Genomic DNA, 144,179 nt, shown 5'->3' on the forward strand with positions numbered 1-144,179 from the left:
TCTGTATCTATCAATCCACTGTGCAGTCACAGGAAAGAGCCTCCTTTTTACCTCTGCTAAAACTACCTGTGCAGTACTCTGGCAAGATCCTATTGCGAAGGCTTTCAGTTGGGCTTGTCCCCACCATATCTTTATAATTATTGCTTATTAGATAATAAAACATGGAAAATAAATTAAAAACATAAATAGCCATATAATACACAAAAACATTTCCATCTTACTATACCACAAGATGGAATAATGCCCATTAGCCTTATGATCAAATGTTTTAAACATTATATGTATACAAATGTAACCGCCTGCAAAGCCAGCCACCCTCCTGTTGATGTACTGTATATTGGCTGGGCAAGTTAAAGCAAGGCAAACTTACCACTAAAACCGTTCACTGCTAGAGAAATGGAAGAGCGCAAAAACTAAAGCAACTAGAACATTCCATTGACCAGGAGACTTGACCTAGGAAATTGCAGCATTACCTTGCTACAAACTAACATTTACTCTGCCCATGTGGTAAACTAGTATGCTTACAGACTCTCAAAGACAATATGACTCCATCCTGGATACTAAACTTACATTTTGTCTAATAATGAAGTGCAGGTCAACCTACCCAACTGCTTTGGAGACCCTCAACTGAACATGCCCATCTCAGAGGGTCACTCAACAAGCTTGCCATGTTGATTCTGCATTAACTGATGGTTCCTGAGAATTTCTCAGAATGTAGCCATTGGCAGTAGATTCAAATAGTTAAGATCTTGTTGCACTTTTAACTTGCCAAACTTTTTGTAATACAGATTAATTGATGTTCAAATATCAGACTGATGCCAAAAGTTATGCAATAGCTGTGTGTTCCATGTGGTAAAACTGGTTATAGAAATAATCTTTTATCTTCAGGGCTGTAACAAAAACCTATAATCTATATTGAAAAATATCCATTACACATGAAACAGTAGCAAAACCGGTTAACAAGCTTGAACTGTCAACTTGTCAAAAATGAATATATACTGTAGGCTTTAACCAGAGAAGAAGCAGACCTAGCAGCTACTGGGGAGCCCAGTGGGGTTCCACTTTCAGTTTGTGTGTATAAAGCAGTTGATTTCTGCCAAGATATGCATCACTTCAAGCTGATGTAGTGGTGCCCAGTAATGTCCACACATAAATATAGAAACATTTAATAAAAAAAATCGATCTGTCATATACATTTAATTACACTTTAAAAAAACTTGTTTCTGCTTGGTTAGAAATCAAGATATTGTTTCAATAATAATAAATACGCCTAATGATGCAGCAGGTGTAGGTCCACTTGAGACACTTTAAGAAGGGATTGCACGAAAACAATTCTGCAAAATTTGGCCCAATAGTGAACTGAATTTAAATTTGCATATACAAATACATGAAACATTTTCAAAAATTGTTACATGTGGCAGAAAAAATGGCATTCTCAGCTGTCTGATACTTTAAAATTACAGGAATCTTAGAAGCAGATTTACTAGAACTCTAACAGTTTTAACTTTTTTTTTTATTTTAAAATTTGAATAAACTCGCTTCCACGAATCTGAAATAAAAAAGCATATGTGTTAAAAGTCGCAGAAACGTTGCAAAGAATCCAAATTTTTGAACTTGTTGCATGAAAACGGCGACTTTTGCGAATTGTCACACAAAAGACCAGCATCAAAAATCCTAAACCTCTAAAGTAGTGATGAGCGAATCTGTCCATTTACGCATTTGTCGTGCAACTTTTTTGTTGCCCGCATTTTCTTTTGCTGCCTGCGGCTTTTGATGCCCAATTTGACGCAACCATGCCCATTTTGACATGACCACAACTTTTTTGATGCGTGGTGAATTTTTCCGCAGCAAAATTTTTTAACTTTTAGGCACCAGGGATTTTGGATATCAATTTAAGCTTGCATTTATACCTTCTGTTGAGTCTTGCAAAAATTATAATGACTTCATCATTGTGAAACTACACCTTTCTACCATGTGAAGTAAAAATAAAGATATGATACCAGATAGGATACCAGTTCAAAACAGAACTAGATTTGTTGTCAAACGTACTCCACAGGGTTAATACACACAAATGGGGTAGTACTAAATAGATAATTTTATATACAGTCATAGGTAGAGCAGGGTTCTGTGACACCAATGTGGAGACAGCTTGGTAGGTTTAAGGTGCTCCTTTAGGGCAAAACTTACTGGTCCTCGTTGGCACCGGGCTTCCCAGACATGTCCACCTGGCTCAGCAGACAGATGGGCAAAGATGAAGTGCCTCCTCTTTTCAATAACTAAATTAAAGAGTGACATGATCACTAAACTTACTAATAATTAAAAAAAAATGTATTTAAGAGCTAGAAGTCCAGTAAATTTTTTTTGAAAAGGTTATTTAAAAATAAGAGTTCCTCTCTACATTATTAATATTGTCTTTAACGGCTATTCTCTTATTTACTTATCTCAAGCGCCTAGGTGATACTTGGCAGTATTCCATCATAAATCTTGTCTGCTCATGCCAGATATGTCACTTTATACAAGAGGTCTTGCTTTGGGCCAAATTACTGAGTCATGTTGAGCCTATGTTCTTGCACCTGCAGCAGTACTGTACACCGTGTAAAAGTGCTGAAAAAAAAAGTTTGATGACTAAAAAAGTTTTTAAAAATAGCTTAAGAAAGAATTTGTTTTCAAGCTTGTGCTATATTAATGTTTATTAATGCATTCATTGAAATGTAGGGATTTTTTGGTGTGGCACATTAAGGCTCTGTATCTTTTGGGAGTGAAAGTTGCATCAAGATGTCACATTAAGTTCACATTGATTTATTTTAATGTAGCCCCAATATACTCACAGAGATTATATATCATTCAAATTGTTCCCTGTACCAGGGGTCCCTATCACAGCTGCACACCTTTATAAAAAATTATTTTTTTCATCATTATTTCGGCTCAGGATATCCTCACCTGAAGAACAACATTTCTAGAATGGTGTTTATATATCCCTCATCTTATTAATTATGTGACTAATGTCTACTAGCTTGGTGTATATGCTTCCAACATTATATGCAACATTTCCCATTACTTCAACCACTGATAATGTTAAATGGTTAGCAAAGGCAGCAATGCTAACCACTAAACCAGCAGCAGTTTTTGCTGAGCAGTAGGGATGAGCCAATCAAAACAGTGCACAATTTGTGAAATGCATTAAAGTCAAGAGGCTTTTTTATGCATAACAATTTTTATGTGTGACTTTTTTCTTACTCCAAATGCATTAAAGTCAGTGGGTGTTTTTTCTTACTCCAAATGCATTAAAGTCAATTTGTGTTTTTTTCTCATTCCAAATGTATTAAAGTCAATGGGTAGATTTTTTTTTGCAGCAACTTTTTTGTCTCTGCAACATTTTTATTGGCAACCTTTTTAAATCTGCGACTTTTTTGTCTCAGCAACTCTTTTGCCTTGGCAACTCTATTGTCTTGGCAATTTTTTTTTTTTTTTTTGCTGGGGTGACAAAATGCTTAATTTCTCTGTGAATCCATGCCTGCCCAAAAAATGCACTCATCACTACTGAGCAGCTCTACTGTATTCTCAGTGTGACACTCCAGGGACATGGAGGATGCGTCAGACCAGAAGGACAAAACATCAGGGAAAGGGGGCCTGGTAAGTTTGCTACTATGCGCCAGGCCTTCTGAAGATTTTTTTGCAGGGGTGCCAAGAGCAGAGTAGTTACCCCACTCATGAGATGGGGCCTTCTTTGCTTATCCTACTGCCATCTGCCTCCCCCCATCTAATACAGTCTATCTTACCCTAGTTCCAGCCATGGTGCCTTGGGTCAACATTTGCATGAATGCCACTAGTCATGAATAGTGATGAGCGAATCTGTCCCGTTTCGCTTTGCCGGAAAATTTGCGAATCTTTCAAAAGATTTGCGAAACGGCGAAAAATTTGCGAAACAGCAAAAAAAAATGGTCGCCTGCGCCTATTCTTTTGTCGCCCGCAGCTATTCTTTTGTCACGTGACTATTCTTTTGACACGGGCGACAATTTTTGGATGCGCGCAAATTTTTTGCGAATTTTTTTTTTGTCTGTTTTGCAAAACAGCAAAACGTGGAAATTCCCTGCGAATCCATGCCTGGCAAAACATTTCGCCCATCACTAGTCAGGAAGGCAGACAGTAATGAGCTGCTAACATATTCAGCCCCCCAGCAAGCTAGAATGCATACAGAGGATAGATTTGTTTTAGTAAATGCCCTGCAATTTGCTTTGCTTGCTTCATACAGGTAGTTACTGTATTATTTTTGTTCTCTTCACTGCCAAATTCTTCTGTAAGTATTTTTATAAATTATTTCTGCATTTAGAAAAATGTTCTTTTGCAAATATGTAGCTATTTGCTATATGCTTACGGCAAGATATGTTTCTGTAAGATATTCTATGATTCTAAGATTTTTGTAAGCTGTTTGTGCTCTTGCCTACTTTACTTTACAATACTACTTTACAATAATATATAGTTACCAAGATTTAATTTTCATTTATCAGTTTAGGTAAGACAATTTTATACATAATTAATCCCAATAAATAATTGCAAGCCATCACACATAGCCGTGGGTAAGTAAAAAATAGTCCACAAACAAAATCACAATTATTAATAGTGATGAGCGAATCTGTCTTGCTTCACCATAAAATTTGTGAAACGACAAGAAACTTTGTGAAACGGCGAAAAATCTGCAACTTTTTTTGACACATGACAAATTTTTTGCTGCGGCTTTTCATGTAAGTTTCGTGAAACAGTTTGACAATGCCAAAATGCAGAGATTCGCTGCAAATCCATGCCTGCTGAAAAAATTTGCTCGTCACTAATTATTAAATATGTAAAACTGCTCAGTTGTGACATAGCACATGGCAAGTAATAAATAAACATTATACTGAGGATTGGGAGTTCTGAATTAAAAGCACAGTCAGCTCACCCAGCCTTACCTTAAGATTTTACAGCCCCCCAATACAGCCAAGGAATACTAGGAATTGTGAAAAATATCACAATATTAACTGAAATATATTGTTTTTAAAGTAGCCAGCACATCTCCAGAAACACTGGCCTTTAAAAAGTGATTTGATTTTCTGTGGTATGAATTCAAGTATTATTACCAATTACCAATGTCAAATTTGATGCTACAGGTATATCTGATTTTAAGCTTTCAGAGACAGCATGGTAGCTCAGTGGGTAATTCTGCCTTTCTGTGGTCCTTCCATTCCAGCCTCAGCACTATATAAAAGGAGTTTGAATGTTCTTTATGTAAAGAAAAAATGCCAGATAAGGAGACAGGGGCTGAAAGAAGCAAATGGGCCTTTCTCAAATGCAAGGCAAACACCAAGAAGATTCATAAAACATAGGATAATCCCATATGTCATTCTACTCACATAGCTCTGCCTTAGAACCAAAAATAAAAGGCTTTTAACCTTCACTTAAGGAATTGTAGGCAGGGACCTAGTAATTCAGAGCCATATATACAAACTTGCCAACATTTTGTTTTGATCCTGTTAGGTCTTGTCAGTACAAGATTTTGGAACATGGAACATTTTTTTTTTTTTTAAATTAAGATTTATTTCATTGTATATACACTGAAAGGTTGCCCTGTAGGGGCATTCCCATTCCAGAGTCTATATAAGGAGGTGCCTCTGGCACATGCTCTTTGGCCTTATAATATCTACAGAAGATACCAACAATAGAAGACAGACCAGCTGGGAAGTTGCACCTTGCTAGGCCTAGATAGAGAGAAAGAGATTGTTATCAGCTCACTCTATGAGCGACAGACAGATAGGGTAGGCAGTGAGGACAGCCTGTGTTTCAATGAGGAGTGAGTATTTGGGGAAGAGCTTGCAGGTAATAGTGCTCCAGTTAGGTAACTGGAGTGTGTACAAAGGTTAGTGAAAACTTAGAGAAACTTAGTGAGACAGCTAAGAGAAGCTCATACACTGCATATGTACACAACTGAGAAATTGTCAGGGAAATAGAAGTAGAAATAGAAGAAGGAGCCCATTTAACAGCTAACAACACTTTGCAAATGCTTTTCCATATGATGGGCCATTTGAGGATTGTGAAAACAGAGAAAGAGAGAAGATGCGGTAAACATGCTGGAAAGAGAGGTTCTTCCACACTGTACTATTTGCATAACTGATTAACTACTGATCAGCTGGTCCGGTCTGCCCCTGTACAACCTGTGAAAAGTACTGAGTAAAGTCTACTGTGGTTTATCGCATTTATTGGTGCCATGTCTACTTCTTATAGTAAAGGCCTACCCAATGCCCTGGCTGGGAGCGTTCCAATCAACTTGACAACATAGTTGTTTTGGACATTAAAAATTGTGGACATCAGAGATGTGTAGTTATGATTGCCACTTGAAAACATTGACTGCTGCATGTCTGACATGTGTGAATAGGGGAGTGTTTCTTAGCATTTTGCATACGAGCTGTTAATCAAACATCTGGTTTCACAACGTGTGGCTTTACCTAAGCCTTACTGACAGCCATGTTTATGTAAATACCACTGTTGCTTTTGTGTCTGCAATTTTATGTTCTCATTCTCGAGGCTCCACGAAACACACCCGCCATCTGTAAACATCTGTGCCAAAAATAAGTATAATATGTTGTATTTAGAGAGCATCTGATCTTTGTTTAAGCTATTCTCATTCATTGCTACATTTCTCTTACAATATAAAAATAAAGAAAAATATTTACCTAAGAAAGACAGTTATAAATGTGTTTTTTTTTATACATTATTAGGACTACTTGGCACACTTGTTCCTTTCAGAAGCACATATGGAGATATGATTTAGTTTGTTTTTGATTGTAACCCTTTTTTTGCTTAACTGTAAGAAATTAAGTATTATGTATTATGTATCTGTAGATATATGTAAATACATATAAATATGCACAATGAGCTAGAATTTAGGTATGGTTTATTTGGTTGGGCTTAATGGGCATTATCAGTCTTAACTACTTTTTAACTATGTAACATTATTAGTGGATATAGAATTGAGAAATGTTGCATATGAAATACAAATGAGAAGAGTAAAACCCATAATTGCATATTAATTATATTGATAGGTATGCATAAAAATGAAATATAGCAAATTAGAAAGCTTCAGACACATTATTGATAAGATGTTGGACAGAAGCTTATCGACACCATTGTAGAAATGTAGTCCTTCAGGAGAAGATATCCTGAGCAAAAGAAGAAAGGTTTTTCTTGGCAAAATAAGCATACACTTACACTACACTTACATACATAATAACACCCGTGCTCACCAGGTATGAGCCATCACATTCAACTCCCAGTAAATAAAAAAGTTAGGTCTTTTTAGACTCAATTACAGACATTTTAGAGAAGCTTGGCACTCATTTCCTAAATAGTGATGAGCTACTTTTTTCGCCAGGCATGGATTCACTGCAAAATTCCACATTTTGCCATTGGAAATTTTTTTCGTACTGCTGGCACAAAATCCGCAGAATGGAGAAAAAGTCATGAACGCATCAAATGAGACGTTGTCATGTGACAAAAGTTATGTTCACGTCAAAAAAGTTGCCACTTTTCGCAGTTTCTCTAATTTTTCGGCAAAGCAAAACAGGACAGATTCCCTCATCACTATTCCCAAAGTCCAAAATGGCTCAATAGCTATTCTGCCCAACCATGCACACTTTCTTATAATCAGGAAAATGTCTTCTGCCTCCAACCATTTTTTCCTGTAGTTCTGTATTGTATAAAACACTTTGCAACCGTGTAATATGTTTCTTAATATTTGTCCATTTACCAGTAAGGAAGCTGTGACACATCTTTTATATTTGCTTAATGAAATGGATCAGTTACAAAGAGCTCAGATTGCATTTTTCATTTAGTAACCTCAGACATATTTCTGGGTGTATTCACTTAATCAGACATGGGCATCTAAATGAGCTGGCAGACCGCATACTGTATTAGGTATTTTGCAATATAGCTACAGAATAAAAATAAAAGCAGTAACCCCAAAGAGCTACATTTCTATATATCCCAACAGACCATAAGTGACTTCTATAGAAAATACTGTGACTGATATTACCAAAAATCTACTGAGTCTGTATCCTATGGTGATTAAGAACTAAAGGCACCTTTTTCCTATTACACTAAATATGTTTCACTTGCTGTCCCCCTCTCTTTCACGTTCTGTTCTGATTTTGCCTTCCTCTTTGCTTTCCCTAGCTTAATTTTTTAGCTATTACTGTAAATTTGGGTTTTAGGGAGGCAGAATAGTAAGGACAATAATTCATACTTGATTTGCTTAGGTTTCTGTCTATAGGACTTAAATGAAAACAGAAACATAACTCAGATTTCCCGAAGAGAAACAATGTATCTGTGCTGTTTGGGTGTTAAAGTACTATTGTTTAAGAGCTGTAATCCATTATGAGTTCCTGTATATGATTAAAGGAGAAGGAAAGGTAAAAACTTTATCAGAAAGCTTTATCAGAAAGGTCTATGTAAATACAGCCATAAGCACTCACAGAACAGCTGCACTCCTCATCAAACGAAACACAGAATTTCTTGTCTACTTTTTTGTAAACATGTTCTTAAGGTATCTGTCTTCCTCTCTCAGAAAAATCCTTCATTCCTGGGGACAGAGCCTGCTCTCTCCTCTCTTCCCTCTCCTGCTCCCCCCTCCCTCAAGAATGCTAAGGACTCCCTCCTTCCCTTAGGAATGTGTGATCTGAGCTATAATGGCTAGAGCAGTGTTTTTCAACCTTTTTTGGGCAAAGGCACACTTGTTTCATGAAAAAAATCACGAGGCACACCACCATTAGAAAATGTTAAAAAATTTAACTCTGTGCCCAGCAGCAGTGCCCCCCTAGTACATTGGTGCCAAGAGCAGTGCCCCCCTAGTACATTGGTGCCCAGCAGCAGTGCCCCCCTAGTACATTGGTGCCAAGAGCAGTGCCCCCCTAGTACATTGGTGCCCAGCAGCAGTGCCCCCCTAGTACATTGGTGCCAAGAGCAGTGCCCCCCTAGTACACTGGTGCCCAGCAGCAGTGCCCCCCTAGTACATTGGTGCCCAGCAGCAGTGCCCCCCTAGTACATTGGTGCACAGCAGCAGTGCCCCCCTAGTACATTGGTGCCAAGAGCAGTGCCCCCCTAATACATTGGTGCCCAGCAGCAGTGCCCCCCAGTACATTGGTGCCAAGAGCCAGCCCCCCTAGTACATTGGTGCCCAGCAGCAGTGCCCCCATAAGTCAGTGTGCCCGTGGCCCCCCCTAATACATTGGTGCCCAGCAGCATTTTACTTCTGCTCTTCGGCGGCTTCAGCAGCATCTTCCCCTCACGCACGCCGCCTCTGCACTTCTGCCTACACGCGACCGTACACAGGCCCTTTTATAACGTTGCGCCCCGTGCGTACTGACGTCACCCGTACACACGGGGCGCAACCAATGACAGGGCCCGGATTTTATTAAAGGGGGCCCGAGCTACTAAGAAAAACTGTAGCATCGCCGGGCCCCCTTTGAAAGTAAAAATTGCGGCCCTGCCTACGGCACACCAGGCAACAGCGGTTGAAAGACGCTGGGCTAGAGCTATACAGCAGGAAAGGGATGTATGGTATTAATATATATGATTATAATTCTGACTACCTTTTTGGGGAATTAGAAACTAGGTGAATGCATGCACTATCTATCTCTGTTTATGTAACCCCTATTTGGCTGTAAAAACAGGCAGCACCAGCTAGAATGGCTTTAGAGCATGGGGTACATAGGACTCTACACAATAGATGGGCTTTCACTAAATGGAAATATCCTTTGGGGTCTAGGTTAACTACAACTCACTTTGGCTGTGTGCAAGCAAACAAAAGAATGGGCGCCAGAAGGATCTTTTGTGGTAAACCAGAAAGTAACTTGTTTATTGTCCAAGACAATGATCCACAGGGTTATAGCAATACTCACACAGAGGACATATCAGATAATTTCACAGACGGTAGAAAAATATAGTGTCCACCTGTATAGCCCATCTCAGTCGAGGGTGGGGAAGGTAAGGACCACCAACCAGCACGGCATCTCTGTAGAGAGTAGCCTGGCCAAGTATTTGTATCCTCAGGGTGTCCCTTAGCAGCCAAGGTTCCCTCACAGACAACTATGGATCAGGGATAAAAACTGACCTGATACCGTGTCCTGATCTAAGGCAACAGTGCCTGAAACTGCCCTTTGTAACTAATCTCACTATCTCACTTTCCTAGAAAGTGCTCTTATAAATTATCCTGATATTTACTACTCCTCATTCACGGAGTCCCTGTTCCACGACTTCACTAGCGCTAGATTCAGACTGTAGGGTACTAACTTTACTGGGGCCCTGTTGATCCCAGGCTCAGTGGAACTTCCACCTGGGTCAGCAGATGCAGCCAAATAGGCAGACCCACCCCCCTGCTAAACACTATATCAGAGTGCCAAGGGAGTGGTCTACCTATTAACCAATAAGGCACATATACTAATGGCACACTAGATACATGGGCCACAGCCCAGCAACAGGACAAAGAAGGAACTAGTAGGGCTTAAAGCCTTAGGGACGTATTAAACCGTATGGGCCCCTACATTTACAATCATGCATTTCATCTTCATAATGTACAATTAAATAGATACCTATCAAAAGTTAGAGAGTGGCATCTGAGGTACCCCTCTGCACCTGCAATAGTATTTCTGAGTAACAGATTTAGAAAGTGCATCATAAGGAAACCTAAAACTCAGATTTAACAGTGAGAAAATAAAGATAAATAGTTGGCTGCACTCAAGAAAAGGACAGTTCAAGAAAAGTTCTTATGTTTTTGCAGGGATTGTGTGCAAAAACTCCACTTTTCTTTACCCTTAGCTTTATTACTAGTTATGATTCACAAGCACAAAAACATGTCTGTATATAATTATACATTTAAGTTACAGTCCTTATTCATGAAACACCTGAACAATATGCCTATAGCGCATTTTTGCCATGTTTTCAGTGTTACATCTAGCCTGGAGTATTAGAAAGGCTCAGTTATTATGGACAAACTAAACAAGGTACACCTCCCTACCCTAAAGCAACATGAGTTAAAGATAACCATATCCTTAAGGGGAAGCTTGCTTTCATTTTATTTTACTATAAATTTGTCCTAATAAGGAACACTCCTCTAAAATGATACGTATATGACGAATAAGGAGATTTTTCTTCTTCTTGAAAGGTTAGAATTTGATTTTAAGTTATGCATATGGTTTACATAATCTTCCCCTAATTCCTGTCAGGAATCTTGTCATGACATTTTAGATCACTAGATAAATAACAGTAACAGAGAGCTAAGTACTGGGAGACACGGGAATTTCTGATAAGATGCTGAGGCTTCTAAATACCTAATAAAGTGCCACAGGTGCTTTCCATGATACTTATCTCATTTAATTTGTCACTTTATAGAGGCAAATCATTTTAGATCATTTATTGAATGTTGAGATTTTAGAGAGAGTAATAATGGTTATGAGGTTGAGGGGTAGAGGGAAAACCCACTGCTTCTGAATCTATTTATATATGTTTATTAGCAACTTTTGAAGTGGCCAAAAAGCAAGAGTAATAGGAAGGGCAAGTAGCAATACATGAGGGATGGAAAAGGGTGCTTTGTATAAAATAGAAGGATGGCTGGAGGAGCAGATTATAATGAATAAGAGGCTCGGAAATGATGGTAAACAGCTAAAAAAGTTGAAATCTACAAGATATGCAAAGAAACATAAGGCTTACTACTAATAAAATACTTGCGGTAGATTAGTTAATTAGTATACTTTAACAGTAAATCTAGTGTAAGGTTCCTGACCGCCGATCTTAGATTTAGTAATCCGTGGGAGCCCTCCTGCTAGGACAAAGATGTGCACGGGAACAAGAAGGACACAACCAAATGGAAGTTCAAACTTGTTCAATTTATTTTCAAGTGATCATCACTTTTATAACCTTCGGTGCACACGTAACTACATAAGGGTGTGTTATAGCAAATAAGAAAAAGACTATTGTTGCTTCAAAGATGGCCTTCAAGGATGGCTAATGCGGGACAGGAATTTTAAGGAGGACACAAGGAGTAGAAAAGGCGTTAGTGCGCAGATAAGATTAAGTTGTTTCTCAAGGCTTATATTCATAAGGTGCAAGCTATGCCAGGGTACTATTTGGGAAAAACAACTATTATGGGATGTTCAAACCTTGCTGTTTGCTGTTACAAAATGGAGGTACATTTCTAAAATGGTGTATGATATGCTAAGCATCAAAGTGTGTCAAAGTACCAAAATACATGCATATATGAATATATGATTATATGAATATGAGAATATAGGATATTATATCAAACCTCACATCTAGTACACAACTCCTAGAGGTATTAATATTACACACAATCTTAAATTGTATCTTCAGATTTTGATCTCTGGGTATCCAGTTGGATTCTGCCATATTGATATTGAGGTTCCAACAGTTGAATTCAAATTGCATCCTGTGAACTCAAAATGGCACCAAAAAAGAAGATGTGCGTGAAACCTTTTAATTGTGGCAGTTGATAGGAATCCTTCTAAACTAAATGCAGAATGAATAAGCTTAGCACCCCATAACATGCAGTCAGTATCTGTATGCACAAAAGGCTATTAACAGGCAACATATATAGCTATGTGAATACAGTTGAGCTTCTTGTCAGCTCAGAGAGCACAGAGCTGCTCATGATAGGAATTGAATGCAATAGTAATATCTAGAGAAAAAACGCCAATTGATTCCAATGCATTTGGTGCAAGACAAAATGTGGCGAAAAATGGCCTGATTTCAAGGATTTTGGGGAAATGTTGTCAATATTTTGCAAATTATTCAGTGGTTTATCAAATGTTTAGGGAAAAAAAGTCAGTTTTGTTCATCTCTGTGCACTACATATATAATTAAACTGGTCAAACTAAGTTTCTCTTGTTACTTTTCCAATGAATAAAACTGATTATTTCTCACTACCTTGTGTCTTTTTAAAGTACAAGGAACTTTGGATTCCTTGTAAAGTAAATCTGCACTTTACATCAGACCAGGTGAAATCCCATTATTCACTAAGAGCAAAATAAGACTAAGGGAAAAGTATAGAGCAGACTGCAATTCAATAAAAAAATAATGCTGCATATAATCTATATAACATCTAATTTTTAGCATCTCAGCGCACATGTTCACGTAAATCATGAAAGAAAGTTGTGAAACAGCAACACAGAGCAATCTGGTTTACTTCATTTAGTTCTCTTATCTGTCTGTCTGATTCACATTCTCCCCACTTCCAGCAATAAAACAAAATTATGTGGTTCTACACAGGATTGTATTTTTTTAACTCTTTGCTTAGCTGACTTATACACATGGAGATGCAGCAAAGGAAGAAAGCCAGCAATGCATAGGTAGAAACATTGGTTGTCACAATCGTAGATTGTGAGCACATTTGAGCACATCTTTTTCAGTTTATAACAACTAATGTTTGCTTTGCTTTAAAATACTAAAACAGGTGTTATCCAGAAACTCTTATTCAGAAAGTTCCTTTTCCTATGTATCTTAAGTATCGTATACATGATATTAAATAAACTACCATAAATCAACGTTTATAGCAAAAGAATCCTATTTTATAACAGTTAGATGATTTTACTAACCTTAACATAGCGTTACTCATAAACGAAAGTTCAAAAAGCAGCACACCAAAAGTTAGGAACGCTACCTGGGTGCCTGGACAGTAGAATAAATGTATAAAACAGCAGAGAAGAACGGCACTCACAGGCAATTTTTCACACCTAAGTCATCAAAAGGCATCATAATTAGTGAGGTTCTTTATTAGTCCAACGTTTCAGTTCCTACAGGAACTTTCATCAGGGACAACAAAGTCCCTTTGTCCCTGATGAAAGTTCCTGTAGGAACTGAAACGTCGGACTAATAAAGAACCTCACTAATTATGATGCCTTTTGATGACTTCGGTGTGAAAAATTGCCTGCTGTTTTATATATATATATATATATATATATATATATGAACACAGAACAATTGTTTTTATATAGGTAATGGAAATTCTAGGTAATATTTTCAGTGGTGTACCTACAACGCCCTAGTTCTCCCCCAAAAAAACCTTTGACCTAGTGCATCCTGCGACCCTAACCGACCCCCTTCCCCCCCCCCTCACTAGCGCCAGCTCCCTACTCACTTGCTCTCTGGCGAGAGGACCAGGAAAAGGGGGTTTCCTTATAGTTATAGAGAAATCAGACCCACTGGCCCAGGCCCCCCTTTTCCTCAGACCACCTGTGATGGGGTCTGCTTCCTCTATAATGACAAAAATCCCTATGTAGTCTAAATAAGGAGTGGCCAGCTCCATGTTGTAGCCCCCACTATTCCCAGCTACAGTCAGGTGATCCCAATGGAGCCAATAAAAGGGCAACCATATGGGAGTTTTAACCTTATACGCAAGCATGTTGCAGGTAAAACTTAGTCCCTTTGCTCAGTACTAATCTTAAATTACTTATATAGGTCAGTCAGTGTAGGACTGGCCAGAAGGGATGACTTTGACGTAGTTGGCCAACTTGAAGTATATTGCAATGTACGGACAAACAATCCCTCTTTTTGGGGTGGGGAGGGAAGGCATTTCTTAGTAGCTGAATGCACAGAAATGTCCTAATGTCCTATTTCTACATATTGTTAATAGGTGAGTGCAGAGGATTTTTTGCGGTTGTTTATACCATTATTTTTAAGTTTGCAGACACAAATGTAATTTAGTTTACTATAATGTTGCAAACACAAACACATGGTTTTTTTGTGGTTTTTAATAACGGAGTAGGCATTCATGCTTTTATAAAAAGTTTAGTCATGGTAGAAAATAAAACAAAAATTACACAAATACAGATTTTAATAAATCTACCCCTAAGTGTTTTCTAGAACAAGAAATAGTACTGTATCCAGCCAAACCAGAAAAAAAGTTCCTCTAAAGCTGATGTCTTGAGTATTATCAGAAACTGGATGAGGGTATATGTTTTGCTCAGGAAATTAAATCTGAATCATTATTTTAAATTTTCTACAGTATATTAAAAAGATTCATTTGAAAGCAGTCTCCAGTTTTCACTGGGGCCTATTTATTATGCTATGTAAAAAGCTGTGTAAAATATATGGCAAATTTCAGCGTCCCGATTTTATTTTTATTTTATTTTATGTAATTTCTAGTGGAAGAAAAAAACGTGTAAAAAAATTACGCAGTTTTTTTACACTGCGAAGCCTGCCAATGTGTGCCGAATTTTGTTTCTGTTTTTTACACAAAATAATAAATAGGCCCCTTAGTGTGTACTTAAATCCAGAGGGATATATAGAAGCAAGAACTACTACTACTCTTTTCAAACAGACCACTGTCTGAAGGCAAACCACTCTCTATTAGTTTAATAAATGTTCCTAGCTTTACCAATAGTATGGAGAGTCCAACAATTAAGTACAGCTTTGCAGCTGACAGTACAGCACTGACCAGTATTTCTGGAATTGATGTTATTTATTAATAAAAGACCTTCAGTATGAACAAAAGCCTGATCATTTGCAACATTTAACAATTATTATGGGTAACAAAGCTTGGTTATTACAGATCAAATAAAATAACATTTGTACCTCTTAAATGCTAGAAGATAACACAGTGTTGTTTAAGCTTGTTTAAAAAAGGGGATTAAATGTAGGGCGTAATTATGAGATCACTGTGAGATCATTTATGTATGTATACCGCAAGCTCTCGGACACTTTATAGATAAGTTCTTTTATTCTCGCATACAAATCAAAGGGCGGGTAAGCCAAATGCCACAAGTGTTCTTTCTCTATTTAAGTGGCATTTGTCTCTTAATCCTATGTGTTGCCTGCATTACTATAGCTGAAAAGGTGTGCTCCAGCTTTGCATGGTAGATACCTAGATTATTACAAGACTATTACAAGATTCAGTCATCCTAAGAAAGCTGGATAATTCAGCCCATCCTTGATTTTTGAAGTAAGCATATTTAAATTAGTGTGATGATATAGGCTACAGTTTATGGAAGATGTTAATTCCATGCATATTTGCCTTTATCCATGGGAATAGGAGCTGCGGTGCTTGTCACAGCCAACCAACAGTTTTCCTGAAATCTATTTATTCTGTTTATTCTTTTCTGTTTCCTTATTTCACCATTACATTTCCTGTAAGTATTTCCAGGATAACTCCTATCGTAAGGGTTAGGTTTCCCAGTACTTTGCTAATAGCCCTGTTTTCTGGCCATATCTGCCCATATTATATACAATTTCATCCATACCGTCTGGGCATGCCTGTTAGCTCATGGCATGGTTCTGACAGACAATCCTGCAAACTGGTTATTGTTGCTAGGGGCCGCCAGGGTCTTCTTGTCTTCAGTAAGCATTATTATCATTTAGCAATCTCCTTTTTAATTTACTTCAAATTTCTTCAGTTTTCACTTGGTTTTTGGGGCACTGCAACAATGATACCATTTTATTTCACTAATATTTCTGAATTTACTTACCATTCTGCAGCAATCTTCTGCCCATTTAATATAAATAATTCAAATTCTTTTTATAGAGGTTAGCAAAAGTCACATTTAACATGAGTGGTGAAAATTCTTGTGAATCTGCTCTATGATGTTGGTCTTGCAAAAAAAAACCCACTATAATAAATGGCTATTTGATTCAAATGCATTTGCCATGAGAAAAAAACATCCACTGTCTCCAAAGCATTTGTTGCAAGAAAAAATGTGTCAAAAAACACCTGTTGACTTCAATGCATTTGGTGAAATTTTAGCATTTTGTGAATTTTTCCATGGTTTCACAACATTTTCTAAGAAGCAAAATGGGGCAGTTATGCTCATCACTAGCTATTTATTGTACAGTAAATAAAAGGCCTCATATATTTTACTTCATGTGTCTGATACAAAAAAATATAAAAAACCATCATTACTATAATACTGCAGTAACTCTTTGTAGAATCACATGTATTTCCTTGTCACCCACAGGAGGAAAAAATAAATTGGCAAGTACTGCACATAATCTCGGTAGTGTAGCAGAGCAAAGGCAAATAAAAGATATTTAAGTGGCAGCCAGCAGTAGGGAGTCTCGGCCACACACAATGATCTTCCTTACCCTGTCTTTCCTGTTCTGCCTTCTATTGTTGCCATTCATCTCTCTTCTTTGTTATTATAAGTAAACTTAGATTTAGTTTTGTTTATTAGTCTTGTATCACAACATTGTAAGCAATTTTTATTTTATGTGTAATTCTACACTCTTTAGAGACTGTCAAACTGCCTACAGCTGCAGCTTTGCAGCTTTATGAATAGTGGTGCAAATGGTAAAATACAAGGCCAAGACTAATTTCTAGACTAAATGTCCTGCTTTGGTGGTTGTGGACAAATTTCATGTGACCTATATACGTTTCCTTAAAATTAGTGCAAATATTTCACAAGTATGCAAGTCTCATCTTTTTGATGAACAACTAATTCTGTTTTCTAAGCTTTATACTAACACTAGACTTCAACTTATAGCCAATACAGTGTCATTTGCAGAAGCAAGTAGCCCTTATACCACCTAGCTTGCTACCAAAGGCATAGGTATTTTCCTCGAATTAGCAAGGTCACAGAGAAGTAACACAAAAATTCGGATTTCCGTAAATCAGAGCTTTACTGTTTTGTGCCCGAGCATTGCCTGAGCAATGGCAGAGGTAGCACAAACGTGCAAGCCAATAGTATAAAAGTAAGATTTTGCCCCTTTAGTAATAGTCTAGTCTGTGTTCTTATTTTAATGAGCCATCCAATTGTCTATATATTTTGAAATGGACTTCTTATTTCTAACTCCTTCACCAAGTAGTTAGTCATATGGGAAAAACAAGCTTTTCAAAACCTCTGTTTTCTCCCTGTTCCATTAATCAATTAACTTGATACCTGTTGTTACCAAGGGGTATTCTTGGGGTGGGGGATGCTGATTAGGGGTTTGTACTAAGAAGAATTTTTATCTGCGCTCCCCTGAGGTTAATTATCTTAACACAGTTTTGGTTCAGTAACTCTAGTCAGTGTGTGGGTGCGTATATGTGTGGACAGACTTGCTGTCTCCTATAAAAGAGGGTTGGGGGCTGACAAAATGTTTCTATGGAATAAGAAGCATTACCTTGGGTTAAAACTGTGACTCACTGTGGCATTCAGAAAATTTTAGTTTTGACTCTCTTGTTACTGACTCATTTTAAATGCTTTCTTTGCTGTTGTTTAGTAATTGAAAGCTTTCAGGCATAATTTAGGGACAGGCAGTGATTTATGCTAGCGTTATTAGAAAATGTCAATGTTGTTTTAACGAATAACAATAATGCCCCAAAAGCTCTCTCCGGTTATAATGTAAGAGGAGAATACAATGTTAATGTGAGTATTGACTGGGAGTGGCATGGGTTGGAGAATGGGACTCGCTGACCTTTACAGGAGCCTTTCACCTATACATCACATGACTATGGTGATGGAGCAACATGACTGTTTGTATGCAGTTGGCTTCTAGTGATGAGCAAATTTTTTTGCCAGGCATAGATTCGCAGTGAATTTCTGCATTCCACCATTGGCCAATTGTTTTGTGAAATGTCTGCCAAAATTCGTTGCTCTAAAAAAGTCATGGTCGTGGCAAAATAGGTGCGGTCTCTGCAAAAAAAAATGGGAACAAGAGGTCCTCTGCACTCACCCATCATCAATATATATATTTAGGACATTCTGGGCCTCATTTATAAATATTTGCTAAACAGATTTTGCAAATTGCAAATAACAAAGTGAAAACTGGCACTATATTCGCGCACAACAAACACGCACAGTGGCCATGTTCACACAAACCTCAATCTTATTTACCAGCCACTTGTGAATTTCTATGCACAAGGCACATTTCACTGCGATTTGCAAAAAAAAAAAAGATCGGCACAGCCGTGCAAATGTAACTGTTTAGGGGAAAAAATACATAAAACAACCATATAATAATAAAACATGTGCTGCATGAACTTTATAAATTACCTCTTCTGTGCATTATACTACCAGCAAAACAGGGTTTGTCTGTCCATATATTGCAATATCTTTCAAGCTGGCCAACTACATCATAGTCATCCCCGGTCTGGTCAGTTATTTACTCACTTTTATCTGATTCATTAAGAATTCTACTTCATCATTATACAATTTATACATGGACTGAGTTTTACCTGCAACTTGCTTTCAAGGTTAATGCTTCCACAAAAGTTGCATGACTAAATTTTATACCATTAGGTTGGGGTGCAATGAAAAATTCTTATAGTTAGAATCAAGAGATCATCTGCACTTACTCATTATCAATATTTTGAACAAATATAAATAGGAGAGGGCCTGAATTGAAAGTAATACATTTATAATAGCAGATACAAATTCATCCATAATCAATCTGCTCCTTAAAGGAGAAGGAAAGACAAAGTCACTTGGGGGTGCCAAAATGTTAGTGAATCGCCTACCTTGTACCCCGGGCTGGTGCCCCTGTACGGAGAGAACAGCCCCCGGGGTACCTGCAGCGCTTCCTTCTTCCTGCTTTGCGAGCACGCGCATGCGCAGTAGAGTGAAAACCCGAACTTTAACAGAGAAGTCTACTGCGCATGCGCCTATGTGTAAGTCTTTGTGAAACGCAGGCGGAAGGAGGAAGCGCATCGCTCCAGGCTGGTGCTGTTTTCTCCTAACCTCCTAATCACTTGGGGGTGCCTAACATTTTAGCACCCCCAAATGACATAGCCTTTCCTTCTCCTTTAAAAGGACGACAAGATAGTAAAAGTTATGTTTCAGATAAAATCCGCTCTTGTTGAAAAATCAAACTCTTGGCATAAAAAGCAGTTTGAAAAAATACAGAAATAAGGAACTGAGTGCTGAAGTATCTATTTTGTGGATGTGAATCACAAGGTTTATGTTGATGCCGCAGCCGGTGAGCTGGAAATCAGCCTGTGGGAGAGCTGGAGTTTAACTGAATAATTCACTACTTGAGACCCAGTCTGCTCTAATGCTTTCGAGATGTGTCATCAATCAAGTACCAAGTACCACTATAGTTAAGGGGGGGGAGAAGAACCAGGTGCAGCGCACTCCAATAAATCTAATTGTCAATCTGTGCTAGTTACATGAGAAATGTACTGAAACAGCTCATAAATATCTATTTTAAAACGAGGGCAGCTAGTACTTATTGTGACTTACTAAACCAAAAGAAATATTTTGTCTGATTACAGAAAATGTTCTTTTCAAAGTAGGGGCCACTTCTTGAAAGTGGGAGAAAAGAGGTTGAGTAACAACACAGGGAATGTTATACAGGCAGAGAGAAGTAAAATCCTGAGGCAAACTTCATTGTGAAGCACTGTAATATTCATTATTCTATAAATGCATTAAAACAACCCTTTGTGTTTTGCATAGAGTAGAACTGTCCATCTGGACACATAGTGACCAATTGATTGTTAGAACCCCTCAGTCCACAAAAGGTTTCTTCTATTTTTTTTTAAACCATTATTAGTACCATTTAGTTCAGTTATATGATTTTATAGAACTAAACCCTAAAAATGAATATGGCTAGAAATGCCATATTTTATATACTGAACTTAGTGCGCTAACCTAAAGATTTACTATCTCTATAATAGTAATGATCTAGGCCAGTGCTGTCCAACTGGCGGCCCGCGACCCCCCTCTGTGTGGCCCCCCACCTGTCTGGCTGCTTTGATGGCTTACCTTTGAGTAAGCATTAAATGGTATCAGTACTGAGATTAACTGCCCCCCTGCATGGTTCTCACCTCAGATTCAGGCTGTAATCCCTCTGTATTGTTTAAAAATGTAATCCCCTGTGTTTTTCACACCTTTTAATCTATGCATTGTTCTACCCCCTGCAGTGTTCACACCTCAGGCTCAGACTGTAATTAGAGATGTAGCGAACTGTTCGCCGGCGAACTAATTCGCGCGAACATCGGGTGTTCGCAAGTCCGCAAATTCGTGAACTTTTCGTGATGTTCGCAATTTGGGTTCGCCGGCACCGAAAAAATCGCAAAACTTACAATAACGGTACGAATTCTCCGAAAAAATCGCAAAACTTACGATAACGGTACGAAAAAGTCGCAAAACTTACGATAACGTTACGAATGATCCGAAACAGTCGCAAAACTTACGATAACGGTACGAATGATCCGAAAATGTCGCAAAACTTACGATAACGTTACGAATGATCCGAAAAAGTCGCAAAACTTACGATAACGGTACGAATTCTCCGAAAAAGTCGCAAAACTTACGATAACGGTACGAATGATCCGAAAAAGTCGCAAAACTTACGATAACGGTACGAATGATCCGAAAAAGTCGCAAAACTTACGATAACGGTACGAATGATCCGAAAAAGTCGCAAAACTTACGATAACGGTACGAATGATCCGAAAAAGTCGCAAAACTTACGATAACGTTACGAAAGCTCCGAAAAAGTCGCAAAACTTACGATAACTTTACGAAAGCGCCGAAAAATACGAAAAAGTCGCAAAATTACCGATCATTTCGAAAAACGGCGTGTGTCAATTTTTCAGAGGTTTTTGCCCTTGATCCCCCTCCTGCATGCCACTGTCCAGGTCGTGGCACCCTTTAAACAACTTTAAAATCAGTTTTCTGGGCAGAAATGGCTTTTCTATTTTTTAAAGTTCGCCTTCCCATTGAAGTCTATGGGGTTCGCAAAGTTCGCGAATATTCGCAATTTTCGGCGGAAGTTCGCGAACAGGTTCGCGAACTTTTTTTTTGAGGTTCGCTACATCCCTAACTGTAATCACTCCCATTGTTCACTTCTTCACACCTTCACAGACATAGGTACTGTAGGCAGAGTATGGCACATACAGCCAGCATAGGTCAGGGAGGGTATGGCACACACAGGCAGCATAGGTCAGGGAGGGTATGGCACACACAGGAAGGGTAGGGCAGGCAGAGTATGGCACACACAGGCAGGGTAGGGCAGGCAGAGTATGGCACACACAGGCAGGGTAGGACAGGCAGAGTATGGCACACACAGACAGCATAGGACAGGCAGAATGCTGCCTTTGTGTGCCATACTCTGCTTGCCCCATGCTGCTTGTGGGAGGTGAACCTGGCAGGGGTTTGTTGTGGGAGTTTGTTAGCAGTTGGAAATAGCCATTAAATGGTTCCTAAGGTGTGTAATTATGTACTGGGGGTTGCTCTGCTATCCACAGGGGAGGAGGAGGCATATGGAATTTAAGGGTATATCTTAATATGACATAATTCTTTCACATATGAATGATGGTTGATATCCCCACAGTAAGGACCAAGCATTTGGGATTTTGCTGCGCTACCACCATTGTGATAAAATAGGTGTGGTTTGAAGTGGGTGTGGTTTCAAAAAGGGGAGTGGTCAAAACTGGCTTCCATTAGCGGCCCTCCACCATGTATGCTAGAGAAATTCCGGCCCTCGGCACCGTAGAAGTTGGACAGCACTGATCTAGGCATACAAAGTTGTCAAAGTTGCTTTCCATCTTGAATTTTGTTAGAAGTGTCAGTGACACTGCACATGCTCAGTGTGCTTTGGGCAACTGCTGAGAAGCTAAGCTAAAAACTATCAAGCAGAAAATGAGTTGCCATGTACTAATAATTTTAATTATTTACTAATCAGCCTTATATTGTGCCATTTATATTTTAAATATACAGTATATTATAGTATATAAGCCAGTAACTGACAGCAGCACAGAATATGTGCAGTGAATCAGCAGAAAAGAAGACGGGGAGCTACTGGGGTATCTTTCGGGGCACATATCTTCCCTGCTAAAGGGCTGTGGTTGCCTTGGGCTGGTACAGAAGCCCAAAACATAATGTGTAGCACATCTACCTTACTTCTTTGTTAAGCTTTAGTTCTATGTGCAAAATGTGTTCAGTTCTATGGTTGGTTGTGATTTATTTTTATTTTATGGTGGGTAACATTAGAACAATACTGGAAACACAGATAATCTCCAAGATGGAAGATAAAAGTGCAGGGTAAAGGCATGGATTAGGCGTCATTACCAGAATGGTGAAACCATATGATTCATAGCATGAATGTGTCTAAAGGAAATGTGTGATTCTGTGTCTGTTCATTACATCCTTTGCATCTTATTTGTCAGTTTATCTTGCATAATGTGAACCTTGTGTGAGCAATGTGACACTGATTTCCACAGGCTGAGTGCTAAATTCAGTTATTTGTACAAATATTGTTAAACTCCAGTATTTACTGTATCCTTATTACATTATACCCATTTTCCTATATTGCATCTCCAGTAAACTGGAAACCTGAAGCCTGAAGTAAGCTGAATCAGCCCCTTTAGAAATTGTCAGTAGCTTATTGGCTGGATTATGGGGCCAAACTGAAAGCCCCCCTAAACAATATCTGGCCAAAAATTGGGCAGGTTAGAAATTCCCAGTAGGCAGTGACTCAAGCAAACCAGTTCTCTCTAATAGGTCTGCATAGGCCAATATTATGATCTGATCCTTGGACAGGAAACAGCCTTTCTAAATGAGTAGCTGTTTACATGTATGCCACGCCTTATATTACAATATCTTGTTGCTGTCCAAAAATAATTTCAACTCAGAATTTCATTGCACTCTTACAGACTTGTAGTATATGTCATTTTTTTCTAAAAAGTGCCCCCTCTTTCTATGATTATTGCGTTGGACTACAGCAATTTGCACACAATTTGATGCAAGGCTAATAGACAGTGCTGCACATTAACAACACTGCTAAATGTTTCATGAACTATTGTAGAAGCATGACCAGTTGTAGCCCTCTGGTTAATGAGACCCATAAAATTATAGAAATAATAAAATTACTTTTGTTAAGTAATAGTGATATTTTACTGCACCACTATCAAAGATCCTTTGCATGAAAAATGAGGCCTTTACGGCTTATTGATAGGTTGCATGCTAATTGAATCGCAGTATAGCAAATGCATTTTTTGAACATGTCTGTGAAATCCTGTTTGAAAATGTAATAAATAATTATTAAAAACAAATGTATTACATGCTACCCCTACTTTACTAACATATGCATGCTAAATCAAGAAAGTACATTTAAATTTGTCTTTTTTAAGGAACCCAAACATTCTATAAACTAACCTTTTCTTAAATTTCCTTATTTTGATATTAGCAGTCATGTTTATTAAGTTTCTGCTTTTAAATAACTTCATAAAATCTTCATAAAAGGCCATTGGAAGGAGGTACCTCCATGCAATGTAAAGTAAAGTTGCATCCACTCAGCAAAAAGGCATACCTTTTTACCCACATCACCACACTAATCATACAAATGATTTCAAAAATAAATTTATTAACATATTTTGATCTAATGTGACATTAAAAATTAAAAATTACAGTTTTAAATATAAATATTTTGAATGATCATGTTTTTGGAGAGAGTACATATATATTTATATAACACTGACACCATAAATATAAGTTTAATAAATATAAGCATAGCATGTAAAGAGCCAAATGCATAGAGAGGTGGGTTATAGGATGTTGAAATAGGCTCATTTTTTGGCAGTGGAGCCTCTGAATGCTACATATCATATAGCCTGGGCAGCAATACTTTAATTTGACTTATTTAGTTTGCATCAATATCTGGGCTTTGGCCCCCAGCAGTGGTGCAAGTGGTAAAATATCAGGTGCTTACTAAGGGCCTATGGCTCTGCTCATAAGGGGTCTGGCATGTAATTGTATGAGCCCCTGAGATTTCTGATGACAGCCCTGAATGAGTCTATACATAACTCTCAACCCCAACATAAGCCATAAATTAAAACTGACTGTTCCATAAATATATGATCTATATCAGAAAATAACTTAAAAGACATAGGAAGCACATTCACAAGTGTAAAACAGCTGTGAAATAACTTGTAAATCATGGGAGTTCTTTCCTTGAAATATGTCGCTAAAATAAGTATAACTTGCCACACAGGATGCAGGTAATGGTAAATGTAGTATAAAACTGAAAATAAGCTCATCCACCTGATCATTATATCCCACAATATGTAGTAATGTCCTCCTACTGCTTATTCTTACTAACATGTATAACATATGCTTAAACAGTGGGTAAGACTCTTGATGAAGAGGGCAGGAATTTGTGATTAACCATTTAACTATGGAGAAATCCCAAAGCTTGGGTTATCATTTCCCTTGCATGCTGGGCTGTCCATAAGTTCAACTGATTATATAAAATGTGCTTAGCTGTAGTTAATATGTGCCAAAGTAAATGACTATAATGAAGTTGAGAGGCATGAATATTTGAGGTATTCATCCCACAACCCTCAAACGCTCCCTATGTAGGCTAATCTCACAATATATTAATAAAGTCTAGAAAATACAGTTATACCTCTATAAATAAATACATTTGTAAGGACCCCAGAGGGACTTGATTAAATAGTGCAATTATTCTAAGTGCCAAAGCACAATCATCTAAGCCAGACCGCCAGCGAACCAGCTAGATGTCTGTAAAAGCAGCATTTCCTCTATGGTTCCTGAGTATGGCACAGATAACCCTTCTCCATATTCCTCTGTGTTTCAAGCATTATTCACTTGGAATTTTGGAAGCTGCAAAGGTAGGAATTAAAGAAAGGGCTGCTGTTGTTTCAAGAGTTATCAATTAACAATCTAGTTTATATATAACATTCTGATTCAGTTGTAGCATCTATAATTCTGTCCTTCAGGGGATAAAATGCTCTTTTTAAAAATATGTTGATGAGTGTATATGAGTGTCTATAAATCCATCAGTATAACGTGCGCATGTCCAGATGAGGGAAATAGGTTCCGTAAATACTATCGGTTAAATCAAAAGAGCCTTTTCGTCTTCGTCGGCAAAATACCAGCTGTTGGTGGAAAAGAAGAGGAAAAGTTAATCGAAAGAAGCAAAAAAAAGGATAAAATAAGAAAACTTGTGTCCGTAAAGAAAGTCTTTGTCTTATCCAAGAGCTTTAACCTTTGGCAAGTCATTAATTATTATGGAATATAAATAGTATGGAATGTAAATGACATTTAAAATGATTCTAGATATGGGCATTTTGGGTGTAGTTCTGAAAAATAGGCTTGTGGAATGTTACAGTACTACATACTGAAGGTCACAGAACAATGAAGCTACAACTAATTGTCAATCAATGGGTGGAGAGCTACCGCATTAGCTTCTGGCAAAGAGGTGCAGCATTAGTAGTCTGTTATTTAAAAAACAAAGTTAAAGCTATGAGTACATTTTGTTCACAGGAAGAGGTGCTCAAATGTTACACAACAGAAGTTAAGATAAGTGTAGCTACTGTACATGGAAGCATACATTTTCAGTCTTTGTTCTTGACTGTATTTAATATTCTTAACTGATCAATACCCTTTTTTCCCAGTAATGTTTCAACCCATTAGGCTTACCAGGCAGATGCAGAGGAAAAACAATATAAGGCTCAAAAGAACTGCCAGGCATATAAGGATGATGGCCCAAAATGGTAATTCATTTGTTTTGGAGATCTCTGTGGTGAAGCAAAAAGGAATATAATTAATTTTTAAAACAAACAGAATTAAAATATAAAGAGAAACTGTTAATTCAAATATCTTGGTAACAGATTGAATCATTGTTAAACAATCTTTACCCTGAACGGAAATGTCCTTGACCATAAAGTTTGGTCCCAGATAAGTTCCATTTGCGATCCCATCAAGAAAAGCTTTCTCCACGCTGTTTGCAGTTACAGCTGGGTCATCTTCAAAGTAACATCCACAAGAAGGTATAATAGATCCATTTCTAACAAAAAAAGAGACATTAGGTACAATATTAAAAAATACACTGTGGCTTTACACACAGTCAAGCAAGTTTTTATGGCTGCTACACCTCATACCATACATCAGAAATGTAACAGCAATGTAGCAGACTAGAGGATAATATACTTGCTTCACACAGCTCACATATAAAAACATGAATGTTAATGTGCATTTAGCTAATTTACTAATTGGAAATGTTGTACTATTCTGAATAATCAAGTTTCTCTTCAGTATGATGCCCCCTACTTTAAAATATAAGGATATTTGGAATCCCATGGAATTGCATGACCTGAGTGTAAGCTGTTGCTCTACTGCTGTATAATATGCCTGTACATCTAATCCTTATGTTTTGCTGCAGTAGCCTACATTTATTCAATATAAACTGTATAGTTAACAGTATTATTAGAACATCTGAAGTAACAACCTTAAGATTGTTGAAATATAATCAATAGAATTTAAAGGACAATCTAATCTTCATTTACCTACACCTTTCTATTTTATGTCCTTGCCCTGTTTGCTCTCAAACTTTTTCTGTTTCTCTCATTTGTCTCACATATCCTCACTTCCACACAGAACCAATTCTTCCCATCATCTTCCAGTCAGTATAAACTTATACTTCCCAGTAGAAAGTCCTGTTCATTGGTTGTTTAGATATGAACCTGACCAAGTGATCTATGTATCATAGGACACTCCTACTTTTCCTTACCTCATTTTTCCTTCAGTAACATTTGTTAAGAACTAGTTCATTTGTTTACCCATGTATTGTTCATATAACACCTTTAGCACATTTTTAGCTCTCTGTTGTCTTTCTATTAAGATTCTTACCTCAGTCCTGTAACAATGCAGAATTTGAATTTTTTTCCAAGGGCACTGTTCTGGTAAAGCTTATTCAGCTGCAAACAAGAAAAGGAAAAGAAAAATCATTTTTATCTAACTGTAATGTAAATAGTTCATTGGGGATAAATAAAGTAATTAGAACTACAGAAAAAAGTAGAATATATATGATTGATTAGGTTATGTGGAGTAATGCATATATAAAATTTTTTATTCAGAAACCTGTTTGGAACTTCAGTAGCTGCCTAGTTGCTAGAGTCTAATTACTGTAACAACCAGGCTGCAGTTGGAATGGCTAACTTGAAGAAAAGATTATCAATACAAAGTACAGGTATGGGATCCGTTATCCGGAAACCCGTTATCCAGAAAGCTCCGAATTACAGAATGCCCGCCTCCCATAGACTCCATTTTAATCAAATAATTCAGAATTTTACAAATTATTTCCTTTTTCCCTGTAATAATAAAACTGTACCTTGTACTTGACTCCAGTTAAGATATAAGTAATCCTTACTGGATTCAAAACAAGCCTATTGGGTTTAATTAATGTTTTATTGATTTTTAGTAGACTCATGGTATGGAGATCCAAATTACGGAAAGACCCCTTATCCGGAATACCCTTGGTCCCGAGCATTCTGGATAACAGGTCCTATACCTGTAATAATAAAATGGGGGCCTCATAGAGAAATAGCTTTTTGGCTGCTGGGGTCAGTAACCCCCATTTGTAATGCTAAATAAAGGCAAAAAAAGAAAGTCACAAACCAAAAATAATAAGAGATGAACACCAGTTGAAAGGTCGCTAAGAATATGACTTTTTTTTCAACTTTTTTAACATTGTTAACTACCTCTTTAACATATCAGTGGAAAGCATTATACACAACTGAAAGAAAAATACTGAAACTATGTGGAAGTTAAAGGTAAATAAACTATACTATTTCAGAATACATAAAACATGTTAAGGTTATTGCAAAGTAAAAAGTTCCCCCCTACCTCTTCTTGTATGCTCTTTATCTTCTGCTGATACATTGCAGGATCACTGGGCACAAAATCATTGTAAATGGTAAAACCGACATCATAGCCTTTATCTCCAGGGGAAATTGATGGAACTGTAGTGGTTGTTGTAGTCATGGTGGTGGTAGTGGCTTGAGTGGTTGGTAGCAGTGGATTGTAACCTTTGTGGAGAAAAAATACATAGATATTACTTTTTTACAAGTTGTAGAAATTATTCCCCCACCTAAAGCACAATGTTTGCCCTGGTGCATTAATCCATGGCAACCAATAAAATGTTTGCTCTTAAACATGCAACCATTATATGCTAAAGGCATAAAAGAGTTAGCTATAAAGCTGTGGAATTTAGTGACATTATACATACTTGTGGAACAATCAATATTTTGCTAAATATATGATCAGCCTCATGGTACAATTGTCTTGGCTTCTCATTATATTTTGTAGTGTTTTACAAGAACCTCAAAAGTCAAACCCATTTCTCTAAAAATATACTTAACAATACACTTACCAGCAACATTTATACTTGTTTTGTCCAAAGTATAATTGCCCAGGATCACTCCATCTGATGTCCCATTAATGAAAACATCTTTGATGTATTGATTATCAATGACTTTGGCCAAGAGATCAACATTGAAGATGCACATTGCTTCAGTAGTGGTGAAAGGTAAATCTGGAGTTGGCCTGAAAAATATGTGTAAAACACATTACTATTCTAATCCAACATCTGCCTGAGCCCCTAATGATATCTTAACATAAGAGAAACAGGCAGTCTGTATGTATGGGATTTTTGTTATTGTATAAATGATTATCAGGCCTGAAGAAATAATGGATAGTTATGGGTAAAATCCCATTTTCGTTCAAATCCACCTTTCTAACTGTTTCTAGCTGTTGAGAAGCTAAGCCTAGGGGTCATCACACATTTTCAATCAGAAAATTAGGTTTGCCTCTCATATGAGCTGATGCTACAGGGCTGTTTTCTAGTTTTAGGGTGTAGACACACAGAGTTACTAGTAGCAGCTACTTTTTCACGGCTACTGCACACAAGAAAATACCCTGCCATAGACAATGCTGAGAGTTGCCTCTGCTAAAACACACATAGAAACAATTATCAGTAAATTATCAGCATTGTCTATTTTAGTAGCCACGACAAGTAGCTGCTACAAGTAGCTCTATGTGTCTTCACCCTTACAGGCAGTGAGGGAAGTATCAGCCTGGAACAACATGGGTGACTTATTTTCTGAACAAGGCAGTTTAGTTGCAACTTTGTCTAAGGTAAGCTTTCTTATTTGTGTTGTATAGCATATTTATAATAGTGTGATAGGAAAGCATTTACCTGAATGCAGTAACAGTGCAATTCATAAAGTTGTCCTTTAGATTGCTGTTACTGAAGACCAAATTCAACTGAAAAAAAGTAAAAAAGATTATTTTAAATTGCTTACTTACATCCAGCTGCAATAGGAACTTGCAGTGCTATATAAATGAATATATAGATACACAGAATATGTTTTGAAGGATATGCCTATAATAGGTTATATATGGCACTTTATTATGTCTATTTCAATTTAGGGGACTCTCCACTAACCAGTTTGTCAATGTTGTATTTGTTGATGGTGTAACTGGTTGAATCCTTGTTATCTAAAGAGATGCTGTGGTTGAGGTTGGTGATGGTAAAATTCAGGAAGAATTGCTTTGGTCCAAATATTGGCAAAAGAGCAGTGGTTGTTGTTGTAGTAGGCTTGGTTGTCGTTGTTGTAGTTAGTGTGGTTATTTTTGTTGTTATTGGTGTTTTCATTGGCATAGTTGTTGTTGTAGAAGCTGAAAAATAAACAAATATTTTTAAGTAATGAAAAAGTTTTACTGAAGAAAAGAATAAGGAATCTCTTATTTGGAAACCTAATATCTAGAAAGCTCTGAATTACTGGAAGCCCATCTGTTCATATTTAGCAAATAAATGAATATTGTTTTTTTGTTTTTGTTTTTTTTCATTTTCTCTTTTTTTTCTGTAATAATAAAACAGTATTTTGTACTTAATGGCAACTAGGCTACATTAATCCATATTGTTGGCCAAATAGGGGTATATTAATGTCTAAAGATTTTTAGTAGACTTTAGGTATGGTGATACAAATTATGGAAAAACCAGAAAACCCCAGGTCCCAAACATTCTGGTTACAACATTCCATACCTTGATAAATATTGTTTTAGTATTCTTTAGTTATGAATACAAAGTATGTGTAAACAAAAAAAAGAACATTTATTTGTCAGGAATATATAATTAATTACAGAAAACCCTGTACTACACTGCCGAGTAGCAAGGGCAAAACCAGACTGTATTTGAGAATCTGATCAGCTATTATCCTGGCTTTTGCTTTAAAAACCGAGTGGGCGAGCTTTAGATTTTAAGATAAACCTATGTAAATGGGGTTTTCTTTTGGAGCTCTTTGGAATTAGATCCCAGAATTCCTTGTATCTAACCACAAGCAACTCATTTACAAATGGCAATGCATGATGCCAGAAACTGCATTTGAGAATTAAAATCCTGTATGTACAATTTGATTTTCTGGTGGGTGCTTCCAGATACTTTCAAGAGACAGACAGATGATTGATAGATAGATAGATAGATAGATAGATAGATAGATAGATAGATAGATAGATAGATAGATAGATAGGTAGATGATAGAATTCATATTGTAATCTTACTTGTTGTGCTTGGTTTCTGGTAGCCTAAAAGAGAAACAGAGAGAAATAAGCCATAGACATTTATGATTACTTCATCTGTGTATGATAGCTTATGTCATAAAAAACACACACACAAATTCAACTGCAGCTTGGAATCTATTCAACTAAAATAAGTGAGTGCAAAATAGCACTTAGCAACTAAATAATAATAATTACACTCATACATTTGCTGGCATAAGTAACTGAAAGCCTTTAACATAAAAAATCAGCCTATAAAGTAATTTAGGTTAAAATTGCAAATGGCTCATCTACAGGAAGTATCAGAAACCTTCCACCTTGCTAAAGAATGACATAGAGTTGGGAACCATTATGTTTTGCTAGAATAAGCAAAAGATTTGTGTTTCTTCCCTTTAATGAGTTCTCCTATGGTTCCGTGACCCATGATAGGTAGAACACATTAATTTAAAATTTACTGGAGTGTCCCTTTCATAAAGAAAGTACAAGTCTCTCCTAGGAGAGTTGCATAAAAGTTTACATATGCATCCATAACAATAGGGTGTTGTAAATTTACCATTAACATAAAGACTATTCTTGTTAAGTGTGTATTTTCCCCACTGTGTCACATTATTCGTTATAACTTCAAGCTCTTCATAGAAGACCACTTTGTCAAACTGGGGTCCAGTTGCTTGTTTGGTGATGCTGCAGACAGAATTTACTTTGGTGCCCGATGAATCAAGCCTGAAGAAAATATTTTTGCAATTAATTTTTCTATATGTCAACAAAAACAAACATGAAAAAGTCAGACCAACATAGATTTAGGAATTAGGAAAGAAATTTATAAGGTATACAAATCAAAGATAAATAGTATGGCATGAAATATATATATATATATATATATATATATATATATATACATATACAGTATACTATGCAATGTGTCTGGAAATGCTGAACCCCTAAAAAAGACTGGAATATATAATAATACTTACATAAAGTTATCAATTTTACAGTTCCTATATATGCTTGCAATTGTGCTGTTCTTGAAGGCTGCATCCAGCTATTTAACAAGAAGAGACACATGAACAGAAATTTATATTTAAAAAATATCCAATGCTCATGCAGCTGGTGGCTGCCATACAAAAGAATATGCAATATACATACCAAGACAATGATATCAGCAGCAGTGGAGTTGAATTTTGCAGAATTTTGTGTCCCCAGATCATTAGAATAGATTAAGTTAGTGAAGGTGCAATTAATAGTTATGTCTTCTGTTTGGATGGCCTGCACTGGAGATTTGGTGACCACATTCACGGGAGGCTCAACCACTGTTAAAGGCATTTATATAGAAACATCAGTGAGCCAATAATGGTTTTGTTAAAAGCCAATATAAAAAACAAACATAGAACTCAAACTTCACTATAAATTCCCCCAACTACACTGATTTGGTCTTTACCAAATCAGATAAAGGACAAAAATCTAGGGGAATTAAAAAATAAATTGACTTTCCTTTCAGTGCCCTTAAACATGAATCAAAAATGTGTCTAATTCAAGTTATGTGAGAGCCAAACACTGATTTTAATGCTAGGATACTGAGAAACATGGTAAACATGCAAAATGTTTACAATATGACATTCAAAACACATTCTGGTTTTTGGGTTCCATAGGATCATAATCCACAAAACTGAGTATTATCTCTGGACACCTAGTTCAGTTCTTTTATAATACTCAAGTAATATGATTACAATGCAAATAAGTAATAAAGAACACCAGCATACCCGCTGTAGTTGATACTGTTTGTGTTGTTGCAGGTGTAGATAATGTTGTGATGGTAGTTGTATTAACTCCAGCTGATGAAGTAGCTGATGTCTGAGTTCCCAGTGCTGTAGTTCCTGTTAGTGATAGAAATAGCATTGTAAATATTACAAGTGCAGGTTTGGGGCACACATATCATCCTACATATCTTTTTCTTTCAAAACATACACAGTAACACCAAAGGGCTCACTTAATTATAAAAGTGGTTCAATGTGCAAAAACACAAAGCACTAAGTGTTTTGCCCACAATGCACCATTCTTTTTCAACATGTTTCACTGGATCATAATTCAACAAAGTCTATAAAAACAGTATATACTCAGTAAGCAGTGTCTCTGGCCATAGAACACTGTTTCTTTATAATGATCAAAGAATAGGTTTATGAAGCAAGTATATATAATTAATATATTACAAAGATTAGCATACCCGCTGTACTTGTTACTGCTTTTGTTGTTGTGGGGGTAGATAATGTTGTGATGGTAGTTGTATTAACTCCAGCTGATGAAGCAGCTGATGTCTGAGTTCCCAGTGCTGTAGTTCCTGTTAGTGAAAAAATCATTGTAAATATTACAAGTGCAGGTTTGGGGCACACATATCATCCTACATATCTTTAGGGCTTCAATGTGTGTAACACTGAAATTACACTTAATTATAAAAGTAGTGCAAAAAACACAAAAAATAGGTGTTTTGCCAACAATTTACTGTCTCCCCTTTCCAGGTAGTTAATAGCATGCTATATTTTGCCTAGAGATAATAGTTGGCAGTTTGTATAGTTCATATCTTTTAACAGCTAAATACTGATTTAAATGAGAAAATATTAAGAAACTTGCAAAAACCAAGAAAGAAAACAAAGAATTGGTTTTCAAGCACAACAGGCTAACGATCAAATCTGATGTTCTGGGTTCCATAAGATCATAATTTAACAAAGTCTTTGAAAAACCGAGCAATATCTTTGGTCCCAGGACAATTATTTCTGTGTCTTTGGTTTATGATGCAAATATGCAATTTAAAGATTAGCATACCCGCTGTAGTTGATACTGTTTGTGTTGGTGCAGGTGTAGATAATGTTGTGATGGTAGTTGTATTAACTCCAGCTGATGATGTAGCTGATGTCTGTGTTCCCAGTGCTGTACTTACAATGGGTAAAGTTGTAGTTCCTGTTAATGGTTAAGATGAGAAGAAGATTATTGTAAAAATTACAATAGAAGGTTTGGGGCACACAAATTAGTCAACATATTTTTTAGGTTTTTATGCCTGTGTTTTCTTAATTATAAAAGGGGTTCAATGTGCAAAAACACAAAGCACTAAGTGTTTTGCCCACAATGCACCATTCTTTTTCAACATGTTCCAAAGGATCGTAATTCAACAAAGTCTGTGAAAACAGTATCTACTCAGTAAGCAGTATCCCTGGTCATAGAACACTGTTTCTTTATAATGATCAAAGAATAGGTTTATGAAGCAAATATATAGTACAAAGATTAGCATACCTGCTGTACTTGTTACTGCTTTTGTTGGTGTTGGTGTAGATAATGTTATGATTGTAGTTGTATTAACTCCAGCTGATGAAGTAGCTGATGTCTGGGTTCCCAGTGTTGTACTTACAATGGGTAAAGCTGTAGTTTCTGTTAGTGTTTAAGAGGAGAAAAACATTATTGTAAATATTACAATAGCAGTTTTTGGGCACACAAATCATCCTACATATCTTATGGGTTTCTATGTCTGGGTTTTGTTTGAAAACATACAAAGTAACTAGTGGTGAGTGAATCTGTTTGGTTTCACTTTGGAAAAATTTGCGGAACTGCAGAAAAAAAATGTGCAAAATGTGCGCACAAGTTTATTTTTCTGATGCGCACTCGCCTCGACAAATGCATTAAAGTCAATTAACTGAAGCTGATGAAGTAGTGAATGATGGCTGCAATCCTGCCACTGTGCTTATAATCATAATAAGCTGTTGCTGCTATTAGTTTTTAAGAAGAGAAAATTTGTTGTAAACATTGTTGGTGTAAACATTACAGTAGCTGGTTTGGGAACAAAATATTATCTCACAAATCATTTGGGTTATCATGTTTCATCTACTTGTAACTTTTTCTCTGTAATAATATAAAAGTACCTTCTACCTGTTCCTATCCAAGATTTGGGTTAACATAATGTTTAATTACTTAAGGTATGAAAATATTATATTAATTATGGAAAATCCTTGGTCCCTGGCATTCTGGATAATAAATCTTACACCTGCATAAATATTTGTTCAATGTTCTCTTAATGAATACCCAGGAAATGTGAAGAAATAAGGGGCATTTATTTGTTGTAAATATCAGCAGCAGTGAAGTTAAATGCAGTAGAATATATAGTAAATAATGTGGGGTAGTATAGAATATGCTGGGGTTGTGTTGTGTTAAGATACACTATATGCAGGCAGGGGGCTTTGTTTGCAGAAGCTGAATTGCCAGTCAAAAAAATTCATATGTATGATTTGCATTTTCCCACAGGCCACTGACTCTGGTAAATCTGTGCATGTTGGGCATCAAACTGTTCAGTAAAAGGAAATAGCAAAATGGCTTTGCATTAACGTGAGTAAAACTAAAAAGTGTTGGTTTTCAAGGCTTATTACAGCAGTAAATATGGCTTATAATTGTGGGAAAGGGCTTATTTTGTTGTGTCCAGTAAAGTCCCTCCCATAATAAGCCACACCCACTGTTGTTATAAGCCATAGAGTCCCTTCACCTTTTTTGCCCCAATTCAAGCACTGGTCTGATATAACTGATTACCTAAAATTATACATAATTACTAATTTAAATGTTGAAAAATGGTTAAAAGTGTGAAGAGTTTAAAAAACACATTAACAGTATTATGAATTTTATGGGTTTCATAGAATTATAATAATACTTTAAAGTCTGTAAAACTGAATGGTATCTCTGGTGCCTGAACAGTTCTTTTCTATTCCTTTGTTATGTTAAAAAAATAAATATATTATACTTATAATGAGTAGAAACATCAGCATTACCTGCTGTAGTCATTAATGTTGTTGTTGGTGCGGTTGTAGATAATGTGTTGATGGTAGTTGTATTAACTCCAGCTGATGAAGTAGTTGATGATACCTGAGATCCTGCTGCTGTACTTATAATGGGTAAAGCTGTAGTTTCTATTATTTAAGAAGGCAAAAAATAAAATATTTGGAAATGTTAGTAGGGTTGGGAACAAATAGTATTAGTATTGAATGTGATTTTTAACCTGTTTGAGTGCTAAAGATACCTATTGGCTTTTAAGTATGTTGTCTATCATCTATCTATCTATCTATCTATCTATCTATCTATCTATCTATCTATCTATATCTGCAGTAAAACTGAGCTTGTTCAACTTGTTTGACTGCTCTTTTAAATAATGTAAATCATGTAACATAAACACATCCTCATTCAATCATTATTGGCATAATGTAACTTTTCATAGGTTGTGAACAATCATATGTCAATTTACAACTGGTCTTTATTTGTTATTGTTTGTGTTTCTTTGTGTGTGTGCGTGTAATTTAGTCTGCTCCATTCCTTGTTTATTTTTCCATTTTGATGGCTAATTAATTTATTTTGGCCTTGTAAACAAATTACATTTATTATATACTATACCATAGAAATAAACTTGTTAAAGATGATTTTTGTAATGCTATTGGAATAGCTGTTTCCATGAGTGTTGTAAAAGGTATAAACATTGTGGTCATAAGAATGTGCTCAAATAAAGAGTTGGTGTGGCATTAGTCACACACACATTTTCTCTACTGGTGTAAATGTGTCTATTGAAAGGGGAACAAAACTGCAGCTATTCAATTTACTTTTAACACAAAAAACTTGTAGATGTAATAGACTAGGTAACATTTTAAAAAAACAGTAGGTTAGTTTTGTAGTATAGGTGCATTTATGGTGTAGGTAATACTTAAAAATTTAAGCTAAGGTTGGTCAAAGATTCTGGTGATAAGAAGCATTAGGAATGAAGTTGAATATAAATGACAGGGAATACCATAGATTCAAGTTAGCCTAGTATAGGCTACACATTGTGATTTTTCTGTTCTTATGGCTCAAAGACTAGTTTTACCTTAGTATACAATTTTTATTAAATACTATGTACTGTAAACAGACCTGTTAGAGTTGGCATGTTTAATGTAATAGCGGAAGATTCTGTAGCTATCACAGTACTCAAATGAATGATTGTTTCCTGTGTTGTTAAATTAGCTGTTTTTGTTTCAGACTGTTGGCATAGCTTTTCTTTCAGTCGTTGTGCTTAAAGGAATGATTGAAATTTCTGAAGCAGTTTCTGGCTTCTATGGTTGGTGAGGACTCTTGTGTAGTTTTTGTGGTTAATATGACTTCTGCAGTTAAGCTTGAAGAAACTCTTCCTTCGGACTTATATATATATATATTTATATATAAACAGCCGAAAAAATCTTGCACTCCAAGCAACTTTATTCAGACCTGTATTTTTTAAAATTTTACATAAACTGCAGTCTTGGTTAGGCTTTAAAAAAGTAGCCGAAGGCTTATATTTGAACTGCTAATTTATTTTACTACCTACTTCTTTGCAAACAGTGGTCATGCAACTATAAAAAGAGACAGGGTGGCAGAAATTGAAGGTTGTTCAAATATTTTCTTTAGTGTTATAAAAAAAAAAACATTTGAAGCATGTTTAAAATATTTTGAGCCCTGAAATTATTAGTTATTTATTAGGTATTTGGCTGTTTAATGTTTGGCAAAAAGTGAGAACGTGAAATGGGAAGGGACAAATTCATAGTTCATTTAGTTCACTAATTGATATTTCTTGTTAATTACTAAACAATGCAAACCAACCTGGTAAAGTTGGTGTGGTTAATGCAGTAGATACTGAAGATGCTATGGTTATTACAGTTGTATTCAAAGGAACAGCTGCTGTCTCCAGTGTTGTTGCCTCATTTGATCCAGTAGTCTGAGTTGTTGATGCACCTGTAGTTTCTAATGCTGAAGTTTGTATAGTTCCTGATGGCTCTGTGGTTAGACTGATTAAAGGGACTGTTGATTTCTCAGATGTTGTGGAAACCAATGCAGGATGTATATTTGTTAAAGCCTCTGTGGTTTTCATAACTGATGGAACTGTATTTTCTGTTGTTGTCAAGGCCTGTGCAGTTTCACGTGTTAAAGGAACTGTTGTTTCTGCAATTGTACTTGAAGGAACTGTTCTTAACGTAGTTAAATTTGTGCTCAAAAGAGTTGTAGATGTGCTCAAAAGAGTTGTTTCTGATGGAACCACCATTGGAGATACTGTAGTGGTTGATGCCATTTTAGTTTCAGTAGCTGAAGGAACTGTGGTTTCTGCAGTTAGGGTTGAAGAACTTGTTTCTTCTGATGTTGTTTCTATAGCTGTGCTTGATGGAACTGATGTTGTTTCTGATGTTGAAACCACTGTTAATTGTTCTGAAGTTGGACCCTCTGCGGTCTTAGTTGTTGATGAAATCGTTGAGGCATAAGTAGTTTCAGTGGCCGAGGGTAATGAAATTGTAACTGAAGAAACTGTTGTTTCAGATATTGAAACGATTGTTGCAAGTGCTGTGGTTAATGAGGCCTCAGTGATTTCAGTTTTTAATGTACTTGCTTCTGAAGTTGTGCTTAAATAAGTTGTTTCTGTTGTTGGAGATTCTATAGAGGTTGATGTCACTGTGGTTACTGCAGTTTTACTTGAAGGAACTGTTGTTTCTGATGTTGTTGATAGCACTGTTGTTTCTGATGTTAAAACCACTGTTGTTTGTTCTGTAGTTGGGCCCTCTGTTGTTTCAGTTGTTGATGCAACTGCAGTGTCTGCCATTGTGCTTGATGGAACTGTTATTGTTGTTTCAAATGTAGAAACCACTGCTGTTGGTTCCAAAGTGTTTGAGGTCACTGCTGTTGATGGGGTTGTTGTCTCTGTGTACGTTGAGGTATGTGTAGCTTCAGTTGTTGAGGGTACTGAATTTGTACCTGAAGGAACTGTTGTTTCAGATATTGGTGAAATGGCTGATGTTGGTGCTGTGGTTTCTGCAATTGTGCTTGATGGAGCCAATACTGTTGTTTTAGCTGTAGAAACTACTGCTGTTGATTCCAATGTTGTAAATGTCACTGCTTTTGATGGACCTGTTAATGGACCTGTTGCCTCTGTAGATGTTAAAGCATAAATAGTTTCAGTGCTTGAGGGTAATGTAGTTGTGACTGAAGGAACTGTTGTTTCAGATATTGTTGAAATGGCTGTTGCAGGTGCTGTGGTTGTTAAGGCCTCAGTGGTTTCAGTTAAAAATATGCTTGTTTCCGTAACTGTGCTTAAAGAAGTTGTTACTGATGTACCTGTTGTTGGTGATTCTGTTGCTTCTAATTTTGTAAAAGGTACTGTTCCAGACTCTGTAGCTGTTGAGGCCTGCATTGTTTTAATTATTGATGAACTTGTGGTTAGCAAGGCTTGTGTAGTTTCAACTGTTGATGGTGTTATGATTTCTGAAATAGTGTTTAAAGGGATCATTGTTGTTTCAGAACTTAAGAAAACAGATGTCACTTTTGCTAAAGTGTTTGATGGGACCGTTGTTGTTTCTGATGTTGAAGCCACTGTTGCTTGTTCTGTAGTTGGACCCTCTGTCGTTTCAGTTGCTGAGGCTACTGAATTTGCGCCTGAAGGAATTGTTGTTGTTCCAGATATTATTGAAGTGGTTAATGAAACTGATTCCAAAGTTGTTAATGTCACTTCTTTAGGTGGAGCTGTTGTCTGTGTGGATGTTGAGGCATGGGCAGTTTCAGTGGTTGAGGGTAATGCAATTATAACTGAAGTTACTGCTGTTTCAGATATTGTTGAAATGGCTGTTGCTGGTGCTGTGGTTGTTGAGGCCTCAGTGATTTCAGTTTTTAATGTACTTGCTTCTGAAGTTGTGCTTAAAAAAGTTGTTTCTGATGTAACTGTTGTTGGAGATTCTATAGAGGTTGATTTCAATGTGGTTACTGCAGTTTTGCTTGAAGGAACTGTTGCTTCTGATGTTGTGGATAGCACTGTTGTTTCTGATGTTAAAACCACTGTTGTTTGTTCTGTAGTTGGGCCCTCTGTTGTTTCAGTTGTTGATGCAACTGCAGTGTCTGCCATTGTGCTTGATGGAACTGTTATTGTTGTTTCAAATGTAGAAACCACTGCTGATGGTTCCAAAGTGTTTGAGGTCACTGCTGTTGATGGGGTTGTTGTCTCTGTGTACGTTGAGGTATGTGTAGCTTCAGTTGTTGAGGGTACTGAATTTGTACCTGAAGGAACTGTTGTTTCAGATATTGGTGAAATGGCTGATGTTGGTGCTGTGGTTTCTGCAATTGTGCTTGATGGAGCCATTACTGTTGTTTTAGCTGTAGAAACTACTGCTGTTGATTCCAATGTTGTAAATGTCACTGCTTTTGATGGACCTGTTAATGGACCTGTTGCCTCTGTAGATGTTAAAGCATAAATAGTTTCAGTGCTTGAGGGTAATGTAGTTGTGACTGAAGGAACTGTTGTTTCAGATATTGTTGAAATGGCTGTTGCAGATGCTGTGGTTGTTAAGGCCTCAGTGGTTTCAGTTAAAAATGTGCTTGTTTCCGTAACTGTGCTTAAAGAAGTTGTTTCTGATGTACCTGTTGTTGGTGATTCTGTTGCTTCTAGTGTTGTAAAAAGTACTGTTCCAGACTCTGTAGTTGTTGAGGCCTGCATTGTTTTAATTAATAATGAACTTGTGGTTAGCAAGGCTTGTGTAGTTTCAACTGTTGATGGTGTTATGATTTCTGAAATAGTGTTTAAAGGGATCATTGTTGTTTCAGAACTTAAGAAAACAGATGTCACTTTTGCTAAAGTGTTTGATGGAACCGTTGTTGTTTCTGATGTTGAAGCCACTGTTGCTTGTTCTGTAGTTGGACCCTCTGTCGTTTCAGTTGTTGAGGCTACTGAATTTGTGCCTGAAGGAATTGTTGTTGTTCCAGATATCATTGAAGTGGTTAATGAAACTGATTCCAAAGTTGTTAATGTCACTTCTGTTGGTGAAGCTGTTGTCTGTGTGGATGTTGAGACAGGGGTAGTTTCAGTGGTTGAGGGTAATGCAGTTATAACTGAAGGAACTGCTGTTTCAGATATTGTTGAAATGGCTGTTGCTGGTGTTGTGGTTGTTGAGGCCTCAGTGATTTCAGTTTTTAATGTACTTGCTTCTGTAGTTGTGCTTAAATAAGTCTTTTCTGATGTAACTGTTGTTGGAGATTCTATAGAGGTTGATGTCACTGTGGTTAATGCAGTTTTGCTTGAAGGAACTGTTGCTTCTGATGTTGTGGATAGCACTGTTGTTTCTGATGTTAAAACCACTGTTGTTTGTTCTGTAGTTGGGCCCTCTGTTGTTTCAGTTGTTGATGCAACTGCAGTGTCTGCCATTGTGCTTGATGGAACTGTTATTGTTGTTTCAAATGTAGAAACCACTGCTGTTGGTTCCAAAGTGTTTGAGGTCACTGCTGTTGATGGGGTTGTTGTCTCTGTGTATGTTGAGGAATGTGTAGTTTCAGTTGTTGAGGGTACTGAATTTGTGCCTGAAGGAACTGTTGTTTTAGATATTGGTGAAATGGCTGATGTTGGTGTTGTGGTTTCTGCAGTTGTGCTTGATGGAGCCATTACTGTTGTTTTAACTGTAGAAACTACTGCTGTTGATTCCAACTCTGTAGTTGTTGAGGTCTGCATTGTTTTAATTATTGATGAACTTGTGGCTAGCAAGGCTTGTGTAGTTTCAACTGTTGCTTGTTCTGTAGTTGGACCCTCTGTCATTTCAGTTGTTGAGGCTACTGAATTTGCACCTGAAGGAATTGTTGTTGTTCCAGATATCATTGAAGTGGTTAATGAAACTGATTCCAAAGTTGTTAATGTCACTTCTGTAGGTGGAGCTGTTGTCTGTGTGGATGTTGAGGCATGGGTAGTGGTTGAGGGTAATACAGTTATAACAGAAGGAACTGCTGTTTCAGATATTGTTGAAATGGCTGTTGCTGGTGCTGTGGTTGTTGAGGCCTCAGTGATTTCAGTTGTTAATGCACTTGTTTCCATAGTTGTGCTTAAAGAAGTTGTTTCTGATGTAACTGCTTCTGATGCTGTAAAAAACACTGTTGTAGACTCTCTGTTTGTTGAGGCTTCTGAGGTCTGTGTATTTTTAGCTGTTGAGGGACCTGCTGTTTTAGATTCTGTAGTTACAGCTGCTGATAAAACTGTGGTTTCAGCAGTGTTGGTTGTAGAAACTTCTGCTATTGCACTTTCTGTAGCTGTTAAGGCTAGTGTAGTTTTTGTTGTCACTAAAGTCACTAACATTGTTTCACTTGCTGATGATGTGGTTTCCATAGCAGTTGGAGAAATGGTTGATGTTGAAGCAACGCTGGGTGTTTTTGAAGTTGCCGAAATATCTGTAGTTGTTGAGTTAGATATGGTTTCTGAAATGCATTTTTTATTTTGTGTTGATCAATCATTTTATTATATACTTGGTGACCTGCTCCAGCCTATTGGTATGTTACTGTTAGGTAATATATTTATCAATCTTACCGTTTATTTCAGAAAATAGATCATTCAATTTAAATTAAAATGGTAGAGAACATTTTTCAATTAATATTATTATAGTGGCAAGATTTCAAATTTACACCATGTTTTGTTCTTATGTGCTGTTTGGGGTCCAGGAAAACACACTACACGACCTTCCTGCTAGGGGCACAGGAGTGTAGCAAATCCAGTGGAATCCTTGCCAAATAGCATTCTCAATCTATCTAGGAAGGTATTTGGGCCTAGCAAAAGATTTCTATGGGTCTAGGTACTGTGATGAGCAAATTTTTTTTTTTTGCTAAGAAAAAATGCCCAACTTTAATGTATTTGGAGTAAAATGTTGTGCACGTAAAAAAATTCTCTTGTGGGAAAAAAAAATGTCCACTCACTTTAATGTATTTTTTGAGGGAAAATTGTTAAATTGGATTTGCAAATGCATACTGCCAACAATACTATTTCACAGTACAGTATATTTATTCATGCATCACTGCTATAAATGAAAAGCCCTGTCAATATTTTCTTTTAACCATGATTACCTTTTCCCAACAGTATGCACATTTACCCAAAACTTACCCACTGCTGTAATCCCAGGTGTAGTCATTGTAACAGATGATGCAGATGAAGATGTTTCCATTGCTGAACTTGAAACAGGTGTTGTTCCTGTCTCTGATAGTATTAAATGAAAGAATGGAAGGTTACTGTCACTGATCTAAAAGAATGTTTGTGTCATAACCAGGTCCTGAACAAAGATTCATCATATTGATTTATTTTGGCTTTTACTTTGGCAAGTCTTGACTAAATAGCTTGATATATGTTTTGTCATTTAGCATATATACATTTCTCATTTATTAAATGTATCAACATTGTTGAAGCTAAATGTGTCATATAAATGAACTGGCTTTTGCTGCTGGTTCATAAATATACCCCAATTAAAATTCTAAAGAGGGGAAAAAATTATTAGATGAAGGAAGGTTTATGTGGTCCCTTACATAGGTGGTGAATTGTGCTGGCAATTAATTTTACAGTTAATGCAAACATTTTTGTTTTCCTTTTTAACACATGCATACACTGGTATGCAAATTTGTATTTGTTAAATACTAACAATGCAAACCAACCTGGTACAGTTGGTGTGGTTAATGTAGTAGGAGCTGAAGATTCTTTGTTTATTACAGTTGTACTCAAAACAGCTGATGTCTCCAGTGTTGTTGAAAAAACTGTTGTTGCTTCACTTGTAGCACCTTCAGTTTGATTTGTTGATGCAACTATAGGTTCTAAAGTTGTAGCTTCTGTTGTTGCACTACTTGAAGGAACAGTTGATTTTGATGTTGTGGGCAACACGTTTGTAAATTCAGTGGTTGTTGAGGTAACTAATGTTGCCATTTTTGAAGGACTTATTGATTGTATGGTCATGCTTGATGGAATTATTGTTTCAGATGTTGTGAAAATCATAGCTGTAGATTCTGAAATAGCATAGGCTGGTACAGTTGTAGAAGAAACTGTGGTTGACAACATTGGGCTTGATAAAATTGGTGTTAATTCTGATATTGATGAAACCATTGTTGCAGAATCTGTAGTTCTTAAAACCTCCATAGACTGAATTGTTGAAGGACTAATGCTGGATATCACGGTTGTAGATTCTTTGATTGTTATGGGTAGAGAAAATTCACTTGTCGTTGGTAGCACTGTGGTATCAGAAATTGTGCTCAACTGAGTTGCTGTTTCTGATGCCATGGAAACCACTGTTTTAGATTCTGTGGTTGAGGTCCCTGTAGTTTCCGGTGTACTTGTTTTTGTTGTGCTCAAAGGAACTGTAGTAGTTTCTGATGTAACCACTGTGGTAGGTTCTCTGATTGTTATTGCCTCTGTACTCAACTGAACTGTTGGGATTGAAGTACCTGTTGTTTTAGGTGATGTAGAAAAAACAGTTGTAGACTGTTGAATTGTTGATGGGCTTCCCATTATAGTTTCAGTTGTTAATGCACTTGATTCTGTGGTTGTGCTTAAAAAAGTTGTTTCTGATGTAACATTTGGAGATTCTGTAATAGTTGATGCCACTGCAGTTTGAATTACTGATGGAACTATTGTTACTGCAGTTGTGGTTAAAGGAACTGTTGGTTCTGATGTTGTTGAAAGCATTGTTGTAAACTCTGTAGTTGTTGAGACCTGTGTAATTATTGATGAACTTGTGATTTCTGAGGTCTGTGTAGTTTCAGTTGTTGAAGGTAGTATGATTTCTGACACAGTTCTTGAAGGAACCATTGTTGTTTCAGCTCCTATGGGAACTGATGCCATTTTTGTAGTTGCGCCTGAGGGAACGGTTGTTGTTTCAGCTGTATAAACAACTGTTGCTAATTCCAAAGTTGTTAATGTCACTGCTGGTGATGGAATTATTGTCTCTGTGAATGTTGAGGCATGTGCAATTTCAGTGGTTAAGGGTGTTAAAGTTGTACCTGAAGGAGCTTTTGTTGATTTAGAAGTTGTTAAAATAGTTGTTGAAGGTTCTGTGGTTGTTGGGACATCTGTTGTTATTTTTGTAGCTGTGCTTGATTGAACTGTAGTTGTTTCTGGTATTGAAATCATTGTTGTTTGTTCTTTAGCCAGACCTTCTGTTGCCTCAGTTGGTGATGAAAATGTGGCTTCTGCTGTTGTGCTTGATGGGCCTTTAATTGTTGTGTCAGCTGTAGAAACCACTGTTGATAATTCTAAAGTTGTTAATGTCACTTCTGGTGATGGAACCATTGTCTCTGTGGATGTTGAGGCATAAGTAGTTTCAGTGGTTGAGGGTGATGAAGTTGTGACTGAATAAACTGTTTTTTCAGATATTGTTGGAATGATTGTTGTTGTTGCTGTGGTTGAGGCCCCTGTGGTTTCACTTATTAAAGCACTTGTTTCCATAGTTGTGCCTAAAGAAGATGTTTCTGATACTGTTGATTGAACTGTTGGAGCTGTGGAAGTATCAGTGGCTGAGGGGAATGAAGTTGTGCCTGAAGAAACTGTTGTTATTTCAGATATTGTTGAAATAACTCTTGTGGCTGATGTAGATGTTGATGCCCCTGTGGTTTCAGTTGTTAATGGAATTGTCATTGTGCTTAAAGAAGTTGTTTCTGATGTAACAGTTACTGGAGATTCTGTAGTGGTTGATGCCTCTGTGGTTATTGCAGTAGTGCTTGAAGGAACTGTTGCTTCTGATGTTTTGAAAAGCATTGTTGTAGACTCTGTAGTTGTTAAGGCCTGAAGTGGTTTATTTATTGATGAACTTTCTGCCATTGTACTTAATGGAACATTTATTGTTGTTGCAGATGCAGACAACACTGTTGTTGATTCCAACATTTTTGAGTTCACAGCTGTTGTCTCTGTAAATATTAAGGCGTGTGTATTTTCAGAGGTTAATGGTGAAGTTGTCCCTGAAGGTACTGTTGTTGTTTTAGATATTGTTGAAATGACTGTTGAAGGTGCTTTGGTTGTTGAATCCTCTATTGTTATTTCTGTAGCTGTGAATGATGGAACTGTTTTTGTTTCTGATGTTGAAACCACCATTGTTTGTTCTGTAGTCAGACTTTTTGTTGTGTCAGTTTTTGACATTGTGCTGGATGGAGCCTGTATTGTTGCAGATGAAGAAACCATTGTTATTGATTCCAAAGTTTTTGAGGTTACTGTTGTTGATGGAGTTGTTGTCTCTGTTAATGCTGAGGCAGTTGAAGGTACTTTAGTTGTTAAGGCCTCTGTTACTATTTCTGTAGTCCTGCTTGATGGAACTGTTGCTATTTCTGATGTTAAAACCACCGCTGTTTGTTCTACAGTTGGACCCTCTGTTGTCTCAGTTGTTGATAAACTTGTGGTTTCTGCTGTTGTGCTTGATGGTATTATTGCAGTTTCAGCAGTAGAAAACAATGTTGTTGATTCCAAAGTTGTTAATGTCACTGATGGAACTGTCGTAAGTGTTGAGGCATAAGTAGTTTCAGTGATTGAGGGTAATGACGTTGTGCCTGAAGAAACTGTTGTTGTTTCAGATATTGTTGAAACAACCATTGTAGGTACTGTGGTTGCTGATGCCTCTGTGGTTTTGGATATTGTTGAGACCTCTGTTGTCATTTCTGTAGTTGTGCTTGATGGAGCTATTGTTGTTTCTGATGGTAAAACCACTGTTGTTTGATCTGTTGTCTCAGTTCTTGATAAAATTGTTGTTTCTGCAATTGTGCTTGATGGAATTCTTGTTATGTCAGCAGTTGTGCTTAAATAAGATGTTTCTGATGCAGTTAATGGAATTGTTGTAGCTTTGAATGTTGAAGACGTTTCAGCAGTTGAGGATACTGAAGTTGTGCCTGACGAAACAGTGTTTTCATAAACTGTTGAAACAATGGATGTAGGTACTGTGGCTATGGAGGCCTCTGTGCTTTCAGTTATTAAGGTAGTGTTAATTGTTGAGGGCAGTATGCTTTCTAAAAGAGTGCTTGAAGGGCCTATTGTTGTTTCAGATCCAATGGAAACTGATGCAATTTCTGTAGTTGTGCTTGATGTAACTGTTGTTGATGCCAACGTTTTTGAGGTTACAGCTGTTGATGGAGCTGTTGTAGCTGTAGATGTTAAGGCATATGTAGTTTCAGTGGTTAAGGGTTCTGAAGATGTGCCTGAAGGAATGGCTGTTGTTTCTGATATTGTTGAAGTCATTGATGAAACTGTGGTTTCTGCAGTTGTGCTTGTTGGAACTATTATTGTTGTCTCTGTAAATGTCAATGTCTGGTTAGTGTCAGCTGTTGAGGGTACTTTCACTTCTGAAGTTGTACTTAAAGACAATGTTGTTCTTTGTGAAGTTGTTAATTCTGTGGTTATTGAGGCATGTCTGGTCTCAGCTGTTGAGGGAATTGTGGTCTCTGTAAATTTTGATGCCTGGATAGTTTCAGCTGATGAGGGTACTGTAGTTTCTGAAGTTGTACTGGAAGAAAATGTCGTTGTTGATTCTATTGTTGTTGAGGACTGTGTGGTCTCATTTGTTAAGGGAACTGTGGTCTCTGTGGTTGTTAATGTCTGGGTAGGCTCAACTGTTGAGGGTACTACCATTTCTAAAGGTGTACTTAAAAGAACTGTTGTTGATTCTGTGGTTGCTGAAGCCTGTGTTGTTGTAGTTGTTGAAGAAACTATTGTCTCTGTAGTTGTTAATGTCTGGGTTATTTCAGTTGTTAAGGGTATTGTCATTTCTGAATTAGTACTGAAAGGAACTGTTGTTGTTTCTGTAGTTGTTGCTGGTGTGGCTTCAGTTGTTGAAGGAACTGTCATTTGTGAAAGAACTGTTGTTTCTAATGGTGTATATTTTGTGGCTGTTGTGGCCTGTGTGGTTTTGTTTGTTGAGGGGATTGTGGTCTCTGTAGTTTCTAATGCCTGGGTAGTTTCAGTTGTTGAGAATGCTGTCATTTCAAACATTGTACTGAAAGGAACTGTTGTTTCTGATGTTGTAAATTTGGTTGTTGAAGCCTGTGAGATTTCAGTTGTTGGAAAAACTGTGGTCTCACTAGTTTTTGATACCTGGGTAGTTTCAATTGTTGACAGTACTGTTTTTTCTGAAGTTGTATTTAAATAAGATGTTGTTGTTTGTGAATCTGTTGACTCTGTTATTCTTGAGGCCTGTATGGTCTCAGTTGTTAAGGAAACTGGGGTCTCTGTAGTTGTTGATGTCTGGGTAGTTAAGGGCACTGTTATTTCTGAAGCTGTACTTAAAGAAACAGTTTCTGATGTTGTGGATTCTGTGGTTATTGAGGCATGTGTGGTCTTAGCTGTTGAGGGAATTGTGGTCTCTGTAAATGTTGATGCCTGAATAGTTTCAGCTGTTGAGGCTACTATAGTTTCTAAAGTTGTACTTGTGCGTGAAGTTCTTGTTTCTGTTGAGGCCTTGTTTTCTGTTGAGGCCTGTGTGGTCTCAGTTGTTAGGGGAACTATGGTCTCTGTAGTTGTTAATGTCTGGGTAGTTTTAATTATTGAGGGCACTGTTGTTCCTGAAGTTGTACTCAAAGATTCTGTTGTTGTTTCTGATGTTTTAGATTCTGTTGCTGCTGAAGAATCTGTGGTCTCTGTAGGGGGAACTGGGGTCTCTGTAGTGTTTGATGCCTGGGTAGATTCAGTTATTGACAGTACAGTTGTTTCTGAAGTTGTATTTGAAGAAAATGTTGTTGTTGTTAGTGAAGCTGTTGATTCTGTGGTTATTGGGGCATGTATGGTCTCAGCTGTTGAGGAAATTGTGGTCTCTGTAAATGTTGATGCCTGGGTAGTTTCAGCTGATGAGGGTACAGTAGTTTCTGAAGTTGTACTTGAAGAAAATGTTGTTTGCAAAGTTGTTGATTCTATTGTTGAGGCCTGTGTTGTCTGTGTGATTGTTGATGTCTGGGTAGTTTCAGTTGTTGAGGGTACTGTCATTTCAAAAGTTGTACTTGAAGGAAGTGTTGTTATTTCTGATGGTGTAAATTCTGTCATTGTTGAGGCCTGTGTGGTATCAGTTGTTAAGGGAACTGGTGTCTCTGTGATTATTAATGCCTGGGTATATTCAATTGTTGAGGGTACTACCATTTCAAAAGGTGTACTTGAAGGGCCTATCGTTGTTTCTAATATTGTAGATTCTGTGGTTGATGAGGCCTGTGTCATCGCAGGCATCGCAGAAACTATTGTCTCTGTAGTTGAAAATACCTGAGTTATTTCAGTTGTTAAGGGTGTTGTAATTTCTGAACTAGTACTGGAAGGAACTGTTGTTGTTTCTGTGGTTGTTGCTGGTGTGGTCTCAGTTGTTGAGGGAACTCTGGTCTCTGTAGTTGCTAATGCCTGGGCAGTTTCAGTTGTTGAGGGTACTGTCATTTCTGAAGTTAAACTTGAAAGAACTGTTGTTTCTAATGGTGTAAATTCTGTGGTTGTTGGGGCTTGTGTGTTTTTGGTTGTTGAGGAAACTGTGGTGTCTGTAGTTTCTAATGCCTGGGTAGTTTCAGTCATTAAGAATGCTGTCATTTTAAACGTTGTAATGAAAGGTACTGTTGTTTCTGATGTTGTAAAATCTTTGGTTGTTGAAGCCTTTGTGATCTCAGTTGTTTCTGATGTTTTAGATTCTGTGGTTATTAAAGAATCTGTGGTCTCTATAGTTGTTGATGGCTTGGTAGTTTCAGTTGTTATTAGTACTGTTGTTTCTGAAGTTGTACTTAATGGAACTGTTGCGGTTTCTGATGTTGTAGACTCTGAGATTGTTGAGGACTGTGTGGTCTCAGTTGTTGAGAGATTTATTGTCTCTGTAGTTGTTGATGCCCGGTTAGTATTAGTTGTTGGGGTTACCATAGTTTTGGAAGTTGTAATTAAAGGAACTGTTGTGGTTTCTGATGTTGTAGACTCTGAGATTGTTGAGGCCTGTGTGGTCTCAGTTGTTGAGGGAACTGTGGTCTCTGTAGTTGTCAATTTCTGGGTAGATTCAGTTGTTGACATTACTGTTGTTTCTGAAGTTGTACTTGAAAAAGATGTTGTTTGCGAAGTTGTTGACTCTGTTGTTCTCAAGGCCTGTGTGGTCTGAGTTGTTGAGGAAAATGGGGTCTTTGTAGTTGTTGATGATTGGGTAGTTTCAGATGTTGAGGGTACTGCTGTTTCTGAAGTTGTAATTAAAAGAACAGTTGTAGTTTCTGATGTTGTGGATTCTGTGGTTATTGAGGCATGTGTTGTCTCAGCTGTTGAGGGAATTGTGGTCTCTGTAAATGTCAATGCCTGGTTAGTTTCAGCAGTTGAGGGTACTCTCACTTCTGAAGTTGTACTTAAAGACAATGTTGTTCTTTGTGAAGTTGTTGATTCGGCGGTTATTGAGGCCTGTGTGGTCTCTGTAGTTGTTGATGTCTGGGTTATTTCACTTGAGGGTAATGTCATTTCTGAACTAGCACTAGAAGGAAGTATTGTTGTTTCTGATGTTGTAGGCTCTATGGTTGCTTCTGGTGTGGTCTTGGTTGTTGAGGGAACTGTGGTCTCTGTTAAGGGTATTGTCATTTCAGTGGAAAAGATTGTTATTGTTTCTGATATAGATTCTGTGGTGGTTGATGCTTGTATGGTCTCAGTTGTTGATGGAACTGTGGTCTCTGTATTTGTTGAGGCCTGAGTTGTTTCAGTTGATGAGTGTACTGTAATATCTGAAATTGTAGTTGAAAACATTGTTGTTTCTGATGTTGTTGATTCTGTGGTTGTAAAGGCCTGTGTGGTCTGTGTTGTTTCAGAAGTTGCATTTGAAGGAACTGTTGTTGTTTCATTTGTCGAGGTCTGTGTGGTCTCAGTTGTTGAGGGAACTTTGGTTTCTGTTGTTGATGTCTGGGTAGCTTCCGTTATTGAGGCTACTGTCATTTCTAAAGTTGTTTCAGCTCCTGTACTTTCTGTAGCTGTTAATGCTTGTGTAGTTGTGTTTGCTATTGAAGACAGAATTGTTTCAGTTTCTATAGCTGTTGAAGACTTTATTCTCAATGTAGGTGCCGGTGTTTCTGTTGATCCTGTTGTTATTCTTATAGATGGTGACATGTTTGATGCTGAAGGTACATTAGGTGTTTCTGTAGTTGCTGAAATATCTGTAGTTGTCGATTTTAATACAGTTTCTGAAATGCATTTTTAATGTAAGGGGGACCGATAGTTAAGAGCATTATATTTTTTTACTTTTGACTTTTTCCAGGCAACTGTTACTCATTATTAGTTTTTTTAATTTCCATACAGATAATTACAGCAATGATACACTTTCATTGAGTTTTGACCGGTTTCTTATTGAAATGTAGAGTTGCAAAGTTGATTTAAAATGTAAACTGTTCTGGTTTGTGATACACTTATTTGCAATTTCTGCTGCTGTAAAGCACATTACCTTATAGGTAGGATTAAAACACTACAGAGGCACAAAATAAAAGTAGGGTGAAAACCCTGTTGGGATTCTAAGAGTGTATGGGACCCAGATAAATGTTTACTAAAGTGTATTTTCAAATACAGATTTACAAAACTTTTCATTTTGAGAAATATTATTAGCCCTAAAATCATTTTTAAGGTGACAGTAACTTGGAACACCACTGCACAGAGATACCAAATAAACAATAATTTTTTAAAAGCTCTCATGTAAGTAGGAATGTTGCTGACCTGTTACATCTCATAGACAACTGTTTATTTACAATACCATTCCATATGTATAGATATATTTATTTAGTCCTCACGCAGAAATTTGCCATGAATTCATGCTGGGTGCAAAATTTCGCTCATCACTAAATTTTTTGTATTTTTATTTGGACGCTTTAGTTATTTATGTGTGTTTACATGGTTATCAGTGAACCACATAAGCATCTAAGTATACAACTTACTTTTTTATTTAAGTAAAAAATGTTTAATATAAATTAAATCTTACCTGTTGTTGTAAATCCAGATGTAGTCCCTGCAGCTGTTGAAAATGAAGCTAATGGTGTTTGAGTTTCCACTGCAGAACTTGTAACAGGTGTTGTTCCAGTCACTGTTAGTATTAACGGAAAGAAAATTAAACTCATCATATATTTAAGGACTTCATAGGATTGACTTTCTCACATAATTTGGTGTACTTGGTTAATAATAGTGATGAGCAAATTTTTACATCAGGCATGGATTTGCAGTGAATTTCCGCACTGGCGAATTGTTTTGGGAAAATTCAGTGAAAATTTGCTGCGGAAAAATTTGCTGCACATAAAACCATAACTCAGGCTGTTGTAATGTTAAGCAACATTATTCTTGGCATAAAGGGCTAAGCAGCAATATATTACTTAAAAATTGACTTTCCCAACTGTTTTATAAATACACAACACAGAAACGTAAAAATAATTAAAATATCGAAGAGAAGGAATTTAGAAAAAAAGGTATATGGTCTTTTTGAAATAAAATTATTATTTTTTTCAATAAAGTTATCACTTAAGATTACAAAAAGAGTCATTAATAAAGCAGTACCTTTTATTTCTATATTCTTAGGGAAGGAGCAGCTGAAGGCCGAAAAAATCAAATGTTTCTGTTTTATACCCCTTATCCTTTAAGATTGTAATCTAAATAATATTATTATTGTAATATTATAATATTATTTCAATTAAGTAAAATGGAAAACTGTACTAGTTTGTGGCTAGCGAAGGCTGCAAAATATGCCTTTTTTTACAGTCTAAATTTCAGTTGATATTTTTTAAGTACCAAACAAGGCAAACCAACCTGCTAATGCTGCTTTAGTTAATGCTGTAGAAGTAGAAAATTCAGTGGTTATTACAGTTGAACCCAAAGAAAGAGCTGTTGATGCTTTTTCAGTTGTTGCTGCTTCTATAGGTTGAGCTGTTGATACAGCTATACTTTCTAAAGTTAAGGGCACTGTGGTTTTAAAAGGATTTGATGATGTCCCTGATGCTAAAACTGCAGTCGAAGATTCTGTTGTTGTTACAGTCTCTGTGGGCTCAGTTGCTGAAGAAAAATTGCTCTTGACGAAAGTTGAGGCTTGAGTAGTCTTAGTTGTTGAGGGTACAGTCATTTCAAAAGTTGTACTGAAAGGAACGGTTGTTATTTCTGATGTTGTAGATTCTGTGGTTGTTGAGGCAAGTCTGGTCTCAGTTGTTGAAGGAACTGTGGTCTCTGTACTTGTTAATGTCTGGGTAGTTCCAGTTTTAAAGGGTACTGTCATTTCAGAAGTTGTACTTGAAGGAACTCTTGTTGTTTCTGATGATTCTGTGGTTGTCAAGGCCTGTATGGTTTCAGTTGTTGGAGGAACCGTGGTTTCTTCTGTGGTTTTAATTGTTGATACCTGGGTAATTTCAGTTGTTGAGGGTGCCATCACTTCTGAAGATGTGATTGAAGGAACTGTGGTTTCCAATGTTGTAGATTCTGTGGTTGTTGGTGCCTGTGTGGTCTCAGTAGTTGAGGGAACTGTGGTCTCTGCAGTTGATGAAGCCTGGGTAGTTTGGGTTGTTGAGGGTGCAGTAGTTTCTGAAGCTGTACTGAAAGGAACTGATGTTTTTGACGTTGTAGATTCTGTAACAGTTGAAGCCTGTATGGTTTCAGTTGTTGGAGGAACTGTGGTCTCTGTAATTGATGATACCTGGGTGGTTTCAGTTGTTGAGGAAGCCATCACTTCTAAAGTTGTACTTAAAGTCTGTATAGTCTCAGTTGTTGAGTGAACTGTTGGCTCTGTTGTTGATACATGGGTAGTTTCAGTTGATGAGGGTGATATAGTTTCAGAAGTTGTACTTGGAGATTCTGTTGTTTTTGTTGTTGTTGAGGCCTGCATGGTCTCAGTTATTGAGGTACTTGTGGTCTCTGTAAATGTTGATGCCTGTGTATTTTCAACTTTTGAATGTACTGTCGTTTCTGAAGCTATACTTGAAGAAAATGTTGTTTGTAAAGTTGTTGTTTCTGATGTTGTTGAGACATGTGTAGTCTCAGTTGTTGAGGGAAATGTGGTTTCTGTGGTTGTAGATGTCTGGGTAGGTTCAATTGTTGAGGGTACCGTTGTTTCAAAAGTTGTACTTGAAGGACCTGTTGTTGCTTCTGATGTTGTAGATTCTGTGGTTGTTAAGGACTGTGTAGTCTCAGTTTTTGTAGTTTCAGTTTTTGAGGATGCTGTCACTTCTGAAATTGTACTTGAAGAAGTAATTGTTGTTTCTGATGTTGAGGAAGGTGTGGCCTCAATTGTTAAGGGAACTGTGGTCTCTGTAAGTGTTGATGTCTGTGTAGTTTCAGCTGTCATTTCCAAAGATGCACTTGAAGAAAATGTTGTTGTTGATTCAGTTGTTGTTGAGTCCTGTTTGGTCTCAGTTGTTGAGGGAACTAGGGTCTCTGTAGTTGTTGATATCTGGTTAGTTTTAATTGTGGAGGGTACTGTTGTTTCTGAAATTGAACTTATTGATTCTGATGTTGTAGATTCTATAGTTGTTGAAGCCTGTATGGTGTCAGTTATTAAGGGAACTGTGGTCTCTGTAGTTGTTGATGTCTGGGTAGTTTCATTTGTTGAGGGTACCGTGGATTCTGAAGCTGCACTTGAAAAAACTGTTGTTGTTTCTGATGTTCTTGATTCTCTGGTTGTTAAGGCCTGTGTGATGCCAGTTGATGAGGATACTGTAGTCTCTGTAGTTATTGATGCCTGGGTAGTAAGGGTTTTTGAGGGAACTATAATTTCTAAAGTTGAACTGAAAGGAATTGATGTTTCCATGGCTGCAGTTGTTGGAGGAACTTTGGTCTCTGTAGTTGTTGATGCCTGGGTAGATTGAGTTGTTGATGGTGCCATCCCTTCTGAAGTTGAACTTGAAAGAACTATTGCTGTTTCTGATGTTGTAGATTCTGTCTTTATTAAGGCCTGTGTGGTATCAGTTGTTGAGAGAACTGTGGTCTCTATAAATAATGATGACTGTGTAGCTACAGCTGTTGAGGGTACTGTCATTTCTGAAGTTGTACTTGAAGAAAATGTTGTTTGTGAAGCTGTTGATTCTGTTGGTCTGTAGGCCTGTGTGGTCTCAGTTGTTGAGGGAACTGTGGACTCTGTACTTGTTGATGCCAAAGAACTTTCAATTGTTGAGGGTATTGTTGTTTCCGAACTTGCGTTTAATGCAACTGTTGTTGTTGTTTCTGATGTTGAAGATTCTACTGTTGTTGAGGCTTGTGTGGCCTCAGTTGTTAAAAGAATTGTGGTCTCTGTAGTTGTTGATACCTGTGTAGATTCCGTTGTAGTGGCAACTGTTGTTTCTGAGGATGTACTCACAGGAACTGTTGTTGTTTCTAATGTTGTAGATTCTACTGTTGTTGAGGCTTGTGTGGTCCCAGTTGTTGGAGGAACTGAAATTGTACTTGAAGAAAATGTTGTTGTTTGTGAAGTTGGTAATTCTTTTGTTGTTAAGGCCTGTGTGGTCCCAATTGTTGAGGGAAATGTGTTCTCTGTAGTTGCTGATGTCTGGGTAGTTTCAATTGTTGAGGGTACTGTTGTTTCTGAACTTGTACTCAAAGCAAATGTTGTTATTTCTGATGTTGTAGATTCTGCTATTGTTGAGACTTGTGTGGCCTCAGTTGTTAAAGGAATTGTGGTCTCTGCAGTTGTTGATACCTGTGAAGATTCCGTTGTAATGGGTACTGCTGTTTCTGAGGATGCACTCTGTGTAACTGTGGTCTCTGTGGTTATTGATGTCTGGGTAGATTCAATTGTTGAGGGTACTGTCATTTCTGAAGTTGTACTTGAAATAACAGTTGTTGTTTCTGATGTTGTAAATTCTGTGGTTGTTAAGGTCTGTGTAATTTCAGATGTTAAAGGAATTGTGGTCTCTGCAGTTGTTGATACCTGTGAAGATTCCGTTGTAACGGGTACTGCTGTTTCTGAGGATGCACTCACAGGAACTGTTGTTGTTTCTAATGATTCTACTATTGTTGAGGCTTGTGTGGTCCCAGTTGTTGGAGGAACTGAAATTGTACTTGAAGAAAATGTTGTTGTTTGTGAAGCTGGTAATTCTGTTGTTGTTGAGGCCTGTGTGGTGTCAGTTGCTAAGGCAACTGTGGTCTCTGTGGTTATTGATGTCTGGGTAGATTCAATTGTTGAGGGTTCTGTTGTTACTGAAGTTATATTTAAAGGAACTGTTGTTGCTTCTGATGTAAATTCTGTGGTTGTTGAGGCCTGTGTGGTTTCAGATGTTGAGGGAACTGAGGTCTCTGTACTTGTTGATGCCTGAGTACTTTCAATTGTTGAGGGTGCTGTTGTTTCTGCGCTTGTACTCAAAGCAACTGTTGTTGTTTCTGATTTTGTAGATTCTGCAGTAGTTGATACTTGTGTGGTCTCTGTGGTCATTGATAGCTGTGTAATTTCAGTTGTAGTGGGTACTGTTGTTTCTGAGGTTGTACTTAAAGGAACTGTTGTTGTTTCTAATGTTGAAAATTCTGTGGTGGTTGAGGACTGTGTGGTCTTAGTTGTTGAGGGAACTGTGGTATCTGAGGTTGTTGATGCCTGTGTAGATTCAGTTGTAGCGGGTACTGTTGTTTCTGAGGATGTAATTAAAGGAACGGTTGTTGTTTCTAATGTTGAGGATTCTTTGGTTGTTGAGGACTGTGTGGTCTCAGTTGTTGAAGGAACTAAAAATGCACTTGAAGAAAATGTTGTTGTTGGTGATGTTGTTGATTCTGAACTTGTACTCAAAGCAACTGTTGTTATTTCTGATGTTGTAGATTCTGCTGTTGTTGAGACTTGTGTGGCCTCAGTTGTTAAAGGAATTGTGGTCCCTGATACCTGTGAAGATTCCGTTGTAACGGGTACTGCTGTTTCTGAGGATGCACTCTGTGTAACTGTGGTCTCTGTGGTTATTGATGTCTGGGTAGATTCAATTGTTGAGCGTTCTGTTGTTACTGAAGTTATACTTGAAGGAACTGTTGTTGCTTCTGATGTAAATTCTGTGGTTGTTGAGGCCTGTGCAGTTTCAGATGTTGAGAGAACTGAGATCTCTGTACTTATTGATGCCTGAGTACTTTCAATTGTTGAGGGTACTGTTGTTTCTGCACTTGTACTCAAAGCAACTGTTGTGGTCTCTGTGGTCGTTGATAGCTGTGTAAATTCAGTTGTAGTGGGTACTGTTGTTTCTGAGGATGTACTTAAAGAAATTGCTGTTGTCTCTAATGTTGAAAATTCTGTGGTGGTTGAGGACTGTATTGTCTCAGTTGTTGAGGGAACTGTGGTCTCTGTGGTTGTTGATGTCTGGGTAATTTCAATTGTTGAGGGTACTGTCATTTCTGAAGTTGTACTTGAAATAACAGTTGTTGTTTCTGATGTTGTAAATTCTGTGGTTGTTAAGGCCTGTGTAATTTCAGATGTTGAGGGAACTGTGGTCTCTGTAGTTGTTGATGCCTGTGTAGATTCAGTTGTAGCGGGTACTGTTGTTTCCGAGGATGTACTTAAAGGAAATGTTGTTGTTTCTAATGTTGAAGATTCTTTGGTTGTTGAGGACTGTGTGGTCTCAGTTGTTGAAGGAACTAAAAATGCACTTGAAGGAAATGTTGTTGTTGGTGATGTTGATTTTGTTGTTGTTAAGGCCTGTGTGGTCGCAGTTGTTGAGGGAAATGTGGTCTCTGTAGTTGTTGATACCTGTGTAGATTGCATTGTAGCGGCAACTGTTGTTTCTGAGGATGTACTCACAGGAACTGTTGTTGTTTCTAATGTTGTAGATTCTACTGTTGTTGAGGCTTGTGTGGTCCCAGTTGTTGGAGCAACTGAAATTGTACTTGAAGAAAATGTTGTTGTTTGTGAAGTTGTTAATTCTGTTGTTGTTGAGGCCTGCGTTGTCTCAGTTGCTGAAGCAACTGTGGTCTCTGTGGTTATTGATGTCTGGGTAGATTCAATTGTTGAGGGTTCTGTTGTTACTGAAGTTATACTTGAAGGAACTGTTGTTGCTTCTGATGTAAATTCTGTGGTTGTTGAGGCCTGTGTGGTTTCAGATGTTGAGGGAACTGAGGTCTCTGTACTTGTTGATGCCTGAGTACTTTCAATTGTTGAGGGTACTGTTGTTTCTGCACTTGTACTCAAAGCAACTATTGTTGTTTCTGATGTTGTAGATTCTGCAGTAGTTGATACTTGTGTGGTCTCTGTGGGCATTGATAGCTGTGTAAATTCAGTTGTAGTGGGTACTGTTGTTTCTGAGGTTGTACTTAAAGGAACTGTTGTTGTTTCTAATGTTGAAAATTCTGGGGTGGTTGAGGACTGTGTGGTCTCAGTTGTTGAGGGAACTGTGGTATCTGAGGTTGTTGATGTCTGGGTAGTTTCAATTGTTGAGGGTACTGTCATTTCTGAAGTTGTACTTGAAATACCAGTTGTTGTTTCTGATGTTGTAAATTCTGCTGTTAAGGCCTGTGTCATTTCAGATGTTGAGGAAACTGTGGTCTCTGTAGTTGTTGATGCCTGTGTAGATTCAGTTGTAGCGGGTACTGTTGTTTCTGAGGATGTAATTAAAGGAACTGTTGTTGTTTCTAATGTTGAGGATTCTTTGGTTGTTGAGGACTGTGTGGTCTCAGTTGTTGAAGGAACTAAAAATGCACTAGAAGAAAATGTTGTTGTTGGTGATGTTGTTGATTCTGTTGTTGTTGTTAAGGCCTGTGTGGTCGCAGTTGTTGAGGGAAATGTGGTCTCTGTAGTTGTTGATGTCTGGGTAGTTTCAATTGTTGAGGGTACCGTTGTTTCTGAACTTGTACTCATAGCAACTGTTGTTGTTTCTGATGTTGTAGATTCTGCTGTTGTTGAGACTTGTATGGCCTCAGTTGTTAAAGGAATTGTGGTCCCTGTAGTTGTTGATACCTGTGTAGATTCCATTGTAGTGGGTACTGTTGTTTCTGAGGATGCACTCACAGGAACTGTTGTTGTTTCTAATGTTGTAGATTCTACTGTTAATGAGGCTTGTGTGATCCCAGTTGCTGAGGCAACTGTGGTCTCTGTGGTTATTGATGTCTGGGTAGATTCAATTGTTGAGGGTATTGTTGTTACTGAAGTTATATTTGAAGGAACTGTTGTTGATTCTGATGTAAATTCTGTGGTTGTTGTCGCCTGTGCAGTTTCAGATGTTGAGAGAACTGAGATCTCTGTACTTATTGATGCCTGAGAACTTTCAATTGTTGAGGGTACTGTTGTTTCTGCACTTGTACTGAAAGAAACTGTTGTTTCTGATGTTGTAGATTCTGCAGTTGTTGATACTTGTGTGGTCTGTGTGGTCGTTGATAGCTGTGTAAATTCAGTCGTAGTGGGTACTGTTGTTTCTGAGGATGTACTTAAAGAAACTGCTGTTGTTTCTAATGTTGAAAATTCTGTGGTGGTTGAGGACTGTGTTGTCTCAGTTGTTGAGGGAACTGTGGTTTCTGTGGTTGTTGATGTCTGGGTAATTTCAATTGTTGAGGGTACTGTCATTTCTGAAGTTGTACTAGAAATAACAGTTGTTGTTTCTGATGTTGTAAATTCTGTGGTTGTTAAGGCCTGTGTAATTTCAGATGTTGAGGGAACTGTGGTCTCTGTAGTTGTTGATGCCTGTGTAGATTCAGTTGTAGCGGGTACTGTTGTTTCCGAGGATGTACTTAAAGGAAATGTTGTTGTTTCTAATGTTGAAGATTCTTTGGTTGTTGAGGACTGTGTGGTCTCAGTTGTTGAAGGAACTAAAAATGCACTTGAAGAAAATGTTGTTGTTGGTGATGTTGATTCTGTTGTTGTTAAGGCCTGTGTGGTCGCAGTTGTTGAGGGAAATGTGGTCTCTGTAGTTGTTGATATCTGGGTAGTTTCAATTGTTGAGGTTACTGTTGTTTCTGAACTTGTACTCAAAGCAACTGTTGTTTCTGATGTTGTAGATTCTGCTGTTGTTGAGACTTGTGTGGCCTCAGTTGTTAAAAGAATTGTGGTCTCTGTAGTTGTTGATATCTGTGTAGATTCCATTGTAGCGGGTACTGTTGTTTCTGAGTATGTACTCACAGGAACTATTGTTGTTTCTAATGTTGTAGATTCTACTGTTGTTGAGGCTTGTGTGGTCCCAGTTGTTGGAGCAACTGAAATTGTACTTGAAGAAAATGTTGTTGTTTGTGAAGTTGTTAATTCTGTTGTTGTTGAGGCCTGTGTGGTCTCAGTTGCTGAGGCAACTGTGGTCTCTGTGGTAATTGATGTCTGGGTAGATTCAGTTGTTGAGGGTACTGTTGTTACTGAAGTCTCTGTACTTGTTGATGCCTGAGTACTTTCAATTGTTGAGGGTACTGTTGTTTCTGCACTTGTACTCAAAGCAACTGCTATTGTTTCTGATGTTGTGGATTCTGCTGTTGTTGAGACTTGTGTGGTCTCAGTAGTTAAAGGAACTGTTGTTGAAGGCACGGTAGGTGTTTCTGTAGTTGCTGAAATATCTGTAGTTGTTGATATTAATGCGGTTTCTGAAATGCATTTTTAATGTACGAGGGACCGATAGTTAAAAGCATTATATTTTTCCCTTGTTACTTTTTGAAGGACAGTGTTACGTATAATCAGTTATGTTAAACTTTATGCAGATTATTACAGAAATTATAAACTTTTTTTATTATGAACTGCTTTCTGTGTTTTTTTTCTTAATGAAATAGTTGTAAAGTTTATTTGAAATGTTCTGGTGTTCTGTTCTGGTTTGTCATAAGCTTATTTTTTTTTTTTGTTGTTTGCTTTAAAGCACATTACTGAATATGTAGGATTAAAACACTATTGAGACATTTCAGGAAAGTGTGTAGAAGTGTAGTGGGGCAGTGAAATTCTTACCAAAGTGCATTACCAATAGATATTAACAACATTTTTTATTTTTTATTTACAACACTATTCCATTTAAACTTTCTATATACATTCCTTTGGACAATAAATATATATACAAGTGATTGGTTTTGTTAAACTGTGATATTTGAAAACATTTGTTTATGTGTTATATTTTAAAACATGCTCACACCTATGTGGATAGTTATCAATGAACCACAGAGGAATGCAGTCTTCTTATATTTAAGTAAAAGACGTTTAATAGAAACAAAACCTTACCCGCTGTTGTTAATCCAGATGTAGTCCCTGCAGTTGATGAAAATAAAACTAACGGTGTTTGAGTTTCTGCTGTGGAGCTTGTAATTGTTGTTCCAGTCACTGTTAGTATTAAAAGAGGGAAAGGTCACTATGACTGATCTGGATCTTCTCAAAAAATATAGTATATTTTTCTGTACATAGCAAATTTGGTATTGCCTATTTCCCCTAATACTTTTGTGTCTAATTTAAACAATATTTCATTAAAACAGTATGGATCAGTAATGAGTTACTACTGATTGGATAATGATGATGAAATTGTTTGGATTAACAAAATACACCTTAAATGTCAGATGTAGTTGCATGGGTTAAAGTATAATGGAACTTATACAAAAATCTGATGTGCAAACTACATGAAAGCATTGACAGGGCCGGATTTCTGTTCTGGGCACCCCGAGGCCGCCCCTGTTGGTCGCCCCCCCTCCTCCACCCATGCACATGCGCGAACGCTACACACCACCCCCCCCAGTGTGCATGCGCGACAGTCCCAACCCCGCAGCCGCTAGTGCGCATGCGCGAATGTAAGACAACACCCCCCTTCCCAGCCGCGAGTGCGCATGCACTCATTTAAACTCCCATACAGAGCAGTGGGGTCTGCCACAAATTTCTTGTGGCAGGGCGGCATGCCGCCCCTAAACTTCTGCCGCCCTAGGCCTGGGCCTTTGTGGCCTCTCCACAAATCCGGGCCTGAGCATTGATCTCTGACACAACAAACACATGCTGCGTCTCCATCTGAAGACATAAAATCTGATGTTATCTGAGAGACTTTTTTTTCCTCATTGAAATAGTTTGTCGGATGTATGAACAAAACACACCATCTAACTTTATCTGATCAATTTTACAATTCACCTTTAGTGAATCGTCCCCGTTGTGCTTTATAGCCCTTATCCTTAACATTATAATCTCTTAAGAACAGGGCTCTCTTTCTATTTTAGGCTAGAAAAGTCTGCTAAATAGTACCAAGCAATGCAAACCAACCTGGTAATGCTGCTGTAGTTAATGGTGTAGAAGCAGTTACATCTGAATTTGTACTTGAAGGAACTGTTGTTGTTTCTGATGTTATAGACTCTGTGGTTGCTAAAGCTTGTGTTCTCACAGTTGTTGGAGCAACTGTGGTCTCTGTAATTGTTGATAACTGGGTAGTTTCAGATGTTGAGGGTGCTGTAACTTCTGAAGTTATACTTAAAGGAACAGCTGTTGATTCTGTTGATGTAAATTCATTGGTTGTTGATGCCTGTGTGGTCTCAGTTGATGAAGGAACTGTGGTCTCTGCAGTTGTTGATATCTGGGTAGTTTCAGTTGTTGAGGGAACTGTGGATCCTGCAGAAATTGTTGTTGATTCTGTAGTTGTAAAGGCCTGTGTTCTGCCAGTTGATAAAGGAAATGTGGTCTCTGTAGTTATTGATGCCTGGGTAGTAAGGGTTATTGAGGGTACTGTAATTTCTAAAGTTGTATTGATAGGAATTGATGTTTCTGTGGTCGCAGTTATTGAAGGAACTGTGGTCTCGGTAGTTGTTGATATCTGGGTAGTTTCAGATGTTGAGGGTACTGTTGTTTCTGAACTTGTACTTACAGCAACCGTTGTTGTTTCTGATGTTGTAGATTCTACTGTTGTTGAGGCTTGTGTGGTCTCAGTTGTTGACGGAACTGAAATTGCACTTGAAAAAAATATTGTTGATTGTGAATTTGTTGATTCTGTGGTGGTTGAGGTCTGTGTGGTCTCAGTTATTGAGGGAAATGTGGTCTCTGGGATTGTTGATATCTGGGTAGTTTCAGTTGTTGAGGGAACTGATGTTTCTGAAGATGTACTTAAAATAACTGTTGCTGATTCTGATGTAAATTCTGTGCTTGCTGATGTCTGAGTACTTTTAATTGTTGAGGGTACTGTTGTTTCTGAACTTGTACTCAAAGCAACTGTTGTTGTTTCTGATGTTGTAGATTCTGCTGTTGTTGAGACTTGTGTGGTCTCAATGGTTAAAGGAACTGTGGTTGATGCTGAAGTAACGCTAAGTGTTTCTGTAGTTGTTGTTTCGGCCTGTGTAGTCTCAGTTGTTGAGGGAACTGTGGTCTCTGTGGTTGTAGATGTTTGGGTAGTTTCAATTGTTGAGGGTACTGTTGTTTCTGAAGTTGTACTTGAAGGAACTGTTGTTGCTTTTGATGTTATAAATTCAGTGGTTGTTGGGGCCTGTGTGGTTTCAGCTGTTAAGGGGACTGTGGTCTCTGTAGTTATTGATGTACTTTCAGTTGTTGAGGGTATTGTTGTTTCTGAACTTGTACTGAAAGCAACAGTTGTTGTTTCTGATGTTGTAGATTCTGCTGTTGTTGAGACTTGTGTGGTCTCAGTTGTTAAAGGAACTCTGGTTGATGCTGAAGTAATGCTAAGTGTTTCTGTAGTTGTTGTTCCGGACTGTGTAGTCTTAGTTGTTGAAGGAAATGTGGTCTCTATGGTTGTTGATGTTTGGGTAGTTTCAAATGTTAAGGGTACTGTTGTTTCTGACGTTGTACTTAAAGGAACTGTTGTTGCTTCTGATGTTATAAATTCAGTGGTTGTTGGGGCCTGTGTGGTTTCAGCTGTTGAGGGAACTGTGGTCTCTGTAGTAATTGATGTATTTTCAGTTGTTGAAGGTATTGTTGTTTCTGAACTTGTACTGAAAGCAACAGTTGTTATTTCTGTTGTTGTAGATTCTGCTGTTGTTGAGAATTGTGTGGTCTCAGTTGTTAAAGGAACTGTGGTTGATGCTGAAGGCACGCTAAGTGTTTCTGTAGTTGCTGTTGTTTCTGACGTTGTACTTGAAGGAACTGTTGTTGTTTCTGATGTTATAAATTCAGTGGTTGTTGGGGCCTGTGTGGTTTCAGCTGTTGAGGGAACTGTGGTCTCTGTAGTTATTGATGTACTTTCAGTTGTAGTTTCTGAACTTGTACTGAAAGAAACCGTTGTTGTTTCTGATGTTGTAGATTCTGCTGTTGTTGAGACTTGTGTGGTCTCAGTTGTTAAAAGAACTGCGGTTGATGCTGAAGGCGCGCTAAGTGTTTCTGTAGTTGCTGTTGTGGCCTGTGTAGTCTCAGTTGTTGAGGGAAATGTGGTCTCTAAGGTTGTTGATGTCTGGGTAGTTTCAATGGTTGAGGGTACTGTTGTTTCTGAAGTTGTACTTGAAGGCACTGTTGTTGCTTCTGATGTTATAAATTCAATGGTTGTTGGGGCCTGTGTGGTTTCAGCTGTTGAGGGAACTGTGGTCTCTGTAGTAATTGACGTATTTTCAGTTGTTGAAGGTATTGTTGTTTCTGAACTTGTACTGAAAGCAACAGTTATTGTTTCTGTTGTTGTAGATTCTGCTGTTGTTGAGACTTGTGTAGTCTCAGTTGTTAGAGGAACTGCGGTTGATGCTGAAGTCACGCTAAGTGTTTCTGTAGTTGTTGTTGCAGCCTGTGTAGTCTCAGTTGTTGAGGGAAATGTGGTCTCTGTGGTTGTAGATGTCTGGGTAGTTTCAATTGTTGAGGGGACTGTGGTTTCTGAAGTTAAACTTGAAGGAACTGTTGTTGCTTCTGATGTTATAAATTCAGTGGTTGTTGGGGCCTGTGTGGTTTCAGCTGTTGAGGGACCTGTGGTCTCTGTAGTAATTGATGTATTTTCAGTTGTTGAAGGTATTGTTGTTTCTGAACTTGTACTGAAAGCAACAGTTGTTGTTTCTGATGTTGTAGATTCTGCTGTTGAGACTTGTGTGGTCTCAGTTGTGAAAGAAACTGTGGTTAATGTTGAAGGCACGCTAAGTGTTTCTGTAGTTGCTGTTGCGGGCAGTGTAGTCTCAGTTGTTGAGGGAAATGTGGTCTCTGTGGTTGTTGATGTCTGGGTAGTTTCAATTGTTGAGGGTACAGCTGTTTCTGAAGTTGTACTTGAAGGAACTGTTGTTGCTTCTGATGTTATAAATTCAGTGGTTGTTGGGGCCTGTGTGGTTTCAGCTGTTGAGGGAACTGTGGTCTCTGTAGTTATTGATGTATTTTCAGTTGTAGTTTCTAAACTTGTACTGAATGAAACCATTGTTGTTTCTGATGTTGTAGATTCTGCTGTTAAGACTTGTGTGGTCTCAGTTGATAAAGGAACTGCGGTTGATGCTGAAGGCACACTAAGTGTTTCTGTAGTTGCTGTTGTGGCCTGTGTAGTCTCAGTTGTTGAGGGAAATGTGGTCTCTAAGGTTGTTGATGTCTGGGTAGTTTCAATTGTTGAGGGTACTGTTGTTTCTGAAGTTGCACTTGATGGAACTGTTGTTGCTTCTGATGTTATAAATTCAGTGGTTGTTGAGGCCTGTGTGGTTTCAGCTGTTGAGGGAACTGTGGTCTCTGTAGTAATTGATGTATTTTCAGTTGTAGTTTCTGAACGTGTACTGAAAGAAACCGTTGTTGTTTCTGATGTTGTAGATTCTGCTGTTGAGACTTGTGTGGTCTCAGTTGTTAAAGGAACTGCGGTTGATGCTGAAGGCACGCTAAGTGTTTCTGTAGTTGCTGTTGTGGCCTGTGTAGTCTCAGTTGTTGAGGGAAATGTGGTCTCTGTGGTTGTTGATGTCTGGGTAGTTTCAATTGTTGAGGGTACTGCTGTTTCTGAAGTTGTACTTGAAGGAACTGTTGTTGCTTCTGATGTTATAAATTCAGTGGTTGTTGAGGCCTGTGTGGTTTCAGCTGTTGAGGGAACTGTGGTCTCTGTAGTTATTGATGTATTTTCAGTTGTTGAAGGTATTATTGTTTCTGAACTTGTACTGAAAGCAGCAGTTGTTGTTTCTGTTGTTGTAGATTCTGCTGTTGTTGAGACTTGTGTGGTCTCAGTTGTTAGAGGAACTGCGGTTGATGCTGAAGTCACGCTAAGTGTTTCTGTAGTTGTTGTTGCAGCCTGTGTAGTCTCAGTTGTTGAGGGAAATATGGTCTCTGTGGTTGTAGATGTCTGGGTAGTTTCAATTGTTGAGGGGACTGTGGTTTCTGAAGTTAAACTTGAAGGAACTGTTGTTGCTTCTGATGTTATAAATTCAGTGGTTGTTGGGGCCTGTGTGGTTTCAGCTGTTGAGGGACCTGTGGTCTCTGTAGTAATTGATGTATTTTCAGTTGTTGAAGGTATTGTTGTTTCTGAACTTGTACTGAAAGAAACAGTTGTTGTTTCTGATGTTGTAGATTCTGCTGTTGAGACTTGTGTGGTCCCAGTTGTTAAAGAAACTGTGATTAATGTTGAAGGCACGCTAAGTGTTTCTGTAGTTGCTCTTGCGGGCAGTGTAGTCTCAGTTGTTGAGGGAAATGTGGTCTCTGTGGTTGTTGATGTCTGGGTAGTTTCAATTGTTGAGGGTACTGCTGTTTCTGAAGTTGTACTTGAAGGAACTGTTGTTGCTTCTGATGTTATAAATTCAGTGGTTGTTGGGGCCTGTGTGGTTTCAGCTGTTGAGGGAACTGTGGTCTCTGTAGTAATTGATGTATTTTCAGTTGTTGAAGGTATTGTTGTTTCTGAACTTGTACTGAAAGAAACCGTTGTTGTTTCTGATGTTGTAGATTCTGCTGTTGAGACTTGTGTGATCTCAGCTGTTAAAGGAACTGCGGTTGATGCTGAAGGCACGCTAAGTGTTTCTGTAGTTGCTGTTGTGGCCTGTGTAGTCTCAGTTGTTGAGGGAAATGTGGTCTCTAAGGTTGTTGATGTCTGGGTAGTTTCAATTGTTGAGGGTACTGTTGTTACTGAAGTTGTACTTGAAGGAACTGTTGTTGCTTCTGATGTTATAAATTCAGTGGTTGTTGAGGCCTGTGTGGTTTCAGCTGTTGAGGGAACTGTGGTCTCTGTAGTTATTGATGTATTTTCAGTTGTTGAAGGTATTATTGTTTCTGAACTTGTACTGAAAGCAAGAGTTGTTATTTCTGTTGTTGTAGATTCTGCTGTTGTTGAGACTTGTGTGGTCTCAGTTGTTAGAGGAACTGCGGTTGATGCTGAAGTCACGCTAAGTGTTTCTGTAGTTGTTGTTGCAGCCTGTGTAGTCTCAGTTGTTGAGGGAAATGTGGTCTCTGTGGTTGTAGATGTCTGGGTAGTTTCAATTGTTGAGGGGACTGTGGTTTCTGAAGTTAAACTTGAAGGAACTGTTGTTGCTTCTGATGTTATAAATTCAGTGGTTGTTGGGGCCTGTGTGGTTTCAGCTGTTGAGGGACCTGTGGTCTCTGTAGTAATTGATGTATTTTCAGTTGTTGAAGGTATTGTTGTTTCTGAACTTGTACTGAAAGAAACAGTTGTTGTTTCTGATGTTGTAGATTCTGCTGTTGAGACTTGTGTGGTCTCAGTTGTTAAAGAAACTGTGGTTAATGTTGAAGGCACGCTAAGTGTTTCTGTAGTTGCTGTTGCGGGCAGTGTAGTCTCAGTTGTTGAGGGAAATGTGGTCTCTGTGGTTGTTGATGTCTGGGTAGTTTCAATTGTTGAGGGTACTGCTGTTTCTGAAGTTGCACTTGAAGGAACTGTTGTTGCTTCTGATGTTATAAATTCAGTTGTTGTTGGGGCCTGTGTGGTCTCAGCTGTTGAGGGAACTGTGGTCTCTGTAGTAATTGATGTATTTTCAGTTGTAGTTTCTGAACTTGTACTGAAAGAAACCGTTGTTGTTTCTGATGTTGTAGATTCTGCTGTTGAGACTTGTGTGGTCTCAGTTGTTAAAGGAACTGCGGTTGATGCTGAAGGCACGCTAAGTGTTTCTGTAGTTGCTGTTGTGGCCTGTGTAGTCTCAGTTGTTGAGGGAAATGTGGTCTCTAAGGTTGTTGATGTCTGGGTAGTTTCAGTTGTTGAGGGTACTGTTGTTACTGAAGTTGTACTTGAAGGAACTGTTGTTGCTTCTGATGTTATAAATTCAGTGGTTGTTGAGGCCTGTGTGGTTTCAGCTGTTGAGGGAACTGTGGTCTCTGTAGTTATTGATGTATTTTCAGTTGTTGAAGGTATTATTGTTTCTGAACTTGTACTGAAAGCAACAGTTGTTATTTCTGTTGTTGTAGATTCTGCTGTTGTTGAGACTTGTGTGGTCTCAGTTGTTAGAGGAACTGCGGTTGATGCTGAAGTCACGCTAAGTGTTCCTGTAGTTGTTGTTGCAGCCTGTGTAGTCTCAGTTGTTGAGGGAAATGTGGTCTCTGTGGTTGTAGATGTCTGGGTAGTTTCAATTGTTGAGGGGACTGTGGTTTCTGAAGTTAAACTTGAAGGAACTGTTGTTGCTTCTGATGTTATAAATTCAGTGGTTGTTGGGGCCTGTGTGGTTTCAGCTGTTGAGGGACCTGTGGTCTCTGTAGTAATTGATGTATTTTCAGTTGTTGAAGGTATTATTGTTTCTGAACTTGTACTGAAAGAAACAGTTGTTGTTTCTGATGTTGTAGATTCTGCTGTTGAGACTTGTGTGGTCTCAGTTGTTAAAGAAACTGTGGTTAATGTTGAAGGCACGCTAAGTGTTTCTGTAGTTGCTGTTGCGGGCAGTGTAGTCTCAGTTGTTGAGGGAAATGTGGTCTCTGTGGTTGTTGATGTCTGGGTAGTTTCAATTGTTGAGGGTACTGCTGTTTCTGAAGTTGTACTTGAAGGAACTGTTGTTGCTTCTGATGTTATAAATTCAGTGGATGTTGGGGACTGTGTGGTTTCAACTGTTGAGGGAACTGTGGTCTCTGTAGTAATTGATGTATTTTCAGTTGTAGTTTCTGAACTTGTACTGAAAGCAACCGTTGTTGTTTCTGATGTTGTAGATTCTGCTGTTGAGACTTGTGTGGTCTCAGTTGTTAAAGGAACTGTGGTTGATGTTGAAGGTACGCTAAGTGTTTCTGTAGTTGTTGTTGCTGCCTGTGTAGTCTCAGTTGTTGAGGGAAATGTGGTCTCTGTGGTTGTTGAGGGAAATGTGGTCTCTGTGGTTGTTGATGTCTGGGTAGTTTCAATTGTTGAGGGTACTGCTGTTTCTGAAGTTGTACTTGAAGGAACTGTTGTTGCTTCTGATGTTATTAATTCTGTGGTCGTTGAGGCCTGTGTGGTTTCAGATGTTGAAGGAACTGTGGTCTCTGTAGTTATTGATGTACTTTCAGTTGTTGAGGGTATTGTTGTTTCTGAATTTGTACTGAAAGCAACGGTTGTTGTTTCTGCTGTTGTAGATTCTGCTGTTGTTGAGACTTGTGTGGTCTCAGTTGTTAAAGGAATTGTGGTTGATGTTGAAGACACGCTATGTGTTTCTGTAGTTGCTGAAATATCTGTAGTTGTTGATATTAATGCGGTTTCTGAAATGCATTTTTAATGTACGAGGGACCGATCGTTAAAAGCATTATATTTTTTACTTGTTACTTTTTGAAGTATAATCAGTTAATCATGTTAAACTTTAAACAAAACTTTCTTTCTTTTTCTTAATAAAATAGCTGTAAAGTTTATTTGAAATGTTAACTGTTCTGGTTATTTTTAATTTGTTTTTTTTTGTTGCTGCTTTAAAGCACATTACCAAATATGTATTATTAAAACACTGTACAAGCATTTAAGGAAAGTATAGGGAAAGGCCTGTTGGGTATCCAGAAGTGTAGGGGGGTCAGTGAAACACTTACCACAGTGCATTACCAATATTTTATTTTTTATTTACAACACTATTCCAATATATATTCATTTGGACAATAAATAAATAAATATATATATATATATATATATATATATATATATATATGTTATTGTTTTTAAGGCTGCCAAAATTTATGTCAAACTGTGATACTTGAAAATATTTGTTTATGCGTTATTTTTTAAAACATGCTTGAACCTATGTTGATATTTATCAGTGAACCACAGAGGAATACAGCCTTCTTATATTTAAGTAAAAGATATTTACTAAAAACAAAAACTTACCCGCTGTTGTTAATCCAGATGTAGTCCCTGCAGTTGAAAATAAAACTAATGGCGTTTGAGTTTCTGCTGCGGAGCTTGTAACTGCTGTTCCAGTCACTGTTAGTATTAAAAGTAAGAAGGAAAAGTCACTGTGACTGAATCTATATGCTTGGTCTTAATGAGCTACTGAGATAAAAATCATATTTACGGAGTTTATAGGATTGACTTTCTCAAATAATTTAGCATATTTTTCTGTACATAGCAAATTTGGTATTGCCTATTTCCCCTAATACTTTTGTGCCTAATTTAAACTGTACTTTATTAAAACAGTATAGATCAGTTATGAATTACTGCTGATTGGAAATGATTAAGGGTAACCTACATAGGAGATTTTGAAGAATAGTGTTGTATCAACAAAATACATCCTAAATGTCAGATGTAGTTGCATGGGTTAAAATATAATGGAACTTATACAAAAATTCGATGTTCAAACTATATTAAAGGATTGATCTCTGACACAAAACACACACTTGCTGCAACTCTATCTGATTAGATAAAATCTGATTTTCTCTGACAGACATTTTTTTCCTCATTGAAATACTTTGACTGTCAGAAGTAGATGCATGAATAAAACACACCATCTGACTTTATCTGATTGCCTTTACATTATAGCCTATAGACATCAGATTTTGTAGGATATTCAAAATCTCATGCTGTTGTTGGCATAGCGTTGAAGGACAAGATCAAATAAAATCTGACACAAAATCTAATCAAAATATCTGGTGGAGTTAAGCCCTAATTCATGCTGTTGTATGTGATTATTATGTTTATCAACATTATTATTAATTATTTTTGGAAGAAAGATAAAAATTACATGAAAACATAATATCATTCTAAACATTTTTAAAACCTCGAAAAGATTATTTTTATTGAAGTTCATTGTGGTAAATGCCCAAGCAGCTATATATAACACACAAACTGACTTACAAACTATCTACTGGTTCATAAATACACCCCACAGAAAGTTAAAAATTGTTAAATTTATTTAAGAGAAGAAATGTATAAAAAGAGATTTAAAGTCTTTTTGTAATAGTATTAATAGGCAGTATTTTTAAATGTAACGCTGTATCATTTTAAAAATAAAATTAAAACTTTAAGATTTAAACAGAATGTATATTTGAAGTCATTAATGAAGTAGTTCTTTCTTAGCTGTTTATTCTTAGGCTACAAATTAGGTAAAGGGCAGCTGGTGACCAAGCAAATAATTTTTCCAATCCACACACCTTGTGTTTTATACCCCTTATCCTTTTACATTATAAGCTCTTTTAAACAGGGCTCTCTTTCAGTTTTGATCAGTATTTTGTGCAATTTGTATGTCTTATATACTCATCCTTTCAACTGTATATGTATTTGCAATAATACATATAAGAACAATTGTATTAGATTTAGGCTAGCAAAGGCTGCAAAATATGCCCTTTCTTTTTGTACAGTCAAAATATCAAAAAAATGCGAACCAACCTGGAAATGCTGCTGTAGTTAATGCTATAGAAGCCGTTACTTCTGAAGTTGTACTTGAAGGAACTATTGTTGTTTCTGATGTTATAGACTCTGTGGTTGCTAAAGCCTGTGTTCTCACAGTTGTTGGAGCAACTGTGGTCTCTGTAATTGTTGATACCTGGGTAGTTTCGGATGTTGAGGGTGCCGTTACTTCTGAAGTTCTACTTAAAAGAACAGTTGTTGCTGATGTAAATTCTTTGGTTGTTGATACCTGTGTGGTCTCAGTTGTTGAGGGAACTGTGGTCTCTGCAGTTGTTGATATCTGAGTTGTTTCAATTGTTGAAGGAACTGTGGATTCTGAATATGCACTTGAAGAAACTATTGTTGTTTCTGATGTTGATTCTGTGGTTGCTAAGGCCTGTGTGCTGCCAGTTGATGAAGGAATTGTGGTATCTGTAGTTATTGATGCCTGGGTGGTTAGGGTTGTGGAGGGTACTGTAATTTCTAAAGTTGTACTGAAAGGAATTGATGTTTCCATGGTCAGAGTTGAATAAACTGTGGTCTCTGTAGTTGTTGATGTCTGGGGAGTTTCAGTTGTAGAGGGTACAGTTGCTTCTGAACTTGTACTCACAGCAACTGTTGTTGTTTCTGATGTTGCAGATTCTACTGTTGTTGAGGCTTGTGTTGTTTCAATTGTTAAAGGAACTGAAATTGTACTTGAAGAAAATTCAATTCTTTGTGAAGATGCTGATTCTGTTGTTCTTGAAACCTGTGTGGTCTCAGTTGTTGATGGAACTGTGGTCTCTGAAGTTATTGCTGCCTGAGTACTTTCAGTTGTTGAGGGTACTGTATTTTCTGCACTTGTACTCAAACCAACTGTTATTGTTTCTAATGGTGTAGATTCTGTTGTTGTTGAGAATTGTGTGATTTCAGTTGTTAAAGGACCTGTGGTCTCTATAGTTGTTGATAACTGTGTAGATTCAATGGTAGTGGGTACTATTGTTTCTGAAGATGTAGTTAAAGGAAATGCTGTAGTTTCTAATGTTGAAGATTCTGTGGTTGTTGAGGCCTGTGTGGTCTCAGTTGATGAGTGAAATGTGGTCTCTGTGGTTGTAGATGTCTGGGTAGTTTTAATTGTTGAGGGTACTGTTGTTTCTGAAGTTGTACTTGAAGAAACTGTTGTTGCTTCAGATGTTATAAATTCTGGGGTTGTTGAGGCCTGTGTGGTTTCAGCTGTTGAGAGAAATGTGGTCTCTGTAGTTATTGATGTACTTTCAGTTGTTGAGGGTGTTGTTGTTTCTGAACTTGTACTTAAAGCAACGGTTGTTGTTTCTGATGTTGTAGATTCTGGTGTTATTAAGGCTTGTGTGGTCTCAGTTGTTAAAGGAACTGTGGTTGAAGTTGAAGGCACGCTAAGTGTTTCTGTAGCTGTTGTTGCAGCCTGTGTAATCTCAGTTGTTTCTAATGGTGTAGATTCTGTTGTTGTTGAGAATTGTGTGATTTCAGTTGTTAAAGGACCTGTGGTCTCTATAGTTGTTGATAACTGTGTAGATTCAATGGTAGTGGGTACTATTGTTTCTGAAGATGTAGTTAAAGGAAATGTTGTAGTTTCTAATGTTGAAGATTCTGTGGTTGTTGAGGCCTGTGTGGTCCCAGTTGATGAGTGAAATGTGGTATCTGTGGTTATTAATGTCTGGGTAGTTTCAAATGTTGAGGGTACTGTTGTTTCTGAAGTTGTACTTGAAGGAACTGTTGTTGCTTCTGATGTTAGTAATTCTGTGGTTGTTGAGGCCGGTGTGGTTTCAGCTGTTGAGGGAACCGTGGTCTCTTTAGTTATTGATGTACTATCAGTTGTTGAGGGTATTGTTATTTCTGAACTTGTACTTAAAGCAATGGTTGTTGTTTCTGATGTTGTAGATTCTGTTGTTGAGACTTGTGTGGTCTCAGTTGTTAAAGGGACTGTGGTTGATGTTAAAGGCATGCTAAGTGTTTCTGTAGCTGTTGTTGTGGCCTGTGTAGTCTCAGTTGTTGAGGGAAATGTGGTCTCTGTGGTTGTTGATGTCTGGGTAGTTTCAGATGTCGAGGGTTCTGTTGTTTCTGAAGTTGTACTTGAAGGAACTGTTGTTGCTTCTGATGTTAGTAATTCTGTGGTTATTGAGGCCTGTGTGGTTTCAGCTGTTGAGGGAACTGTGGTCTCTGTAGTTATTGATGTACTTTCAGTTGTTGAGGGTACTGTTGTTTCTGAACTTGTACTTGAAGCAACGGTTGTTGTTTCTGATGTTGTAGATTCTGCTGTTGTTGAGACTTGTGTGGTCTCAGTTGTTAAAGGAATTGTGGTTGGTGTTGAAGGCACGCTAAGTGTTTCTGTAGCTGTTGTTGTGGCCTGTGTAGTCTCAGTTGTTGAGGGAAATGTGGTCTCTGTGGTTGTTGATGTCTGGGTAGTTTCAATTGTTGAGGGTACTGTTGTTTCTGAAGTTGTACTTGAAGAAACTGTTGTTGCTTCTGATGTTATAAATTCTGGGGTTGTTGAGGCCTGTGTGGTTTCAGCTGTTGAGGGAACTGTGGTCTCTGTAGTTATTGATGTACTTTCAGTTGTTGAGGGTGTTGTAGTTTCTGAACTTGTACTTGAAGCAACAGTTGTTGTTTCTGATGTTGTAGATTCTGTTGTTATTAAGACTTGTGTGGTCTCAGTTATTAAAGGAACTGTGGTTGATGTTGAAGGCACGCTAAGTGTTTCTGTAGCTGTTGTTGCAGCCTGTGTAGTCTCAGTTGTTGAGGGAAATGTGGTCTCTGTGGTTGTTGATGTCTGGGTAGTTTCAGTTGTCGATGGTACTATTGTTTCTGAAGTTGTACTTGAAGGTACTGTTGTTGCTTCTGATGTTATTAATTCTGTGGCTGTTGAGGCCTGTGTGGTTTCAGCTGTTGAGGGAACTGTGGTCTCTTCAGTTATTGATGTACTTTCAGTTGTTGAGGGTATTGTTATTACTGAACTTGTACTTAAAGCAACAGTTGTTGTTTCTGATGTTGTAGATTCTGTTGTTGAGACTTGTGTGGTCTCAGTTGTTAAAGGGACTGTGGTTGATGTAAAAGGCACGCCAAGTGTTTCTATTGTTGTTGCTGTAGCCTGTGTAGTCTCAGTTGTTGAGGGAAATGTGGTCTCTATGGTTGTTGATGTCTGGGTAGTTTCAATTGTCAAGGGTACTGTTGTTTCTAAAGTTGTACTTGAAGGAACTGTTGTTGCTTCAGATGTTATAAATTCTGGGGTTGTTGAGGCCTGTGTGGTTTCAGCTGTTGAGGGAACTGTGGTCTCTGTAGTTATTGATGTACTTTCAGTTGTTGAGGGTGTTGTTGTTTCTGAACTTGTACTTAAAGCAACGGTTGTTGTTTCTGATGTTGTAGATTCTGGTGTTATTAAGGCTTGTGTGGTCTCAGTTGTTAAAGGAACTGTGGTTGAAGTTGAAGGCACGCTAAGTGTTTCTGTAGCTGTTGTTGCAGCCTGTGTAATCTCAGTTGTTGAGGGAAATGTGGTATCTGTGGTTATTAATGTCTGGGTAGTTTCAAATGTTGAGGGTACTGTTGTTTCTGAAGTTGTACTTGAAGGAAGTGTTGTTGCTTCTGATGTTATTAATTCTGTGGTTGTTGAGGCCGGTGTGGTTTCAGCTGTTGAGGGAACCGTGGTCTCTTTAGTTATTGATGTACTATCAGTTGTTGAGGGTATTGTTGTTTCTGAACTTGTACTTAAAGCAATGGTTGTTGTTTCTGATGTTGTAGATTCTGTTGTTGAGACTTGTGTGGTCTCAGTTGTTAAAGGGACTGTGGTTGATGTTAAAGGCATGCTAAGTGTTTCTGTAGCTGTTGTTGTGGCCTGTGTAGTCTCAGTTGTTGAGGGAAATGTGGTCTCTGTGGTTGTTGATGTCTGGGTAGTTTCAGATGTCGAGGGTACTGTTGTTTCTGAAGTTGTACTTGAAGGAACTGTTGTTGCTTCTGATGTTATTAATTCTGTGGTCATTGAGGCCTGTGTGGTTTCAGCTGTTGAGGGAACTGTGGTCTCTGTAGTTATTGATGTACTTTCAGTTGTTGAGGGTATTGTTGTTTCTGAACTTGTACTTGAAGCAACGGTTGTTGTTTCTGATGTTGTAGATTCTGCTGTTGTTGAGACTTGTGTGGTCTCAGTTGTTAAAGGAATTGTGGTTGATGTTGAAGGCACACTAAGTGTTTCTGTAGCTGTTGTTGTGGCCTGTGTAGTCTCAGTTGTTGAGGGGAATGTGGTCTCTGTGGTTGTTGATGTCTGGGTAGTTTCAGATGTTGAGGGTACTGTTGTTTCTGAAGTTGTACTTGAAGGAACAGTTGTTGCTTCTGATGTTATTAATTCTGTGGTTGTTGAGGCCTGTGTGGTTTCAGCTGTTGAGGGAACTGTGGTCTCTATAGTTATTGATGTACTTTCAGTTGTTGAGGGTATTGTTGTTTCTGAACTTGTACTTGAAGCAACAGTGGTTGTTTCTGATTTTGTAGATTCTGTTGTTGTTGAGAATTGTGTGGTCTCAGTTGTTAAAGGAACTGTGGTTGATGTTGAAGGCACGCTAAGTGTTTCTGTAGCTGTTGTTGTGGCCTGTGTAGTTTCAGTTGTTGAGGGAAATGTGGTCTCTGCGGTTGTTGATGTCTCGGTAGTTTCAATTGTTGAGGGTACTGTTGTTTCTGAAGTTGTACTTGAAGAAACTGTTGTTGCTTCTGATGTTATAAATTCTGGGGTTGTTGAGGCCTGTGTGGTTTCAGCTGTTGAGGGAACTGTGGTCTCTGTAGTTATTGATGTACTTTCAGTTGTTGAGGGTGTTGTTGTTTCTGAACTTGTACTTAAAGCAACGGTTGTTGTTTCTGATGTTGTAGATTCTGTTGTTATTAAGACTTGTGTGGTCTCAGTTATTAAAGGAACTGTGGTTGATGTTGAAGGCACGCTAAGTGTTTCTGTAGGTGTTGTTGCAGCCTGTGTAGTCTCAGTTGTTGAGGGAAATGTGGTCTCTGTGGTTGTTGATGTCTGGGTAGTTTCAGATGTTGAGGGTACTGTTGTTTCTGAAGTTGTACTTGAAGGAACAGTTGTTGCTTCTGATGTTATTAATTCTGTGGTTGTTGAGGCCTGTGTGGTTTCAGCTGTTGAGGGAACTGTGGTCTCTGTAGTTCTTGATGTACTATCAGTTGATGAGGGTATTGTTTCTGAACTTGTACTTGAAGCAACAGTTGTTGTTTCTGATGTTGTAGATTCTGCTGTTGTTGAGACTTGTGTGGTCTCAGTTGTTAAAGGAATTGTGGTTGATGTTGAAGGCACACTAAGTGTTTCTGTAGCTGTTGTTGTGGCCTGTGTAGTCTCAGTTGTTGAGGGAAATGTGGTCTCTGTGGTTGTTGATGTCTGGGTAGTTTCAGATGTTGAGGGTACTGTTGTTTCTGAAGTTGTACTTGAAGGAACAGTTGTTGCTTCTGATGTTATTAATTCTGTGGTTGTTGAGGCCTGTGTGGTTTCAGCTGTTGAGGGAACTGTGGTCTCTGTAGTTATTGATGTAATTTCAGTTGTTGAGGGTATTGTTGTTTCTGAACTTGTACTTGAAGCAACAGTTGTTGTTTCTGATGTTGTAGATTCTGTTGTTGTTGAGAATTGTGTGGTCTCAGTTGTTAAAGGAACTGTGGTTGATGTTGAAGGCATGCTAAGTGTTTCTGTAGCTGTTGTTGTGGCCTGTGTAGTCTCAGTTGTTGAGGGAAATGTGGTCTCTGCGGTTGTTGATGTCTGGGTAGTTTCAATTGTCGAGGGTACTGTTGTTTCTGAAGTTGTACTTGAAGAAACTGTTGTTGTTTCTGATTTTATAAATTCTGGGGTTGTTGAGTCCTGTGTGGTTTCAGCTGTTGAGGGAACTGTGGTCTCTGTAGTTATTGATGTATTTTCAGTTGTTGAGGGTGTTGTTGTTTCTGAACTTGTACTTGAAGGAACGGTTGTTGTTTCTGATGTTGTAGATTCTGTTGTTATTAAGACTTGTGTGGTCTCAGTTATTAAAGGAACTGTGGTTGATGTTGAAGGCACGCTAAGTGTTTCTGTAGGTGTTGTTGCAGCCACTGTAGTCTCAGTTGTTGAGGGAAATGTGGTCTCTGTGGTTGTTGATGTCTGGGTAGTTTCAGTTGTCGATGGTACTATTGTTTCTGAAGTTGTACTTGAAGGAACAGTTGTTGCTTCTGATGTTATTAATTCTGTGGTTGTTGAGGCCTGTGTGGTTTCAGCTGTTGAGGGAACTGTGGTCTCTGTAGTTATTGATGTACTTTCAGTTGTTGAGGGTATTGTTGTTTCTGAACTTGTACTTGAAGCAACGGTTGTTGTTTCTGATGTTGTAGATTCTGCTGTTGTTGAGACTTGTGTGGTCTCAGTTGTTAAAGGAATTGTGGTTGATGTTGAAGGCACACTAAGTGTTTCTGTAGCTGTTGTTGTGGCCTGTGTAGTCTCAGTTGTTGAGGGGAATGTGGTCTCTGTGGTTGTTGATGTCTGGGTAGTTTCAGATGTTGAGGGTACTGTTGTTTCTGAAGTTGTACTTGAAGGAACAGTTGTTGCTTCTGATGTTATTAATTCTGTGGTTGTTGAGGCCTGTGTGGTTTCAGCTGTTGAGGGAACTGTGGTCTCTATAGTTATTGATGTACTTTCAGTTGTTGAGGGTATTGTTGTTTCTGAACTTGTACTTGAAGCAACAGTGGTTGTTTCTGATTTTGTAGATTCTGTTGTTGTTGAGAATTGTGTGGTCTCAGTTGTTAAAGGAACTGTGGTTGATGTTGAAGGCACGCTAAGTGTTTCTGTAGCTGTTGTTGTGGCCTGTGTAGTTTCAGTTGTTGAGGGAAATGTGGTCTCTGCGGTTGTTAATGTCTCGGTAGTTTCAATTGTTGAGGGTACTGTTGTTTCTGAAGTTGTACTTGAAGAAACTGTTGTTGCTTCTGATGTTATAAATTCTGCGGTTGTTGAGGCCTGTGTGGTTTCAGCTGTTGAGGGAACTGTGGTCTCTGTAGTTATTGATGTACTTTCAGTTGTTGAGGGTGTTGTTGTTTCTGAACTTGTACTTAAAGCAACGGTTGTTGTTTCTGATGTTGTAGATTCTGTTGTTATTAAGACTTGTGTGGTCTCAGTTATTAAAGGAACTGTGGTTGATGTTGAAGGCACGCTAAGTGTTTCTGTAGGTGTTGTTGCAGCCTGTGTAGTCTCAGTTGTTGAGGGAAATGTGGTCTCTGTGGTTGTTGATGTCTGGGTAGTTTCAGATGTTGAGGGTACTGTTGTTTCTGAAGTTGTACTTGAAGGAACAGTTGTTGCTTCTGATGTTATTAATTCTGTGGTTGTTGAGGCCTGTGTGGTTTCAGCTGTTGAGGGAACTGTGGTCTCTGTAGTTCTTGATGTACTATCAGTTGATGAGGGTATTGTTTCTGAACTTGTACTTGAAGCAACAGTTGTTGTTTCTGATGTTGTAGATTCTGCTGTTGTTGAGACTTGTGTGGTCTCAGTTGTTAAAGGAATTGTGGTTGATGTTGAAGGCACACTAAGTGTTTCTGTAGCTGTTGTTGTGGCCTGTGTAGTCTCAGTTGTTGAGGGAAATGTGGTCTCTGTGGTTGTTGATGTCTGGGTAGTTTCAGATGTTGAGGGTACTGTTGTTTCTGAAGTTGTACTTGAAGGAACAGTTGTTGCTTCTGATGTTATTAATTCTGTGGTTGTTGAGGCCTGTGTGGTTTCAGCTGTTGAGGGAACTGTGGTCTCTGTAGTTATTGATGTAATTTCAGTTGTTGAGGGTATTGTTGTTTCTGAACTTGTACTTGAAGCAACAGTTGTTGTTTCTGATGTTGTAGATTCTGTTGTTGTTGAGAATTGTGTGGTCTCAGTTGTTAAAGGAACTGTGGTTGATGTTGAAGGCATGCTAAGTGTTTCTGTAGCTGTTGTTGTGGCCTGTGTAGTCTCAGTTGTTGAGGGAAATGTGGTCTCTGCGGTTGTTGATGTCTGGGTAGTTTCAATTGTCGAGGGTACTGTTGTTTCTGAAGTTGTACTTGAAGAAACTGTTGTTGTTTCTGATTTTATAAATTCTGGGGTTGTTGAGTCCTGTGTGGTTTCAGCTGTTGAGGGAACTGTGGTCTCTGTAGTTATTGATGTATTTTCAGTTGTTGAGGGTGTTGTTGTTTCTGAACTTGTACTTGAAGGAACGGTTGTTGTTTCTGATGTTGTAGATTCTGTTGTTATTAAGACTTGTGTGGTCTCAGTTATTAAAGGAACTGTGGTTGATGTTGAAGGCACGCTAAGTGTTTCTGTAGGTGTTGTTGCAGCCACTGTAGTCTCAGTTGTTGAGGGAAATGTGGTCTCTGTGGTTGTTGATGTCTGGGTAGTTTCAGTTGTCGATGGTACTATTGTTTCTGAAGTTGTACTTGAAGGAACAGTTGTTGCTTCTGATGTTATTAATTCTGTGGTTGTTGAGGCCTGTGTGGTTTCAGCTGTTGAGGGAACTGTGGTCTCTGTAGTTATTGATGTACTTTCAGTTGTTGAGGGTATTGTTGTTTCTGAACTTGTACTTGAAGCAACGGTTGTTGTTTCTGATGTTGTAGATTCTGCTGTTGTTGAGACTTGTGTGGTCTCAGTTGTTAAAGGAATTGTGGTTGATGTTGAAGGCACACTAAGTGTTTCTGTAGCTGTTGTTGTGGCCTGTGTAGTCTCAGTTGTTGAGGGGAATGTGGTCTCTGTGGTTGTTGATGTCTGGGTAGTTTCAGATGTTGAGGGTACTGTTGTTTCTGAAGTTGTACTTGAAGGAACAGTTGTTGCTTCTGATGTTATTAATTCTGTGGTTGTTGAGGCCTGTGTGGTTTCAGCTGTTGAGGGAACTGTGGCCTCTGTAGTTATTGATGTACTTTCAGTTGTTGAGGGTGTTGTTGTTTTTGAACTTGTACTTGAAGCAACAGTTGTTATTTCTGATGTTGTAGATTCTGTTGTTGTTGAGAATTGTGTGGTCTCAGTTGTTAAAGGAACTGTGGTTGATGTTGAAGGCACGCTAAGTGTTTCTGTAGCTGTTGTCGTGGCCTGTGTAGTCTCAGTTGTTGAGGGAAATGTGGTCTCTGCGGTTGTTGATGTCTGGGTAGTTTCAATTGTTAAGGGTACTGTTGTTTCTGAAGTTGTACTTGAAGAAACTGTTGTTGCTTCTGATGTTATAAATTCTGGGGTTGTTGAGGCCTGTGTGGTTTCAGCTGTTGAGGGAACTGTGGTCTCTGTAGTTATTGATGTACTTTCAGTTGTTGAGGGTGTTGTTGTTTCTGAACTTGTACTTAAAGCAACGGTTGTTGTTTCTGATGTTGTAGATTCTGTTGTTATTAAGACTTGTGTGGTCTCAGTTATTAAAGGAACTGTGGTTGATGTTGAAGGCACGCTAAGTGTTTCTGTAGGTGTTGTTGCAGCCTGTGTAGTCTCAGTTGTTGAGGGAAATGTGGTCTCTGTGGTTGTTGATGTCTGGGTAGTTTCAGTTGTCGATGGTACTATTGTTTCTGAAGTTGTACTTGAAGGAACTGTTGTTGCTTCTGATGTTATTAATTCTGTGGTTGTGAAGGCTTGTGTAGTTTCAGCTGTTAAGGGAACTGTGGTCTCTGTAGTTATTGATGTACTTTCAGTTGATGAGGGTATTGTTTCTGAACTTGTACTTGAAGCAACGGTTGTTGTTTCTGATGTTGTAGATTCTGCTGTTGTTGAGACTTGTGTGGTCTCAGTTGTTAAAGGAATTGTGGTTGATGTTGAAGGCACACTAAGTGTTTCTGTAGCTGTTGTTGCAGCCTGTGTAGTCTCAGTTGTTGCGGGAAATGTGGTCTCTGTGGTTGTTGATGTCTGGGTAGTTTCAGTTGTCGATGGTACTATTGTTTCTGAAGTTGTACTTGAAGGAACTGTTGTTGCTTCTGATGTTATTAATTCTGTGGTTGTTGAGGCCTGTGTGGTTTCAGCTGTTGTGGGAACTGTGGTCTCTTCAGTTATTGATGTACTTTCAGTTGTTGAGGGTATTGTTATTACTGAACTTGTACTTAAAGCAACAGTTGTTGTTTCTGATGTTGTAGATTCTGTTGTTGAGACTTGTGTGGTCTCAGTTGTTAAAGGGACTGTGGTTGATGTAAAAGGCACGCTAAGTGTTTCTATTGTTGTTGCTGTAGCCTGTATAGTCTCAGTTGTTGAGGGAAATGTGGTCTCTATGGTTGTTGATGTCTGGGTAGTTTCAATTGTCAAGGGTACTGTTGTTTCTGAAGTTGTACTTGAAGAAACTGTTGTTGCTTCTGATGTTATTAATTCTGTGGTTGTGAAGGCTTGTGTAGTTTCAGCTGTTAAGGGAACTGTGGTCTCTGTAGTTATTGATGTACTTTCAGTTGTTGAGGGTATTGTTGTTTCTGAACTTGTACTTGAAGCATCGGTTGTTTTTTCTGATGTGGTAGATTCTGCTGTTGTTGAGACTTGTGTGGTCTCAGTTGTTAAAGAAATTGTTGTTGATGTTGAAGGCACACTAAGTGTTTCTGTAGCTGTTGTTGTGGCCTGTGTAGTCTCAGTTGTTGAGGGAAATGTGGTCTCTGTGGTTGTTGATGTCTGGGTAGTTTCAGATGTTGAGGGTACTGTTGTTTCTGAAGTTGTACTTGAAGGAACAGTTGTTGCTTCTGATGTTATTAATTCTTTGGTTGTTGAGGCCTGTGTGGTTTCAGCTGTTGAGGGAACTGTGGTCTCTGTAGTTATTGATGTACTTTCAGTTGTTGAAGGTATTGTTGTTTCTGAACTTGTACTTGAAGCAACAGTTGTTGTTTCTGATGTTGTAGATTCTGTTGTTGTTGTGAATTGTGTGGTCTCAGTTGTTAAAGGAACTGTGGTTGATGTTGAAGGCACACTAAGTGTTTCTGTAGCTGTTGTTGTGGCCTGTGTAGTCTCAGTTGTTGAGGGAAATGTGGTCTCTGTGGTTGTTGATGTCTGGGTAGTTTCAGATGTTGAGGGTACTGTTGTTTCTGAAGTTGTACTTGAAGGAACAGTTGTTGCTTCTGATGTTATTAATTCTTTGGTTGTTGAGGCCTGTGTGGTTTCAGCTGTTGAGGGAACTGTGGTCTCTGTAGTTATTGATGTACTTTCAGTTGTTGAAGGTATTGTTGTTTCTGAACTTGTACTTGAAGCAACAGTTGTTGTTTCTGATGTTGTATATTCTGTTGTTGTTGTGAATTGTGTGGTCTCAGTTGTTAAAGGAACTGTGGTTGATGTTGAAGGCACACTAAGTGTTGCTGTAGCTGTTGTTGTGGCCTGTGTAGTCTCAGTTGTTGAGGGAAATGTGGTCTCTATGGTTGTTGATGTATGGGTAGTTTCAATTGTCAAGGGTACTGTTGTTTCTAAAGTTGTACTTGAAGGAACTGTTGTTGCTTCTGATGTTATTAATTCTGTGGTTGTGAAGGCTTGTGTAGTTTCAGCTGTTAAGGGAACTGTGGTCTCTTCAGTTATTGATGTACTTTCAGTTGTTGAGGGTATTGTTATTTCTGAACTTGTACTTAAAGCAACGGTTGTTGTTTCTGATGTTGTAGATTCTGTTGTTGAGACTTGTGTGGTCTCATTTGTTAAAGGGACTGTGGTTGATGTTAAAGGAATGCTAAGTGTTTCGATTGTTGTTGCTGTGGCCTGTGTAGTCTCAGTTGTTGAGGGAAATGTGGTCTCTATGGTTGTTGATGTCTGGGTAGTTTCAATTGTCAAGGGTACTGTTGTTTCTGAAGTTGTACTTGAAGGAACTGTTGTTGTTTCTAATGTTGTAGATTCTGCTGTTAAAGGAACTGTGGTTGATGTTGAAGGCACGCTAAGTGTTTCTGTAGTTGTTGTTGCGGCTTGTGTAGTCTCAGTTGTTGAGGAAAATGTGGTCTCTGTGGTTGTTGATGTCTTGGTAGTTTCAGTTGTTGAGGGTCCTGTTGTTTCTGTAGTTACTGATGTACTTTCAGTTGTTGAGGGTATTGTTGTTTCTGAACTTTCTGTACTTAAAGCAACAGTTGTTGTTTCTGATGTTGTAGATTCTGTTTTTGTTGAGACTTGTGTGGTCTCAGTTGTTAAAGGAACTATGGTTGATGTTGAAGGCACGCTAAGTGTTTCTGTAGTTATTGTTGCCGCCTGCGTAATCTCATTTGTTGAGGAAAATGTGGTCTCTGTGGTTGTTGATGTCTGGGTAGTTTCAGTTGTTGAGGGTACTGTTGTTTCTGAAGTTGTACTTGAAGGAACGGTTGTTGCTTCTGATGTTATTAATTCTGTGGTTGTTGAGGCCTGTGTGGTTTCAGCTGTTGAGGGAACTGTGGTCTCTGTAGTTATTGATGTACTTTCAGTTGATGAGGGTATTGTTTCTGAACTTGTACTTAAAGTAATGGTTGTTGTTTCTGATGTTGTAGATTCTGCTGTTGTTGAGACTTGTGTGGTCTCCGTTGTTAAAGGAACTGTGGTTGATGTTGACGGCATGGTAGGTGTTTCTGTAGATGCGGAAATATCTGTGGTTGTTGATATTAAAGCGGTTTCTGAAATGCATTTTTTATGTACGAGGGAGCGATAGTTAAAAGCTTGTTTTTTTATTTGTCACTTTTTGAAGGACAGTGTTACGTTTAATCGGTTATGGTAAACTTTATACAAATTAATACAGAAATAAGCTTTTTTTGAATTATTCTGGCTTCTGACTTTTTTTTTTCTTAATGAAATCGTTGTTTATTTGAAATGTTAACTGTTCTGGTTTCTCATAAGCTTATTTGTTGTTTTTTTTTGTTGCCGCTTTAAATCACATTACCGAATATGTAGGATTAAAGCAAAATAGAGGCATTTAAGGAAAGTAGGGGGGAAAGGCCTCTTTTAGTGGTCATTAAAATGCCTACCAAAGTGCATTACCAATAAATATTAACAACATTTTTTTTAAATGTTTCACTTTAACACTTTTCCATTGCATATATATATATATATATATATATATATATTCATTTGGACAATAAATATATATATATATATATATATATATATATAGATACATACAAGTTATTGTTTTTAAGGCTGCCGAAAATGTATGTCAAACTGTGATACGTTTTTAATATTTGTTCATGTGTTATGTTTTAAAACATGCGTGACCCTATGTAGATAGTTATCAGTGAACCACAGAGGAATGAAACCTTCTTATATTTATGTAAAAGATGTTTAATAGAAACAGAAACTTACCCGCTGTTGTAAATTCAGATGTAGTCCCTGCAGTTGATGAAAATAAAACTAATGGTGTTTGAGTTTCTGCTGTGGAGCTTGTAATTGTTGTTCCAGTCACTGTTAGTATTAAAAGTAAGAAGGAAAGGTCACTGTGACTGATCTGGAGCTATATTCTTGGTCTTAATGAGTTACTGATATAAAAATCATATTCACAGAGTTTATAGGATTTACTTTCTCAAATAATTTAGTATATTTTTCTGTACATACAAATTTGGTATGGCCTATTTCCCCTAATACTTTTGTGCCTAATTTAAACTGTATTATATTGAAACAGTATGGATCAATAATGAGTCACTGCTGATTGGACAATGATTAAGGGTACCCTACATGGGAGATTGTGACGAATCAACAAAAGATCAACAAAATACATCCTAAATGTTAGATGAAGTTGCATGGGTTAAAATATAATGCAACCGATAGAAAAATCTGATGTGCAAACTACATGAAAGGATTGATCTCTGACACAACACACACATGCTGCATCTCCATCTGATGAGATTAAATCTGATGTTATCTGACAGACTTTTTTTCCTCATTAAAGCACACTATCTGACTTTATCTGATCAACTTTACATTACAGAAGGGATCCCCAACCTTTTATACCCATGAGTCACACTCAAATGTAAAAATAGTTGAGGAGCACCACAAGCACAAAAAAATGTTCACGGGGGTGCAATATAAGGGCTGTGATTGGCTATTTGGTAGCTCCAATGTGGACTGGCAGCCTAAATGAGGCTCTGTTTGTCAGTACAACCATTTTTTATGCAACCAAAACTTGCCTCCAAGCCAGGAATTTATACAAAAGCACCTGCTTTGAGGACACTGGGAACAACATTCAAGAGATTGGGGAGAAACATGTTGCTCATAAACCAATGGTTAGGGATCACTGCATTATAGGCTATAGAGATCAGATTTTGTAGGATCCTACAAAATATCATGCTGTTGCGTTGTCTTGCATAGTTTTGCATGACAAGATCAAATAAAATCTGACACACAAAATCTAATCAAAATAATAATTACCTGAAAACAAACATTATCATTCTAAACATTTCTAAAACCTGGTATAGATAATTTTTATTGAAGTTCACTGTAGTAAATGCCCAAGCAGCTATATATCACATACCATGTGATATACTTTCTGTGGGGTCCATATATACACCCCACAGAAAGTTAAAAATTGTTAAAATTGTTGAAGAGAAGAAATGTACAAAAAGAGATTTAAAGTCTTTTTGTAATAGTATTAATAGGCAGTAATTTTAAACTTAAGACTGTATCATTTTAAAAATAAAATTATAACTTTGAGATTAAAACAGAATGTATACTTGAATTCATTAATGAAGTAGTTATTTGGTAGCTGTTTATTCTTAGGCTAAAGATTAGAAAAAGGGCAGCTGGTGACCAAGCAAATAATTTTTCCAATCCACACACCTTGTGTTTTATACCCCTTATCCTTTTACATTATAAGCTCTTTTGACCAGGGCTTTTTTCAGTTTCAATCAGTATTCTGTGCAATTTGTATGTCTTATATTCATCTTTTCTACTGTATATGTATTTGCAATAATAATATTTTTCTGCATGAATAAAACATAACAACTACTGAATTAGTTGTAAGGTTAGCAAAGTCTGCAAAATATGCCTTTTCTTTTCTAACCGTTAAAATATTTTCAAATAAGAACCAAACAAAGCAAACCAACCTGGTAATGTTGCTGTAGTTAATGCTGTAGAAGCCGTTACTTCGGAAGTTGAAGGAACAGTTGTTGCTTCTGATGTTGTAAATTCTGTGGTTGTTGATGCATCTGTAGTCTCAGTTGTTGAAGAAACTGTGGTTTCTGTAGTTGTTGATGCCTGTGTAGATAAAGTTGTAGCGGGTATTGATGTTTCTGAAGATGTACTTAAAGAAACTGTTGTTGTTTCTAATGTTGACAATTCTGTGGTGGTTGAGGGCTGTGTGGTCTCAGATGTTAAAGGTACTGAAGTTGCACTTGAAGAAAATGTTGCTGTTTGTGAAGTTGTTAATTCTGTTGTTGCTTCTGATGTTATAAATTCAGTGGTTGTTGAGACCTGTGTAGTTTCAGTTGTTGAGGGAACTGTCGTCTCTGTGGTTGTTGATAGCTGTGTAGATTCAGTTGTAGTGGGTACTGTTGTTCCTGAGGATGTACTTAAAGGAACTGTCGTTGTTTCTGTTGAAAATTCTGTGGTGGTTGAGCCCTGTGTGGTCTCAGTTGTTGAAGGTACTGAAGTTGTACTTGAAGAAATTGTTGCTGTTTGTGAAGTTGTTGATTCTGTTGTTGAGGCCTGGGTGGTTTCAGTTGTTAAGGGAAGTGTGGTCTCTGTGGTTGTAGATGGCTGGGTAGTTTCAGTTGATAAGGGTACTGTTGTTTCTGAAATTGTACTTGAAATAACTGTTGTTGTTTCTGCTGTTGTAAATTCTGTGGTTGTTGAGACTTGTGTGGTCTCAGTTGTTAAAGCAACTGTGGTCTCTATAGTTATTGATAACTGTGTAGATTCAGTTGTAGCGGGTACTGTTGTTTCTAAAGATGTACTTGAAATAACTGTTGTTGCTTCTGATGTTGTAAATTCTGTGGTTGTTGAGGCCTGGGTGGTTTCAGTTGTTGAGGGAACTGTCGTCTCTGTGGTTGTTGATAGCTGTGTAGATTCAGTTGTAGCGGGTACTGTTGTTTCTGAGGATGTACTTAAAGAAACTGTTGTTGTTTCTAATGTTGAAAGTTCTGTGGTGGTTGAGGACTGTGTGGTCTCAGTTGTTAAAGGTGCTGAAGTTGCACTTGAAGAAAATGTTGTCGTTTGTGAAGTTGTTGATTCTGTTGTTGTTGAGACCTGTGTGGTTTCAGTTGTTATGGGAACTGTGGTCTCTGTGGTTGTTGAAGCCTGGGTAGTTTCAGTTGTTGAGGGTACTGTCGTTTCTGAAGTTGAACTTGAAATAACTGTTGTTGCTTCTGATGTTGTAAATTCTGTGGTTGTTGAGGCCTGGGTGGTTTCAGTTGTTGAGGGAACTGTGGTCTCTGTGGTTGTTGAAGCCTGGGTAGTTTCAGTTGTTGAGGGTACTGTCGTTTCTGAAGTTGAACTTGAAATAACTGTTGTTGCTTCTGATGTTGTAAATTCTGTGGTTGTTGAGGCCTGGGTGGTTTCAGTTGTTGAGGGAACTGTGGTCTCTGTGGTTGTTGAAGCCTGGGTAGTTTCAGTTGTTAAGGGTACTGTCGTTTCTGAAGTTGAACTTGAAATAAGTGTTGTTGCTTCTGAAGTTGTAAATTCTGTGGTTGTTGAGGCCTGGGTAGTTTCAGTTGTTGAGGGTACTGTCGTTTCTGAAGTTGAACTTGAAATAACTGTTGTTGCTGCTGATGTTGTAAATTCTGTGGTTGTTGAGGCCTGGGTGGTTTCAGTTGTTGAGGGAACTGTGGTCTCTGTGGTTGTTGAAGCCTGGGTAGTTTCAGTTGTTGAGGGTACTGTCGTTTCTGAAGTTGAACTTGAAATAACTGTTGTTGCTTCTGATGTTGTAAATTCTGTGGTTGTTGAGGCCTGGGTGGTTTCAGTTGTTGAGGGAACTGTCGTCTCTGTGGTTGTTGATAGCTGTGTAGATTCAGTTGTAGCGGGTACTGTTGTTTCTGAGGATGTACTTAAAGGAACTGTTGTTAATTCTAATGTTGAAAATTCTGTGGTGGTTGAAGACTGTGTGGTCTCAGTTGTTAAAGGTACTGAAGTTGCACTTGAAGAAAATGTTGTCGTTTGTGAAGTTGTTGATTCTGTTGTTGTTGAGACCTGTGTGGTTTCAGTTGTTATGGGAACTGTGGTCTCTGTGGTTGTTGATGCCTGGGTAGTTTCAGTTGTTGAGGGTACTGTCGTTTCTGAAGTTGAACTTGAAATAACTGTTGTTGCTTCTGAAGTTGTAAATTCTGTGGTTGTTGAGGCCTGGGGGGTTTCAGTTGTTGAGGGAACTGTGGTCTCTGTGGTTGTTGAAGCCTGGGTAGTTTCAGTTGTTGAGGGTACTGTCGTTTCTGAAGTTGAACTTGAAATAACTGTTGTTGCTTCTGATGTTGTAAATTCTGTGGTTGTTGAGGCCTGGGTGGTTTCAGTTGTTGAGGGAACTGCGGTCTCTGTGGTTGTTGAAGCCTGGGTAGTTTCAGTTGTTGAGGGTACTGTCGTTTCTGAAGTTGAACTTGAAATAACTGTTGTTGCTTCTGATGTTGTAATTTCTGTGGTTGTTGAGGCCTGGGTGGAATCAGTTGTTGAGGGAACTGTCGTTTCTGAAGTTGAACTTGAAATAACTGTTGTTGCTTCTGATGTTGAAAATTCTGTGGTTGTTGAGGCCTGGGTGGTTTCAGTTGATGAGGGAACTGTGGTCTCTGTGGTTGTTGAAGCCTGGGTAGTTTCAGATGTTGAGGGTACTGTCGTTTCTGAAGTTGAACTTGAAATAACTGTTGTTGCTTCTGATGTTGTAAATTCTGTGGTTGTTGCGGCCTGGGTGGTTTCAGTTGTTAAAGGTACTGAAGTTGCACTTGAAGAAAATGTTGTCATTTGTGAAGTTGTTGATTCTGTTGTTGTTGAGACTTGTGTAGTTTCAGTTGTTATGGGAACTGTGGTCTCTGTGGTTGTTGAGGCCTGGGTAGTTTCAGTTGTTGAGGGTACTGTCGTTTCTGAAGTTGAACTTGAAATAACTGTTGTTGCTTCTGATGTTGTAAATTCTGTGGTTGTTGAGGCCTGGGTGGTTTCAGTTGTTGAGGGAACTGTGGTCTCTGTGGTTGTTGAAGGCTGGGTAGTTTCAGTTGTTGAGGGTACTGTCGTTTCTGAAGTTGAACTTGAAATAACTGTTGTTGCTTCTGATGTTGTAAATTCTGTGGTTGTTGAGGCCTGGGTGGTTTCAGTTGTTGAGGGAACTGTGGTCTCTGTGGTTGTTAAAGCCTGGGTAGTTTCAGTTGTTGAGGGTACTGTCATTTCTGAAGTTGAACTTGAAATAACTGTTGTTGCTTCTGATGTTGTAAATTCTGTGGTTGTTGAGGCCTGGGTGGTTTCAGTTGTTGAGGGAACTGTGGTCTCTGTGGTTGTTGAAGCCTGGGTAGTTTCAGTTGTTGAGGGTACTGTCGTTTCTGAAGTTGAACTTGAAATAACTGTTGTTGCTTCTGATGTTGTAATTTCTGTGGTTGTTGAGGCCTGGGTGGTTTCAGTTGTTGAGGGAACTGCGGTCTCTGTGGTTGTTGAAGCCTGGGTAGTTTCAGTTGTTGAGGGTACTGTCGTTTCTGAAGTTGAACTTGAAATAACTGTTGTTGCTTCTGATGTTGTAATTTCTGTGGTTGTTGAGGCCTGGGTGGAATCAGTTGTTGAGGGAACTGTGGTCTCTGTGGTTGTTGAAGCCTGGGTAGTTTCAGTTGTTGAGGGTACTGTCGTTTCTGAAGTTGAACTTGAAATAACTGTTGTTGCTTCTGATGTTGTAAATTCTGTGGTTGTTGAGGCCTGGGTGGTTTCAGTTGTTGAGGGAACTGTGGTCTCTGTGGTTGTTAAAGCCTGGGTAGTTTCAGTTGTTGAGGGTACTGTCATTTCTGAAGTTGAACTTGAAATAACTGTTGTTGCTTCTGATGTTGTAAATTCTGTGGTTGTTGAGGCCTGGGTGGTTTCAGTTGTTGAGGGAACTGTGGTCTCTGTGGTTGTTGAAGCCTGGGTAGTTTCAGTTGTTGAGGGTACTGTCGTTTCTGAAGTTGAACTTGAAATAACTGTTGTTGCTTCTGATGTTGTAATTTCTGTGGTTGTTGAGGCCTGGGTGGTTTCAGTTGTTGAGGGAACTGCGGTCTCTGTGGTTGTTGAAGCCTGGGTAGTTTCAGTTGTTGAGGGTACTGTCGTTTCTGAAGTTGAACTTGAAATAACTGTTGTTGCTTCTGATGTTGTAATTTCTGTGGTTGTTGAGGCCTGGGTGGAATCAGTTGTTGAGGGAACTGTCGTTTCTGAATTTGAACTTGAAATAACTGTTGTTGCTTCTGATGTTGAAAATTCTGTGGTTGTTGAGGCCTGGGTGGTTTCAGTTGTTGAGGGAACTGTAGTCTCTGTGGTTGTTGAAGCCTGGGTAGTTTCAGATGTTGAGGGTACTGTCGTTTCTGAAGTTGAACTTGAAATAACTGTTGTTGCTTCTGATGTTGTAAATTCTGTGGTTGTTGCGGCCTGGGTGGTTTCAGTTGTTAAAGGTACTGAAGTTGCACTTGAAGAAAATGTTGTCGTTTGTGAAGTTGTTGATTCTGTTGTTGTTGAGACTTGTGTAGTTTCAGTTGTTATGGGAACTGTGGTCTCTGTGGTTGTTGAAGCCTGGGTAGTTTCAGTTGTTGAGGGTACTGTCGTTTCTGAAGTTGAACTTGAAATAACTGTTGTTGCTTCTGATGTTGTAAATTCTGTGGTTGTTGAGGCCTGGGTGGTTTCAGTTGTTGAGGGAACTGTGGTCTCTGTGGTTGTTGAAGGCTGGGTAGTTTCAGTTGTTGAGGGTACTGTCGTTTCTGAAGTTGAACTTGAAATAACTGTTGTTGCTTCTGATGTTGTAAATTCTGTGGTTGTTGAGGCCTGGGTGGTTTCAGTTGTTGAGGGAACTGTGGTCTCTGTGGTTGTTGAAGCCTGGGTAGTTTCAGTTGTTGAGGGTACTGTCGTTTCTGAAGTTGAACTTGAAATAACTGTTGTTGCTTCTGATGTTGTAAATTCTGTGGTTGTTGAGGCCTGGGTGGTTTCAGTTGTTGAGGGAACTGTGGTCTCTGTGGTTGTTGAAGGCTGGGTAGTTTCAGTTGTTGAGGGTACTGTCGTTTCTGAAGTTGAACTTGAAATAACTGTTGTTGCTTCTGATGTTGTAAATTCTGTGGTTTTTGAGGCCTGGGTGGTTTCAGTTGTTGAGGGAACTGTGGTCTCCGTGTTTGTTGAAGCCTGGGTAGTTTCAGTTGTTGAGGGTACTGTCGTTTCTGAAGTTGAACTTGAAATAACTGTTGTTGCTTCTGATGTTGTAAATTCTGTGGTTGTTGAGGCCTGGGTGGTTTCAGTTGTTGAGGGAACTGTGGTCTCTGTGGTTGTTGAAGCCTGGGTAGTTTCAGTTGTTGAGGGTACTGTCGTTTCTGAAGTTGAACTTGAAATAACTGTTGTTGCTTCTGATGTTGTAAATTCTGTGGTTGTTGAGGCCTGGGTGGTTTCAGTTGTTGAGGGAACTGTGGTCTCTGTGGTTGTTGAAGGCTGGGTAGTTTCAGTTGTTGAGGGTACTGTCGTTTCTGAAGTTGAACTTGAAATAACTGTTGTTGCTTCTGATGTTGTAAATTCTGTGGTTTTTGAGGCCTGGGTGGTTTCAGTTGTTGAGGGAACTGTGGTCTCCGTGTTTGTTGAAGCCTGGGTAGTTTCAGTTGTTGAGGGTACTGTCGTTTCTGAAGTTGAACTTGAAATAACTGTTGTTGCTTCTGATGTTGTAAATTCTGTGGTTGTTGAGGCCTGGGTGGTTTCAGTTGTTGAGGGAACTGTGGTCTCTGTGGTTGTTGAAGCCTGGGTAGTTTCAGTTGTTGAGGGTACTGTCGTTTCTGAAGTTGAACTTGAAATAACTGTTGTTGCTTCTGATGTTGTAAATTCTGTGGTTGTTGAGGCCTGGGTGGTTTCAGTTGTTGAGGGAACTGTGGTCTCTGTGGTTGTTGAAGCCTGGGTAGTTTCAGTTGTTGAGGGTACTGTTGTTTCTGAAGTTGAACTTGAAATAACTGTTGTTGCTTCTGATGTTGTAATTTCTGTGGTTGTTGAGGCCTGGGTGGAATCAGTTGTTGAGGGAACTGTCGTTTCTGAATTTGAACTTGAAATAACTGTTGTTGCTTCTGATGTTGAAAATTCTGTGGTTGTTGAGGCCTGGGTGGTTTCAGTTGTTGAGGGAACTGTGGTCTCTGTGGTTGTTGAAGCCTGGGTAGTTTCAGATGTTGAGGGTACTGTCGTTTCTGAAGTTGAACTTGAAATAACTGTTGTTGCTTCTGATGTTGTAAATTCTGTGGTTGTTGTGGCCTGGGTGGTTTCAGTTGTTGAGGGAACTGTGGTCTCTGTGGTTGTTGAAGCCTGGGTAGTTTCAGTTGTTGAGGGTACTGTCGTTTCTGAAGTTGAACTTGAAATAACTGTTGTTGCTTCTGATGTTGTAAATTCTGTGGTTGCTGAGGCCTGGGTGGTTTCAGTTGTTGAGGGAACTGTGGTCTCCGTGGTTGTTGAAGCCTGGGTAGTTTCAGTTGTTGAGGGTACTGTCGTTTCTGAAGTTGAACTTGAAATAACTGTTGTTGCTTCTGATGTTGTAAATTCTGTGGTTGTTGAGGCCTGGGTGGTTTCAGTTGTTGAGGGAACTGTGGTCTCTGTGGTTGTTGAAGCCTGGGTAGTTTCAGTTGTTGAGGGTACTGTCGTTTCTGAAGTTGAACTTGAAATAACTGTTGTTGCTTCTGATGTTGTAAATTCTGTGGTTGTTGAGGCCTGGGTGGTTTCAGTTGTTGAGGGAACTGTGGTCTCTGTGGTTGTTGAAGCCGGGGTAGTTTCAGTTGTTGAGGGTACTGTCGTTTCTGAAGTTGAACTTGAAATAACTGTTGTTGCTTCTGATGTTATAATTTCTGTGGTTGTTGAGGCCTGGGTGGTATCAGTTGTTGAGGGAACTGTCGTTTCTGAAGTTGAACTTGAAATAACTGTTGTTGCTTCTGATGTTGAAAATTCTGTGGTTGTTGAGGCCTGGGTGGTTTCAGTTGTTGAGGGAACTGTGGTCTCTGTGGTTGTTGAAGCCTGGGTAGTTTCAGATGTTGAGGGTACTGTCGTTTCTGAAGTTGAACTTGAAATAACTGTTGTTGCTTCTGATGTTGTAAATTCTGTGGTTGTTGCGGCCTGGGTGGTTTCAGTTGTTGAGGGAACTGTGGTCTCTGTGGTTGTTGAAGGCTGGGTAGTTTCAGTTGTTGAGGGTACTGTCGTTTCTGAAGTTGAACTTGAAATAACTGTTGTTGCTTCTGATGTTGTAAATTCTGTGGTTGTTGAGGCCTGGGTGGTTTCAGTTGTTGAGGGAACTGTGGTCTCTGTGGTTGTTGAAGCCTGGGTAGTTTCAGTTGTTGAGGGTACTGTCGTTTCTGAAGTTGAACTTGAAATAACTGTTGTTGCTTCTGATGTTGTAAATTCTGTGGTTGTTGAGGCCTGGGTGGTTTCAGTTGTTGAGGGAACTGTGGTCTCTGTGGTTGTTGAAGGCTGGGTAGTTTCAGATGTTGAGGGTACTGTCGTTTCTGAAGTTGAACTTGAAATAACTGTTGTTGCTTCTGATGTTGTAAATTCTGTGGTTGCTGAGGCCTGGATGGTTTCAGTTGTTGAGGGAACTGTGGTCTCCGTGGTTGTTGAAGCCTGGGTAGTTTCAGTTGTTGAGGGTACTGTCGTTTCTGAAGTTGAACTTGAAATAACTGTTGTTGCTTCTGATGTTGTAAATTCTGTGGTTGTTGAGGCCTGGGTGGTTTCAGTTGTTGAGGGAACTGTGGTCTCTGTGGTTGTTGAAGCCTGGGTAGTTTCAGTTGTTGAGGGTACTGTCGTTTCTGAAGTTGAACTTGAAATAACTGTTGTTGCTTCTGATGTTGTAAATTCTGTGGTTGTTGAGGCCTGGGTGGTTTCAGTTGTTGAGGGAACTGTGGTCTCTGTGGTTGTTGAAGCCTGGGTAGTTTCAGTTGTTGAGGGTACTGTCGTTTCTGAAGTTGAACTTGAAATAACTGTTGTTGCTTCTGATGTTGTAATTTCTGTGGTTGTTGAGGCCTGGGTGGTATCAGTTGTTGAGGGAACTGTCGTTTCTGAAGTTGAACTTGAAATAACTGTTGTTGCTTCTGATGTTGAAAATTCCGTGGTTGTTGAGGCCTGGGTGGTTTCAGTTGTTGAGGGAACTGTGGTCTCTGTGGTTGTTGAAGCCTGGGTAGTTTCAGATGTTGAGGGTACTGTCGTTTCTGAAGTTGAACTTGAAATAACTGTTGTTACTTCTGATGTTGTAAGTTCTGTGGTTGTTGAGGCCTGGGTGGTTTCAGTTGTTAAAGGTTCTGAAGTTGCACTTGAAGAAAATGTTGTCGTTTGTGAAGTTGTTGATTCTGTTGTTGTTGAGACCTGTGTAGTTTCAGTTGTTATGGGAACTGTGGTCTCTGTGGTTGTTGAAGCCTGGGTAGTTTCAGTTGTTGAGGGTACTGTCGTTTCTGAAGTTGAACTTGAAATAACTGTTGTTGCTTCTGATGTTGTAAATTCTGTGGTTGTTGAGGCCTGGGTGGTTTCAGTTGTTGAGGGAACTGTGGTCTCTGTGGTTGTTGAGGCCTGGGTGGTTTCAGTTGTTGAGGGAACTGTCGTCTCTGTGGTTGTTGATAGCTGTGTAGTTTCAGTTGTAGCGGATACTGTTGTTTCTGAGGATGTACTTAAAGGAACTGTTGTTGATTCTAATGTTGAAAATTCTGTGGTGGTTGAGGACTGTGTTGTCTCAGTTGTTAAAGGTACTGAAGTTGCACTTGTAGAAAATGTTGTCGTTTGTGAAGTTGTTGATTCTGTTGTTGTTGAGACCTGTGTAGTTTCAGTTGTTATGGGAACTGTGGTCTCTGTGGTTGTTGAAGCCTGGGTAGTTTCAGTTGTTGAGGGTACTGTCGTTTCTGAAGTTGAACTTGAAATAACTGTTGTTGCTTCTGATGTTGTAAATTCTGTGGTTGTTGAGGCCTGGGTGGTTTCAGTTGTTGAGGGAACTGTGGTCTCTGTGGTTGTTGAAGGCTGGGTAGTTTCAGTTGTTGAGGGTACTGTCGTTTGTGAAGTTGAACTTGAAATAACTGTTGTTGCTTCTGATGTTGTAAATTCTGTGGTTGTTGAGGCCTGGGTGGTTTCAGTTGTTGAGGGAACTGTCGTCTCTGTGGTTGTTGATAGCTGTGTAGATTCAGTTGTAGCGGGTATTGTTGTTTCTGAGGATGTACTTAAAGGAACTGTTGTCGATTCTAATGTTGAAAATTCTGTGGTGGTTGAGGACTGTGTGGTCTCAGTTGTTAAAGGTACTGAAGTTGCACTTGAAGAAAATGTCGTTTGTGAAGTTGTTGATTCTGTTGTTGTTGAGACCTGTGTGGTTTCAGTTGTTGAGGGAACTGTGGTCTCTGTGGTTGTTGAAGCCTGGGTAGTTTCAGTTGTTGAGGGTACTGTCGTTTCTGAAGTTGAACTTGAAATAACTGTTGTTGCTTCTGATGTTGTAAATTCTGTGGTTGTTGAGGCCTGGGTGGTTTCAGTTGTTGAGGGAACTGTGGTCTCTGTGGTTGTTGAAGCCTGGGTAGTTTCAGTTGTTGAGGGTACTGTCGTTTCTGAAGTTGAACTTGAAATAACTGTTGTTGCTTCTGATGTTGTAAAGTCTGTGGTTGTTGAGACTTGTGTGGTCTCAGATGTCGAGAGAACTGTGGTCTCTGTAGTTGTTGATGCCTGTGTAGATTCAGTTGTAGCGGGTTCTGTTGTTTCTGAGGATGTACTTAAAGAAACTGTTGTTGTTTCTGATGTTGTAAATTCTGTGGTTGTTGAGGCCTGGGTGGTTTCAGTTGTTGAGGGAACTGTGGTCTCTGTGGTTGTTGATTCCCGGGTAGTTTGAGTTGTAGCGGGTACTGTTGTTTCTGAAGCTGTACTTGAAATAACTGTTGTTGCTTCTGATGTTTTAAATTCTGCGGTTGTTGAGACTTGTGAGGTCTCAGTTGTTAATGCAACTGTGGTCTCTGTAGTTGTTAACTGTGTAGATTCAGTTGTAGCGGGTACTGTTGTTTCTGAAGTTGTACTTGAAATAACTGTTGTTGCTTCTGTGGTTGTTGAGGCCTGGGTGGTTTCAGATGTTGAGGGAACTGTGGTCTCTGTAGTTGTTGATCCCTGTGTAGATTCAGTTGTAGCGGGTTGTGTTGTTTCTGAAGATGTACTTAAAAAAACTGTTGTTGTTTCTAATGTTGAAAATTCTGTGGTGGTTGAGGACTGTGTGGTCTCAGTTGTTAAAGGTACTGAAGTTGCACTTGAAGATAATGTTTCTGTTTGTGAAGTTGTTGATTCTGTTGTTGTTGACACCTGTGTGGTTTCAGTTGTTAAGGGAACTGTGGTCTCTGTGGTTGTTGAAGCCTGGGTAGTTTCAGTTGTTGAGGGTACTGTTGTTTCTGAAGTTGAACTTGAAAAAACTGTTGCTGCTTCTGATGTTGTTAATTCTGTGGTTGTTGAGGCCTGGGTGGTTTCAGTTGTTGAGGGAACTGTGGTCTCTATGGTTGTTGATTCCCGTGTAGTTTCAGTTGTTGAGGGTACTGTTGTTTCTGAAGTTGTACTTGAAATAAATGTTGTTGTTTCTGATGTGGTAGATTCTACTGTTTTTGAGACTTGTGTGGTCTCAGTTGTTAATGCAGCTGTGGTCTCTGTAGTTGTTAACTGTGTAGATTCAGTTGTAGCGGGTACTGTTGTTTCTGAAGTTGTACTTGAAATAACTGTTGTTGCTTCTGATGTTGTAAAGTTTGTGGTTGTTGAGACTTGTGTGGTCTCAGATGTCGAGAGAACTGTGGTCTCTGTAGTTGTTGATGCCTGTGTAGATTCAGTTGTAGCCGGTTCTGTTGTTTCTGAGGATGTACTTAAAGAAACTGTTGTTGTTTCTGATGTTGTAAATTCTGTGGTGGTTGAGGACTGTGTGGTCTCAGATGTTAAAGGTACTGAAGTTGCACTTGAAGAAAATGTTGCTGTTTGTGAAGTTGTTGATTCTGTTGTTGTTGAGACCTGTGTGGTTTCAGATGTTGAGGGAACTCTGGTCTCTGTAGTTGTTGATGCCTGTGTTGATTCGGGTACTCTTGTTTCTGAAGATGTACTTAAAGGAACTGTTGTTGTTTCTGTTGAAAATTCTGTGGTGGTTGAGACCTGTGTGGTTTCAGTTGATGAGGGTACTGTCATTTCTGAAGTTGTACTTGTTTCTGTAACTATAATTTAAAGATTGTTAATTTTTCAAAAGTAATTAATATTAATTATCATTTGGTTCCTGTCTTCCATTATATATATTATTATATTTCATTGAGTCTTTACTTTGTCTTTCATCTTAATATTGCTTACTTTCTTTAACTGCACTGTGATTATACATACATATATGTATGTGTACATATTTATGACTCATGTGATTTATTAAGTAATATTCCAACACAAATTGAAATTTGTCCTTTTATTTTTTATTATCTAGCCTTTTGCTCAGCAGATTTCTAGATTTTAATTTCAACAGCTATCTGTTTTTTAGGACCCAGTTTACCTTAGAATGAGTCAGTAGTTTGAATGAGATTAGAATATTAACAGGAGAGAGCATGGAGTAATAACTACTAACAATAAAAATAAAAATTTAGCCTTCTAGAGCAATAGATTTTTGGCTGCTGTGGTCATGGAAGCTGAAAAGAGGTAGAATAACTACACTTAAATGAATGGTCCCTTCAAGTCATGAAGAAGATTAAAAAGTACAGACAATAATAAAATTGCTTTATGCATGAAGTGCATACAAATAATAGTAGCTTTTATATATCATGATAATAATAATGAACATTAATAGCATGAAACATTAAGCATTTGTTTTGTATATAGAGAAGACCAATATTTCTATGTACGTCATATTTGTGCATTACGATTAGGGATGTAGCGAACCTGAAAAAAAAAATTTGCGGACCCGTTTGCGAACTTACGCCAAAACTCGCGAATATTCGCGGACTTTGCGAACCCCATAGACTTCAATGGGAAAGCGAACTTTAAAAACTAAAAAAAAACTTTTCTGGCCAGAAAACTGATTTTAAATTTGTTTAAAGGATGCCACGACCTGGACAGGGGCATGCAGGAGGGGGATCAAGGGCAAAAACTTCTCTAAAAAATACTTTGTTGGCACAGCGTTGCGCCAAAAAAAAAACGCAAGATATTCTAGCGAAAATACGCGGATTTTTTTCTGTCGCGCTAAACACCATGAAAACGGGATTTGCGGAAAAACGCCATGTGTGATTTGTGCGATATTTTTTGCGCCGATAAAAAAACCGCGGAAAACGCCGCGCAAACCCAAACTGCGAACATACGCTGAACCCCCGATGTTCGCGCGAATTTGTTCGCCGGCGAACAGTTCGCTACATCTCTAATTACGATATAAAATGAACCAGAATGCTTGGAACCTGGGGTTTTCCAGATATGGGGTCTTGCTGTAATTTGAACCTCCAAAACTTAAGTCTATTAAAAATCATTCAAATATTGAATAAACCCATTAGGCTTGTTTTGCCTCCAATCAGGATTAATTTTATCCTAGTTGGGATCAAGTACAAGGTTCTGTTTTATTATTACAGAGAAAAAGGAAATCATTTTCAAAAATTAGAGTTAATTGTTTATAATGGAAGTCTATGGGAGATGGCCTTTCTGTAATTCTGAACTTTCTGGAAATTAGGTTTCTGGATAAGGGATCCCATACCTGTACTATGTATTTATATTATGCATTTATATTATATATAATATAATATATTTATATACTTTCCATTATTTAAATGAGGCATCAATACAAAAAGCTGTCATAATATCATGATTGTCTTAAGCTTTTATAATTTCTAGTACACTGTATTTTACACATCACCGCAAGCTGTAATAACAGTTGGGACAAATGTATGTGCTTTATAGAAATTTATATAGAAATTGCATATATTATATAATAGACAAATAAGCATAACTGGAACCTTTCCCAGTGAAAATGTACTGTAAGTGCACTACAGCTGTCATATTTAATACACACGGGGGCAAATTTGCACCTCCTCAATAACCCATGGCAACCAATTTAATATTTGCTTTTGTTACTGACTTTTAACAACACACATTATAATATTAATCACACACCTTAATCGCTTTAAAACAAGAGTGCATGAGTGCTATATTATACATATTTGTTACTGTGCAACACTACACTTTATTCAGGAGTGCAACCACTACAGCAGTATCCACTTTAAAGGGCATGTCAACCCCAAAAATAATTTTTTGCATAATGAAAGAAAACATAATTCTAAGCAACTTTCCAATATGAAATAATTAAACATTTGTAGCGCTTTAAACGTTATTTGTAAATGTAATTGCTATTGAAAGCAGCATTTGCTGAACTCCTGGTTGTTACATTTTAAACAATGTTGCAAAGGTCTTGCTTCTCCAGCAATACAGGTCTGTCAGTCTGCTGCCTTGTTTTACAGTGTTTCAACAGTCAGAGCCCCCAGGGCAGAGAATAGAAAGCAGAGGTAAGCACTGCTTCTAATGGCAAATATAAATATAAATAACTCAAAAACCATTACAAACTTGTAATAAATCTATATTGCAAAGCTGCTTAGAATTTTGGTTTCTTTTATTAGGCAAAAAATTATATTTTGCATTGCCTTGTCCTTTAAATGCAACACTTGCTGTGTTAAATGTAAGGTATTATTAAGTTTAGATTAAAAAATGACTTTTTACATAGGTTGAAACTCAATTGTAAGATATTTATGGGGTCATCAATGGGGTTGAGGAGACATTTCTGACCAAATATAAAATTATAAAAAGTCTAATTTAGAAGAAGTCTAATTTATCAAATTTAAATTTCAGGAAATTTTTAGGAAATTCAGGAAAAAGTGCTGTAAAATAATGCTCCACCTTTTACAGCAATATATTACTTGGAGCTTCTTCACATTCATTATACAGTTTTGTAAATACATTTGCTTTTATACAGTGTAACAAGGCATACAAGTGGTGATTTGTGCTGTATTTTAACTTCACTTTTTTCACATAGCTTGAAAAATATGGCCTTAAAGGAGAAGGAAATGCTAAATCACTAGGGTGTGCCAAATTTTAGGCCCCCACCGATCCCTGGATGGTACTCCTCTTAGGAGACAACTGCACCGGCCTGGGGTAGATGCAGGTGACCAGTTTCCTTTCTTCTAATTTAGCAGCTATCCCAAGGCCTGCACATGCACAGTTGAGCGAAAAAGCCGGCTTTGTTGTTAAAGTTTGCTTTTCTTTCTACTGCGTATGTACCAAGACCTAAGGAGGAAGAGGACTGCTCACTCACGTACACCCTGGCCGGTGCAGTTTTCTCTGAGCAGGTGATTACAATCACTGGGTGGTCTAACATTTTGGCTCCCCCCAGTGATTGTTCCTTTTCCTTTAAGTATATGATAAACATAACACTGAGTTTAGAAAAGGATCTTCTAACCACAAATGTTAGTATGTTTCCACTAATTTATTTAATTCAGTATCAAATATATAATAGTCACTGCATAATTGTCGTCTCACTTCCACAACACTTCAAAGAATAAATACAATGTGCCAGGTTCTTAATCATGTAGCATAACAAGCCCAAACCTGTTTTGGCTGGTGAGTTACTTAGGGATTAGCCGTTTTCAATTGCATTACATCCTTATTTTCTAGAACATTGCATTTATTCTGTGCAGACCCAGTGTGTTGGAAGCGCATGAAAAATAAAAAATAAAAATACAAAATAGTGCAATATGTTTCAAAAGTTAATGAAACTGAAAAGAAAGAGTTATGCCTATAACTCTAAATAATGGCCATTATTTAGAGTTATAGGCATAACTCTTTCTTTTCAGTTTCATTAACTTTTGAAACATATTGCACTATTTTGTATTTTTATTTTTTATTTTTCATGCGCTTCCAACACACTGGGTCTGCACATGTTTTAATACCCATCCAAGAGGGGTATTTTCTTTGGAGGAAGCAGCAGGAGATTTGAGCACCACGCTTATTGTCTACATTGAAGGCTGAAAGCAATTAAGCACGAGGACACCTATAGCGCTGAGTATCATTCACAAACCTTTATTGCATTTATTCTGCAGTCCAAGAGAACCTGTCTTGCCCAAAAGCCCTATTTATAAAGCCTGTATAACTGAGAAATAGTATCAAAAATATATAGAGTATTCTTTGTAGATGCCTGTAAATCTTCCAGTCTTTTTTCTGTAAAACCCAGTATAAAGAATCAAAGCCCTATGCTGACTCAGCAGGGCTGAACAATGGGAGAACCAAACACCCAATATGCCCTATGCCATTCACAGTTTATCCTGATATGTTGAATGGAAAAAGTGCCACACTCTGACTCACTGAATGAATGTTAATTGCAGTACAGGTATGGGACCTGTTATCCAGAATGCTTGGGACCTTGAGTTTTCCAGATAAGAGATCTTTCCACAATTTGATACTCCATACCTTAAGTCAACCAAAAAATTATTAAATAAAGCCAATAGGATTGTTTTGCCTCCAATAACAATTAATTATATTTTAGCTGGGATCAAGTACAAGGTACTGTTTTATTATTACAGAGAAAAAGGAAGCAATGTTAAAAATTAAAATTATTTGCTCATAATGGTGTCTATGTGAGATGACCTTTCAATAATTTGGAACTTTTTGAAAAATGGGTTTCCGGATAACAGATCCAATAACTGTATTTTCAAAGAAAACAGTCAATTAGAGCAAATGAAATCTGTCAGAGATGAACAGCATGAATGTATTCATTGCAGCTGCAGAAATAAATGTTAGCAAGAGCTCACCAATAAATTATTTCATACATAAACAATTAAAAAAAATACTGTTTATGAAAAAAGATCCACTACAAACATTCACTACAGTTTAGCAGATTTTTATGAAAGTAATTCTCACCCTTTAAAGTTGTTGCCAAAAACACAGCAGCAAATAGCCAAAACCACCTCCACAAAGATTTGTACTAGAATTGACAGTAAGTGTCTGTGTTTTCAGGGAACCATTGCTTGACAAGCCCTGGCACAGCTTGCAGGTGATTTCAAGCTGTCAAATGTAACCTTGCAATAATGTATTTCCTACTTTAAAATATAAGGATATTTGATCAATTTTCCTCAGAATTTCATGACCTTTATAAAAGTAACTGGTCTGCATATTGTACCTTTATATAGCCACACAATTCCCCTCTGACTTCTTTTTTAGTTATATTTCACCATTATTAACTACCTTATTCCTTTACAAAGAAATGGCCAAATATATCTTGAAGAAAACTCAGACATTTTAAAAGACCTATTTTTGCCATAAGAAGTAATTATATGGGATACTCATTTGGTGTTAGCAGTGAAATATACATGTGCAAAACAGCACATTCAAAAAAACATTTAAAAAAAACACTATGGGGGGAATTCACAAAAGTGAAGGTAGCCCTTTTTTGGAGTAAAAGTGGTGGAAAACACTTTCTCCAGATTCACAAACAGAAATCTGCCTAAATTCCGACTCAACCGCCACTTTTCCGTTTTTGGTGAAAGAAAGACAGTTTACAGACACTTTTGTGAATTTGTCGTTTAAACGACATTCATACAATGTTTTAACGACATTTTTTTCCCGACATTTTCAAAATGGAGTAAAGCTCAGTGTAACTGTCAGACCAATTCTAAGCTCTTCGGTTTTGTTTGGTTTCACCCAGTCTCCATTTCACACCTAAGGTAGGGGCCCCATTAGGGGATCGTTAACATATTAATGGGGATTAGCAGCCTATTGTTAGGGGACAAGTTTCTGTCTCACCCTAGAACAATAGGTGCAAAAAGCCTCATTAACATTTTATAAACAAGCTAAACACTGATTAAAAAAAGTTTAATTTATATCTTCTATATAAAAAGTTTTTACCTCACATTTGCATGATTATGCTAGTTTTAGCTTAATGAATGAGGCATTAATAACATTTTGTATGAATATATTATAAACATTATTAATCAAAGTAAAAGTAAAGCCTCCCAGGCAAATTTTTAGTTTTAGCAGCAGTGCCCCCTCTTTAATCACTTCACTGACATTTGCCCCAACTTATCTGTGCCCCCATAGCATGGGCAGAACTACAGAGCTGCCTGACAGCATTAGTCCCCCACTTGTTCCCAGCAGCCATCTTGGTGATCAGCAAACAGCACATGCACACTGGCACCCAAACTGGGATATTGGGGTACAGGGTTGGACTGGCCCAACAGGGCACTGGATAAAAACCCAGTGTGCCCTAGTCCTGTTGGACCTCTATACACCGGGCATGTTGGTGTGGGGGCTGGATTGCTGCTGACCAGTAATAAGTAGGGGCTAGAGAAGACAGTATTTAGACCGTTAAATCTTGTTACAGGAGTGGAATTACACAGAAATATAGAAAACATTAGAAAGCCCAATTGTCCTGAAAAATGATGTATCCCAAGGCTCATGTAGCTGTGGGACTGGGTTTGATGGCACCGACAGATTTACTAAGAGCTAAAGGCAAATTCATAAAAAAAAATGTCGGAAAAATGACAAAATCTGAAAACTGTCTGTTTAAAAGACAAATTCACAAAAGTGGAGATAGAGGTTTGTGAATTAGGTGGAAAATCCGACAAATCTATCTCCACTTTTATTTTGTCTCAATATCACCACTTTTGTGAATTCCCCCCTATGACTATAAAGTTCAACTTTGGACAAAGCAAGTCAGTCAAATAGTAGGGCTGGCTCTTTGGGGAAAAAAGGCTCATCTGTGCCGCTGCTATGGATGGAATACTGATTTTGGTCTGTGCTTTCTGCCTCTTAGCTGTCAGCCCCCAAACATTTTTGAGTGACAGGTTTGCTCAAAATATTAAAGCATGTTGCGACTCAGTATAGTTAGCACTATTGAACTCTATCTCCAGGCTATAAAACAGATGTAAGGTTCAACCACAAAATGTCAATAAATCATAGTTATTATACTGAAAGCAATCTGTGGATCTTTATCACAAAGCCATATAACTATACTATCTAAGCCTGTTCTATAAAGTAATAGTAGTGCTGAAACGTGAATTACTGCATAGAGAATATGTTCAAGAATGCTGAAGGAATTTAAACACCTTTTACAAATTTGCACATGCTGAAAAGGGATTTACAGAAAGTAAGAATGGCAACAAAAAATGTTTTCTCCTCAATTATACATTAAATAGATGGATAGATAATGGATTAATAGATAGACAGAAGGACAGACAGAAAGATAATGCTTTAATAGATAGACAGATGGATGGACGACTTGACAGACAGACAAACAGGTAGCGCAGAGTGCCCATTTTATGTTTTACATGGGACCAAAAATGGTGTAAAATCCATGAAAATGGAAAATGGGAAATATACTATACATTATAAACTGGTGGGACCACAAAAAACCATGTAAAACGTGGAAAAACAAATCAGGGTATGTAAAATTGAAGATAGATATGCTAGCTGATAGGTAGATCAATAACGGATGGACAGATAGATAGCTAGATGATAGTTATGCATTATAAATTGGTGCAACCAAAGAAAAACCATGTAAAATGTGAAAAAACTTCAAATTAGGGTATGTAAAATTTAAGTTTCACTGTAGAGAGATATGACAGATGATAGATAGATCAATAACAGATGGACAGATAGATAGATAGATAGATAGATAGATAGATAGATAGATAGATAATAAATAGATAGATAGATAGATAGATAGATAGATAGATAATAGATAGATAGATAGATAGATAGATAGATAGATAGATGATAGCCTGTCAAGCTTTACAAACTTTTTGGGTTCAAGCCCACCCTTACAGCTTTATGATTTGGCAAGCATCATGCCTTAATGCCAAATAGTAATATAGCAGGGAAGCCCTTACACTGCTTTGGTCTCTGGAGGCAGACAGCCCCAGTACAGTAATAGACAGAAAGATGGAAATGCTGATATTAAGAACTAACAATCTAGACATAATTTATCAGATATGGGGAACGTTTGTGCTAGCCCATCACTTTTTTTTATTAGTTTTTTAATAAAAATATTAGCAAAAATCCTGATTATTTGAAATGTTTTACAGAAAAAGAAAGGCATTCTGCAGTTCTTTCTAGTCTCTCCTGCTGCACAACATTACATTAAAAAAGTTACACAGCCTACCAAATATCACTGTCAACAGTATCTTGGTTGGCAAGTCTCTCCCTCCATCTTTCAACTTCCTTAGAGTTTAACGTTAAACATTCAGTTTCCATACCATTGATAGAATTTTCACTATGCAAAGCAGCTGAACAATCAGGTGATAAAGAATTTTACTAAAAATTTAAAAAGAAATGTTCTGCCAGCACTATACCTGTGTGTGTATATATATATATATATATACTGTATATATATATATATATATATATATATATATATATATACTGTATATAAATAAATATATATATAATGATATAAAATAATACTCCAGTTAAAGTGAATAAAGGCATACACTTTTCATACCTGTATATCTGAGACATAGTATCAAAATTATGAGTATTCCTCGAAGACGCCTGTAAATCTTCCAGTCCATGGCAGTGCTTTTTTCTGTAAATCCCAGTATGAAGAATCTAACCAAGATGCGGCCACTGATGCTCTTTGTTGTGTTAAAGACTAATGAGTATCTGATACCTGCAGACACTTTAAGCAGCACCTTTTTTTGGGGCGAGGTATATGTGACACTCCTTTGCCTACAGCACAGTTATGTATGACATGTGTGATGTGTAATGACCACGACTGAAAAGACAGTTTGTCTCACAGGTCACAAATCTAACCAGTTACTCAGCTCTGAAATGATCAAGTACTGCCCAGAACTTTTTTTTCTCTTCTATATTCTTATGAGTCTTCAGCACAAGAGTCTGTGCTATTGTCTGTGCTCCTGCATTCTGGCTAAACACCTTCCTTACGCTTACCATATACTGAACAAGTCATAGGAAAAACTGATAGGCACTACCCTGATTACGACACACTAAAGAATGTAGCAAATGCAGGGAAGAGAATATCAGTGACTAAAACAGGGAATAATCTGGAATAAACTGTATGCCCTATCCTTATTAATTTTGTTTCCTTGTTGTTATTTAAATTATTTGCAAATTTATTCTAATGGCTCAAAGCAGCCATAGTGTATCTCTTAAAGCAGAAGTAAAGGGCTTCCAACAAAGATTAGGGATTGCAAGGGTTTTTAAAATAGGAACATTTTGTTTTCTTATTTATAGCCCCCAGGGCCCCTTGTGCGATTAAAAGCAACAGTGCACCTAGGCACCTTATGTACTCATTTCATATTGGCTTACACTACAGGGAATAGACAGCACCACTTCGATATCTAAATCACTGGAGATGGGGTTTTCTCATGTATTGGAAGCTTTATCAAAGCAATATAGTATTATTTGTTATTGTAATAATTTATTATAAAATATATTATATAGTAATCTATATATTGTAAACTTGCTTCCTTTAAGAGGTTCTAACAGAACCTCTACATTTTGTGGGGAGTTTTTACTGCCAGTATGACAGCAATTTTGAATGAAAATTACTAAGTATTTTTTTTTAAACACACTCTATATAGAATACCCCTGCCAAGGCAAAAACTGGGCATGTATGGCATATTAGGACTAAAGTCCCCCACATTATCTTTAGAACATATTTGAATTAATGTGTGGCGCAGCATATAAGATAGACAATGCCCAAGACCACTGTCCACCAGCTCAATCACTCGCTCTCACACCCCCCACCACTCAATCCACATGGTTCTCTGTTTCCCCATTGTTAACCTGCCCCCACCACAGCTCAGTCCATACCCATTTCAAGCTGCCATTTGGTCTCACACAACATGCTTAAGGTGGCCATAAATGTAAAGATCTGTTAATGAGTACTGTATCTGCCTGATTTAAGACCAGATACCGGTTCAGGCTGACCCATTGGCCAGTTTCATACAAAGACTAATAGCGATGAGCGAATTTTTTCTCCAGGCATGGATTCACAGTGAAATTCCGCATTTCGCCAGTGGTGAATTGATTCTCGAAACTTCCGTGAAAATTCGCTGCAGGAAAATACGTTGTGCGTAAAATAAAAGTTGTGTCAAAAATGGGCATTGTCGCGCCAGAAATTGGTAGGGTCGCAACAAAAAAAGACGCTTGCAACAAAAAAAAGTTGTGTGGATTTTTTGCCGTTTCGCAAATTTTCTTGTTGTTTCGCGAATCTAGGAACTGTGACATTTTTTGTGTTTCACAAATTTTCTGCCGTGTTGCGCATTTTTTCTCAGTACCGCAAATTTTACAGCAAAGCGAAACTGGACAGATTCGCTCATCACTAGCATGCACCCCTCTGATTATATTGTAGATCTTTGTATGCTGGATTTGATACCTTCATTAGAGGAGGCTGCAACCAGATATTTGTTTGTGTTTTGTTTTTTTCTACAATTGTTTTGAATGAAGAAGCAGCAGTGTGAATATCAATCCTTTCATCTGTTTCCTGAACTAACAACTACTTTTACTAACCCTCATATTTAATGAAGTAGACTGGTACAAAAAAGAATAAAGAAAAAGTATTTTTGATGATTCTCCTCTTTTTTTCTACTATTTTGTGGAACATGCATGCGCCCCCATTGTACTTATTATAACACCTTGTTCTAGACCTGAAAAGTCACCTTCTGTTTCAGTGTGTGCTAGACTCCAGCCATTAAATTACTGTAAAAAGGAAAGGTGGTACCTATGAGCTGCTGTATTTATTGTTATTGATTTATTGTATATGTTTATGCATCAGAAACATGTCTATACTTTATATGCAATAACATAAAATATTGTATAAATGAATAAACTAATTTTTGACATGCTGCAATAAGTATTTTTAGGGGAAAAAAATATAAAACTTATTGCCTGAATATCACACACATTTCACACTACCACTGGGAATTGCAGGATGTGAGCCTGGTGAGGGCAGGGGGTTACTTATCTGCCCCCCCACTCCCATCCCTGAGCCTTTCATTACTACAGGGATGCCACAGTCAGAAGACATAGTGGATATTTTTCGATCCCTGTTTCTATATTCAGCTGATAAAGATCCCTATTATGGTTTCATTTTTTTAAAATATACAAATGAAATGTTGATAATTCAAAATAGATGAATAGCACTATTTACAAGCGCCTGCTAAAAAGAGGAAACATGTATTTATTATAAACTGGACTGTTGCGTAATAAAATTAACTATATAGAAAATCCTTGATCTTTTAATCTTAGATCTTTGAAAGCAACCTTTGGTCATAGTGAAAAGAATAATGGTGTTGACTTAAAATTATTTTGGAGTCATAAAACTTTCACAAGTCTAACTCATGTTTAACTATGGCATTCAAGCAAGCCACTCCTAATTGTTGTGGCTGTACAGAGGAGTGGGATTAAAGAGAATCTATAATCCTTTATGGTTATGTCCCTTAGGGCATTTGAGTCACCCATGACCCATGCTTAATGCCAAACAGCATACCATTCTTGAGCAACCCCTGGCACTCCTACTGTGGAAAGCAATTTGGGTTTGCTTCAATGGCTACAGACAACTGTGATAGCTACAAGTCTGATGCACCTGTTCATCTGTTGCTGTAAAACACAGGCATCTGTGTGTCCTGGAGACAACTGCCCAGTGCCATTCTCTCCTGCTTAACTGCTTCAAAGCTACATATCTCAGAATCATTAGTTTTATCTACATATTACCAAGGATTGGTGATAGTGGATTTTCCACCACTAGAATTCATTTCTTACTTCTTGTTCAGTAAACCTTTCTATTGTTTTTAATTTTTAATCCCACCCATTATTAGTGTCCTTAATTCATATAGAGCTAACAGTGTTTTACACAGATTGCATATATATTATTCACATTATTCACATTAGTCCCTAATTTATTATCCATTGCCTTTATCTATAGGCAGTGCACATTTGTGTCTCCCAATATGTCTGCACCCCCATTTAGAGCAACCCTTTACTTTCTATCAACTGCCCCCTCCCCCCATATGTGAGTCTTCACATGTTACTTGTACTCCCAGCCACTTTTTTAAAAACTCTTCCTGAGCTCATTGCAAGTTGAACAAATTTGTGTTCTAATCCCCCATCCACTGCAATGGTGCCCCACAGATGAAAGCCCGATAGCCTATGATGCCCTATTTTGTTCCTTTTTGTCCTTTGTCTAAAATTAAAGTGTGGTACCTGGCACAAGGCTACAGATATATTTGCATACACATTCAAAGCAACCTTTTCTAAGATCAGTCCTACAAAACACTAAGAACAAATAAATAAGGTTGAGGAGACTGCCTCATTCAGACCTTATTTATTTGTTTGTAGAACCACATGGTGACTCTACCTAAGCTGATCAGAAAACCCTGCACTACACTGATGAGCCCCAAAAAGGGTGAAACCGGTCTGTAGTTGGGAATCTGATCAGCTATTATCCTGGCTTCAGCTTCAAACCCAGTGGGTGAGCTGTAGCCTATAGGATAAACCCATGTAAATGGGATTTTTTTAAGAGTTTGGAATTCATTCACAAAACACTAAGGAATCACAATCATAAGCAAAGGCACTTAGATTTATTATTAATATTTTTTTTAAATTAGTAGCCTTCCAAATCTGCCTCTTTCCAACCTTCAACTGCACCTGTTTGTTGGGGGTCCCTGACCCCTGACAAAAAAAATATAGGCTGTAAGACTTCAGTTTAGTATAGTTATTATTAATAGGTGTCTTTCTGTTTGGACCCTATATTATTTAACTTTTATCTTCACTTCCATATTGTTGCCTGGATGCTAGGTCAGTAAAGAAACAACAACCTGAAAACACTCTAAATTGTAATCCTGATGGGCAACAAAATTAATCAAGAAAAAAATACAAAAAAAATAAAAATTGAAGACAATTCCCTGATTATATTACAATACCATTGTTTACATTATACTAGAATTTAATATTAAAGTGACCTACCCTTTTAAATTTATTTACAAAAATGTTTGTAGTTTTTAGGGAATGGACACTGAGCTTGATTGTTGCAAATTGCACCAGTACATTAACCTGCCTGGGTAACTAGGCTAGTGCAGCTTACTGCCTCTTACAAAATCAACCCCAAAAAAAATCAAAAAATCTAAATACGAACACAAGCACAACTGGAAAATTGTAAAATGGATAAAAGATTATAAATGCTTTACAACTATTCACAAAGGTACTTAAACCTATAAATGATGTATTGGCAAATTGCACCTGCAATGGTGCAGAAATTCTAGCGAAAAACACTGCATTGTGTGTATAACATAGTTTGAATATTACACAGCATATACTGTAGCTGTTTTGCAATAGAACCCTTGGAAGTGCTTAAAATCAACATATAAATCCGAACTGATTTTATTATTAGTATAGTTCTGTTATAGTGATGTTGTTGTACAGTACACATAACAGTATACGTCAATCAGGTAACCAAGTGCACCACAGCAAGCCACTCCCAATTGTCGTGGCTGTAAAGAGGAGTGGGATTAAAGAAAATCTATAAGGCTAGGTCCCTTAGGGCATTTTGATCACAGTGAGTCACCCCAACATGTGCTTAATGCCAAAAACGGCATGCCATTCTTTGGAAACCCCTGGCACTCCCACTGAGAAGAGCACATCATGGTGACTAGTTGGTGTTTCCTCCTTTAGCTACAGACAGCTGTAATATCTACAATCTGTGTACCTGCTCAACTGTTGCTATAAAACACAGGCATCTGTGTGTCCAGGAGACAACTGCCCACTGCAATTCTCCCCCACTTAAAGGAGAAGGAAAGGTTAAGTCACTTGGGGGTGCCAAAATGTTAGGCACCCCCAAGTGACTTAAATCGCATACTTTTTACCCCGGGCTGGTGCCCCTGTTCAGAGAGAACAGCACCAGCCCGGGGTAGCTGCGAGCACTTCCTCTTCCGTATTCGCTGCGCGCGCATGCGCAGTAGAGTGAAAACTTTAACATAGAAGTCGGCTTTTCACTCTACTGTGCATGCGCCAGCCCACGGATTTCGCCGGCAGCGCGAAGACGGAAGGAGGAAGGCTTGCTACAGGTACCCCAGGCTGGTGCTGTTTTCTCCTAACAGGGGCACCATAGGAAAATTTCTGAAGACAGTGTTTTGCCACAACTAGGATTCCGATCTTTCTCCTTATTGAGTAAATATCCCTGTTGTTTGATTCTTTAGTCCCACCTATTAATATTTTTTTGTCATTTATTGATATAGTGCTGATATATACATATTCCACAGTGGCTTACAGAGATTATATATGCAGCATCATTTACATCAATGCCTCATTATTTATCCATTGCCTTTATCTATATGCAGAAGTTTTGTGAGACAATTCGCCAATGGCGAAATGTGGAAATTCGCTGCAAATCCAAAAAAATTTGCTCATCACTAAACCAGATGTTCGTCTGCAACTTCAAACCTGCAATTGATAAACAAATTGCTCTATGCTGTGAGCATCGGCATAGGCAACTGGGCTGCGTCAATTTACTGCCTCTTACAAAATTAAACCAATAGTCCACTTATTGAAGACAAAAAGATTGATTACTCCTAACTGGGGGGCTAATTTCTGAACACAAGCACAACTTGAAAATTGTAAGATGGACACAAAATTATATGCTATGTGAAACCATAATTCTGGGGGAAACCACTACAGGGGGGAAAATGTAATAAAAGTCAGTAATAAAAATATTATTCGCAATGAAAAATGTATGCCTCTATGCAAACAAATGTGCCTTTGCACAAATTGTATATGGGCTTTCAAACACGGAAACTGTTTAGCAACCAATTTCAACAGTGCAAGAAAATTTGCAAATTGTATTGTTTGTGTGCAGTGTGTGTAATAAAACTTTTTAGTGAAAGAGTTGTTAAGTTTGCTCCAAAAGATTACGCCACCTTCAAGCATGCCTTAAAAAGTTTGCAATGTGCAATTATAATCTGCAATGCAATAACAGTCCAATGAACAATATTACATTGCGAAATGTAAATCTTTATTTTCATTTGTGCGCACTTTATTTCTGTTTACAACTTTTATTACATTCCCCCATATACGTGTTTAAAAACAATTTGCATCTGAATATTACACAGCAAAGTAAAAGAACTCATGGGAGCGATTACAGTTGTAGACAGCGCAAAAGAAACACCACAAACAATTAAATCTCGATTAATAGCATTATAAGTATTGTTCAATCATTGTGATGCAGTTGTACAGTATGCGAAACAGTGCATGTCAGTTTGGTATCCAAGGGCGTCACAATTTAAATTCCAGAATATCACGCACTAAAGCATGAGGATACGTTAATTATGACTTTCTAAATAGTACCTTTTTATTTTTAGATAGCTTTGGCTCTAGTAGTGATAATTACAAGAGAGAAAAAAGTAAAGTTATAGCATTTCAGTTGGTGCCTGCATTCCTTTGTGATTGATATGTTCTATAGTATTTGAACTAATGATGTCACAACTTTGTGTCATATAACAACGTATGTGTTGAGAGTTTTTGTTACGACATTCAATTGTATTAATGTTCCTGACTCAGCCTACAAGGGGCCTGAGACAATTAATGTTATGGAGATAAAAACAAAGCCATTTTAGTATCATCATGACATAACTGCTTCGATACAAAGCCATGTATAAACTTCAGCAATGTATACACTCTATTGTTGCTATTGATCCAAACAAAATAATCTATGTTGCCTCAACCGGAACAAATGCAAGGGAATATTTTCTTTGGTTAGACATCTACCTGTGTTTACCTTGAATTAAACTTTGGATGCCCTGTCTTTGTACAATCAATCCTTCCCTTGTATTTATAGACACAGTTATTAATGGACAAGTTAAAACAACTGTAACTTGGCAGGCAATCCCATTACATTGTTATTGCTCTTGCCACAAAAACCTTTTCTGTAAATGAAAGTAAAATAATGTTTCATTTAATAAAGTCATTAGCTCTTTGTACCTGAGCATACGGGAATATTATGTAAAAGAATTCCCAGTGCTTTTATTTCCACTTAAGTTGAATCTATTTGTACATTGTCAGTGATAAAGTGGGAAACTGGTATAAGGGAATGAAGACATTAATGTTAATTTTTGTAATAATTTTGGTAATGTATATAAGCTAGGGTTGCCACCTTTACTGGGTTATAAACCTGGACAAAGGCATTGTGTGCAATGATGGCGGCACTGTGTGCCACTGATGTAAAAGCTTTTTTCTTATAATGACACTACTTCTGTGAAGGGGTCTAAATTAAATGTGTTTTTGATAGCGGAAGAGATATAACAATGCTTAATGTGTCAAAAGAAACACATCCATTAAATTTGTAAAATGCACAGGTGATAGAAAACTGCACATTTTTGTGACCACATATGCATAAAATGAAGCATTTAAAATGGGCATTTATTAATGTACACACCAGCAAAATAAGTGTTACTGCACTGAAATTTAGTGAAGGCAATTACAGACAAAGTATAACCAATTTTTCAACATTTATAATTAAAACAATAGACAAAAAGAATGTTCGACATAAGTCCTATTAAACTCAGGTTGAACAAGGTACTATCTGCCCCTATAAGCCAGCCACAAGCATTTCAGTGTATAAAATGACTATGAACTGTTCAGATACCATGTGCACCATAGGCCTGAAAGTAAAAATGGCCACAGAAGGGCTAATACAAGCCACCAATTCCGCCCTCCCAGACTGAGTTGCATTTTATTGGTCTTTATATGGAGTGCTTCTGACTGCCTACAAAAAAGATATCTATTTTACAGGTTAAAAAATCCCATCAGATCAGTGTGAAGATGTTCAGATCAACAAAAATTAATTAAATAAGTAAAGAGTATTTTTTTGTGTGAAGTGATCAACCAAAACAATTTTGATCAAATAAATTTGATTTTTGGCCTTGTATCATGGCAAACAAAACCTCAAGTTGTTAATAAAGCTGCCCCTTTGTGGACATTTGGAAGAATACAAGTCAATATAAAGCTTCTACTAACAACATAAAGGTCAGTTGAGGTTTTTTATATATTGATTAGATATTGTGAGTCCAAGAGCAACATGATAAATGTAGACTAGTCTAAAGTGTAAAGTCTCAGTCGATTTCATATTTTACTTGTAAGGCAACATTTGTGCAGTGGCAAGAGAGCAACAGTGTGGACCTGCCAAAATATGTAGGAAGATGGACTCTTTACTGTCAGATTAATAACTGAGCTGTCAGTAACTTATTAAATGTTTACATAATCATTATTGCCTTATAAAAAGTTAATTATTTGTATTATTTGGAATATATTAAGGTTTACCAATTTCAGTATCCATAATAATTTTTCATTAGTCTAACATCAAGATGCACCGCCTGTGCTGGGAGGCAATCTGTTCTTTAGTGTAGTATTTTCACATTAAAGGATAGGACATTCCTATCATATTTGCTTCCTCTGTCATTGCCCTGCCTTCTTGAGTAAACCCCTTCTGTGATATCAGCTTGGGAGAACCCTCTGTACAATGAGTGACAGCTTGCGACAATTCTTCAATTTAAAAAAACAGGATATTCGCACAATGCCTAAGTGCCCTGAGGGCTAGAGATAAATATGTGATTGAGGGTGAGGAGCAAGGTGCAGTGTTCTGTTCTCTGCCTATCTCTCTATCTCACTTAAAAATAGACTTCATACAGTAGATTCAAGTCTTGACATAGTCATAAAAATATTAATGCAGCAGAGGTAAAACATATGCACAAATATCAGCCAGCAGCTAAGGCTGGAACTGGCCCGACAGCATTATACTGAACAAGTCCCTTCCCTTAGTAACCCTTCAGGCATCACAGGAGCCTCTCTGACAAGAAAAATCTTTTACATCTGTTTATCTTGGGCTCACACAATAGCTGAAACTACACTGATATTTATACAGCCATAATATACACAATACTTTGTATATAAAAGTTTCCACATGAATAGAAACTACTCCAAATTAAATTATAAACATACAAAAAATGTATAAATCTTAAGGCACATATTGTTCCTATGGATTGATCTCCCACCACACCACTAGGTTAATTCATAATGGCAGGTAGAATGTATCACTTCCCTGTACAGTGTACACTGTTATATTCAATGTATTGCCTTTTATTGATATAAGTACGGGATCTATTTTCTAGAAAGCAGTTATCAACAAAGTTCCAAAATACGGCATTGTCTTATTAAATAGTTGTCAGACAGGTTCCGTTAGATCCCCCCAAACTCCTTTGAGATCAAACATTTGGTCAGTGCTCCTCTTTTCTCATTTCAAGGTGGTAGATTATCAAACCTTTGCTATTAAAGCCATAGTTCCATGAATGTTTGGTGATGAGTGAATCCGTTTGCCAAATAATCTGCAAAATGGTAAAAATTCCCAAAGCCAGTGGGTCTTTTTTACTGCAGGTTTCTCCCCATGTAAATTGAATTGAAGTTAATGGGCATTTTTCTCTGCAGTTTTTTTTATTGCTAAATGCATTGTAATCAATGGTAATTTTTTTTGTTGCAAAAAACTTTGCTGATGTCAAAACGCAGGTTTTCACCATGAATCCATGCTGGGCAAACAATTTTTTTACAATTCTTTATATTTTATCACTGGTGTCACCATAAAATTTACCATAATTAACCTTTAAAGGAGAAAGAAAAGTAAAAACTAAGTAAGCTTTATCAGAAAGGGCTATGTAAATACAGCCATAAGCACTCACAGAAATGCTGCACTGACTTCTCTGTCAAAAGATTTCTTGTGTCTGTAAGCATGTGCCAGAGACACACAGCTCTCTGCTCTCTCCCCTCTCCTGCTCCCCACTCCCTAAAGAATGCTAAGAACTCACTCCCCCCCCTTAGGAATGTGGATCTGAGCCAATCAGCAGGAAGCTGACTCATAGGGGCAGATTTATCAAAACACAAGTTCGAATCCCGAATGGGAAAAATTCGGATTGGAAACGAAAATTTCTGAAGATCGCAAATATCACGAATGCTTACTAAAAAATCATATTAGTCACGATAATATCGTATTAGCGATCTGAAAGTCAAGAAATTTTCGTACCGAACGATTGTAAAAAGTTGCACAAGGTACGAAAAAGTCGCGGAAAATACGATTGGACTGATAGAAGCGTTCATGGATAAGTAAATGTGCCCCATAGTCTAACTAACTGAGCATGTACAGTTGGTCTGGGTCTCGGTGCAGGAGTGAGGCATTATGGGAACTTTCTTTATACAGCTCAGCGTATTTTCTTCCTGTTTGGCTTCTGATCATCTGAACAGGTGAAATATGAGGAGACTTAAGGGCACTATTGAGAGAACTGAAGGTATGCCTGCAGCTTGGGATTAACTCTTAATTAGCCTTTCCTTCTCCTTTAAGGTAGGAGCTGAGGAATAAGTAATAAACTAAATGGCATTATCTCCAAATCTCATTCTCACTGGCTATCACTTTGGGCCCCCCAACCACTGTGCAGAGGCCCCCAATGTGGGCCAGCTTTACAGTTTAATAACCACTTCCTTAAATAAGAAGTATATCTCCCCCCATGTTCAATGAATAGGACTTTTTGCTTGTTGTTGTAATCAGGAAACATTTTTTTTGGGCAAGCAGGGATACTGAAACAACTTCATGTTTGGTCCTTGCAAGGTAGATAATTAGATTACCATTACATATATCCCCTCACTCTTAAAACTGGCTCAAAAGGAAATCAAACTTGGATAAATGAAAACACGTTTACAAACAGGTAGCTATGTGAAGAAAGACAAAAAAACAAAGAAATATCCCTAACTGGGGTTTTTTTTGGGGGGGAGGGCAGAAAAAAGGTTTACAAAGCTCTAACTCATACAGAGAAATACAGAAAGTAATGTGAAAAGAAACCAGCTGCAGAGCAGCTTCAAGGTTACTTTTAGCTTCCCAAGCACAGATACTTAAAACAAAACAAAGGAATAAAGGTCATCTATTTCTATTTTTACACCTTCTAAGGTGGGGGTTGTTTAACTGTACATTTATGCTAAACACGAGTCTAATTTCAATTAGATCCTTTTCTTCCCTGTACTGCATTTTACTTTCATTATGCAAAGGGATTATCTGTACACTGATAATTGAATAATCTACCTCACAAGGACCAAACATGGCAAAGTGTTAAATACCCAGTCTGCCCTATTTAGTTCACAAAATAATACAATACAATAATTCATTATTAAAGAAATGTCAAGTTTCAGAACAAATCGATGTAAAAGTGCTCCTCTAAGCACTTTTGCAATTCACATTAATTTTAAAGTAGGCATTCACCCACTCATATTCTACCCACCCCCCAACTTTTGCATCATTCAGATGCACAATTTGAAGGTGATAAGGATAGGGCTAGCCTGCACCCAGGGAGCTGCCTTCTAGAAATCCACCACTAAGCGCAGAGTTCCCCACTTCCTAGGGCACAAGAGCTTGTTAAGTGAGCACTATGGGACGCGCTATTGCAATGCCTTACTGCAGGTAGGGTGACAATTGAGAGTCATGCATCTCATATGTGATTTACATTACATATGCTGGACTTACAAAATACAAAGCTCTCATGTTGGCTGATGTTATGTCACATGAATAGTGTGCAAAACAACATAACTAAGAGCAACAGCAGCAACAGCTCAAGCCAGAACCCAAGATCGTACATAGAACTACTATATATTTCCCTGAAATAGCAGCTCAATGCTAATAAAATGCAGCCCAGATGACAAGTCTTAACCAACATCCCAAGCTAATTATTCACTTCATATTAGGAGCAGAGTATCTGGTGGGTATTGCTGGCAACCACAAGTAGGAGCTGGGAGCAAAGAAAAAAATAGTGAGATATATTGAAATAGTGAAATAATTAATATGCGGGCTGGCCCGAAAACTGCGGGACCCAGTCGCACAATATTGGAAGGTTGTGGGCGGGTTCAGGTTGATCTTTCACTTCCGCTCTCCCCGTACGTGATCTTGCACTGGCTATCTTTGGCACCCGGAAGGCTCCATTTATAGGCATGCGTCTGCCCCACCCTCCTCATGACTTTAGAGATGGGTGGGTTGGGCACAAGTCTATTAATTGAAGTGCATTGCCAGGTGGGGTTCAGGTTGGAGGACAGCAGGCTTGGGTCACAAAATGTGGACCCGCACATCACTAGTAGATTTTATTTTGTGTAAATAGTATTATCTCAGTTCCAGTTACTAGGTTTTTCTGTTAGGTAGGGGATCCCTGTGAGAAGGTTCTAGAGCAGGTTCTTCTCTGTGGTACCTAAAGGAAATTTTCCTAGAGAGGCTATATAAGGTATACAGCAGTGTGCCACTTCCCTTCCTCTTTGGCTGATGAGAAAAGAAAGAGTAAATTAAACCAGGATACCTGAGACTTGCCAACTTGATAAATCAACAGTTAGGTTAGCTAGTGATATGTCAGACCGGTGGACTCATTGTAAGTGGTGAGAGGCAGTGATAGGCCAGCTAGTTGAGCAGCAGTGGCTCCAATGAGGAGTAACGAAGGGGGCAGTGCCCCAGCAGTACCTTGCCAGATAGGGATCTAATGAGAATGGACACTAGGGGGCCGAATCATTAAAACACGAGTTCGAATCCCAAATGGGAAAAATTTGGATTGGATACGATAATTTCTGAAGATCGCAAATATCACAAAAATGCTTCTGAAAACATTGTTTTAGTCACGATAATATCGTATTGGTGATCCTAAAGTCATGACATTTTCATACCGAACGATTGTAAACAGCGGCAGAACCTTTCTGAATTTTCCCTCAAGCGTATGAAAAAGTCGCGCAAGCGCGAAAAAATTGGTGAAAATACACTCAGAGCGTTAGAATGTCTTAATAAATCTCCCCCTAAGAAGAGATAAGGACCTAGGTCCTCCATCGCTATAATTGGAAGATTTGTACAATAATTATTATGGGAGAAACTATACTGATGCATAAAGCTGTTCTTGTGTTGTTCCTGAAAAATTGTGTGGACCTCCAGTTTATTCTCCTGTGTGTCCCCTGTGTGTTTTGATGGTGGTGTGTATTCTAAAGGGTTAATTCAGCCAGTTACTACTAAAAGATATTGGGCATGTGTGTTACAAGTAGTTTGTGTGATTAGTGCCTGTGCCATGTGTTTCTTTGCTCACCTGCATGCCATGTCACTGCGCTTATACACATGCAGTTATAATGTCATTGTCTCATCTCGTGAGACTGTGAGTGCGAGCTAGCAGGAGCTGAGGAGTGGGACACTTAAATGGCAATTCATGACATTATAACATTGATGCAGGTTGTGTTATATCTGGCCCACAAAAAGCAGAACAGTTGTGAGACATGCTATTAATTGGGCTCATATTAAACAAGTGGCTATGCTATCACTTTAAGCATGTAGAAGCATCACATCAGAAAGTCAGAAAGATATACTAAATACAACTTGAACAATAATCTACCTGCACCTTTGATGTTATATTTCTGGCATTCCTTTTGATCTATGCTGAGCCACGCGTTTAGTGTTTTACGGATCACGGCAAGACAAAAATGTTATGACCTGCAAAGACTTGATAATACATGTTTATATCTCCTGGTACTAGCAAAGTATCATGAATATCATCTGTAGCTTTTGTAGAAAAAAACACAGGCCTTTCAAATTCTATTTCTTCCCTATTCACAACCTTGGCCTTAAGTATTATTTTTTACGTTGCCAGCCAGGTGGCAACCTTAATCATAAAAATACAATGGGCAACATGACCACTCCCTTGTTCGAACATAGCATATCACCACAGTAACAAGAAACACACCACAAACAAGATTATGGAAGACACAGCCTGCGCAGGGACAGCATCCAGCCAGCACTAGATCTAAATGTCTCATGAACCATCACTATATGTATACATAATAAGGGTGCTGATAAGACATATTCAGTTATGGGCACGGTAGTACTCGCAGTCGCAGTGGGACCCTACATACCTAGCAATCACTGGTGACATAGAATAAATTGCAAACCAATTTTGGTTTATAGTTCAATATACACATTGTGCAACCTGTACGAACTTTGTAGCGCGAGGTTCCTTTCTATTATATAGAATAAATTGCGAGCTAGTCATGTGGCAGCTAGATTGACCAGATAAGTTGTGTGTGACATTAACCTCACTATGTACTGTTTACACAGAAATGAACAACGTCAGTAAGGATTTACACTTCCCCTCCCAACACAAACATTCACTTTTTCTATAAAAATACCAAAAAGGATAAGAATGAATAAAAAGGGCAAATATTTCTTATTAAATTTGTATCTAAATGTCTTATGCTGCCCTGAGGCGGCCTAGGCCTAGTGGGGGCACATAGCACAATAGCGCTCCCTGCATTAGAAGAGGTAATTCTTGAAGTTACCAGGAGCAATTTGCCTCAGGGCAGCAGCACCCCCGATACAGGTATAGGATTTATTATTCACAATGACTAGGGCCTGAGCTTTTCCAGATAAGGAATCTTTCTGTCATTTGGACATTTGCTAAGTCTGCTGCAAATTGTATAAACATTAAATAAACCTAAAAGCATTGTTTTGTTAACAAGATGGATTCATGCAGCTTAGTTTGAGTACATTATACTGTTTTATTATTACAAGGAAGATTATAATTAAAGTTATTATTAAAGTCAAAATGGAAAGTAGCCGTGATATAATGCAGAGCTATCTGGGTAATGGGTTTCCGGATAAGGAATCCCATACCAGTATACTCTCACTAAAACATGTATAAATTACTTAGGATGTTTGTTTTACATTCTACATTAAGACAATGGTTTGAGGGGGAACAACTTAAACTTTTTTTGAATTGAGTGAAATTGAGGTCAAGCTGCAAGACAACTACCAGTATATGACCAAACCACATATATGCATGGGCAGAGAATACTTAAGTCTTCAATGGAAAGTCTTCTATTCACAGCCTCCCCATTGATGTCAACAACACTCTATACATGCAGTGCAGACAGCAGTGATAGAGAAGCATAGGTGACAAGTGCATGGGTGTCGAACTTTATATTTACGTGGCTCTGATTTTCATAAATGCAGTTTAGTTGCCTTTGAAGAGTCAGCTAACCAATTAAACTGCTCTATAAGCATAACAGTACACTAATAGTGATGAGCGAATCTGTCCCAGTTTGATTCGCTGAAAAATTAGTGAAATGGCAAAAGTTTGGCGAAATGTGGAATTTCGCAAAAAATCCAAGGCTGTCAAAAAAAATCGCTCATCACTATACACTAAGGGGAAGATTTACTAATCCACAAACTGACCGAAAGCGTCTGAATGTGTTTTTTTCTGACTTTGTCGTATATTTTCCGCGACTTTTTTGCCACCGTCGCGAAAAAATCGTATTGTCGCAACGAATACAAAAGTTTCGGATTCATTCAAGCTTCGGTATCATGACTTTCCTTGGGCCAGGTTGGAGCTGCACAGTGCCATTTATTCCTATGGAAGGCTTCCAAAAGTCAATACGATCGTTCAATACGAAAAGTCGCGACGGCGACGAAATAGTCGCGCAAAATACTAAAAAATTGTGACGGCGACGAAAAAGTCGCTAAATTTTCGTTCCCAATCTGATTTTTTCTCTTTCGGGATTCGGATTTGTGGATTAGTAAATCTCCCCCTAAGGATAAAATGACAATTCTCCACAAAAATCTTAGTACAGGTGGATTGAGGGTGTGTTGTGTGAAAAAACTTGACATTTCTTCAGGGTTTTTTCACCTAAAAATGTTTACCTGCTATGAGATTGTGTAGTTATCAAGCATTCTAAAGGAATATCAGTTTGAAATGGAGCTGAAATGTTTTCTTGATGGAATTTGTCAACATAATGGAGAAGGAATTCTAAACCAGGACAGAATACTGCCATGTTTTGTCTCTGAAAAGGTGTGTATAATATTAAATTGGGGGGGGGGGAGAGTAAAAAAAAATTTTTTGCAGAAACAGCATGGGAAAAAGTCAGGATCTGAAAAATAATTATTCAGACATTTGTTAATTAACAATGCTTTAAGCCACAATAACTACTGCAGGCTGCAAATGTACCATAGGAGTTTCTATAAGGTGAACTCTGTAGCACAAATATAATTACATAATTATAATTAAGGGAACAATCTAAACAAAAAAAGGAAGCATAACATGGCTCTGCCAAATATTAACAGAAAATGTCATGATTGCCGTGTCCCCTTGTCACATTGTGTAAGGTCACATTGCCACCTGCTGGCCAAAATATAAACTCTGTTTAAGAGAGAATGTCTAAATTTTACACTTTTATCACAAGCGAAGTTAATAACACCAAAAGATTCACATGAACTGTTGTAACTTGTTTTAAAATGGATGTTTTACAAACAGTACTTCCACTTCATACAAAGATACACAAAATGACAATTTACCACCAAAGCAGACAAAAACATTACATTCAAAAAACAGGAAGGAAACTTTTGTAAATGTAATATTTGATATCTTCCTTACTGTAATTTCAATTAACACTAACAAATAGCAAAACAGGGGGGCACCAGATGGGTTGAACTGCAACTATGTGCTCCGTGCTGCAACATCTCAGACTCGCCCCTGATCCAGGTAGAACAATATAGATAAATTGTAGACCGAGCACAGGAACATCCTTCCATAAAATATCACTTTTATTCAAACGATTAAAACCATCATGGAGTTAGGCACCCATAGCTTTACGCATTTCATGGCTTCTTGTCACTTCATCAGAAAATACTAATTAACACTAACAGTTAACACTAACTTCCTGAGTGTTAAAATAAAGCTTGGTGTAAGGAGGTGTATAAATCTCAAACAACCACTGGCGTTTGCTATTTGATGTCATATTTTCTGATGTTAAAGAAAGTGCTGCCACCTTAAACTCCAGTTTTGTGCTAACTCCACTTTTGGAAAAATATTTACAATAAATAGATACTCATAAAAAATAAACAAACCTTGCTCAAGCATGTCAGCCAAGATTTTTCGGGCTCACCCCTGTATCAGCCCTGTAATCCACTTTTAGTCATTTGCATTTAAATCTCTGCTTATTCCAGCCACTGAAAAGTATGTGAACATTGTGACTTACTTTTAGTTAAAAAAAAAGAAATAAGGAAAAGGGTTTCATGTACTTATTAGGGCAGTGATCCCTAACCAGTGGTTGCTCACCAACCCTTTGAATGTGCCCCCCAGTGGCTTCAAAGCAGGTGCTTATTTTTAAATTCATGGCTGGGAGGCAAGTTTTGGTTGTATAATAACCTAGTGTAATGTCAAACATAGCCTTCTGTAAGCTGCCAGTCCACATAGGGGCTACAAAATAGCCAATCATAGCTCTTATTTGACAACCCCCTGAACTATTGTGATGATTTTGTTGCTGCCCAAAACTTTTTCCATTTGAATGTGGCTCACACATTTAAAAGGTTGGGGACCCCTGTACTAAGGTATGACAAAGTTCACTATGACTGGATTTACAACCTTCTTAAGGAGAGCTAAAGCTTAAGGCTAATGTTCCACAAAGCGAGTTAGTCACCCGCAATAGATCTCTGCTACCACAGGTGACTAACTGCTCCAAAATTCCTTGCATATACACATTGCTTCAGGTTTCCAAGGTCACGTGAAGTTGCCTGCAGGAGGAAACAAAGTAGATCTTTCCACCACCGACTCCTATTGTTGCTAGTGGAAAGGCATTTCAGAGCAGTTAGTCGACCGTGGTAGCCCAGACCACACTAAGCGTTACTGACACTCCTAATTAGTGATTGAATCTGTCCCATTCTGCTTCGGCAAAAAATTCACGAAAACTTGTAAAATTTGCAAAATGCAGCTACCATGTGAGTTTTTTGACACGCAACATTTTTTTGATGCAAACGCAAATTTTTGCCACAGTGAATTTTTGCTGCAGTTGCGCAAAAAAAAATTGCCACTCGAAAAATGCATTGTTTCGCAGCAAATTCGTCTGGTGAAAAAATTCACTCATCGCTACTCCTAACAAAATCCAATATGCGAGCTCCTGTGACGACTTTGAAGGCTTGGATCATTATTTCTATAGAGATAATGAACCTTTAGACTAGAACAGTAAGTTGAGCATGTCTTTGTTTGCCGCCACCGCACCTATTTTGACTATTTTGAATTTTTCCGCAAATTTTTCAGTGAATTTTCGCTGAAGTTTGCCGAAAAGCGGAAATTCACTGTGAATCCATGCCTGGCGAAAGTCCAGCAGAGTTGCATGAAAAGGATTTTAAGAACCTATATGAAATTTAGAAAAACATCTCTTCAGAAGGTTTTGTATAAATATTCAGGCTGAAAAATTTGTGAAACGTGGCTACCACAGGACTTTTTTGACACACCCAACTTTTTTTGTGACAGTGACTTTTTTGACACAACTTATTTAACACGACTGCATTTTTTTGGGTGCGACAGTGACTTTTTTGTGCAACCATGACTTTTTCCTCATTTGGCAAATTTTTGCGAAAAGAAATCTCTAATAGCGAAATGCGAAATTTTGCAGCAAATCCATGTTGGCAAAAAAAATTTCTAATCACTACTTTGTAGTGAAAAAAGTCACATAGATCACTTATTGTTTGCAAAGGCTAGTTCTCCTTAAGGATTTTAGTGGTGTTAAAACTTCTGTCTTGCATAAATGCCAGCAGAGATGTTACTTCAAAAAATAAATTAATTGTCTGAAGACTCTGTTTTGATGTAAACAGGTCTCAAGGTAAATCATCAAAATTAACAATTAAAACTAGTGTATTCTGGTGACGGAATGTGTAAGTTAGAAAAAATATTTTATTTTGATCATTATACACATATATTGGAGAGAAGAGTTAAGAATTAAACACTTTAAACTATGATAGAAAAAAAATTATAAAAATAATTCCTTGGAATGTTTCTAGAACAGCACCACAGTTACCAACACACGCAAGTACTGTTAATTTCTGCAGCAAATTTTACGGCTATGGACTACAACACATTTCAACATCATCTTAGGGTAGTGCTGTCCAACTGGCGGCCCGCGACCCCCCTCTGTGTGGCCCCCCACCTGTCTGGCTGCTTTGATGGCTTACTCTTGTGTAAGCTTTAAATGGTATCAGTACTGAGATTAACTGCCCCCCCCTGCATGGTTCTCACCTCAGATTCAGGCTGTAATCAGGCTGTATTGTTTAAATATGTAATCCCCTGTACTGTTCACACCTTTTAATCTCTGCATTGTTCACCCCCTGCAGTGTTCACACCTCAAGCTCAGGCTGTAATCACTCCCATTGTTCCCCTGTTCACACCTCAGGAGCAGTAGAAACCCACAAATAATCCCTGCATACTACAAAAAGAACATATACTGAGTTGGTACTGCAATTAAAAAGTTTTTTTAATATATAGTTATTGTGCAGACTGTAGGAGCAGTGCCAACATTGTGTCACTGTAGGCTGCCTGTGTGTGCCATACACACAGGCATCATAGGGCAAGCAGAGTATGGAACACACACACAGGGTAGGGCAGGCAGAGTATAGCACACACAGGCATCATAGGGCAAGCAGAGTATGGAACACACACACAGGGTAGGGAAGGCAGAGTATGGCACACACAGGCAGAGTAGGGCAGGCAGAATATGGCACACACAGGCCAAATTTGGCACAAACCAGCCAAGAATGGCACACACAGTGAAAGTATGGCACACACAGACAGGGTAGGGAAGGCAGAGTATGGCACACACAGGCAGAGTAGGGCAAGCAGAGTATGGCACACACAGGCCAAGTTTGGCACAAACCAGCCAAGAATGGCACACACAGTGAAAGTATGTCACACGCAGGCAGGGTAGGGAAGGCAGAGTATGGCACACACAGGCAGGCTAGGGCAGGCAGAGTATGGCACACAGGCAGGGTAGGGCAGGCAGAGTATGGCAGGTTTTTGCTGTACTACAATCATTAATATGGGTATGGTCATGTGATAACATGGGTGTGGTTTCAAGTGGGTGTGGTTTCAAAAAGGGGAGTGGTCAAAACTGGCTTCCATTATCGGCCCTCCACCACGTAGGTCAGAAAAATTCCGGCCCTCGGTACAACAGAAGTTGGACAGCACTGGCTTAGGGGATAGAACTTTTGGTTAATTTTGGTTACTGACTGTGTCAGTAAATAATTTTATTAAAAAAACTAATTAGATCTGACATTTATTATAGTAGTTGCGTTGTCTAATTTATATAAGTGGCTTATTTTGTGCTGTAAAAGATGCTTACATCCACGTGTAATAAATTATACAAAGTTTGGAAAGATGCAGTAACCCATAGCAACCAATGAGACGTTTGCTTTTAAACAGGTGAGCTGTACATGCTACATGGGTGAGTAGATCTGCCGTAAAAGAGCTAAATTTAGGGTTTGGTTCCTGGTAACTTGCAGGGTGTTGCCATCTGAAGCAAGGTTCTTACCCTGTATTATGACAGGAGTGCCCCATATCTCATCCATTTGTTTATATTTAAGTATTTTATGTACACTGATGACATTTTAAACTACTACTCTTTGTGCTTCATTTTTGGGTGTATTTATGTATGTATGTATATCTTTATTTATAAAGCGCTACTTATGCATGCAGCGCTGTGCAGTAGAAATTAGGGTGGACTGTGAGCATCCCTGGTGTAGTAAAGTTTCCCCTTTCTTGTGTTTTTGTGAAGCCCCATCAATCTAATCACTTGTCCTTTCATGATTAGAGATTCCTGCCAAAATAGATATTCATTTCATGATAGTACTAAGTGATTTCAAACATTGACTCACCTGTTTGTATGGTGCTTAAAAGATTTATGGACATCATACTACTGAATAATGTCTGGTGAGTTTCACTAGTCTTTTTTTCCTTTGTTGAAAAAGTCGAAGTGATGTTATTGTCTTTTAATGAATTAGCAGCTGTGAATATCTGCAAGTCTTGGGATGATGTATACCCAGCAGTTTCTGTAGGAACTTGAGTTGTGATTTCTTGGGCAGATATAGTGGAAGTCTCATTATTTTGTTCCCTATCTGTGATTGGACTTTGAAAGGATTTGGTTCCACTAGTTACTTCAGACCTTCCATACTCTTGAGGAGTAGTTGATATCGCCATGATTGTCATCACATCCGATCTTGCACCATGGGAAATACTAGTGTTTTCATCAGGACTTTGTACTACTGATATAGATGTAGTAATCTCTCTGGAAAATGAAGAACTTACATATTCATGTTGTGTATTGATGGTGGATGCAATGGCTGAAAGATGTGTGGATATTTCTGGTGTAGTAAAACTCATTCTGCTTTTGGCCTTTCTATGCCTTTCTGTGTCAAAATAATGTGCACTGCCGTGGTTCTCATGAGTGGTTGCATAAGCCTTAACACGTTTCTTTTCTTTATTAGTGATTCTTCCAAAGACAGATACTACATTTGTTGTAGTCCTTGGAGACTCTGTAATTAATTCAGAAACTATCTCCCTTTCGTGAATGGTAGTTGAAGGATTTTTGGATATCTTTGGTACAGAAATAGCAGAAGAAAACATTATTGTGTTTGGTAAATTGGAGGTTTCAGTGTCTTTGGTTGTTGTGGTTTTAGTAATAAGTGCAGAGGTTTCTTTCATTGGTGGTGATGTGAGGGATTCGCTGCTTGCGGTTTGTTTTGTTGAAATAGAGGAAGTGATTTTATGGGCTTCAAATGTGCTGGTAAATGAGGAGTTTTGGTTATAATGTTGAGTTGTGTACCTATCAGTCTCGTTGGGGACATTGGATGTCATCTCTTGGACTGAGAGAGTGTGGTGTTCAGTGGTTGGACTTTCAGAGACATTGCTTCGACTAGTAGCTTGAGAGCTTCCATTCTGCTGTGGAGTAGCTGATAGTGCCATTCCTGGTACCAATTCAGAGGTTGCATAGGTTGTTAAGCGCATTTTTTTCTGGGAGTTTTCAGTTTCCCCTGTACTAATAGTAATGACTGATGCACTTTCTTTGTCTTCCAAAGAGTAGCTTTGGATTCCTTGTGTTTGTTTGGCAGATTCAGTAGGCACATTGGATATCATCACTTGGGGAGGAGTGGATCCTGTTGAACTGCTGCTCTCCAGGGTTGGTTTTACCTCTGTAACAGAGAGTTCAGTACCACAACTCATTTTAGAGCTGCTAACTTTCTTAGGAGTGGTGGATATTGCCATACCTTTTGTCACATCTACAGTTGTTCCGATGGAAGAGCTTGTGCTCTCTTCTGGCCCAGTTATGGTTGAAGGGAATGTTGTCTCTTGTAGTGTAGGTTCAGCAGAAGTTACTCTTCTACTATCAGCAAAGGTTTCTGACTTTGACGTTCTGAGATTTGTAGAGCTTGTTGTTTCTTGTGTTTCATTTCCTGATGTACTCATAGTGTTGACTTCTTTTTCGGTATGTAATGCCCTTTCACTTATGGGTTGTGTCATAAAAGAAAATGCAGGGGCTGATAACTCTATGCTTTGTGAGGCTGATCGAATGTCAGGAACTGTGGGGGAATTTGCCATAGTCACTGGAATTTTCTGATATTCATTGTTTAATAGTGCGGTTGCAGTACTCTCTGGTCTTGTGGAAAATGAAGAGCTTGCATGTTGACGTTGTGTACTGATGGTGGATACAATGGCTGAAAGATGTGTGGACATTTCTAGTGTACTAGCACTCACTCTGCTCTTGGTCTTTCTATGCCTAGAAGTTGAAGGATTTTTGGATGTCTTTTGTAGTAAAGTGGCAATAGAAAACATAGTTGTTTTTGGTAAAGTAGAGGTTTTAATGTCTTTGGTTATTATGGTTGTAGTATTAAGTGCAGAGCTATCTCCCATGAATGATGTTGTGGGGGATTCTTTGCTTGCAGTTTGTTTTGTTAAAATGGAGGAAGTTATTTTGTGGGCTTCTAATGTGCTGGTAAATGAGGAGTTTGGGATATCTTTCTGAGTTGTGTGCCTGGCAGACTCAGTTGGGACTTTGGATGTGATCTCTTGGGCTGATATAGTTGGGGTCTCAGCATTTGTTGCTCCTTTTGTGTTTTGAATTTCAGAGACATTGCTTCTACTGGTTGCTTGAGAGCTTCCATGCTGCTGGGAAGTAGTTGATAGTGCCATCCTTGTCAGGATGTCTGATCTTGAACCAGGGGAAGAGTTTGTCTTCTCCCCAGGTCTGGTGGATACAGAAAACATAGTTGCCTGAGGTGTGTATTCACCCAATGTGTGTGTAGTTTCTGGAATGCTTGCCAGTTCAGAGGTTGCATGAGTTGCGGAGCTTATTTTTTCCTTGGTGTTTTCAGTTTGCCCTGTTTTCATAGTGACAATTGATGCAGTTTCTTTCTCTTTTAAATTGTTGGTGGTTAAGTAGCTTTGTATTCCTTGTGTTTGTTTGGCTGATTGAGTCCGCACATTGGATGCAGTGCTGGTCTTCAGGGTTGGTTTTACCTCTGTAACTGGACTTTGAGAGAGTTTGTTACCACTATTTGTTTTGATTTGTGTGGAGCTTCTTGCCTGTGTGTTTTTATTTTGTGATGTACTCATAGTGTTAATTTCTTTCTTGGTGTGTAAAGTGCTTGCACTTATTTTTGGTAATGTGGAGGTCACTGTGGTTGTAGTAGTAAGTGCAGAGGTTAGTCCAATGTATGGTGTTTTACTGGTTGTGCTTTCTTTTGTTAATTTATATGAAGTGATTTTATTGACATCTAATGTGCTTGTACTTGAGGAGGTTCCTTTATCTTCATGAGTCAAATGCCTGGCAGAGTCAGTGGGGACCTTGGATGTGATCTCTTGGGTTGAGATAGTGGAGGTCTTTGTAATTTTTGCTCCACTTGTGTTTGGACTTTCATGGATATTGCTTCTACCAGTAGATTGAGAGCTTCCATGCTGCTGTGTAGTAGCTGATAGCGCCATCCTTGTCGTCACATCTGATCTTAAACCATGGGAAGAGCTTTTGTTCTGCCCAGGGATTGTTGTGGATACAGAAAACATAGTCTCTTGAGTTGTGGATTTAGCAGATGCGATTGTTAATTTGTGTGTAGTTTCTGTAATGCTTGTCATTGTTTTTACAGGTGTAGTATCTGCAAAGGCTACCAACCTTGATGTTCCATGGCTTTTGAAGCTTGTTGCTTTGTCTGTGTGTTGTGTCATAAGAGAAATTACAGTGGCTGATGAACTTGTGCTTTGTGAAGTTGAGTGAGCATCAGAAACTGTGGGGGAATTTCGTCTTGTGGAAAATGAAGAGCTTGCATGTTCATGTTGTGTACTGATGATGGATGCGAAGGCTGAAAGATGTGTGGACATTTGTGGTGTAGTAAAACTCACTTTGCTCGGGGTCTCTATATGTCTATCTTTCTGAGAATGATGTGCAATGCCATGGTTCTCATGAATGACTTCATAAGCCTTATGACGTTTAATTTCTTCATTAGCGATTCTTTTAGAAACAGCTGTTACCTTTGTCGTAGTTCTTGGAGACTCTGTAGTGATTTCAGAGACTGTCTCCCTTTTTGGAATTGCAATTGTAGGATTTTTGTATGTTTTTGGTACTGTAGTAGTAGAAGAAAACATTCTTGTTTGTGGTAAAGTGGAGGCTTTAATGTCTTTGTTCATTGTGATAGTAGTAGAAGAGATTTGTTCTATGGGTAGTGTTTTAAGGGTTTCACTGCTTGTCATTTCTTTTGTTGATGAGAGAGTATTTTCCCCTGTTCTATGCTCATCCTTATATGTTTCTTTCTTCAGAGCAGAAGAAAGCAAGCTTTTAGTTAATGATATGTGAGTAACTGCTGAGGTCTCAGGACTTTGGTTTGCTTTGTTTGAAAAAGTTGAAGGGGTTTTGTTCTCTTCATATATATATCTGGTTGGCAAGCTATTCATTTCTTTGTGGGGAGTTTGTATTGTAGAGCCTGTGATCACACTGCTTTTAAACTTTATTGTTGTAGTATTTGAACTGTAAACTGCTAATCCACTGGCTTCGTCCCCTAAAAAAACAAGAAATATAATGGTAAATATATAAAATACACACACTTATGGCCACATGTATCTTTTTTCACACTTCATAAACTTGCACATACATTTAAATCAATGTAAGATGAGTGTGTTTCATTACAACATTTGGGGTGTCATTATAGAAACATGTTCTTGTATTTAGCAGATTGAGCAAAACAATATTTAAAAATATAAAAATGTCATTAATTTGTTATAAAACATGTTTCACATACATTACATCTGTAGGGGTGTGTAAAAAAAAAAAAAGAAACTGAAGCAATATATATATATATCACTAAGATGGAAATCACAGCAAACTTTTGGAACATTTCAGTTCCTTTTTCAAAGCTGATTGCTTAAATGTTCTGAAAGCTTGCTTTGATTATAATCTTAGCCAATAAATGTACATCACTTTTGTTATGCTTCATATTAAAAGTTTTACCTATTAATTTTTTCATCTCCTTCCCAGTGGAGGGGAATGAACAAAGTGTTCCATTAAAAACATATATTGTATATATGTAGTATCATTCCTAACAAAATGGCAAGGGAAACAATCTCTTTACCCAGGGGCATATATCTGACAATAGTTTGTATGAACTCTGATTGAAAAAGCATGCTAAAACATTTACCTGTTAAGGCCATATTGTGCTAAGGTATACAATTCCCTAATCCAAAAGAGTTTGTAATCATTTTGATCTATCATAGCCTCTTTTTAATGGGGGTATGCGATCAATCACTATATTCTTGAATGTGTGAAGGTGATGCCCCATCTCCATGCAATGTTTAGCAACTGGGTTTTAAAGTTTTATTATCTTGAAAATCTGTACTGTTTGCTGATTGATGCCCATCCATTCTCAGGTGCAACATCTGATCTGTTTTGCCCTAGGAGTCATACAATTGGGACACCAAAAACATCCAGCTTTTCACTTTTTCAACAACATGGCTTCATCTTTTGGTGACATTTAACGAGTACCAGGTCTTGTAAATTTACACCTCTTTTTTGTTCCATCATCAGTGGGTCGGGGAACAAATGTTTTAATCTACTATCTGCCTGTATAATGTTCTTCTTATCCCTAATGATGCCATTTATCCTTGTGGATGCCCCAAAAACTCCTGGAGTTTTGTGCCTTGACCTCGGGACCTAGCTTTTGAGCATGGTATAATTACTACAGAAAATGGATAATGTACATAATAACTGAACATGAGCAAGTATAATCACTAAATAAGCATTTTAACCCCAAACATGCCAGTACAGGTATGGGATCCCTTATCCGGAAACCAATTATCCAGAAAGTTAGACTCCATTATAAGAAAATAATTCTAATTTTTAAAAATTATTTCCTTTTTCTCTGTAATTATAAAACAGTACTTTTTACTTGTTCCCAACTAAGATCTAATTAATCCTTATTGAAGACAAAACAAGCCTATTGGGTTTGTTCAATATTAAAATGAGTTTTAGCAGATTCTGGATTACAGGTCCCATACCTGTATAGTTACTCCAGAAAATGGACAATCTGCATATTAACCCAAAAAGTGCCAGTATAATTGCTACAGAAAATGGACAATTAGTATATTAACCCAAGATGTACCAGCGTCATTACTACAGATTATGGATAATCTGCATATAAACGATATAATAACAAAAAATATAAACAATTGGCAAGAGCTATCAGCCAAGATGACAGAGCAATTGGATGTAGTTTGGGTTTGCTGCTAATCCATTTAATCACTCCTGAATAGTTATCCAGTGGGGTATTAGACATAAGTCATCAGACATAGACATCATCACATAGACATCAGTGAACATACTCCATCTGGGACTTTACCTGCAAATGGCAAAACTCACCTCATTTCTACTGATTGTATGCATGGTGCTCCCTAAGTAGTTGCCTCCTTTAACCCCCCTGTTGTCTGTCCATGCTCCATCCACATATCCTCCTCCCTGCTCTCATCTACATACTCCAGCTCCTTTACCCTCTATAACTACTTACAACACCTCTGTCCCCCGGTTACTGTCCGTATGCGGAGGCGCTCTCATTTTAAATCCTCTGCTCACATCTTCTCACTCTTTATCCTACTATTGCTGGCTGCAGGGGATGTCTCTCCAAATCCCGGGCCCTGCTCCATACCTACTTATATCCGTCCTCGTCCTTCTGTCCCGATGCCTAAAGCCTGTCGTTCCTCTGCTGTTTCTAACCTTATTCAGGTTCCCACTCTTCCCTCCTCCTGCCTTCCGTTTTCTTGGGCCCTTCTTAATGTCCGTTCCTTAACTAACAAAGCTACACTAATCCATGATCTGTTTTGCTCTAAATCAGTGCTGTCCAACTTCTGCGGTGCCGAGGGCCGGAATTTCTCTAGCATACATGGTAGAGGGCTGCTAATGGAAGCCAGTTTTGACCACTCCCGTTTTTTAAACCACACCCACTTCAAACCACACCTATTTTATCACAATGGTGGTAGCACTGCAAAATCCCAAATGCTTGGTCCTTACTGTGGGGATATCAACCATCATTCATATGTGAAAGAATTATGTCATATTAAGATATACCCTTAAATTCCATATGCCTTCTCCTCCCCTGTGGATAGCAGAGCAACCCCCAGTACATAATTACACACCTTAGGGACCATTTAATGGCTATTTCCAACTGCTAACAAACTCCCACAATAAACCCCTGCCAGGTTCACCTCCCACAAGCAGCATAGGGCAGGCAGAGTATGGCACACACAGGCAGCACTCTGCCTTTCCTATGCTGTCTGTGTGTACCATACTCTGCCTACCCTATGCTGCCTGTGTGTGCCATACTCTGCCTACCCTATGCTGCCTGTGTGTGCCATACTCTGCCTGCCCTACCCTGCCTGTGTGAACCATACCCTCCCTGCCCTATGCTGCCTGTGTGTGCCATACTCTGCCTACCCTATGCTCCCTGTGTGTGCCATACTCTGCCTGCCCTACCCTGCCTGTGTGTACCATACCCTCCCTGCCCTATGCTCCCTGTGTGTGCCATACAGTCCAGGCAGTACCTACATAGGTACCTACAGTACCTATGTCTGAGGTGTGAAGAAGTGAACAATGTGAGTGATTACAGCCTGAGCCTGAGGTGTGAACACTGCAGGGGGTGAGCAATGAAGGTATTAAAAGGTGTGAAAAACACAGGGGATTACATTTTTAAACAATACAGGAGGATTACAGCCTGAATCTGAGGTGAGAACCATGCAGGGGGGCAGTTAATCTCAGTACTGATACCATTTAAAGCTTACTCAAAGGTAAGCCATCAAAGCAGCCAGACAGGTGGGGGGCCACACAGAGGGGGGTCGCGGGCTGCATGTGGCCCACGGGCTGCCAGTTGGACAGCACTGCTCTAAATTATTTAATCTCCTCACACTAACAGAAACCTGGCTGTTGCAGAATGACACCGCCACTGAAGCTGCTCTCTCTCATGGCGGTCTGTCTTTCTCCCACACCCCACGGACCACTGGACGCGGTGGGGGAGTTGGAATTCTCCTCTCCTCCCGTTGCCGGTTCGCATCTATTCCTATTCCTCCGGCTTTTTTGTTTAACTCATTTGAAGTGCATGCCCTTCAAATCTTCCATCCTCTCTCTGTACGGGTGGCTGTCATTTACAGGCCCCCATCAGCCTCCTCTCCTGCTACCTTCCTTTCTGATTTTGAAATCTGGCTCTCTTTTTTCCTCTGTACTGATGGTCCTGCAATCATCCTTGGGGATTTCAACTCCCACATTGATGATCCTCGCAACCCTGGCCCTCACGTTTTCTCTGCCTAACCTCCTCCTTTGAGCTCCAGCAGTGGACAAATGCTCCGACTCATAAGGATGGCCACTTTCTGGACTTAGTCTTTACCAAAAATCTGTCCCTTTCTGATTTTAACAGTGTCCCCTTCCCCTTCTCTGACCATCACCTGGTTACATTTTCTGTCTCTCATTCTTCTTCTCAACCTGATCCTTCCCCCGCTGTACTAATTCGAAATACTCGTGACGTAGACCTCCAGGCCTTAGCTCGCTCTTTCAGGTCCAGTCTCTCTTCCTTTAATGAGATGTCTGACCCTGATACCCTGGTTAGAGAGTACAACAGTATACTAGCCTCCACCATTAACTCATTTGCACCCCCTCAGCCTAAGCGTACTCGGGTTCAAAACCCACGATCCCCGGGCTTAAAACCCACACTTCTTCTCTGCTTAAACACTGTGCTGCTGAACTTACTCCAGCTCTTACTCACATTTTCAACTCTTCTCTGTCTTCTGGAAGTTTCCCCTCTTCATTCAAACAGGCCTGTGTCAAGCCAATCCTTAAAAAGGCCACGCTGGACCCGTCCTATCTCTCTAACTACCATCCTGTCTCGCTTCTACCTCTTGCCTCCAAAATCTTAGAGCGTATTGTCTTCTCCCGTAACTAACTTTCTTAATGCCCATAATTTATTGGATCCACTGCAATCTGGCTTTCGGCCTGCGCACTCTACTGAGACGGCGTTGTGCAGAGTTATGAATGATCTTCAGGTTGCCAAAGCCAATGGTCACTTTTCTAAACTAATCCTCATAGATCTATAGGCTGCATTTGATATGGTTGACCACTCCCTCCTGATGCAAATTCTGCATTCGATTGGTCTCCGTAGTCAGGCTGCATCCTGGATTTCGTCCTACATCTCTAACGGTTCATTCACTGTCTCCTATGATAACAAAACCTCATCTCCAGTTCCTCTTAATGTGGGGGTACCCCAAGGCTCTGTACTTGGGCCGTTGTTGCTCTCCCTTTACACGCTGTCTTATCAGTTCATTTGGCTTTAAATATCATCTGTATGCAGATGATATCCAAATTTACTTTTCAACCCCTTTGTTAACAGTTGAAACTGAGACTCAAATCTCTAACTGCCTCCTGGCTATCTCCAATTGGATGAAGCAACGCCACCTCAAACTGAACATAACAAAAACTGAACTAATGATCTTTCTGCCTAAGCCTGGTCCCTACTCCCCCCTTTTCTATCTCTATTGAAGACACCCTCATCAACCCTGTCGATTCGGTGCATTGTTTGGGGGTAATCTTTGACTCCAGTCTCTCCTTCTCTGACCATATTAACACCACTGTCAAAACCTGTCACTTTTTCTTACACAATATTGCCAAAATTCGTCCCTTTCTTTCTACTGCAACAGCTAGGCTGCTCATGCATGCTCTCATCCTATCCCGACTTGACTACTGTAACCTGCTACTAACCGGCCTCCCTAACTCCCATCTTTCCCTCCTACAGTCTATATTAAACACTGCTGCCAGAATTCTCCTCCTCTCATCCAGGAGAGTTAAGGCCCTCTGCTAAAGTCCTTATCGTGGCTTCCTATTAAAAAAGAATATCTTACAAACTCCTTTTTCTTAACCTTGAAAGTCCTCTTTTCCTCTGCTCCTCACTACATCTCTTCCCTTGTGTCTCCGTACATTCCTGGCCGACTCCTTCACTACTGTCGTTTCCCGCCTTAAACCTTTCTTCCTTGCTGCCCCTTACATTTGGAATGCCATCCCTGATTTCCTCTGCAGAGAATCCTCTCTCAGTCTTTTTAAAACTAAACTTAAAGACTACCTTTTGGAGCACTCACCCAGCACATGATCTGGAAACTAACACTTATATTGTCGTGTCACTCACTGTGACCTACAGCTCCTATATTTGCCGATTTGTGTCTGTAAGTTACCCTCCCATATAGATTGTAAGCTCTACGGGGCAGGGACCTCCATCCTCTTGTGTTTTTGACTCTTATTGCAACTGTATCTTTTATTTGTCTTTATTGTAATACTTTGTATTTATCTATTATCTTAATAACCCCCTGTTTGTATTAATCTATTCTACTGTACAGCGCTGCGTACATAAGTAGCGCTTTATAAATAAAGATATACATACATACATACATACAAGTGAGCTCTAAAATTATTTTACCAGTTACTGCTGCTACTGCCACACCTTAGGAATATTTGCTTATGTCAGTTTATAAACTAAAATTGTAAAGAAAATAATCCTCTAGTAAGAAAGCAGTATTTAATAACTTTGTATTGAGATTAGTGATGAGTGAATGTTTTTGCCAGGTATGGATTTGCAGCGAATTTCCACCTTTTGCCATTGGCGAATAGTTTCACGAAACGTCAACAAAAATCCGCTGCAAAAAATTTGTTGCGTGTCAAAAAAAGTTGCGGTCATGTTAAAAATAGGTGCGGTTGCATCAAAATAGATGCGGTCACAGCAAAAAAAAGACGCACATGACAGAAAATTTTGCAACAAACGTGTTTTGTGGATTTTTCGCCATTTTGCTATTTTTCCTAGTGTTTCATGAATTTTACGGCAAAGCAAAACAGGACAGATTCGCTCATCACTAATTGGGATCTAATACATCAGGACAGAGATTCTTAAGGTACTTTTTTAAGGTATGCTCCCCTTTAAACTATGGCAAAGGCACACATCTTAATATTTGTTAACAGATGGCTTGTAGCATTAGTGTAAAGATAAACAAATGTGGGTATAATGGTACAAGTACCCACAAGCAAAGTTAGCATGATGCCAAGTAAAACTATATACACTATTGTCTTATAATTCTCCTTGTTATTTATACAATGAAATCATTAATCATAGTATTAGTTGGCCATACATTACTTAACATTAGGCATGTGTGATATAATCCAATACAATGACTATAAAACTTCAATTTGTGGAATCCCCATGCACCAATATACCTAAGAAACATTTAGCAAGGCAGTTAAAAAAGCTTATGATTTCCAATGATTACATATACATGTAGGGAGGTAGTGCTGGGTCCCTGCACTTACCTCCCTCTTGCTGCTGTTCCCTGTAGGGGAGCAGGCACTGAGACTGTGTCTGTGAGGTATGAGCTGCTGCCTAGCAACAAGCTGAACAGCAAGCTCAGGGCTGCAGGAAGTTGCAAAGCAGCCTGGGAGCCACAGAAAGGAAAGGGAAGCTGGAAAGCCTGGCAGAGGAAGTCAGGAGGAGGAGAAAGAAAGTTCCAGAGCTCCAGAAGCTGCAAGTGGGCTCAGAGAGAGGAGCAGCACAAGAAGAAGCTGTCTTTTGGAACAGGCTGGTACAGGGAAGGCAGATCCTGTACCTGGAGAGACAGAGATCCTGTGAAGAGTCCTGACTGGAGGAACAAACACCTGCAGGGGAATCCCATCTGAGTAGCTAAAGGGGCTAGTAGTCGCACTGCATGGCTGTAAGTGCTGGACTCGCCTGAAGGTACTGTGTGAAGCATCCACAAAGATCCTTGGAGTGAGTATAATTAAAGTGACAGTAATAAAGGAGCGCTTGAAGATTTACAGTATATAGGCAGTTTCCTTTGGACTGAGTTAAAGACTTTACATAGTTAGTGAGATAGCTTGCGCTGGCACAGATATTTAGTAAGGCCCTTATTGCCACTTTGATAGGAGTGTTATGTGTATTAGTTTTCCCTTTATTTCAGATAAAAGTTATTTAGTTTATCAAGTACTGTGTGTGCATTATTATTGTTCCTAGTGGGGCCACCCGTAGCTGCACTCCCGGATCCCACTAGGGGGAGGCACTGCGCTAATAAGTACCAGGTACCCAGTCTCTCCCAATACCACTGCGGAGTGATTCAGGTTTGTCCCGTGCCATCAGGTAACCGCCACACATGGAGTGTAACACTGTCAAAAGTGCCAGAAGCGGTGAGGATAGGGTTACATACACAAGTAGCCTGAAAACAAAACACTGATAGTAATGTGAAAATACTTATAGCAATGTAAAAAAATGCGAAAAATCTTTCTTTTTGCATTTTTTACTACTGAGAATCAAAGTTCCCTACTTTTTTAGTATCATTCTTCTTCTCAAGGTAATAGTCTTGGGGTCTAATTTATGATTTATCGAGCCCTGTGGGCTTCCTTTATGATTGCTCAAGCCAGAAGGCAATAACAATCATAAATAAGGCCCATATTGTGTGAAAAAGTGCAGCCATTTTTCAGATTGTCAGGAAACATTTTCATAGATTTGAAAAACAGTCAAGTAGTGCAAAAGACCCACAATTTTACCATGAAAACAATTCAACTCTTGACTAATCTACCCCAAGTGGTAACTCTCAGTCTACCCGCCAGACGTGCATATTTATCACATATGAAAGTAAATCCATAAACTCTCTGGCTAATATATCACAACTAGGGATGCACCAAATCCAGGATTCGGTTCCCTGGTTGGGGCAATAGGCAGCCCATACTACATAACTCTGACTCAGACACCTAGTGCCTGCTCCACTTTCAGCTGCCCTGTTCTGACGTTACTCTGTATGTAGTTCTTCTCCTCCAGCTGGCCTCTTCCTGTGTTCTCCCATAAAGACCCTTAATTCTGGGTGTGGTCCCCTTTTTATACATTCTACCCCACACTGCCTCTAGTGGTCGGGGTGTGAATTGCACTCATAAATTTTTAATAGCTTTTAACAAAATTCTACTGCCACCTAGTGGCCATTTCAAGAAACATACAGATAACGTCCATTTTTCACCTTCTTACAAACATGGCACGGCGACATTAACCATTCCAAATCCTAATTATCATATGTTAATTAGGATTCCGGTCGGTATTCGGCTGAGATATCAATGGTGGAGACCTTAACACACTTTAAGTGTTGGATTAGAAAAGGATGAACAATTTAAGGTAAGCATGACCTACTAATCATTACATATACATACTTTTATTATATGTTCAAGAATTGCAACAAAAAAGTGCCACTCCTTGTGAAGAGAGTTGAGTGTGTGTAATATGCAAAATCTTTACCATTGAAACAAGTTTTATTTAGGAACAATGCCCTCTAACACCTGTGAATGCATGTATGAATAAACCTTCAACTGAAAATGAAATTTTAAAGAAATAGAGAGACAATAAAGGTGGAGCAACATACAATAGTAAGTGGCATTACATAACATTGCAGTTCTTTCTTACCATAGAAACAAGAATCAAAGCAAAGAATTTTGATCAGCCTATAAGGCTAGCAAAGACAATTTCAAATGATTACTGTTTAAAAGAGCATATGTAGTAACATATTTACATGAAAAAAGACAGTAAGCTGCCTTGTTGTGAGATCTAAGTTTGGTTACACTAATATTTAGTGCAAATAAAGACAACTAAAGGAAAATGAAAGGCTCAAACACTGGGGTGAGACAATTTGTCTGCTACGTTTTTCCCCCAGACTGGAAAAAAAAATCTTTTTTGTCCAGGGTGCTTTACTGCACCATTCAAAACTGGGCACACAAGCAGGTTCTGTACGGTACATAAATCTCCCCATGTGGGTGGGAAATATACTTGGGAAAATGGCGGCATGCCAATCTACCATAAAGTACCCTGGGCCAGTATGATTTTTAAAGATGTATATCAGCAATGGTAAAATATTATTGTTACTTGTAGTGCTGAACAAATTCCCACCCCACCCAGCAGTGTCTGAGCCTTGCCTTGTCCTTTAAGATATTATTTCACAATATAGATTTTTTTTGCCTGATAATTGCAACGACATATACAGTAAGCCGAGGAACAGAACAAGTACTGAGGAGTATCAGTTCAAGAAAACCTGTATCTTCAGAGGTTAGACTAATAAAAATAACTTTCTGAACCAGTGGAATAACAAAAATTTACTTGTTTCCCTTAGCAAAATTTTGTGAATGACCCCACAAACAGGCAGGATAATTGCTTCAGAAACATATATTATACTGGACATCAAATTAAATTAGCAGGCACTAGTGATGAGCAAAATTTTTCGCCAGGCATGGATTTGCCAAGAATTTCCACATTTTGCCATTGGCAATTTGTTTAGCAAAAATTCTGCAAAATTTCGCCGGGAAAATTCGCAGTCACGTCAAAAAAAGATGTGCTCACGTCCAAATAGGCGAGGTCGCATCAAAATAGACACGGTCTCGTTAAAAAAAAAAGGAGTGGTCCTGTTAAAAAGCCTGTGGTCACATCCAAAAATTCGCAGTATTCACATTAAGAAGTGATACCACTGTTCAAGTATTTCCTGCTACATCAAGTAAAAATGGATATATGTAATGGCTAGGGCATAAAGACTGGGTGAACACTTAACCAGCACTCCCACAGAGGCAGCAAAACAGATGTGGAAGTTACACATGCTGCAATTGAGGGCCAGTAATTTTAGGATCTAAAAAGAAAATTTGTCTTCTTTAGGGACAGAAATGCGGGGAATGCACTTTCTTTAGTAGTAAAAGTGCTGTAGAAGGGCTGTAGAATATTCCATCAAGGAATGAGAATAGCTTTAATTTCATCAAACTACTGTCATAAACTTTTAAACACAGTGAAAAAGTGAGGGTGGTAAGACAGGATAAGGAAAGAATTAAGCAGTATGATTATTATTCCCTTAATGCAGAATCCCAGACAATATAACTTTGCCTCATCCATACAACACTTGTCTTACATAAGATGTATTATCTACATGTAGTTTAGAATGTCATTTTACAAGTTATAGATTGTGCAATATCATAATATTTTCACCTTTTGACTTTTGACAAGATAATCTCAGATTTATGGATTTCATTACTTGTAACATCCAGGTTCTCTGTCTTAAGAGTGTAGGAAAAAGAAAACATGCCAGACTATATATCAGTTGCCAAGGATTCCCTGGTAGATTCCCATATTTTACCTTAAATAACCTTTCTTAAATAATTATACTGTGAGTTAAAGCAAGTATTTAATGCAAAGTTAGGGTGCATGGGATCCCCCAGAGGAGTTTAATGGTATAAGACGGAGCACCTCAGAGGGAGAAAAGGCCACATAAGTGGTTGGATCTGAAAGTAGGTTAGTCTAGACTGCACATCTTTAATGGAGGGATTAGTGATGAGTGAATCTATTCTGTTTCAGTTCACAGGAAAATTCACGAAATTACTGCATAATTGATGAAACTTTGCAAAATGCAGCTAACACACATTTTTTTTTCCCAACCAGAACTTTTTTTTTTGTTACACATTTTTGTCGCTGCAAATTTTTGCTGCAGTTTTGCAACAAATGTGCCAATGGCAAGATGCTGAATTTCACAGCAAATCCATGCCTGGCTAAAAAATTGCTCATCACTTGCAGGGATGCTTAAATGCATATATGAACTTGTTACAGTCCTTGCTGATCAAACATATCTCAGGTTGCAACATACAGCATGCCCACCAACACAAATGCAGGCAGCAGGGGGATGTGCAGTTTTGGAGCACATAGACTGGTGACCATTTGAGAGATTAAACCTTGAAAGCTAATAAGTTGAAGGTAAAACTGGGAAACTCATTCCCGTATAAAATGTATAATGAAGCAGTAGAATTCTTAATGAATCAAATAAACGTGAGTGTAGGACCGGCCAGAGCAGCCATGTTAGAAAATGATCAGGTATAGGGGCCATGGATGTGTGTTCCTCTAATGTACAAAGTATTGTTTGGTTTTTTTGTCTGACAAGAGGATATGCTGTGATATAAACAGAACGTATGTAAATCTGTATGTTTAGTTTATACACCCATCTATTATAAATGCATTTTAAAAATAATCAGTGATTGAATAGGGATGAAAAAAGTGCACAGTGCGTAGCATGGAGTGCCAAAAATAACCACTTCCACAGTCATATGCCACACCCAGTTATAGTCCAAACACTTTTTGGTTTCACCTAAAGCAAAGCCATGTGACTATTTCCATTTTGCAGTTTCCTTCTACTGAACAGTTTCATGCACAATATGCATAGATTTACCAATGTATTTGGCATGTAGGGGACCCAAAATGAAAACAGTGCATATGTATTTACTTGGCTGGCAATTCCGCTTCTGCAAACACAGCACCCTGTCTGCATATTGTGTGTGCAAATTCTATAAAACCTCCACCTTCCTCATCTGTATAACACTTCTTCATCTCTTCTTTCCCAGCAATCTTTTCTTCCTTTTTATCTTTCATGTGCTCTTTTTCATTATAATTTTTAACCTCTTAATTTTATATGCATACAGAAACGTGGGGTTTCATGTGAGGTTTCCCTTACAATTGCTTGAACCCGAAAGGCTTGAGAAAGCATAAACTGGCCCCTAAATTAATTTAAAAATAAATGAGCGCCAGTAGTTCTTAAACTTGAAACCATGAACTGTTTATTTACACAGCCACTTAGGAGTAATTACAGCATAGAATAGGCATCTCATAGCATAGGCAGTACTTACAAGGAATAGTCACAATAACCCTTTAGCTGCAGGGCACAATGGGTTAACTCCCAGCTTTCAGGTATATGCTTCCAGTGGAACCTGGGTGATCACTATCTAACCCTAGGTCTGTACACTGTTAACCCTACTTGGGCAGTATTATACCCAGGATAATAATCCCTCTACAATTCCTGGTTGGAGCCAAAATACTGCTCACTAAATAGGCCTGACTGTCTATCACACCTAGTGTGATCTATAACAGGAGATGGCAATTCTTTCTGAAACCTACCAGTATCTCTCTCTGCCTGCTTACTCAGCAGAGACTTCACAAAAATGGCTTCCAGCCTCATGGCTGCTCAGACTTTTATATTACACCACAGTGCCACCTTATGGCCAAACTATGGAACTGCAAAGGTCATACTATGACCTAGGAACAAGGGACTTACCATATATACTCGAGTATAAGCCGAGTTTTTCAGCACCAAAAATGTGCTGGAAAATTCACCCTCGCCTTCGAGTCAGATTAAATAAAAGCAGATTTTCAGAGAGATCTCACTTGCCAGCAATCGCGATTAATATTCCAGGGGGGCACAGTTGTCCCGGGTCCGAAAGATAGTGGATTTAAAGGGGGC

General features: G+C 38.3%; 4 protein-coding genes across 4 annotated transcripts; all 4 read right to left on the reverse strand.

Annotated features, from left to right (window-relative positions):
• Positions 1-24,295: 24,295 nt before the first annotated feature.
• LOC116412004 (mucin-16-like) lies at positions 24,296-30,438 on the reverse strand. Its single transcript, XM_031905013.1, has 8 exons — positions 30,199-30,438; positions 29,950-30,017; positions 29,125-29,297; positions 28,599-28,780; positions 27,603-27,670; positions 26,612-26,760; positions 26,394-26,491; positions 24,296-25,849 (listed from the first exon to the last, which is right to left on the reverse strand). Exons 1-8 carry the CDS (start codon positions 30,412-30,414, stop codon positions 25,751-25,753), a joined length of 1,053 nt encoding a protein of 350 aa, XP_031760873.1. The 5' UTR covers positions 30,415-30,438; the 3' UTR covers positions 24,296-25,750.
• An 858-nt stretch (positions 30,439-31,296) lies between these two features.
• Positions 31,297-84,035, reverse strand: LOC100494822 (mucin-17). Its single transcript, XM_031905056.1, has 19 exons — positions 80,299-84,035; positions 79,255-79,872; positions 76,993-78,066; positions 75,886-76,542; positions 71,520-75,837; positions 70,023-70,118; positions 61,142-61,240; positions 52,019-52,120; positions 43,219-43,311; positions 37,935-42,542; positions 36,107-36,244; positions 34,590-34,724; positions 34,125-34,259; positions 33,529-33,642; positions 33,068-33,181; positions 32,454-32,617; positions 32,282-32,349; positions 31,864-32,030; positions 31,297-31,337 (listed from the first exon to the last, which is right to left on the reverse strand). Exons 1-19 carry the CDS (start codon positions 83,974-83,976, stop codon positions 31,297-31,299), a joined length of 16,419 nt encoding a protein of 5,472 aa, XP_031760916.1. The 5' UTR covers positions 83,977-84,035.
• A 4,963-nt stretch (positions 84,036-88,998) lies between these two features.
• Positions 88,999-94,260, reverse strand: LOC116412006 (mucin-22-like; the record flags this gene model as incomplete). The annotated part of the gene is made up of 9 exons (XM_031905058.1): positions 88,999-89,046; positions 89,989-90,036; positions 90,835-91,104; positions 91,528-91,575; positions 91,972-92,109; positions 92,422-92,493; positions 92,992-93,141; positions 93,502-93,576; positions 94,183-94,260. Coding segments are annotated over 9 exons (927 nt in total), but the record flags the coding sequence as incomplete, so codon positions are not given.
• A 1,486-nt stretch (positions 94,261-95,746) lies between these two features.
• LOC116412007 (mucin-3A-like) lies at positions 95,747-106,320 on the reverse strand. Its single transcript, XM_031905063.1, has 3 exons — positions 105,968-106,320; positions 96,027-97,679; positions 95,747-95,823 (listed from the first exon to the last, which is right to left on the reverse strand). The coding sequence occupies exons 1-3, from the start codon at positions 106,035-106,037 to the stop codon at positions 95,747-95,749; spliced, it is 1,800 nt and encodes a 599-aa protein (XP_031760923.1). The 5' UTR covers positions 106,038-106,320.
• Positions 106,321-144,179: the final 37,859 nt, after the last annotated feature.

This window comes from Xenopus tropicalis, chromosome 1 (assembly GCF_000004195.4).
Source record: "Xenopus tropicalis strain Nigerian chromosome 1, UCB_Xtro_10.0, whole genome shotgun sequence".
Classification (NCBI taxonomy): domain Eukaryota; kingdom Metazoa; phylum Chordata; class Amphibia; order Anura; family Pipidae; genus Xenopus; species Xenopus tropicalis.

Coding starts and splice junctions, on each gene's coding strand:
- LOC116412004 (XM_031905013.1), bottom strand. CDS start 30,414: ATGCCAATGAAAACACCAATAACAACAAAAATAACCACACTAACTACA. Junction 26,761..27,602: donor TGCATTGTTACAGGACTGAG/GTAAGAATCTTA, acceptor TTTTTTTGTTAG/AAATGGATCTATTATACCTT. Junction 26,492..26,611: donor CAAGGACATTTCCGTTCAGG/GTAAAGATTGTT, acceptor GCTTCACCACAG/AGATCTCCAAAACAAATGAA.
- LOC100494822 (XM_031905056.1), bottom strand. CDS start 83,976: ATGCCGTCAACATCAACCACAGTTCCTTTAACAACGGAGACCACACAA. Junction 76,543..76,992: donor CTGAAACCACACAGGCCTCA/ACAACCACAGAA, acceptor CCCTCAACATCT/GAAACTACCCAGACATCAAC. Junction 32,350..32,453: donor CTGCTGATATCATTGTCTTG/GTATGTATATTG, acceptor CTTGTTAAATAG/CTGGATGCAGCCTTCAAGAA.
- LOC116412007 (XM_031905063.1), bottom strand. CDS start 106,037: ATGGACTGGAAGATTTACAGGCGTCTTCGAGGAATACTCATAATTTTG. Junction 97,680..105,967: donor ACTATGTCTCAGATATACAG/GTATGAAAAGTG, acceptor TTTAAATTATAG/TTACAGAAACAAGTACAACT. Junction 95,824..96,026: donor CTCAACAACTGAAACTACCC/AGGCTTCAACAA, acceptor GAAACCACACAG/GTCTCAACAACAACAGAATC.